We start from the raw sequence: 144179 nt of genomic DNA, 5'->3' as shown, positions 1-144179 counted from the left end.
ATACTTAAATATTTAAAAATAAATATTTGAAAAATAAATATTTTTATTCAAATATTTAAAAAATAAAAAAGAATAAACCAATACACTTTTTTAAGCCTTTTTTATTGTGTACTAAAATGCAGATACATAAAGGTATACAAAATAAAATGAACAGATAAATGATTTATTAAAAATAACCACCCAAAACCAAATAGATTTAATTTTATTTTATTTTTTAAAATATTTATTTTTATAAAGATTGATTTATTTTAGAGAGGGAGAGCACATGTGCAGTGGGGAGAGGGAGAGAAACTTAAGCAGACTCTGTGCTGAAATCAGAGCCCAGCTTCAGGCTTGAGCCTGAGATCATGACCTGAGCGGAAACTGAGAGTCGGAGGCTTAACCCACTGCACCACACAGGCACCCCAAAAAGATTTATTTTTAAATTTTTTAAAATATTTTATTTATTTGAGAGAGAACAAGCAGAAGCAGGGGGAATGGCAAGTAGGGAAGAAGCGGGCTCTGCGAGCAAGGAGGTGGACATGGGGCTCTATCCCAGGACATTGGGACCATGACGTGAGCTGAAGGCAGCTGCTTAACTGACTGAGCTACCCAGGTGCCCCAAACATTTTATTTTTAAGCAATCTTTATACCCAGTGTGGGGCTTGAACACGCAACTGTGAGATCAGGAGTTGCATGCTCCATTGACTGAGCCAGCCGGATGCCCCTAAGCTTAAATTTCAAAGAACATATTCTAGAATTTCAGACTGTAGTGTAAATTTCTGAATTTTCTAGAGAACCTGAGTATTGTAAGCTAGATTCATTCTTCCACTTGACTGTGGGTGATCATTTAAATTTAGAGAAGTCACAGTGTAGTAGGTTTGGATACAATAAACTAAGCATATTTCCAAAATTATCTGCATATTGTTAAAAAGACATGCAGTGAAACATCTTCGGATTTTAAAATGTACTTGGATTTTTCCAAAAGGTTTTTGTATCTTTTTTTAAAAATTATTATTAAAGATTTATTTGAGACGGGGACAGAGCCTGAGTGGGGGGAGGGGTAGGGAGAGGGACAGGCAGACTCCCCACAGAGCAGGGAGCCCTGTGTGGGATCCTGTCCCAGGACTCCCCTATCATGATCTAAACTGAAGGCAGACGCTTAACCAACTGAGGCACCCAGCCATCTGGTTTTTGTAACTTTCAAAAGATAATTAAGTTAGATTGCTTAGAGTAGTGTTTTAGACTCCGTGTTAAGATTCATTAGTGAGTTTTGAGATCCCTTTAGTGAAAACACTATTTCTAAACATTAAATAGAGTACAGAGCACCAAAATCAATTACACATTGGGAAGGTACTGTTTTGTGAAACTTCTTTGTAGAAGTTTATATATCCATGTGTGTATTGGACTTTGATGTAAAAATTATTAACGTAGATTCTATCAGAAAACATAAAAGCCACTTTAGGATTTGAATACAAGATACATTTTGAAGAGAAAACAGATTTTAAGTGATTCTGTTAGTGTTAATAGCTCCATCCTTGGCAAACAGAACAAGGGCAAAGATAGAATGAGAAAACATGGAGAATCAAGTGGGTTATGGGAGTTGAATTTAGGGCCACTGAAATAGGGTAAGATGTATGGGGCAGCTTCCAAGGGGATGAAGAAAGTCATAAAATTGAAGAGGCAGGGACTCTTTAACATTTGACAGCTATATTTTGAACCATGAGAGTATGTCGGGCCCTTGTGTTTATGTAAGCAAATTATTATGAGTTAGGTAGTGAATGAGTGTTCCCATGGTTTTACATTTCTCCTTTGTAAGGTTTATTTAATCCAAATTGGCTTTGTGTGATTCCTTTTTACTCAGCTCTGAAACCTGTCTATTTGAATTTGAGATTTCTAAGAATAGGCATTATGGTTCTCTTGAGAGCAATTAGTCCTTATTTAACGTTCTTCTAAAATAGATGAAGTCAGTATTACAACTGTTGAAGGAATACAGACAATTGTAGTTAAATTTCTGTTGCAATGATTTCTTTCTTCTTAGCCTTTATTTTTTTAAATATCAGCTGGTATTTTTCTGTTTCAGTGTTTCTGCCGCTTTCTGAATCAGAACTATAGGGTGTTCAGAGGTGTTGCTGAGCGGATAGGTGAAACAGTTGCCTTAGGAGTTTTCACAATTTAATGATCTTAAGTAATCTCTGCAGGGTTGTTAAAACATTTTGAATAGGATCAAGACAATGTGATCTTCACCCTTGGAAAGATAATTTGCAGGCTTAGTTACTACAGTATTTTTCTTTTTAAATTTAGCAATTCATGATGGCCAATAAACTGGACACGGCGATGTGGCTTTCTCGCTTGTTCACAGTTTACTGCTCTGCTCTGTTTGTCCTGCCTGTTCTTGGGTATGTATTACACAGATTTTCTGCCTTTGATACTCAGTTGTTTGGTGGGTTTTCCGGACTGCCTTTTACGTGGAGGGCTTGTTAAATTGCAAGAGGTTCTGGGGCGGATCAAACACAGGTCTCATGCTTTGGGTGCTAATAACTCAGTAATAGCACCAACTGGAGGGATGTCTTAGGTCCCGTGCTTTGTGAAAGCACATGTTTTTTTCATTTTTGATTTTTGCATTTAAAGAAGATGACTGCTTTATAAAATTCACTTGGACAGATCTATGAAGGGATGCTTCTAAGAAGGTATAATAGGTTCAAGTAGTTCTTTTCTGTTGACAAATAAGAGATTTAGGGGTTGTGCAATTATGATGCAATCCACAAAGGAGGAAGAGACCTGCTAGTTGTTATGTCTCATGATAACCTCTCCTCTGGTAATTTGCAGGTTGCATGAAGCTGCGAGCTTTTATCAGCGTGCTTTACTGGCAAATGCTCTTACCAGTGCTCTGAGGCTGCACCAAAGGTTACCACATTTCCAGTTAAGCAGAGCATTCCTCGCCCAGGCTTTACTAGAAGACAGCTGCCACTACCTGCTGTACTCACTCATCTTTGTCAATTCCTACCCTGTTACAAGTATCCTTTTTGTGCCTTTTTGACAAGAAGTCACCTACCAAGTGTAATAGGAGATCTCTTCTGATTATTTTTGGCAATAGGAGGGGTTCAGCGATGAGGGCTTCCATGAACCTAGGTTAGTTGGTTTGTTGACACTTAATTTGAATGAAGATACGTTTAGTGTAAGAGTTTCTGATTCTGACATGTGAAATCTAAATTTGAAGAGCAAACTGGGAATTTTAAATTTTCTATCTTTGTTCTTGCCTCTTGTAAGCTTCTCTATTAGCAATAGGTATTTCAAATTTCAGATTCAAAGCACAGGACTATGGAGGGCTTATTTTAGTATTTACATTTTTTTTTCCATTTAATTCACATCTTTGGGAAATTGTCCATATGTCTTGCTTTAAAAAAAGAGAAATCCTCAGCTCTTTGAACTCCTAGTGAACTAGAAACAAATGGAAATTCAAGAAATATTTAAGCAGAAAACTGTATAATAAATACAATAAAAATTTAGTATTTATTGTGGATAGAGTAGAAAATAAGGACACGTATAATCTTTGGAGCTAATGAGAATGAAATAACTCATTTGGAATTGTATGTTTACACGTTTCGAAAGTGTGTTGGGTGAGATAGGTTTACTCAAAAGGCTGGGGAGGGTTGGGAAGGAGTGCTGCAGTTTAATATGTTCGGGAAGCTCTAGATTAAACAGTTTTAAGTGGATTTCTTTACTACAGGACTTTTGATGTGCTAATGTGCACTGTGAGGCAAAAGGTGACTGGAGTTTGTCATTTTTAATAGTCTGTCCCCACTATGGTTCCTCTGTCCCTCCAGAAAGTATTTTGTGCTTTAAGTGCCGCTCTTAAGAGTTTTTAAATGTTTGATATATTTTGATAAATTCATAAGCTATACATGTGTCTACATAACTATACCTAATGGAAAACACAATAAAATCTGTCTCCAGGGCTAAATATTACCTATTTAGATAATACTTTCTATGATTGTGAAGTACCACATTTTAAATAGATTTCTTAAAAGTCTTAAGGAAAAGAGAGTAGGTAACTGAAATATTTTGAGTACCTGTTTTGTCAGTGCATATGAACTTGGTATACTTAATCCTTGCAACACTGAAAAAAATCATAGTGAGCATCATATATATATATTTTTTTTTTTCTTTTTTTTAAGCTTTTATTTTTTAGAGCACCGGCGGAGGTAGGGAGGGAGGGGGAGAAACAGACTTCCCACTAAGCAGGGAGCCAGATGTGGTGCTCCTTGATCCCAGGACCCTGAGATCATGACCTGAGCAGAAGGCAAAGGCTTAACTGACTAAGCAGACCCAGATGTCCTGAGCATCACATTGATGTGGACACTGAGGCTCACGGGGTTTCAAATAACTTGCCTGACATCACACTGGCAAGTACATAGTAATGCTGACAAGGTCTTTCTGACTTAAAAGGTCTACCTAATTTACAGTTAATGTATGCGTAACTTTTTTTTTTTTTTTTTTAAGATTTTATTTTTTTGACAGAGGGAGAGATCACAAAGAGGCAGAGAGGCAGGCAGAGAGAGAGAGGGAAGCAGGCTCCCCGCTGAGCAGAGAGCTGGATGCCGGGCTCAATCCCAGGACCCTGAGACCATGACCTAAGCTGAAGGCAGAGGCTTAACCCACTGAACCGCGCAGGCGTCCCTGCGTAACACTTTAATATAGTTTTGAAATCTTTCTGTCTGTGCCTGGACAAAGCCAGTCTACATAGCAGGTGGTCACTAAGTTTTGTTGAGTGAATCCTGAATGTCCAATGAGGCTCATGACCAGTTAAGACAACCTCTTTGTCTTTTCTCTGCAATTGGTTATTTACTAGCCCCTCTCTTTGGAAATGTTGAAGAGTAAGGATTTCGTGTTCCTTTAATTATTACATTAGAGGTTGGAGAGTGGTGAGCAATAGGAAGAGCCTAAACTAGTAACTGGCAAGAAATACTAATTTGATTCTTAAAGTAGTTGAGTATTAGGTTAGTGAATAAAGGTGAGTCCCAAGTCATATTACAAAGTTGTGTTCTGATCTTTGGTCTTTTATTTATTTATTTATTTATTTAATTTATTTATTTTTAAAGATTTTATTTATTTATTTGACAGACAGAGATCACAAGTAGGCAGAGAGGCAGGCAGCGAGAGAGAGGAGGAAGCAGGCTCCCTGCTGAGAGCCTGATGCGGGGCGCCATCCCAGGACACCGGGATCATGACCTGAGCTGAAGGCAGAGGCTTTAACCCACTGAGCCACCCAGGCTCCCCTCTGATCTTTGGTCTTAAAAAGGTGATGCTGTCCTTGCTCTAATGATGATAGGTACTTAGAGTTTAACTTTGTAGATTTTTCACCCTTTACATTTTCTAGATAGTTTAAAAGTGACAATGAAAGCTAAGATTATGAATCTCTCTCTCTTTTAAAAAGATTTTATTTATTTGACAGATCACAAGTAGGCAGAGAGAGAGGGGGAAGCAGGCTCCCTGCTGAGCAGAGAGCCTGATGTGGGGCTTGATGCGGGGCTCGATCCTGGGACCCTGAGATCATGATCTGAGCTGAAGGCAGAGGCTTAACCCACTGAGCCACCCAGGTGCCCCAAGATTATGAATCTCTTGTCAAGGATTTGTGAACTATAGAATGTTAGTGATAAAAAACTCATTAGAAGTCTGTAGCTTTTTTGGGTAATATTTATTTGAGAGAGAGCACACTACTAGCAGGATTGGGGGGCGGGAAGAGGGAGAGAGAAATCTCCAGCAGACTCCCTGCTGAGCTTGGAGGCCTGCTGAGCACAGAGACAGACCCAAGTTGGGGCTCCATCCTATGCCCCAAAATCACGACTTGAGCTGAAATCAGGACTTGGATGCTTAACTCACTGAGCTACCCAGGCACTCCCCCCACCCTACCCTTTAAAAAATTATTTCTTTGAGAGGGAGAGGGAAATGAAAGGGGGAGAGGGAGAGAAATCTGGAGCTTTGATGAAACTTAGCCTAGGATATGAAGTTAGTGTCAGAGCCATGATTGGAACCCAGATATCTTTTTTTTTTTTTTAATTTTATTTTTTATAAACATATATTTTTATCCCCAGGGGTACAGGTCTGTGAATCGCCAGGTTTACACACTTCACAGCACTCACCATAGCACATACCCTCCCCAGTGTCCATAACCCCACCCCTGCCAACCCCCCTCCCCCCATCAACCCTCAGTTTGTTTTGTGAGATTTAAGAGTCACTTATGGTTTGTCTCCCTCCCAATCCCATCTTGTTTCATTTACTCTTCTCCTACCCCCTTAACACCCCATGTTGCATCTCCTCTCCCTCATATCAGGGAGATCGTATGATAGTTGTCTTTCTCTGATTGACTTATTTCGCTAAACATGATACCCTCTAGTTCCATCCACGCCGTTGCAAATGGCAAGATTTCATTTCTTTTGATGGGTGCATAGTATTCCATTGTGTATATATACCACATCTTCTTTATCCATTCATCTGTTGATGGACATCTAGGTTCTTTCCATAGTTTGGCTATTGTAGACATTGCTGCTATAAACATTCGGGTGCACGTGCCCCTTCGGATCACTACGTTTGTATCTTTAGGGTAAATACCCAGTAGTGCAATTGCTGGGTCATAGGGTAGTTCTATTTTCAACATTTTGAGGATCCTCCATGCTGTTTTCCAGAATGGTTGCACCAGCTTGCATTCCCACCAACAGTGTAGGAGGGGAACCCTGATACCTTGACTGTCCTTTCAGGGTTCTGTTTTCATTACCTGCATTGCTTCTACTGATTCAAGGCTTCAAGTTAGGATGTGTGTCAAGGTTTAAATTTAACTATTGAAGAAGCAACAGAATTTTACAGTGGCCTTGGAGAGGAGAGACTTCTAGCTTTCATCAGTTTCAGAGGGATCGGTGATTGATTAAAAAGTGTGAAACTATATATACATGGTCTCCACTGAGGAAATTAGCATTTTACTTAATTCTTGTTAGTGTCAGGGAAGAATTGGCCGAGATATCAACTTGGAGAACAATATTAGGTAGGATTTTTCTAATCCTTACGTATAATAGGTCACTGTCTTGCTTGCCAGTTGGAATTAGGCATTTTTGGATCCTAATGTGGTAATGGATTTGGAACTCCTTGTGTTAAAATAATCACCATTTTCCATCACATCTAAGCTTTCATTTAGTGTAGAAAAATATAATGGTTCATTTCTTAGAAACTGCATGTACTTTTTTTTTTCCCCCAAATGAGGGTAATGTAAACATTTTTTTTTAATGTGAACATTTTTTGATTTTTTTTTTTTTCTTAAATAAGTAAACTCTACACCCAACATCAGGCTTGCACTTATAACCTTGAGATCAGGTCGCATGCTCTGTTGACTGAGCCATCCAGGCACCCCAAAAACTGCAAAAACTTTCTTTTTTTAAGATTTTATTTATATATTTGACAGACAGAGATCACAAGTAGGCAGAGAGGTAGGCAGAGAGAGATAGGGAAGGAGGCTCCCTGCTGAGCGGAGAGCCCAATGTGGGGCTCAATCCCAGGACCCTGAGATCACGACCTGAGCCGAAGGCAGAGGCTTTAACGCACTGAGCCACCCAGGTGCTCCTGCACATACTTTTAGGACATGTATTTTTGCCATTCATAATGAACTAACAGTTTGTATCATTTTATGAAATTACTTGACACGTTTTGTTGTTCTTATTAGCAGCCTGACAGAAATTGGGGTAAATAGGGTCTTTTGAGTAATTTTCGTTATTCAAAAAGCTGAATGAGAATTGAATATTTATCCATGACATAAAGCCAAACAGTTGAACTCAAATTGTTTCTGTAATTAAACTGATGAGACTCTCAATTAACTGTACTACACAAACCCAAATATATATATACACACACACACACATATATATGATTTTTATTTGTACAGATTGAGAACACATGAACTGTACAAACAAGTTAGGTACAGTATCTTGAAATAATGGGGATCTTGTAGGAAAGAAATAATGAAAGATCTTAGTTGAGGAAAATGGGAGAAGTACTATTTACAAGCTTTTTTTTTTTTTTTTTTTTAATTTTTATTTTTTTACATAAACTCTGCTTCCAGTGTGGGGCTTGACTTAATCATCTCAAGATCCAGTACCACCCAAGATGGAGTCCGGTGCTCTACTGACTATGCTAGCCGAGGCACCCCTGAGGAAGTACTTTTTAAACCATTACCCCATACTCTTTACTGAGCAGTTTTAATGAGGAAAGCAGGACCAAAGACTGCTTTATATTTGAAGGCCCAATTATTCAGGCCAGGATGGCATTTTGGGGTTAAAAGTGGTAATATTTTGAGGTGGCCTGAATTTTGATAGAATTTAGCAAATGTTCATAATATTTTATTATCTAATAGAAAAGAAAAAAAACTTTTCACTGTTTTCTTAATGAAAAAACTGAGCTTTAGAAAATGAAATTATTTACAGGTAGAAAAAAAAACTTCATTTGGTTCCAAAGTAAAACAACAGAAGCCATCACTGAAGTTCTTTTAGCAGATACTGGTTCAGATCTATATTGGGCATGATACATAGCCTGTTTTACAAAGTACTTGATAAATGTTAAACATTTTCCTTAATTGTTTTCTCCAGTGAGTATTTTCCCAGTCTTGTTATTCTCTTTGCTTCATGCTGCCACATACACGAAAAAGGTCCTTGATGTAAGTAAAGCTCTGCCATTTTTTTAAACTCCTGCGTTGCAGATTGTTGACATGAATTTGAGTTCTAAGACATTTTGGTATTTGTCAGGAAAGTTTCCTTCAATCCATGCAAACTTGTTGTAAATTATTAGTCATTTGAAAGTCTTAAGTTTGAAATTTTTTATTTAAGTTTCACAATATACACTTTATAGGTAAAGGATTATATTGCAGAATACCCCCAGTCCCCAGAGAATTTCTGAAACTTGAAATAGATCTGTTTTTTTAAAAAAATCATTTAGGTTTGGTAAGTTGTCAGAGATCTCTTGTTCTGTCGTTGCTTAATTTTGACATATCAGGTAAGTAGAGTGTACTGAATTTTTTTCACTTTAGTGTTCAGAACTGCTGCTTTCCGAAAATATTTTCTTATTCCTAGGTTTGAACAGGAAACATCATTAAGTGTGCCAGGCGGATTGACTGCATATGCACTGACAGTTGAATTTAAATATCCAAATGTTTGACTTGTGTTGGCCTGTTTCTTTATTCATACAGTTCTTTGGTCACAGCAGTAATTGGATACTGTAATTTATTTAGCTAAGGACTCACAAATATCTTAACTGTATTACTAGGTAGTTTGTTATGGTAAAGTTGAAATAACCACTATATTTTTGTGAAATAATCTAGTCTTTAAAAAAAAAAAAGCATGGAAATTACTTACTAAAGTTGTCTTATTTTTCAAATACACAAAATCCAGCAAAGCAGGAAAATATACACTAACTTTTACATTATTTTGTAAACTTTTATATTACCATTTCCAAAATGTCTTTTAGTTGTATTACCTGTTGGATATGCTGTTTGTCTAAAGAAAGAAGATATTTGAGTAATCAAAAGTGCTTCATTATTTCTGATATTGTTTTCTTATGTTTTAGGCGAAGGGTTCAAATAGTTTGCCTCTGCTGAGATCTATCTTGGATAAATTAAGCGCTAATCAACAAAATATTCTGAAATTTATTGCTTGTAATGAAATATTCTTGATGCCTGCTACAGTTTTTATGCTTTTTAGGTAAGAATAAAAATACATTTGTTTTGGGAGGCAGATGACTAAGTGAATGTAATAAAGGTATTAACTCATTTCATCTTGCTTTTAAATGTTAGATACTGATATGCAGAGCTAGCTTGATCTTAGCAGCCATTTTTCATTGTATCGTAGAGAACCTGAGATGTTATGGTAAACCTAGGAACTTGCTTATTTATCATTCCTTGTGATTTACCATTTACCATTTTGAAAATTTATTTTAGAATTGCTGCCTTTAAAAGAATCTTAGGAAGCATCATTTAATGTATCTGCCATTATTTAGATGGTTTTTCTTTCAGAAAAATTACGGTCTGATATTGATAGCTGCCTGTTATCACCTCCGTGTTTTGTTTCTATTTTTTTTTTTTTTTAAGATTTTATTTGAGAGAGAAAGAGACAGCGAGACAAAGCACTAGAGGGGAGGGGAGCACGAGCTGGGAGGAGAGGGAGAAGCAGGCTCCTTGCTGAGCAGGGAGCCTGACTTGGGACTCAATCCCAGGACCCTGGGATCCTGACCTGAGCTGAAGGTAGATGCTTAACCAACTGAGCCACCAAGGCGTCCCTTAATTTTTCTTAATTACAGAAGTAAGGCATGAATAAAAGAAAGTTATCCTGTTAGAAATTAAAACATCAGGCTAGTATTGACCCTCCCCATCAAGATTCTTGGATTTAAGTTTTAAAACCTCATTTCTGGGGAGATGGGTGGGAGAATGGGTAAAAAAGATGATGGGGATTAAGGAGTGTGCTTGTGATGAGCACTGGGTGATTAAAATGAAAATTTACCAGAAAAAAAGAAGAAAATGGAGGAGCATACGCTTTGGTTACCAAGTCAAAAGTTCTTCTCTGTCTCTATTAATGTGTTTATCTTCTTTGTTGTGGAAAGAAAAAAATTACTAGCTTCAAAGCTAAATTGGAGAAAAATTCAGATCAGCAGGGAAAAAAAAATAAAACTACATTTCTGCCTGGATTATTGCTTTTTTAGTTTTTCCAATAAGAGGACATTACAGATAAAAGCTAAAATACCATTTGACTCTGAGTTGTTGCAGTTCTGTCCTCTTCTCTTATGTCTTTGTGCATGTTGCACTTTAAAAATATTTATACAGATACATAAAAAAATACATACTATGGGGGCATCTGGGTGGCTCAGTGGGTTAAAGCCTCTGCCTTCGGCTCAGGTCATGATCCCAGGGTTCTGGGATCGAGCCCTGCATCGGGCTCTCTGCTCAGCAGGGAGCCTGCTCCCACCTCTCTCTGCCTGCCTCTCTGCCTACTTGTGATCTCTGTCTGTCAAATAAATAAATCTTTAAAAAAGAAAAAGAAAATACATATGGGTTCTTTGGGTTTTTTGTTTTGTTTTGTTTTAGTTTTTTATTTTGCGTCAGAAGTGCCATAATCCATCAGTTATCTGCATCTTGCTTTTTTCCACTCCTCCAGTATGTTTTCGCGCCCTATTCATGTTGAAAGATACAATTCTTGTTTGTTCCATTTAATGGCCATGTAGTGTTTGGTCATATGCTGCATTTTATTACCTGTTCCATGTTGATGGGAAAACGTGTTTCCAAGGTTTTGTTTTTCTAAATATTGATGGATGAACATCTTTTTACCTTTTTTAAAAAAAATTTTTATTTATCTTAGTCTACTCCCAATGTGGATCTCAAACCCTGAGATCAAGAGTTGTATGCTGCTTCGACTGAGCCCCCTTTTTACCTTTCTGCTTATATTTTTGTGCATGTGTTTTCTCTAACCTAGAACTGATTTTGCTGAGTCTAAGCTAAGTGCATTTTATACTTAATAGACCATGCCAGACTTTAAGATGTTTGTATTTGCAGTTTTCCATGATCTCATTAACTCAAAAAACTTAATTTTTATGAAATATTTCATTTTAGTGTGCATTGCCTTAATGAGTGAGATTTTTGCATGTCTGACTCTTTCGCAGTCTGTAAGCCAGTAACAGTTTTATAGATTTCCTCATAAATGCATTCGTTCCATTCTTTTAAGTAATGTTTTTCTCTGGAAACTCCAGGATCACCACATGTTGCTCAGGCTGTAGGATCATAAGTTAGATAATATAATCTAAATAAAGTCTGGAATGGCAGAGTGGAAAGACTTACTGGGCGTTAGAGACCTGGATTCTAGTTGATGTGATCCTTAACTTAGCCTTTTGAGCATTGATTTTTTTTCACATTTAAAAAACTTAAGCCTTGGGGCGCCTGGGTGGCTCAGGTCATGATCCCAGGGTCCTGGGATCGAGCCCCACCCACATCGGGCTTTCTGCTCAGCAGGGAGCCTGCTTCCCCCTCTCTCTCTGCCTGCTACTCTGCCTACTTGTGATCTCTGTCTGTCAAATAAATAAATAAAATCTTTAAAAAAAAACTTAAACCTTAAACTGATTTTAATTTTCAAGATTATTGTAAAAGAAATGAGAATTTACCAGAGATACTTAAATAGAGAAATCACTTTGTTATTTAAAAGACTAACCTAAGATTATAAGCTTTTCCTCGTAGGAAAAGCTCTTGATGATTTAATGTCACTTGCATGTAACACAAACTATAAAATTAAAAATAACTTGAAGTCATTATTCCTTAGATGCTCCCTCCATGATAGAAAGACAGTCTAATATTAGAAGGCTTCATTAAGTTATATTTTTCTGAGTAATGCTTCAAGCTTTCTATTTAAAAATGAAGGTAAAGTCTGTGAGTTTATCTTACATATACATGGACATGAGTGTAAAAGATAAGAGGATGAGATCTTGTAGCTTTATTCGTTAGTAGAGAGCTTGTTACATAGTAGTAATGCTAAGGTGAACTGGTTGAAGCTAAAAAAAGCATGAGGGAAATTTATGTGTTGTGATGGGGATAATCCTCAAGATAAAGAAAATTTAGAAATTTGTTAAAGGGCGCCTGGGTGGCTCAGTTGGCTGAGCGGCTGCCTTCGGCTCAGGTCACGATCCCAGGTCCCGCAACGGGCTCCCTGCTCAGTGGAGAGTCTTTCTCCCTCTCCCTCTGCCTGCTGCTCTGCCTACTTGTGCTTTCTTTCTCTCTCTCAAATAAATAAAATCTTAAAAAAATTTTTTTTATTAAGAACTGTGTAGGGTGTTCCCTTTTATATTTTGGGATGTGTTTGTATATTTAAGGGCATATGAATGTTTTTTTCTGCTTCAGTTTCTTCATCTTTGAAATGGGAGTGATAATGCCACTTCCCTCTTGGAATTGTTAAATGGATTCAGTGCATTGTAAAGTGAGCACTGTATCAGTGTCAGTCATTATATGCCCTCGTGCATGTGAATTTCTGGAAAGATTAATATTAGAGACTGAGCTGTAATTCTGAGGAAGGAGCTAACTTGGATGATGGAAAATTTTTCATTGAATATTCCTTTCTGTATTTTCTTTATTTTTTTTTTTTAATTTTTAAATTAAAAAAATTTCATTTATTTATCTGACACAGAGAGAGAGATTACAATTAGGCAGAGAGTCAGGCAGAGAGAGAAGGGGAAGCAGGCTCCCCGCTGAGCAGAGAGCCTGATACGGGGCTCAATCCCAAGACCCTGAAACCATGACCTGAGCTGAAGGCAGAGGCTTAACCCACTGAGTCACCCAGGCGCCCCTGTATTTTCTTTAGTATGTGTATTTTTCAATTTGAAGAGTTAAAGATTTGTCACAGGAGTTTTTGGGGAAAGTGGATGTGACATTTAGTTTAGTGATTAGTTTGTAATCACAGATTTTTATTATGAAAGTAATATCACAGTTCAGAAGAAAAGGTAAAAATAGGGGCACCTGGGTGGCTCAGTGGGTTGAGCCTCTGCCTTCGGTTCAGGTCGTGCTCTCAGGGTTCTGGGATCAAGCCCTGCATAGGGCTCTCTGCCCCACGGGGAGCCTGCTTTTCCGTCTCTCTCCCTGCCTGCCTCTCTGCCTACTTGTGATCTCTATCTGTCAAATAAATAAATAAAATAAAATAAAAAAAGTAAAAATTAACTTTAAAAACCACATTAGCATCTTTAATGTATTTCTTCAAAAAGTTTTAATATACAATTATAATAATATGTATAGTTTTATGCTCTGCATTCTCAAGGTTGCTGTATGGTTTTCATAATCAAGATTTTACGTAGTTGCATATTAACTCTGTCAAATAAAGGTAATATACATAGCCTTGCTATTAACTATCCAAATAGTGATGCATTTAATTTGTAATTATTGCTGGCGAATGTCTTAATCCAGATGGTCTTTCTAGGAAGAAATTCTTGACTTAGAATTTCATAAATATGTATATGGCTCTTAGGTATTAAAATTGTGTTTAACCAAGCAAAATAGTAGAACAAGCTATGTGAATTTACTAGGGAACCTGTGTGATTTTACTAGTTTTTTTGTTTATATAAAATGAACTGGGGCGCCTGGGTAGCTCAGTGGGTTAAAGCCTCTGTCTTCAGCTCTGGTCATGATCCCGGGGTCCTGGGATTGAGTCCTGCATCAGACTCCCTGCTCTGCGGTGAGCCTGCTTTCCCCTCTCTCTCTCTCTGCCTGCCTCTCTGCCTACTTGTGATCTCTGTCTGTCAAATAAATAAATAAAATCTTAAAAAAAAAAAAAAGTAAATGAACCGCTTTTCATTTACTATGTTATAAAGTTTCAAAATTTGATAATCAGTTATTAGTGGTAATTATGGAAGCATTTATACATTTTCTTCTTTTGAAAGATTTTATTTATTTGAGAGAGAGATGGGGGAGGGAGAAGGAAAGGGAGAGGGAGAGGGACAAGCAGATTCCCTGCTGAGCGGGGAGTGCAACGAGTTGGGACCAATCCCAGGACCCTGAGATCATGACCTGAGCTGAAGTCAGAGGCTTAACCAACTGAGCCACCCGGACACCTGTATACATTTTTTGGTTCATTTAATAGCATTTAAAGTTTTTAAAAGTAATATATACATAAATACATGTTTATAAAAATTTAAGCAATAACATTTTACTTGTTAGCAATCACATATATTCTTACTTCATTTCTTTTTTTTTTTTAAAGTAAGCTCTCTGTCCAACATGGGGCTTGAACTTAAAAACCCCAAGATCAAGGGTTGCATACTCTACTAACTGAGCTAACCAGGTGCCACTCTTTTACTTCTTTTAAGAATAACTTTGATTTAGGGGTGCCTGGCTGGCTGTTAAGTGTCCAGCTCTTGATTGCTGCTCAGTTTATGATCTCAGAGCTGTGAAGTCAAAGCCCCATGTTGGGGGTCTGCACTCAGTAGGGAGTCTGCTTCTCTCTCTCTTGTCTCTCTCTGCCCCTTCCCTTGCTTGCACTCTTGTTCTCTCTCTAAAATAAATAAATAAATCTTAAAAAAGTAATTTTGATTAAGACTTGATAGGTATTACCATGACCATTTTTTATTTTATTTTATTTTACTTAGAGAGGGTGCACACACATGTGCACCAAGTGAGTGGAGAGGGGCAGAGGGAGAGGGAGATAGGGAATCTTAAGCGGGTTCTTTGTCCAGCACTGAGCTGGATACGGGGCTCAGTCTCAATGATCCTGAGATCATGACCTGAGCCGAATTCAAGAATTGGACGCTTAACGAACTGAGCATCCAGTCGCCCCTTCCATGACCATTTAATGAATGAAGACACACACAGGCTCCAGTTAAATTGCTTTAAGTTTTGAGAGTATACATATGAATTGATAATGTGTATTTCTTGCCCTTGTTTGTTTATTTCAGTGGCCAAGGAAGTTTGCTCCAGCCTTTTATATACTATAGATTTCTTACTCTTCGATATTCCTCTAGAAGAAATCCATATTGTCGGTAAGCTGGTGATTAGTTTAAATGTCTTATTTGTTGAGAGTATTGTGAGATACAGTATTTGTAACTTGTAAGAGTTGTCTAGCTTCTTTTATGTTAGAATTTAGAAGCAAGTGATATTTTTGTAAATTTAAGTTCCAGGCCTTAGTAGGATTGGTGAGGAGGTGGTTGTATTTCTTTTTACAAACTGAGACCAGATTTATCTTGGTCTCCACTAAAATAGTACACCAGTACTTCAAGTTTAAGGAATTTAAAGATGTCTAAGACATTAGTCCCAAACTCAATGCACTCTCCTAATTGAAGAAACAAAACCGTATGTCAAATAATAAGGAAATAATAGTTGAGGATGCAGTGTTCACAAACGCATGTATGATGCATTGTTATGTTTGCTTTATTGTATCAATACAGTAGTCCACAGGAAGGAGAGATCAGGAAATAAAAAGAGCCCATGAAAGTTTCACAAAGCAGAGATTTTAATCTGTTCAAGAAAGATTAAAGCCTTCGAATAAGACAGAATAGGTGAAAGCATTTTAGGTAGGAAAATAGTAGGAACACAAGTTCAGAGCCAAGAGGTAACAAGCCGTATTTAAGGGGTACTGAATAGACCTGTTTGACTGTACCAGGGATTCTGAATGGTAAGTGGTTACACTTAAGACTAAAAATGTATATTGGAGCCAAATCATAAAATTTCTTGAATTTCAGGATAAGAAGTTTAGAACTTATCTTTTAGATGTACGAGAATGATGGTTTGGACATGATCATATTCTTCTGGTAGTCTTGTGCAGAATAGTTTGGAGTGGAAAAATGAGGAAGCAGTAATATTTTAATAAGTTACTATAATGTTCAGGAATGGAGGCTTCAGTGATAGAGTAAGTTATGCATGTGGATCTCAAGTTAGAGTAAAACTGAAAAGAATAGCTGTTTTTAATAGCTTCTTGGATATGTTACTGAGAATACTAATGTTAACACAGTTTTTGTTTGCAAATTTAAAATAAATTCATTGTATGGTAGAATTCAGTCAGAAATCCAGTGAGTGTTTTATCATGATCTTTATTTTCATGAGCAAAGTAAAAAGAACTGAAATCGAATGCTGGTCCATGTTTTTTAGATTTAGGCAAGTTTTATAGTTTTAGTTTTATAGATTTAGGCAAGTTTTTAACTTTAGGCAAGTTACTTAAATTTTAATTTTTTCATTGGTAGAGGAGAAAAATCTCCTCCTGGGGATGAAGTGAAGTAATAAAGTGCTTAGATTCTGTTGTGTTTCTAATACATACTTTATTTTCCTTTTTCTGTGATTCTAATTATCCTGGAGGAGCTTTTATGTTCTGTTAGACAATGTCTTTCTTACAGTACTTCCTAAAATAGAGCTAGCTTCAGGCACAGGTTCTTAATGAGTCCCTAGTCAGAAATAAACTTTCTCGGTTTTACTTGATTCCATGAGTTTTTGCCCTTGTTTTTTATCTGGTTCGTGTATTCATTTCAGACAATATCTTCTGGTCCCCTGCCCTAGTAATCCATTTTTCGTCAGCAGCTTTGTTTTTCTCTGCTTCTTTATACCCTTTTTATCTCTAATCCCATTTTTCCCACTTGCCCTTAAGTCAGATTAGCACACAGAAAAATTTAGAAGTATCCAGTGGGATAAAAAAGGAAACAGCAGGATCCAGGTAATGCAAATATGTGCTGATAAGCATTTTCAAAGATCTCCCATAAGCACACAAAACACAGCAAAACAGTGGAAAGGAAATGGGAAATAGTTGAGCTTATAAATATTGATAAATAGCCTATAAAACTACATTTTCTGTGCTACACTTTTTTGTTAGGGATTTTGCCAGCTTGTACCATTTTTACTTAAAATATCCATTCCCATGTTAACGGTATCAGTCCTTTTTAGATGGCGAGGGTAGATTGTTCAGAGCTGCGCTGTACAGTATGGCAATGGGCAGCCACATTTGATTTTTTTTTAAGTAGGCTCCATACCCATTGTGGAGCCCAACTTGGGGCTTGAACTCACGACTCTGAGATCAAGACCTGAGCTGAGATCAAGAGTCAGATGCTTAACTGATTGAGCCACCCATGTGTCCCACATTTGACCATTGAAATAAAAACTAAAATTCATAAACTTTAGGGGCATCTGGGTGGCTAAGATGGTTGAGCATCTGCCTTTGGCTTGGGTTGTGATCCTAAGTCATGGGATCAAGCCCCATGTCAGTCTCTTGCTTGGTGGGGAGTCTGCTTCTCCCTCTTCCTCTGCTTCTCTTCCTACTAGTGCTCTCTCTCTGTCAAATGAATAAATAAAATCTTAAAAAAAAAAAAAAAAAGAATTTGTAAACTTTAAAACCCAGTTCCTGAGTCACATTAACCAGTTTCACGCACTCAGAAGCAATGTGTGGCTGATGGTCACCCTGTTTGACAGCATATGGAGACACTTTGATCATTACTGACCGTTTATTGTCAGCGCTGCTCCAGCACTGTGACTTGGTCTAGATCATGCCAGGGACAGCCTTGAATGAAAGAAATAGCCCTGTGATTTTAGGCAAGCCATTGACCTCTTTAGGCCTCATCTGTAACCTGAGGGGTTTGCTCAGAGTATTTTTACGGTGCCATCTGGTTTTATTCACTAGTCATTTATTCAGAAGACGGTGATTGTGTGTTGGTGAAGTCTGAGTTCTGGCACATGGGTGCCTGAAAGTGCATGTTGCTGGAGTTACAGACGTATATAAGGAGGTTATGAAGATCGGTGCTTCAAAGGGAAGACAGACAAGATCATGAAAGGGTTTGGAATTTATTTCAAGATAGGAAGAGCATTTGGAGTTCATAAGATGGAGGGTTTGAGAATATGATGAGATCTGATTTAGAAGTATTCCAGAAAATGCATTACATCCTCAGCCAGAGGAAGAATGGACCATTTTGGAGACTAGGAGAGTAGTTCAGAGCCTGAACTAATTCTGTGTAAAATAAAAGAGATAAATTTGAAAGATTTAGCAGGCTGGAGTTTAGGGTTTGGGGAAGACTAAGATAAGGAAGCCCAACACAGGATACAGAAGGGTAGAACAGGAATTGTCTGTATGCAGGATGAGTCAGCAGATAAAGTGAAACTTCAAAAGTGAGTAATGAAAATTACTTCTGGTGGTCTGTCAAAATCTCTTGTAAATTACAGTTCAACCAACATACATGATTTTGTGTCTATTAGCCTATACAATGTATGTGCAGTGTGTACAGTATGTAATAAAGAGTCCTTTGGAGGCAGCAAGCACAGTAAAAGTTCACAATGTATTTTGGGCACAAATTTGCAACACAACTGGAATATAGGGGTCGAGGCAGAGAGTGGGAGAGGAGATGAAGCAGAAAATTCGATTAAGACCAGATTCTGGAGGGCATTAGATGTTAAAGAGTTGGACTTTAAGTCTGAAGGTAGACAAGAACTGGTTTGATCAGTGGGATGATCCAACTGGGAAGTGGCCTTTCTTGAGTAACTTCTGTGCTGTCTCACTTAAATTACTCTACAGCTGACTCCATGAAGTACGTATGCCTATTTTATAAATGAGGAAAGCTCTAAGAGGCATTACGTTTAAGGCAACAGTTTTTTTTTTTTGTTTTTTTTTTTAAGATTTATTTATTTGCGATGGTGTGAGAGAGCATGAGAAGGGAGAGGTTCAGCGGGAGAAGCAGACTCCCTGCTGAACGGGGAGCCTGACCCAGCCTTTGCTCAACCAGCTGAGCTACCCAGCCTCCCTAAGGCAGTAATATAAGGAAAATAGTAGGCGGGAGTGCCAATCGTATATAGTTTTCACTCTGTTGCTCTCTTTTTTAGAACTAGTTGAATATACTTAAGTTAAATGTGAAAATGTGACTCTACTGTAAAGATACAAATTGTCCTTTATCTCAGCCCTTGGAGATAACCATGTATTAGATGCTTTTGTTAAAGGAACTCCCCCCCCCCCCCCACCTCCCCGCAAAAAACCACACAAATGTTGATTTTGAGAATTTTATTTTGTGTGTTTCCTACAGTGCATTCTAGTTATTCCTTTTCCTTCAGATTCTTTACCGACTGTGAGAAATCATTCCTCGGCATTTGTTTTGTATTCTTTTTCCTTTTGTGTCTGAACGAAAACTGTTTTATCTTGCAGGACCTTGTTTAATGAACTGAGGATTGTTGTTGAACACGTAATAATGAAACCTGCTTGCCCACTGTTTGTGAGAAGACTTTGTCTCCAGAGTATTGCTTTTATAAGCAGACTGGCACCAACAGTTGCGTAGTTTAACATCCAGCTAAGTTATATATAGTAGAAATAAGCATTTTTAGCAGTTGGTACTTCTGCTAAGGGTTGTTAATTCCAGGTATAAAACTGACCTCAATCCAATTTACATAAACACATCTCAATGGAAAATTTATCATTTTCCTGGCATGTTAAATCAAGCCTTTTAAAAAGTTCCCAAGAAAATTTTATTGTGCTGTGTTATTAATGGTTAAGGAAGTTTCTGTCCTGTGATCAGTGTATCAGAAATTTTTTTAAATGCTGCTGTGCCTTTATCATGAAGTACATTTATTTCTCTTATAAAAGTAGCTTTAAAATTTCTTTCAACTTAATTGGTACCCTAAATTTATATCTGGCATGATTCCATTATAGTAATATTAACATACATGAATTCATCATATTTTGAGACAGTATTATTTTGCCATTCAGTAATTTTGGTTGATGATTTTAAAAGAAACATTTACCACTATATTTAATTTCAGATTGTTATTAAATTCATGTTCTGCTGCTTTGTTAGGATTTGTTTTGGATATACCATTTTAAGAGGAATTCTGCATGCATCTTGTATCTTATGCTATGATCTTCCAAATTTTTATTTCCATAACTACTTAATGTGGCTTTGAATATTTTTTAAAAGGCTGAACTGTAAGCGTGTTAGCCAACCGAGTCACTGTCTGGGGTCACTGCTGTTTCACATCAGAAAGCCTTAGTGGTTATATGGCTTTCCTTTTCGATACCCATCAAGTAACCTTTCTCAAATAGGAAACCCTTTTACAGATGTGGACACACAGATGATGAGCGTTACTGTAGTTTATAGAATTAGATTCTTGACCGCCGATTTTCTTGGTTCCTTAGGCTTGAATTTTCATAGACAGTTGCAGCAGTTCAGATGTCTTTTGAAAGGAATGTCACTGAAGATTGAGCATATGCCTGTGCTTGGGTCTGTTCTGAAATAATAATGAAGATGATCCTGTAGATTACATACTTACCCATCAAATGTGATTTAAAAGGTTAAGTGGAAAGATTTATAGGTAAGATAATTGGTGGGGAATGGGGCTGGAAGATGAATTGTGGGGGATTGGTGTGTATTTTAATTTCTTAATGCATAGGTAAATTTAGGAGTCTTGGGTGTATTATGCAGCTGTGATTTGAGTTGTATAATATGTTAAATCCTGTTTGTTGAGCTGCCCTCAACTTCTTTATAAAATTCATTCTGATCTTTATTACTGTTGCATGGTTGGGAATGTTTAAAACACTGCGAAAGTTTTAATACACAGTGATGTAATGGTTTTTGTGACCAGTTTTCTTCTGTCTGCATGTAATTGGATTTCTCATATATTTATTGAAACTTGTAACATCAGTTTTCTTTTTGCTCAACTTTCCCATCTTTGGAAATGTGATGTCTACTTGATAGCTCAACTATAGCCAACTGTTTTTGTATTTTTTTAAATATTTATCTACTAAGTTAGAAAAGCAGCCTCATGCAGTACAGTTGATTGGGGTAGGTGGGTGGGTGTGTGGCTAGCCTCATTATCACTATATATGTAATATGATGGTTTTAAGAACTAATTTTCTAGAGCAATAAAGTGACTGTAATGTTAAGTAAACAGTATATTATTGATTCCTAATGAAGTCTTTAAAAATTAAGTCTTGAATTGTATCAGGAGATCTTGGCAGCTGAAGTCATACTTATTTTTAAGTTACGTGTTTTTTTGTTTTCTACAATTTTTAAAAATCGAGATAATTTTAGATTTATAGAACAGTTGCAAAAATAGAGTTCTTGTATACCTTTTACTCAGCTTCCCCTTATATTAACACCTTACATAACTATATAGCATTTATCAGAACTAAGAGATTAGCCTTGGAACAATACTATTAATTAAAGTATAGAACTTACTCAGATTTCACCATTTTTTCCATTAATTTTCTTCTTGTGTGCTGTTTTTACTGATTGTCTTTTAATGACCTATGAGTGTGCCTCTGTTCTGAGTTTTTCCTCTTTAGTTTGGGAATTACTGTTGGTCAAAAAGATTTCCCTAGAGGGAATAATTTCATGTTGGTTTTGACGAAAAGAATTTTAATATTAAAACTTAAAAATGTAGAATACCCTGTGCTTTAAAAGTTGAGGCTTTTTATCAGATAACAGGATTATATTTCTCATATGCTCCTGTTGGACTGTTCTTTAATGGAAGGTTTGATTTTTAAATAAAAAACTCCTTAATTCATGAAAAAGTAAATTTTACAATTTGAGTGTTACTGGATGTTTAGTTTGCATGAGCTTGTACCTAGGAATCCCACGATATGTGTATGTACAACCAGCTGATTTGACATCTGGAATTAGTTTAATATGTACATCTATCAAATTAAAATTAGGGAAATACAGTAGCAGTATATGGAATGAATGAAGTGGAAGAAATTATAGCATAGCTGAACTTCATTTTACTTCCAAGTTTAAAAAAGTCAGCATCCAAAATATCTAATTCTTTTTTAGAAGTGCTGTAATGCTATTCTGGGACAGGTGGAAGCCTAACATAAAACCTACTTATATTATAACAAGAATTCTGTATTCCTTTTGTATACCTGATGCCTTGTGAATATAAGCTCTATTTAATATCAGTCCCAAACTGAAATTTCTTAAATAGTAATTTTGCTCCTGGAAGTAAGCAAGTAATTTAGGTATTTAGGAATTTCCCTTCCAGGAAAATTCAAGGCATGCTGATATTAAACCACAAGGTTTTTATGAAAGACTTAGGAGGTCTCTTTAATAACTATGAATTGTAAAGCTGTTACAATACCTTTTCTTTCTAAAAATCAATATCAAAAATTCTGATTAGGTTTGTAAGTTTAGGACATGAATATCATTCGATGTGGAAAGGAAGATGAGTGTATATGTAGTAAGATAAGTGGAACTGAGAGATTGTTTTTTTAAAGTCTGAGATCAGAGTGAATGAAATTAATTTTGAGGGATTGTGGTTAAAGACTCTTATCTAATCCTAAGGAGTTTATTTTGATTCATATAGTTTTTCTGAAACTCTTACCCCACTCATGCCTGCCCAGATCCCCCTAAGATCTGCTAGCCTCAAAGCTACTACCCAAACTTAGATCAGTTTTGATTCTGACTCTAATGAAACAAACCTCAAGGGAGAAAGTAATCCCAGACAGTTATGGATATGATCAGTAGATGGCACTCTTTCCTCAGGTCATAGGCCCAGTTGGAAGGTTAAATGCCACCACAAGTGTGGAGTCAGCCATAAAACTAAGGATCTGATTTCACCCTTTTTAATATGTAATTACTCAAAATTCAATAAATATTTAGTAAACATTTATGGTGAGTACATAGTAATGTATTGAAACTACATTACTATGTATTGAATTATATTAAAATCATAGTAAAATATTGAAATGTTGAAAACCTGGAAGAGTACCCTATTAATGTTTACCCTATTAATGTTTATTAATGTTCTAGTCAAATGGTAATACAGGCCACAGTTTAGGGCAGCATTATTCAGATCATTGACTCTGTGTTGTTTTTTTCTTTATAAATAGTGCCTAAATCACCTAAAAATACATGAATTACAAAATTGTTCTTTGTCCTTAATTTTCAGGTGTATAGAAAAATGGTACTTAAAATTTTTTCATGGTCCTTTTGTAGGTACACAAGATAAAGCCAGTTCAACATCTTAAAATTTAGACTTCTCATGGTAATAATGTAAAAGCATATTGATATTTTTGGTTATTTTATCGAGAATAATATCTAGACTTGTAAATTCACTTTGAGTTGCAGTGACAGCCAGTTTCTCTTTTACACCTCATTGGAATTTGTCTACGATCAGGAGAATTCTGCAGAGTCTATATGATAATGTAGTTCAATAGATAGTGTGCCAAAGGTGTATGTTTATAAATCCAGGAGTCTTTTCCAGGGTTTGTTTTAATGAGCAGCCCTCTTCTAATATTCAGAATGGAAAAGTATTACTGGATCTGGTATTAAGGGTAAGAAAGGAACTGCTAAAAGTTTGGAAGGATTCCTGGTAGTAATTATTTTAGGACATTTGTACCTTCTAAGGTGGTGTTCAGGTGGGTTCTTAGAAGGAACCTGGTTTTCTCTGTGTGTGGTATGAACTCTCTAGAGCACTCTTGTGCAGGGCAAATAGGAAAACTGCTTTGAGTTTGAGTTGATGTGACAGGAGATAAAGTACAGTATTTTTAAAATCTAAAGCAGATTCTGTTTCTTAGGAAAGTGATAAGGAAAAAATTGGTACATATCTTTGCTGGAATCTAAAAATTAACTCCAACTAAAGGAGAAGGAAAGTCTCCAGAGTCATTTCACATTGTCCTTCATAGCGTTCTTAAAACTGACTTTTTGATATGCCCAATCCTCTTAAACTAATTTTTTTTCTTGGTTTTATGACAGTTGAATTCCAGATTTTCTTTTGTACCTTTAAAGCATAACAATTGCTTTTGACATGAATTTTTGCTTATATCATATATATTTGTAAGTTGAGACCAAATGGGCAAAGTCTTGGGCAGGAAACATTTGTGACGTGTCTATATTGGAACAAATGTGAAAGGGTCACAAAGATTAGAAAACTGCTTGATTTATAAATGCATTAGTCTGGTGCTCCATATAATGGGATATATTGAACTAAAAAATTTGTATATATAGTATGTCAGCATTTCTTATTAACTTCTCTTGAATCCATTTTTAATATCTAATATTGTACAGGTTAGGGAGTTATACTCTTCAGGCCAATACTATCCAGACTGTATAAATTTATAAAATAAATTGAAAAATTCATCATTCTCCTATATTCAAGTCCAACACACATAAATGCTAATGCAGGGCTCAGAGGGGAAATATATTTCTCCTGAATATTTGAGAAAATGTGAAGTCCTTTCAAGAAAATCTAATAAACATAATAATCATAGCCTGCTGACACTAAGGAAAAAGGACCTCATTCGCTCTTTCTTTTATGCAGCGATTTACTGGTCCCTACTGATTTCCAAATTGGATCACTGTAGTAAATTATCTATGCTGGTACCTGTGAAAGTAAGCCCTAGGATCCATATTTGTTTTGTGTTCTGCTTAAATCAGCAAGAATGATAAATTTGATGGTGTGAAATTGAAAGTGTCCAGGGCTTTCTTTGGTGATTGAACAAAATGATGTCTCCACTTTAATTTATTGTGACCCTTTTCCACTCTGTGTGCTTTGTATATCTAATATTTATTTCAATACAAATTAAATTCTTGTTCCTTCATCTGTATTGTTATATATCTAAGATTTTATTGATGTAAAAATCGAATTGTGTAATAAAAATCTCGATTTAAGCAGATTTGAAAATGTTATGTTGCAAAAAAACATTTACAGTTAGAATTCAGCTTTCCATTGTGCTTTCATTGCCTTATTGTTAGAATAAGGTGAATTTGAACACTTCTATTGTCCTCAGCCCATCACAGATGATAGAAATGGTGTAATTTTGTGGTCTAAGGTGAAACTGAAAAAAAATAAGAAGTTATAGTGGATCTCTCAACTGTTCGAGTGCTTTACTTCTGTACCTTTTTTTTTAAGTGAGATTTATTGCCTAGTGGATAAGTTATTTATAACCCTCAAACTATTTACAATATACAATATACTTCAAAGTCTCGATTTAGTTATTGTATAACTAAATCAACACATATATAATAACTAAATCAACACAGGATAACATAGAGGAATATATTTTCCTTATGTGTTTAGAATTGGCAGATAGTTTCTGTGGAAATTTTAACAACTCATACTAAGCAAAATGCTGTATAAGTAAGTAGTTTATGGTTTTTGTTTTTGTTTTTTTTTGGTTGAATTCTTTGAATTTTGGACCTCTGCAACCATTATGACTAAGAGTTCCGTAAGTAACAGGTCATTTCATTTAAATAACCAAAAACCCTCAAGACAAAGAATTGAAACTTGCAGTGATCCAGAATAAAATGGATGTATTTTTTCTTTTTGTCATTAACTCCTAAAAGATACAGTTGTTAAAAAAAAAAAAAAAAGGATACAGTTGTATATGCATGTTTCTCTGATCTGAAATAATGGTCCTTGATGCAATGAACTCTCAGATTCATGTTTTACAGTTCATTTTGTTAATATCCAAAGCATATAGTTCATCTTATAAAGTGTTTAGAAAATAGGCTTTTATTCCTTTATCTAAAAAGCTAAATTTCCTTTTGGGGCTTATAGTCTTATTGGGCTTATTTTGAATTAATGTTTTATATATGAACTTCCTATTTCTCTTTCCCAAGGACAGTCCTCAGTTAAAAAAAAAAAAAAAAAGCAGAAGTACATTTTTTTCAAAATATTGCAGGGGGGCACCTGGCTGGCTCAGTGAGTAGAGCATGTGACTCTTGATCTTGGGGTTGTAAGTTCAAGTCCCACATTGGCTATAGAGATTACTTAAAAAAAAAAAGTCTTAAAAATGGGAACACCTTTTAGAAAACTATTTTAGAATTTTATGTGGGCATATTGCTGGGAATAAAATACATTTTGAAGGGAGTAAACATTTACCCTAATTAGAACCTACCAGAGGGTTAGTTTGTTTTTGCCTTTTAATATTAATATTATAAAGTCAAAGGATCTGTAAAGCTTATTACTGTTTGGGTTTTTATATTCATTATAGTTTCTCTAAAATGGTTTTGTGGCAGCTATACTTGATATTTATATAGCACTAATAGCTTTCAGTAACATCGGTATTTTTTAACCCTTTGACAGTAAAATGCCCAAGTTTGAAGCAGGTTTGTAAAATCATTCTTAGTCTGTTGTCTATATACTGGGAGTTACCAGATTCTCAAATTTTAAAATATTAGAATCTTATTTTAATTACAAGCACACTGCCCCCTACTGGCAAATTTTCTGAAAAATTCTAATGGTTTAGTTTGCACGTAATAAAAATCATAGCTTGACTCCGGATTTAATTATTTCCAGTTGGTTCTTACATTAAATATTAATTTGGGTCATGAAGGGATTTTTATTCATGATTTCAACCTTTTAATGTTATGAAGAGCTTTTAGACCATTATCATTGGTTAATAATAACTATTTCAAGATGCCTAAGTTGAGCTAATGAATTTTTTCATTATATTTATGAGACAAGTAGACTTTTGTCTCTGTTTTAAGACTGTGAAACCAGAATTCCAGATAAGGGCATGGGAATTATTTGTGAAGGAAATCGGAGTACAGCTCTCATTTAGACTATGCTCACTGAATGCACATTGTTATAGTCTAAGAGATAGTCTTTGGAAACAGCGGCCCATGGCTGTTCTCTGTGAAACCATCATAATTTGGGTATTCGTACAATTCTTTTTCAAAATTTGTAGGATAATCATTCAATACTTAGGAGATGCTTTTAAGCATTTGCTCTTTGCCCCACCTCAGAAAGTCATCTTAGATACCTCACATGTCTTCAAAGTTTTGAGCAAGGAAGGATAAGAGGAGATAACTTCTCTAGTAAATGAACATTTTTTTTATTAATAATGATTCTCCTATACGTACACCTCCTAATTACCGTTCCAAGAAAAATATTACATAACCATTTACACCAAATACTCAAAAATTTTTTTCCTTTGAGATAATGTTTTCACTCTCAGAGATCAGTAGAACTTACCACTGGTTAAGTATTTTAGTGTTGTTTTGTATAATCTTATTGATAAGGCCTGTATTTTCACATTTTGTTACCACAGTACATGGAATATACAAAAATCCATTTGAAAATATAAAGAAAATTTGGGTTGTAATTAGCTACTAGTAAATCTGGTTGTAAATCATGGTACCTAAGTCACACAGAATCTTTTGAGGTTTGTTTTTTTTTTTTTTTCCCCTGAATGTTGATCAAGCCCCTTAGAAAGAAACATATATCCAGGATCCCAAGTTTTCAACTATTTACTATTACCCAAAGAAAATAAACTGAAAGGATAATGCCACACAGGCCAGCATCCACAGGAGTTCTAACAATAGAACAATAGAATAGTGGTCAGTGAAGGACTGCTGTGAGCAGTGGGAAGACGGAAATGAGCAGGAGGGTACATGGGCATTGAAACACAAATGAAGACATTTTGACACTCCCAGTCTCAATGTGGACCCGGTTCAGCAACAGGTTACCAGCTCTGGTCTTCGTGGGCCAGTATACCCTTTAATAGGGAAGAGCTCTGTCCCACATCTTTGATTTCCTGCTGTGGGAAGTTGGGCTGGATTATATTAACCTCAAGAACTCATTCCTTTTGCTGAGATCCTTCCCCATCTCTGCCCTGTACTCCGTCCTTGTTACTGATCCTGTCCCTGACCCACATCCCTTTTGGTGGAGAAAATCCTGAAGTTTGAGCCCTGCAAGACTTCAGTCTTATAACTCCCTTGCCAACAATTTTCAATTTTGACCAGAGATAGGAGAGAAGGGAAAGGAGAATGGGCATTGCTCAAGTCGGGGAGAATCTCAGGCCCCTGTGGCCTAAGGCTAAGTAACTTTTCCCACATCTCTGAAGTACTGAAAGATAACCCAGGAGAAACAACTTCTCCCTGAGGCCTAGAACTGAGCTAAAGTGAGCGCTTGGAAGACCTATTCATGACACATGTTCTGCAAATGCTTAGATTGTTTCCTTTTTTTCCTGAACTTAACTCTGCCTTTATTTCCGCTTTTCTCTACCTCCAGACATCTCATGAACCTCTTTCTCTTGGCAGTGTCCTCAACACTTGCCCCGTTGTTCTGTTGCATTTGCCCTCCAAAACCTCAATCTCCAATCTAAAATAATACCTCCCTGGACCTTCTTTCTCATAGCGTTATTTTTTCTCTACACTTAATAGTGTTAACTCACATCTGGTATACTCTTCTTTTTATTCCTTATTTGCTGTTTCAGTTAAGTCTCAGGTATGTCAAAGTCTGTCACTGTGATAACAGATTTGTCAGTTCCTCTTGTAATCTCAGTTACCTTACATATTATTTTAAGGTTCTATTATTAGATTATGCAATTTTAGAAGTTTATTTTTTAGTTGAACACTTTCTGTAATGACCCTCTAACTCTTGAAAATATTTTTTGCTTTAAATTTTATTGTTGATTTTAATATAAGTATACCCAGGTTTCTTTTGCTTAGTTTTTTTGCCTGACATGTCTTCCCATTCTTTATGCTTCGGGTGTGTCTTTTTTTAGAGGGAGGGAGCGGGTGGGGAGAGGGAGAAAGAGAGAATCTTAAGCAGGCTCCTTGCCTAGCGTGGAGCCCAATGTGGGGCTCCATCTCACAACCCTGACATCGTGACCCAAGCTGAAATTAAGAGTTGGAGGTTTCCATTGAGCCACCCAGGCACCCCTAGGTGTCTTTTATGAACAGCTGCTCTGGATTATTCTGTGATCAGCTTGGTCAAGCTGGGAATGACATTATCCCAGAATTCCCTTTCCTGAGCTCGAGTGGGCCCAAAGACCAATTTGTGTGAGAAACGACGGGCTGGAAATGAAGGTGTGGCCGTTTAGCTCAGTGGTGCCCTGCAGGGTCAGGCCTGTTGTTGCTCTTTGTACTTCATCCTGCTCTTCCTTCGGAATGATGCCCGATGCCCGGGGTCGGCCCCCTGGTGCTTGGCTGCAGACCTACAGACCAAGGGTAGAAAAAGGCAACTTTCCTAGCTGCCTCTTTAAACTTATCATGCAGTTGTTTGTTATGCGGACGTGTCTTGTTAGAGTCCCCTTCCTGGTGGCCTTCTTTATCCCCTGCTTTCTTGTCTGGTACTGGCTTCCCACCTCTTCCTCCAGGTTGGAGAGGTACTAGATAGATCACCTGTGTGTATTCACTTACTCTGAAAATTCTTTGTATTTTGTTATCGTGGGGTTGTTTTTAAGGTGTGTGTGTGTGGGGGGTGGATTTATTTTCCCATTTGACCAGATTTAGGGTATTTTAGGGAAAAGATTATTTGGGGTGTTGACCATACAACTAGAAACAAATCAAAGTTGAGCTTTGAGACTTGAAAACTGGTCAGCACCAACAAAAGAAAGGTCTTTTGGTAGGGTTTTATTCTGAAGAATCTGAAGGATCCAAAGCCTCCCCCCCAAGATAGATGGAACTTAAATGATCCTTTATTGCCTGTCAAGATAGACATGGGAACCTAATGGGATGCAAGGGGCAGAAAAGAGACGGGGAAGGGAAAGTGATGGTGGAGAGACAAGGAGCCTTAGAAAAGGGACTGCTGTCTATCTGAAGTAGATTCGGATACAATCTGATAAGAAACTCCATTGGAAAATTAAATAAATATTTTGCCATATTCTCTGAGCTCTTTATTCAGGATGTCTCTGTTTTCTTTCTGGTTGATGGATTCAAACCGACATACCAGTTGTACGTTAAGTATGATCAAGGTGTTGCAAATACATGTAACATCAATCAGGTATAATGTCAGAAAGTCCATAAATGGTGGTTACAATCTTTAGACATTCTCTTAGTTTCCTTGGACCTCAGTTTCCTCATTTGTAGAACGTGGCCAGTAAAGAATTATTTTGAGGATTGTTTGACCTGTACATATTCATATACTGTAATGGTTTGTTCAGATAGCTATGTTTTATACTCTGTTTCAAACTTTATCTTAGGGGATTCTAGGACTCCTGGAATTTAAAGAACAACTTTGGAGATCCTGTTTGATGAGTCAATATTTAGTTAAAACTTGCGTTTTCATGTTTTAAGTCAACACCTTTCTGGGCAAAAAAAGAAACTGGACCTGTTAAGAGAATCCCTGCCCCTGCTTTAAAATACAAAGCCTTAGGTTGGCAGTTGGATTTTTCCAGGGATATGGAGGCTCACGCAAGGGACAGAAAGCAAAAATGCTATTACTTGGCGCAGACATCAGATCAGCTTCTGGAATTGTGAGAGCTCTCTCCAGAAGTACTTCTTCAAAATCAGTAAATGATTAAAAGTCCTCTCTAAAACATGCTCTTTCTAAACTACCCCAAATGAGTGCATAAGGAGGATGCAAAAATAGCCTAAGAAATGCTCAAAACTAAATTTATCTGTAATATGTAGAGAATGAGGCCCAGAATTACAATTCTTTCTTCTTTAGAGAATTTGCCAGAAATTGGGAGTGACTTCATTCTTTTATCCCAAGTGAGACACCTAGAAGTAGTGGAGATGAGACCCATTATCGTAGAGCATGGCCCCCAGCTCTAGGGCTTGGTTTCAGTCAATTTTTAGCCCTGTGATTGGTTTCTCCTATAAAATGGGGTTGAGAGGGCCCCATACACTATGAGATGATAAAATGAGCTTAAGAACAGAGTGTTTAGCACAGTGCTTCACACATAAGGGCATACAACATGTTGGCTGTCATCATCATCATCATCTGTAATTTAGAACAATTCTGTGGAGTTTTATTGAATAACTTGAGTAGTTAACATATTTCCTACTTACCTATATCCCGAACAGAAAATAACTATAATTATTTTCCAAGTAATGTTTAGTAATAATTGATGTTTATATCAACGACCACCTCTCATTTTCTCCCTTACCCAGGTTCTATAAAATTTTGAATTGTCAAAGTTTGAATTTTGGCGATTACATGATACTGTGGTATAATAGTAAGAGCACAGAATCTGGCTAGAGCCCTGATTTCAGTAGAAATCTACTTCATACAGATCTGTGACCTTGGGTGATGCATTTAATCACTCTTGACAGCTTCTCTCTTGAAAAATAGGGAGTAATATAGGATCAAAATCATTAACGTATATATTGATAGCATAAAGTTTTCTTCCCTGCCACTCCCTTCAATTTTCTAGAATGTTATATTCTAACGGTTACACTATTAGAGTATGTTTTAAAAATAATGTTACCTAAAATGGTGAAGGAGAAAAAGTATCAGTGCAATGAGGAAAGAGTTAATTGTATTCCATATTTTATTGGAAGGGGGTTTAGACTCCCTTAAGGTCTGCCCCCTTCTGCCTCATGCATATTCAAATTCTGAAATCTGCCCACAACAATAGAACTAGTTGGAGCAGAGAAAGACTGGCAACATCCTTTGGAGGCAAGACCCAAGAAGAGCTGGAGCTGAGGTTCTGAGGAAAGTCTAAGTAAATCAAAAGGACTAAGAGACTGTGTGTGTGTGTGTGTGTGTGTGTGTGTGTGTGAAGAAGCAACAGAAATACAATGCAAAGCACAAATGCAGGCCACATACGTAATTTTAAATTTTCTAGGAGCACATTAAAAACAGTAAAAAACAGATGAAATTAATTTTTGTAATGTTTTATTTAACACACTGTATCCAAAATATTTGAATTATTAATTATTAATATATTTTAAATATTTTTTCATATTAAGTTTTAAAAATCTGGTATATACTTTATTCTTACAGCACATCTCAATTCATACTAGCTACATACCAAATACTTACTCTCCACATATAACGAGGCTAATTAATTGGACAACACAGATACTGAAGTTATGAAGGAGATTGTAAGAGATTCTTTGGTGAACTTGGCCTTAGCACCTGTTGCTTCCCCAAAGGCTAGGAATAAGATTCCATGGCTGTGAATGGAGCTTAGGGGCCAGCTAAATGGAATAAAATGATGATTCTAATCTCCACTGCCTTGTGAACTTTGTGTGGTTTGGATTATATGGCCTGAAAATGAAGTCAAGATTGAACGTTTCTTTGGGGTTTTGTGTATATGTTAAATTGGCCAAATTAAGACTGTTAGAGATTAAACCACCTTTCTCTTCTACAGTAATGGTGTACTGGTCTACTCAGGCTGCCACAGCAAAATACCATAGACTGAGTGACTTACACAGCAAAATTTATTTTCTCAGAGTTGTGGAGGCTGGGAAGTCCAAAGTCAAGGTGTCTCTAAGGTAGATTTCATTTTGAGGCCTTTTCTCTTGGCCTGTAAATAGCTACCATCTCACTGTATGTTCAGATGCGTGTACATGGAGAAGGAGAAAGATCTCTTTCTCTTCCTCTTACAAGCCCACCAGTTGTGAGTTTAATAATGGATGTTAAAGTTTTAGCTTTTGTGAACTCTAGTGCTCTTTAAGTTTTTGGTGATGTTATCATGACCTGTACATAGTAAACACTGAAGCTGGTTTGTTTTTGTTTTATGAAAGATCTTTTTAAGTAATCTCTCCACCCAAAGCAGGCCTTGAACTTACAACCCCAAGATCAAGAGTCACATGCTCTACTGACTGAGCCAGCAAGACGCCCCCACTGAAAATATTTTTTAAATGACTTCAGCAGAGTAAGGATAATTGATATGTCATTATATGTATCAGGTAGTGTTAATGCTAAAGTCTCTATTAACATAAGAGGGTTTATACTACTAATGTCAAGAATACATGTATTTTTGCCTTTTGATTCTTAGAAAACACATTAAATCATATGTGCTAATCCTATATGTCAGAAGCATGAAGTCATCAGAATGTCCCCAAAGCAACCTATCAATAAATGGTGTCAGGTACACCTTCAAAATATATCCAGAATCAGCCTGTTTCTCTTCACCCACCTCAATTACCACTATGGACCAAACCATCTGCATCTCTCATCTGGTTTTAGTAATTCTTCACTTTATTCTTTCTTCTGCTTTTGCCCAGTCCCTTTCCCTATGTCAGTTTTCAGTGCAGCAATCAGTGATCCTGTTAAATCACGTCTCCTCTGCTCAGAGCCCTTCAGTGTTTCCACTTTCAAAGCCCCTGCAGTAACCTACCAGCACTTGCTGGGTCACTCTCCTCTGGTCCTCATCATCTACTACTTTCCCCCTTGTTCAGCACGTTCCAGCCACACTGGTTTCCTTGCTTTTCCTTGAATGTGCCAAGTACACTTCTGCTCATGCACACAAGTCCTCGTTTCCCTTCTACTTAGAATGCTGACCTAGATATCCTTTCAACTCATTCCTTTATATCCTTCAGATCTTTATTCAAATGTCATCTTGGTCAGACTTTTCCTCTTTTTTAAAAATTAATTTATTTTTTAAAAAATTATTTGGGGGAGGGCAGAGGGAGAGGGAGAAGCAGACAAGCAGACTCTCCCCTGAGTGAAGAGTCCTATGTGGGGCTCGATCTCTCAACCCTGAGATCATGATCTGGACCAAAGTCAAGAGTTGGAAGCTCAACTGACTGAGCCATCTGGGCTCCCTCCCCACCTTTTTAAAATTTAAATTCAATTAACAGAGTGTATCATTAGTTTTACAGGTAAGGTTCAGTGATTTATCAGTCTATATAATGGCCAGTGCTCATCACATCACATGGCTTCAACGTCCATCACCCAGTTACCCCATCCTGCCACCCCACTCCCCTCCAGCAACCCTAAGTTTGTTTCCTATGATTGAGTCTCTTACCGTTTGTCTCCCTCTCTGAATTCATCTTGTTTTATTTTTCCCTCCTTTCCTTATGATCCTGTTTTGTTTCTTAAATTCCACGTTAAGAGTGAGAGCATGATAATTGTCTTTTCTCTCACTGACTTATCTTGCTTAGCATAATACCCTCTCGTTCCATCCATGTTGCAAATGGGAAGATTTCAGTTTCTTTTGATGACTGAGTAGTAGTATTCCAGTGTGCGTGTGTGTATCACATTTTTTTTAATCTTTCGATGGACATCTGGTCTCCTTCCATAGTTTGACTACTGTGGACATGACTGCTATAAACATTGGGGTACAGATGCCCCTTTGGATCATTACAATTGTATCTCTGGGATAAATACCTACCAGTGCAATTGCTAGGTTGTAGGGTAGTTCTATTTTCAACTTTCTGAGGAACCGCCGTACTGTTTTCCAGAGTGGAAGCACCAGCTTGCATTCCCGCCAACAGTGTAGGAGAGTTCCCCTTTCTCGTATCCTCACCAACATCTGTCATTTCCTGAATTGTTAATTTTAGCCATACTTGGTCATACCTTTCCTGACCACCCTACTTAAATATGCCACACTCCAAACCTGGCATTTCTTTTTTTCAGATGTTTTGCTTTTCTCTACAATACTTACTGTCTTCTAGTGCTTATCATATGGCATGTACCATTATCATATATTTATCATCTGTCTTCCCTACCAGAGTGTAAGCTTTATTAGGACAAGAATCTGTTTCTGTTTTTTCATTGCTTAAAGTCAGTTCCTAGAACACAGATTGCATTCAGTTAATATGCACTGAATGTTTGAAACAAAATCCACCATAGTTAAACAGAAAAGGATCCCTTTTCAAAGCATACTGGGTAGCTAACAAATCTGAAGTAGAGAGTCAAGCTTGGAAGCTATAGAATGGAGTGATGCAGCTTCTATTGGAGACAGTCCTCACTAATGTGGGGGCACTCACCGGAACTTCTGTCCCTGTTCTCTCTGGAAACTGCACGTATCTTGGCTTCATACCTCTTCCCTTGCCCCACATTTACTCCATGAGATACCCTACTTTTCCCATTAGTTTCTTTCAAATGGAAGTCTCTGTCACATTTGTGAGCCCTAAGCTGCAAGGGGGCCTGGGGAAGCAAGTCCCAGCCTTCTACCTTGGGAAGTGGACCCCACAAGCTGGGAGATTCCCCAGATACTGGCATTACATTAAAATATGCTGGGCAGACAGAAAATATGATCAATGTCCTTCATTAGCACCAGACTACTTTAGCATTTAAAAAAGAAAAAGTTCCGGGGCATCTGGCCAGTTCAGTCTGAAGAACATGCAAACATGGGTTTGAGCCCCATGGCGGTATAGACATTACTACCAAAAAAAAAAAAAAAAAAGAACTTAAAAAATATTGCAAAAGAATTTCATTTAAAAAATTCCACATCAGGAGAACTGAATTTAGATAGAAACTTTGTTTAAGCTAGAATTAATTTGTTTTTCATTTTAGCAACAATTCCTAAAACTGCCCCAACATGGTTAGTCTAACTCTTCTATACAGTCAAATGCATATGCATGAAAGAAGCAACCCAGCAGAGATGTGCTCTTAGCAGGAAAGGTCAGGACCACTGTCACCAGCCCCTTGGCTGCCCAGAGACCTGTGGGCAGAGCAGGCCAGTAGGTGTGGAGGAAGCAGGGGTGGGCTCAACCAATAGCTTTGGGGTTGCCAGAATTTGCTTCTAATACCAACTGTTAAACAATCTGATGTCAGATTTATTTTTCTTCATTCCTGATTTTGTTTCTAAGCTTTGTCAGTTGCATATTTTCTCTTTTCACATCCTGATAAATAATAGCCAAAACCCATGGCCTAGAGTATGGTTTCCGTCATGAACTTGTACTTCTTGGTCAGAGGGTGGAGTAAGTAAACTGTCTGATGCTTTACTTATGGAAAAGGAATGAGTGTGAGCCTATTATCAGGAAAAGCAGTAGGGGTGTGAAATACTGGGCTGCCTCAGAGCTTTTCCTCTGTCACCCTAAAAACTGTATTCAGCAGGTAGGTCAGTGAGCAGCCTGTTGCCCAGCCCAGTTTAAAGATAATAGAGTCTAGGACTAGTCTTGATTCCATTTAACCACTTTTCCCATGAACTTTTTCTTTTTTAAATTATTATTATGTTTTTGCAAGTATGGGACAGAAACGACTCTGCCATATTATTAGAGATTTAAGTTTAGAATTCATTGTCATTACTGTACAATTTAGTTGCTGACATAACATGTAGCAGAGGCTACACTGCAAGTTAATGAATAATTATTTTTTGTACTCTGGCTTCTGCTTGCAATTCATTTGTCCCAGCTATGTGGGGTTAGTAATTATTTTTTTGACACGTTCTAAAATGTTTTTATCTTTTTGAAAATATTTTTGCGGCTTATTTTTTATTTCCTCATTTGTTTAATTCTTTTCTGTTTATTATTCTTCCATTTGCCCCATTCTTTGAAAAGTCTCCTGGCTCTTTATGGTATGAATAAGAATGTGAGATGCTTCAATTGATTTATTCCTTATTATAAATAAGCCAAAGCCACAGTCAAGCTTGTTTACGATTGTATGGGTACAGTTTAGGCCTCAGCTGTCAAGGGCGTATTTTCAGCTTGTTACAAAGCATGCTTTGGCTTCCCTTCTCCAAAGTCTGCTCCTTCCTAACCAGGAAACAGGGCAGGGACAGGATTTTCTTCTTTTTTCGGTTTCTCTGTAGCTGCTGTATATAGATATGGCTTAGCCAAAATACAAGAATTGACTCAGTCCACCCCCCCCCGCTTCCTTTTACGGCTAAAAAAATAAAGTCTGGATATTTTTTAGAAAGAACAAATAATTAGTGCAAAATTTCAAAGAAATCTGATACACATATATAGAGAGATTGATGCCAGACAAAAGTACTTCCAGCTAGTTATCCAAACACAAGGACTGTTGGGGTGTTAAGTGGGAACAAAACAGCTGAAATGAAGTATGGCCATACTACTGAAATATTAGGTAGAAGACGGGTTCACAAGAGGATAGTAATAAAAAAGGCAAGACTGGCCCTGTTTATCTTTTCACCTTCCCATCCCCACTTGTATAAATATTTGAGGCAAGAAGGAAAGAAATATTGCCTCCCATTCCTCTCCAGATTCCCAACAATGATGCTGAGGTGGGGAAGTAGCTTCAGACATGGACGGAACTGATACATGGTAAGGCCAGAGGGGCAGAGTTACGAGGTTATTTATGGAGAAATGGGAGGAGATGGTGGATGAGGAGATTGAGTGGAATGCTGGAGACAGAGCAGGTACATCCCTAAAAGAGAGGGAAAGGATTGTAGAGGCTGAGAGAGCCTCTCAGGAATGTAACTCAAAGTCGTGTAACATTTTAAGGGGAAATCTTCCTTTCTCCTAGAACTGTTATGTATGTGTCTATTGAGGGGGGGGGAAGGGAGCCGATTAGAAAAAGATATATAAGTGGATTGAAAGCTCTCTCTGTAGGGTGGAAGTTGCAGAGATTTTACAGACATAACCGTCACTCTTTCTCTGATGGAGCCTCTGGACTAAAGGAGAATTGAAACAGTTATGTAGTTCTTATAGTCTGCATGGGCTCATTCACTCACTCACATACATCTTATGTCCCATGTACCACTGTACACTAGACACCAAAGCTTGAAAGATGAAGAAGAAACAATCCCTGTCTAAAGATAATGAGGGGAGACAAAGATGTGTAACCAGTTTGAGAATCTCAAGAGGCGTAAGCATGAAATGTTCATATTTTCTATACTTGGTACTTGGTCAGACTTTATTGTTCTGGGGTAGTAGCCTCCCTGGTTCTTAAAACTTCAATTCCAGGTACTGAGATTTAATTCTTTTCACTTAAAACATTAATCTTGGGCGTCTGCGTGGCTCAGTTGGTGAGTGAGCGTCTGACTCTTGGTTTTGGCTCTGGTCGTGATTTTGGGGTCATGTGATTGAGCCCCGTGTAGGGCTTAGCAGGGAGTCTGCTTCTCTCTCTCTTCTCCTCTCTCTGCCCACGCCCCCCCCCCCCGCCATGCGCTCTTCTCTCTCTCAAATAAGTAAATATTTTCAAAAAAACATTAATCTCATATTTAATTTAAAAACACTCATATCCCTCCAGGGTGTAGACGGGACCTGTGGTTCTAACTCACTTTACACATACGTCTTTCTCTTCCATGTGCTTGCTTTTCTGATGGTGGGGTCAGGAGCTCAACAAGGGAAACCGATGATCTCTCAAATGCACGAGTGTAGTAAAGTTGCTGTTCCCTTTCTGTAGGTCATTGTGGCTTATCTAGCTACTTGTCAGGGAGGACACATAAGAATTCCCAACAGGCCCCGCTGAGGAGAAATTCAATCCCAAGCAGCTCCCTATGCTTTGATAGTTCTCTGCAAGACTTGCTCTATCCATCAGTTGACTACTGGCTGACAGTGGGAAATACGTTGACCTGAGACACACATGCCTGCTGTCCCAGGTTTGGTTATTCTGTAACAAGTCTACAGGTCGCAATCTCATTTACTCTCTGTGATCCCAGCTTGAGGTCTGTAGGATCAGTCAGGATCCACAGTCTCTGCTCTCTGTACCATCACCCTCCAGTGCTCAAAATTTCCTCCCAAATTCATAGCACTGGAATAGATCAGCAAGCCTGTGGTTAAGCAAACATACAGATGGGGATGGAGATACCACTCTCCTCATCTTGAAGATGCTACAGATTTTTTTAAGTACCATAGCGTAAGTAGAGATTTTCAAAATAGAACACAAAATATATTAACTATTAGTGAAATAAATTGTTAACTTGGAGAATTTGATAATGGAACATTAAGAACTTCCTTTCCTTAAAAGACACCACTAAAAAATGGTAAGAACTCACAGAGTGGAAGATATTTGTAATACATATATCCAGCAAGGGAGTTGTTTCCAGAATATACAAATCAATTAAGAATCATACAAACCAATCATACAGATCAAAAGAAAGGTGGGCAATAACAGTCTTGAATAGAGTATGAAAGGATATCCAAATGGACAAATATATATTTAAAAAGGTAACCAGCTTCACTTACCATCAAGGAAATGCAAACTAAAGCTACAATGCCATGCGCCTCCATACCTACCATGAGGCTAAAAAAGAAGATAGTAGCAAATGCTGGTGTGGTCATGAGGAAAGAACTTTCACATACCGCACTTGGGAGTGTATATTTTTTACAACTATTTTGGAAAACTGCTAGTAACTGCTAAAGCTGGAAGTGTGCAGTAATTTTAGTCCTAGGAGTATATCCATCAGAAACACGTACACGTGTCCATGATCGTTTGTAGTAGCCCCGAATTGAAACTACCCAGATGCTAATCAGCAGGAAAATGGGTAAACTGTGGGATATCCATACCATGGGATCTTACATAGCTGTGAGAATGAAAACCGTAAGAATCCCATAAACATAATACTGAAGTAAAGAAACTAGACTCTTTCATATGTCCTATGAAAGAATGCAGTGTACACAATTCATGCACAGAAAGTCCCCAAACAGGGAAGATCAGTCTATGTTGTTAGATGCAGGATTTGTGTTCCCTTGAGGGGCGGGAGAGTAGTCAGTGGAAGAGAATCTTCTGGGAAGCTGGTAATGCTGTGTACTGGTAACATAGTTTTGTTCCTTAGTTAAAATCCTTAGAGGTGTGCCTGTAAGATTTGTGCTTTCATCTGTGTATTATATACTTCAATAAAAATTGAAAATTTTAAAAACCTACGAGAATTTCTTGTGGTGCCCCCACCTGTGGCTTTGCAGAAGAAACGGACTCTCTTCCACAAATGCTGCCCTGCCCCAAGGTACCAATACTACTTGCTCTCAGTCCCCAGCTTATTTTTCTCAAGGATAAAGGTTATCAAACACTGCAGTCTCCTCTGTCCCCAGGAGTATTTGGTAAATTGATTTGCCCAACTGTAATGCCTGTAATCCACTGATCACTAACCTCTGAGGAAAGGAGCCAGGGGCCCACGTGGTGAAAGATGCATATAAATTTATCTATAAAAATCTTCTCCCAACTTAACAAAGTGAATTGCAGAAGGGGCCATTATTGGAGAAGCTAAGATGGATAAGAGAGCTAGGACCCAGGAATATGGTCATCACTGGAGAAATCACTTTCTATTCCTGGATGGAATTGGCAGAGGGAACCTATTGAATGCAAGTGGAGTTACTATATAGTTATAACACATAAGAATTGTGATCAAGAAACAAGTTACTTCACAAATAATGTGGAGAAAAAAACCATCAGAACAACCAACCTCTGCCTCTCCCCCTTGCAGCCCATGCTCACACACATACAGATGTGGAGTCAGAGGACCTGTGTCTGATTCCGTGTTCTAGCCCATCCTTGCTGAGTGGTCTTGGGAAAATCACTCAACAGCTCTGAAAAATGGAGAGGAGGATTAGCAGCCTGGTCAGACATCCTATCAAATTCACATTTCACTTTCTTTACTTATGCAGATGTTTGCCTACACATACAGACTATGTGTGTGCAGACCCACACTGCTTCTGACTACGTTTGTACAGCAGGTGCTGACACTCTTGGCTGTGGCCAGGGAGTCTCCCTTTTAGCCACATGTATGCCATTTTCTTTTTGAAGTGTTTAGGTGGGCAAGCTCCCTCCACCCCCAATCCTGCATGAAACAAACATGATGCCCACAGATAGATGCATTCAAAATTAAATTTGTGTTCTTAGTATACCTCATGATAGAACCACTCATTCTATATTGCAATGGACTAAGTCAATTTTCCAAATAAATGGCCAAGTTTGTCTCATGATCAGAATCACTGTTTTCCCAAAGCAATAGACAAGGTGAAACCAAGAAACAGCTCAATTACAGAAGCAAATTCCTGAAAGATGTAGGAACTTCTTCAGAGTTCATGGAAAACACTGCAGGTGTTGTGGTGTATGCTAAAATCAAATGACACTTCCCTCCTTTCCTACTTCTATTTCCATCTCTCTGACTTAATAATTATCTATATTTAGGCATCTATATCACAAATCCTCATGAAACTTTATTTTTTTTTGAAGTTCAGTATCATGTTGATCATACATTAAGAAATGTAGGGACATGCTCTCTTGACCTACATTTCAGGAGACAAAAGATCATGTTGTCATTCAAATCATTTGAAAGACCCGGTATTTATTTTCACCCAAAGGATAAAACCCACTGATTTGGAAAGTAACCTGCGTGGTTAAAAGCAAGATCTCTGCCTTAGTTTCCTTATCTATAACTTGCTCAAGTGTTATGAATGAGATAATGCACATGGAGAGTGTGGCGATTAGTAAATGATCAACATTATTACTAACATTTTTTAAGTAAACCCAACATGGGGTTTACCCCAAACATGGAGCTCAAACTGAACCCCAAGATCAAGAGTCACATGCTCTACCGACTGAGCCCACCAGGCACCCCTAATAATATCACTATTTGAAATCTTGTGTTTTTGAATTTTTGAAATTTTGTCTTGTTTGATAGAAAATAAGCTCCATGATATTGGAATCTAATCCATTTAATACATATAGGCAACTGCTGAACGTGTCTGAGTGGAGCAGTAAGGCAAAGTCTCTTGGTAAGGATAGGATTTCTCATTTAGGATCAAAGGAAATTCTCCTAAGGAGCTCTAAAACAGACTGCTTCTATTTTCAGCACTTGGGGAAATTTTGAGGACTGTCCAGCAGGACAAGTATATAATGACAATATAGGTGTAAACACCAAGACAGCTGCAGAAATATTTTAATCCAAGTCCATGGAGACCTTATTTGACAGAGCATTTTGAGGCATAAACAAGAAAACTCAGCATGATCTGCTGTGTTCCTCAAATTTATTTGGCAAGTCAAGGCTTCTGAAGTTTTATCAAAATTAATACAGTTCAAGTTAAGAAACCAGGGGCTACTTTAAGAATCCAAAGCAGGTAGGCATTATAGTGAAGGTCAATGGATATTTACATAAAATAAGAGCTAAGCCTTTATGTATTTTATATCCTAGAGTTGAATTTCTGTTAAGATCTATTTACAAGGAAGAGATAAGAACTTTCCAGTAATATGCAGGTATTTGAGTAATCTTGAGGTTATGAATATTTATGGCACAGCATTTTTATATGTCCACTTAATATTTTTTTAAGAGAAGGAAGGAATCAAATAAGTGGTAAAATGATTATTTTTTAAAGATTTTTGTTTGAGAGAGGGTGGTGAGAGTACTGCAGGAGAGGAGCAGAGGGCGAGGGCTCCATCATACCATCCCGAGATCATGACCTGAGCTGAAATCAAGAGTGGGCCGCTTAGGGGCACCTGGGCGGCTCAGTAGGTTGGGTGTCTGCCTTGACTCAGGTCACGATCCTAGTGTCCTGTCACTGGGCCTCATCTGGCTCCTCTCTCTCGGGCGCGCCCACCCCCCCACGTCCCCCTTTTGCTCTCTCACGCCCTGTGTCAAAAAAACAAACAACAAAAAAACAAAACACAAACACCAAATCTTAAGGAAAAAAAAAAAGTAGGGCCTTAATCAACTAAGCCACTGAGGTACCCTGACCATTTAACATTTTGAACTGTTTGTCATAAATTAACTTTACCATTCTTGTGATAATTTCATCACTATGACTTCACTAATCTGATTACCTCAATTAGCAAAAAAGACTTGATTCTCTCAAAATTAGTAACATGCTAATTTGTTTCCCTTTGAAATAACTACTGTGAAGTAACATAGTTGAGCTACTCAAACTGATTTCAAAACAAATGACCATGCATTCCACTCCATTTATTGGTTGTGCCAGCTACTGTTTTACCCCCTTGGAAAAAGCAATGTACAAAACCTAAGATTCTAGTATCCTGATGCTTATTTTCGATTCTGAGAGACAGAAAATTAAAAAAAAAAATACACTGATAAGCATTTGAAGAAAATATACAAGGCAATCGGGTAGAAAATAACCAGCCCTACCACATACAGTCAGGGCAGTTAAGGAAAGCCTCTCCCGAGTTTGCGCTGAGACTTGAACTCGCGTGTCAGGGGTAAACACCGCGGTGCTTACCGCGGTGAATATCGTTTCTGTCTCTTTCTCCCTAGAACCAGACTGGCTCCTGCTCCGAAGTCTGCACATCTCCGTTTACTCAGGCAAATCGTGAACACATGAAAGTCTTACTTTACTACATTACACACGAGAATCTGAGGTTCAGAGGTTAGCACGGCCATACTGATCCCAAAGTGAGTACTTGCCTTCATGTACCGGCTACCCGAAGGTGTCTTACAAAGAGGAGAACGAAGTACTGCGGCCAGGTTCGGAGACTAGTGAGTTCGGTACGTGAGCTGCCGCTTAGGCTCATCCAGGAAGGCTCCGAACGAGGTAAAGAAAGCCAGCATCCTTCCTTTCCACCTTTCTTCGCATGTCCACCACCACCGCTCGAGTTCCGAGCTCAGAAAACAGGAGCAGGCAGACGCAGGAAAAGTCCCTGTCACGTCTCCCAAAGCTGTCCCGTTTAGATGAAAACAAGTTACGCGATGCTTTCCACCGAAAGTGAAAAGACACAGATGCTGGGAAAAAAAAACCGGCGGACACCAAACCCCAACTGCAGCCACGCCCTGCCCACGCCGCCGGTCCGGGTCTGCGGAGACCCGGGCTCTGGGTTTGTGTTCCTCTTTACGTCACTTCCGCCGCCTGCCCGACGGGCGCCGATAAATACTGTTACCATTTCCGGGTCAGTGAGGCCGCCTACGGCGGCGCAGGCGTGAGTGTTACCCGGTGTCCAGTCTATGGAGTCAGTTGTTCCCCGCGGCGTCGCGGAGGCAGGAGGTGGTGTCCGAGTGGGGGCCTTTGCCCCGCCAGGATGTTACCGGGCTTGGCCGCCGCCACTGCGGCCCACAGATGTAGCTGGTCCTCCCTCTGCCGGCTCCATCTGCGCTGCAGGGCGGCGGCCTGCGGCTCCAGCGAGCGCCAGGGTGAGTGTCCCACCTCGGCCGCTGACTCCGCGGCAGCCGGCCTGGAGGAGCAGGCCGAGCTCGGCGCCTCGCCTCGGGCATTTCGGCCGCTTGCCCTTCTCCAACCCCAGAACCTTCCTTTTGGGTCTGTGTCTTTGCAGTTCAGCTCGCCCAGGTGGCAGGGACGTCTGACAGCTCTCCCAGACCCTGGTTTTCCCCAAGGCCCTAGCACAACTCCCACGGAAACTGGCAGGTAGCTCCCGGGCCGGGTCACATACTTGAAGCCAACCATTTGTACCAGATAAAATGCTACATGCGCATCGCGGTGTCCCGCGATGACAGCCCTTCTCCCCCAGGCAATGAGAAATTATGGAAACCTAAAAGTGCCAGGGTCTTTCGAGTTCATCGGCTCCCCTTCATTGAGCGCCTTTGTCTCAACAGATTTTCTTGCCCTGCTCCTTTTCCCGTTCTCCTAACTTTTTCCCTTAAATTTCCTAAAAAGGAAGGAGGGAGTGAGGGATGGGGGTGCTACTCATCATTTACGAATCATTCTTAAGTATGAGGATATGACCATGCCACAGTCATTGAATGAATCCAGTTTTGGATCATAAAGCAAACTAACTGTTCAGTTTCGTTGAAAGACCTTTATGGTGAAAACGTGTTAATGGAGCTGTAACCCAGAAAAACGTGGTTGACGAGAATTTTTATCCCTCTCCTTAAGCATTCTTTTTTTACTCAAATTTAAGTTGTTCCGCAGTTTCCAAAATAGCATTGAATTTTTAAGTTTTAGTCAGGCTTACCTACGTTTTTGCCATAGCTTGGGATGCCATAATAGCTTGACCCCTCGAGAACAGAGAGAAAAACAGAACCAAATCCACCCCTCGTCTAATTCCTTAGATTCTTGAGCATAGAGTGTTTACAGATAACATTTTCCAAAAATTCATGTTTGAAAAAGCTTGTAGCATGTTTGTGGCTTGGCAATAGATGTTAGAACTTGTAGTCCAGTCATCCAAGTTTAAAAGTAACAAGTTATAGTGACACCTGTACTGTGAAGATAAATGAGAATATATTAGTATCGTTTATTTGCAGTAAATGTAAAAACTTTTAAAATTTCAGAATGGTTAATTTTAACATCATGTTCTGTGACTTTTTGTTGGGGATAGAAAAGCTGAGTTTTTTTTCTATATTGGCAATACAGCTGGTTCCCTTAGGAACAAAATCAATCTTATTATTATACCATACTCCAGAAATCCCCAAGTAAACTTTCTAGCATAGTTGATTCTATTTACCAAGCAATTTTGGCATTTTACACTTAAGTTAGGTATACTGGGTAACCTGCCTTCTAAGTCGGTAGAAAGGACTTGGAATTGTGTAATTTGTAATTATATAGCAATAATAACCATCATCATACCAAAAATTATGTACTCTTTGTTTCACCCGTCTGTGAACCACAGATAATAAGTACCTATTTCTTTGGTCAGAATGACTTTGCAAAGTTCTTTGGAATGTTTATCACCAGAAAATTAAAATGTGTTTTCACACTTAACACATAGTAGGTTTTAAAAATAACCTCCTTTGTGAAAATTTAGTTCCAATAATAACTGAAACAGTTTTTAAAAGGACAGCCATTATGGTAAAATTTAAAAAACATTAGGAAAGGGTACTATTTAAGCCAGATGCATGAAAGAAGAAAGTGATATCTGAAAACTTTCGGGGGAAAAAAATCTAAAAACAGATGTTTTTCTTTGTCAAGAAATAAAATTTATGCTTCTAAAATTCCTGTATGGCAGAGGGGGTAGACTTACAAAGAATAAGGAGAGAAGGAAACCTTAAGGGAAACTCTTGCTTTATCGGCATACTTAAAAATGAGAAATGCCTGTACACTGAAAGCTCAGTTTAAAGGTGAAAAGGAAAATAGTATTGTAGAGTCTCGCTGTCCAAAAGAAAGATAACATGAGCCACGTATGTAATCTTGGGTTGTCTGATAGCCATATGTGAAACAGTAAAAACAGATAATATTTAGTTTAATAATTAATTTTAATATTACTTTATCCAGTATATTCAAAAATATTTAAATATGTAATTGAGATCAAATTTTTGAGATATTTTACATCTTTTTGTACTAAATCTTCGAAGTGCAGTGTATATTTTACATTTAGCACATTTTAGTTCAGAATAGTCACATTTCAAGGGCTCAGTGAACAGTGACTACTGTACTGGACAGGGCAGTTATAAAATTAGTATCCCTAATTTATGAAGAATTCTTACATACATACCAGTGTATCTTCCAGTTTAAAAAAAAATGGGTGAAGGATATGAATGAGTTCATAAGGGAGTTCAGATGGCATATAAAAATGTAAAATGTACCATACTTACCAATAAGCATAGAAATAAAAGCTTAAGGATTTGCTACTCATTGCCTGTCTCATATTGGCTATTTTTTCATATTGATACCTCATATTGAGGATGCAGGAAAGCAGGAACTCTCTTTTTCTATTCATTGGGACATATAATTCAGTGTTCTGGTGGTCAGTTATTCTCTTATGAAAAGAACTTGAGGGGTGCTTGGATGGCTCAGTCAGGCTTCTGTCTTTGGTTCAGGTCATGATCCCAGAGTCCTGGGATCAAGGAGCCCCAAATCCTGCTCCTTGCTCATCTGGGAGCCTGTTTCACCCTCTGCCTGCTGCGCCACCTATATGTGTGTGCTCTCTCTGTCAAATGAATAAGTAAAATCTTAAAAAAAAAAAAAAAAAAAAAGAACTTTAAAGGTTTATACTTTCTGACCCAGTGATTCTATTTTTTTAAAAGCTTTTATTTATTTGAGAAAGAGCTTGGGGAGGGGGTTGTGGGGGAGGAGCAGAGGGACAGGGACAAGCACACTCCACACAGAGCCCTACACGGGCTCAATCCCAGAACCCTGAGATCATGACCTGAGCCAAAGGCAGACACTTAAATAACTGAGCCACCCAGGTGCTGCCCCCCCCACCCCGAGTGATTCTATTTAAAACTATATAAAAAAATAATCAGATGGGTATTACAATGTGTGCACAAGTTCATTATTCATAGTAATAAATTGATAACATTTATAGTTATAGAGAGTTGGAAACTTAAATATATTATGGTGCCTTTATTATGGGCTGTTGATACATGCAACATTAAAAAAATCAATTTAGAAGAATAGTGATGGGGAAAATGCTTTTAAATATATATATATTATTTATTTCTATGAGAGAGGGAATGAGAGAGAGAGAACATGATGGGGGAGGGTCAGAGGGAGAAGCAGACTCTGCCAAGCAGGGAGCCTGATGCTGGACTCGATCCCCGGACTCCACGATCATGACCTGAGCCGAAGACAGTGGCTTAACCAACTGAGCCACCCAGCTGCTTGGGGAAAATGCTTTTATACTATTAGGTAAAACTAGAAAAAAGTACAATTAAGAATATATACTGTGATATTAACAATAAGTTTCTCTAGAAAAAATTTTTTATTAACTGTGTTTTTCAATCTATAATAAACATAATCCTCTTATATTATAAAAATGTGACTTAGTTTCTGTAGTAAATATTTCCTTTTTAAATTTCTCTGACTTTTCATAGAACACTTACTTTATTTTTCATATATTTATGCCTTGCCTCATTTGGCAAAAATTTGAGATGGGAGGATTCTCCTTTAAGTACAGTATACCAAATTAATGGACATGTGCTTTTGCTTAAATCTGAGGTTAATAGAAATGTAGCTTTAAGTGAAAAGTATAAATTAAATTTTTGTATTTTACTCTTGTCTCTAATCTGACAAGAATTTTGTTTTGTTGTGCCCACCACCCCCCCTTTGAAGAACTAACCAAAGACCATTCTGGCAGGCTGACACCCTGATTCTATATAGTTCAAGTTAATGATAGGATTTACAGCTGTAAAATGAGGCTAACTATACTATGTTCCTCCTAACTTTTAGTGAGTGAGGTTCAGTTCAGCAAAGAGGTCTGAGGCATTGTTGCTGGTGCTGTGCTGCTGAAGAAGACAGACATAGTATCCTCCTTTATTGGGCAGACACCAGGAATGAGAAAACATGGCTGAGTGCTAGGAAAGAAGTAAACCGAGTGATGGGCTAGAAAGTAGCTAGGAGAGGCCATTTCTTTAGATATGCTGAGGAAGCAGTGACTGAGTCAAGTCTTGAAAAATGAAAATGAGCAAGCCAGGTGAAGACCTGCGGTGAAGAACAATCCAGGTAGAGCAAACAGGAACCCTAGAGACCAGACTACTAGTATTCAGAAGCAGAAAAGAAAACTGCTGTAGCTCGGGTAAGGGAGAGGAGGATATGAAATGAAGTTTGAGAGGTACTGGAACCTTTTAGGCCATAGGTTTAAAAGGCTGTATATATATATGTGTGTGTGTGTATATACACACATATACACACACACACATATATATATATATATATATTAAGATTTTATTTATTTATTTATTTGACAGAGAGAGAGAGTGAGTGAGAGTGAGCACAGGTAGGCACAGGGAGAGGGAGAAGCGGGTTCCCCACCGAGCAGGGACGCCGATGCAGGGTTCGATCCCAGGACCCTGGGATCACGACCTGAGCTGAAGGCAGTCGCTTAACTGACTGAGCCACCCAGGTGCCCTAAAAGGCAATATTTTAAAAATAGCAGTCTACTCTGTGGAAAATGGGTTTGGAAAGGAGAGCATGAATTAAAGAGATCTTTTGGGAGTTGCGAGGCAGACAAGGCTGTGGCTAGGCCTTGGTTAGCTAGCAATGAAGATGGAGGGAAGCAGATGGCTTTGAGGTATGTTTTGGAATATAAATTACACAGTGTGGTAATACAGGTGAAGTATTTTGGACAGTGGCACTTGGTAAACCCTGAATATATTAGATATTGTTTTTATTTGTCTAAGCAAATATTAATAAGAATTAAGTGCAATAGAAATACCAAGAGGCAGTGCAGGAAGTTGCCCCAATCTCATATTCTTTAAAAAAAAAAACAACCCAAAACCAAAAAACAGAACTTCCCTTTTGCTGGATAAAAATCACATCAGTAATAGTCCTCAAGGCTGAACTACCTGATCTAGGTTACACTTTCGCTTGGTAGATGATAGACACAAAAGATTTTTCTGCATTTTTGGCTAGGCGAAAGCATTAAAATAAACTAGATACTGTTAATATTAGTAGTAATAATAATAGAAGTAATTTGGCAATGACTACATTCTTAGTTTTTAAAAATTTAGGCATTTTTGAAAGCCCAGAAAAGTGTTATAGAGTAAAATTTGTGCATAATCTAGATATTTCCCCAGTCACATTTTTAAAAAGTTGGCTCTGCACCCAGTATGGGGCTCAAACTCACAACCCCAAGATCAGGGGTCACATGCTCTACTGACTGAGCCAACCAGGTACCCCCGCTAGCCACATTTTTAATAGTTGAAATCCCACTATGTTGTTTTGTCTCTTGCTTTTTTTTAAATGCACCATGATGAATATTTTCCCACATTCTTAAAAGATTTAAATATATACACAATAAAAATATAGGGACCTCTCATAACTTAATTATTTTTCTATTAGGGAACATTTAAGTTTTTTCCAGTTTTTGCCATAATAAATATTACCACAAAGAACAATTTTTGCATATTATTGTGTATTTAATGGGCCCAGCATGCCTCTGCTGTGCTACTCTGCTTATTATTGTGTATTTTAAGTTCACACTAACCTCTTATAAAATTAAGTATAACATCAATGTCAGTGCTTTAGGAATTTGGGGGCAAAACTACTGAAATAGTCTCTTAAGTAAAGAGATTGATCTTTAGAAGGTGTAGGCTACAAGTTTGATTCTCTAGCCCTTAAATGAGCCAGTAAGAAAACAGTACAAACTGCAAGAAATCTTTTGTTTATAGTTATGGTTATTGCAGGAGCAACATATCCAGAAGACAGAATTGTCGGTTTGCATGAGACAAACAGAGTTTCTTTTGTTGTTTGTTGTACTGTGAAAAAGAGGGCCAAATTTCCTCTTAAAGCCAGAGGAAATGGTAGGTGACAAACCAGATTGGAGAGAGAGGACAAGTGCTTATCAGCAGTGATTGTTAGGAGCTACAGAGGCAATAAAAGTAAAAAAAAGCAGAGAGGAGTGATTGTTTTAACTAGACTGACAAAACAAGAGTCTCTCCGCAGTCTTGATGAAGAAATAGCTCTTATATATACAGCGATGAGAAGTCCTCGTCCAAGCCCATAGAGCTGTGAGCACCAAACTTTCAAAAAGGTTAATCTTCTGTATGTAGTTTATTTTAGATGTCACCTTGAAGAAAGGATATATTAGTGGTGGGTACTATTTTTTTTTAACTATTTTTCTGCATCCTAGTATTAACTAATGAATTCAGTAATTGATTTAAAAATGGTTCTTTTTTTTTTTTTTTTTGAAGATTTTATTTATTAGAGAGAGAGAGAGCAAGCACAAGCAGAGGGAGAGGGAGAAGTAGAGTCCCTGCTGAGCAGGGAGCCCTTCATGACCTGAGCCAAAGGCAGACGCTTAACTGACTAGGTCACCTGTGCGTTTCCTTTTTTTTTTAAATGGTTGTGTTTCAGTTGTGTTTTAGATATTATATTTGGTTTATTGAATCAAATGTGGTCCTATATATTTTTTAGAGTATAAAATGTTAAAGATGGTAATGTATTCTTCAAGTTTTGTGCAGTTTTTGATCTTGCATTAATGCCTGATACGTACTTTTAAAGTTGCTGATACCTGAAATTCTACTGAAGTTAAAAATTAAGGACTTTTTGGAACAGCTAGCAAGGAAGCTATCAAAGATTATTTTCTAGGTTAGTGTCTAAAGAATGCAGAAGTCAATTTGAGGAGACCCTTTTGGCCAAAAATGGGACCATTTGACCATTAATCAGAGCAACTAAAATGGATTGAAATAGATCAAATAATGTTTAAATCTATGAAATAATGATACATGCACAAATTACTGTGTCACTACTTCAGGATAGTATGTAGTGAACTCATTATTTTGAGAACTGGTAAGTAAGGAGAAAATTTAGTCTAATTTTCTTGTAAACTGTACTGCTGAGTAACCAAGTATATGTGGGGGATTTTCTTTTTGAAGTATTCTGACAAATGAAGAAGTAGTAAAATTTGAATATCACCATTTTATACCCACCTAATGGCTAAATGGTTCTGGGCACTGAACAATAGCAGACACTACACAAATAAAGAGACAACCAAATATTATGTGGTACTTGATAAAAACACTTACCACTGCCTTTTTTTTTTTTTTTTTTTAAAGTAGGCCCTAGGCCCAACATGGGGCTCAAACTCAAGACCGTGAGATCAGGAGCTGCTAGCTATACCAGCTGAGCCAGCCAGCCAGGCGTCCCAGAACTCATCACTGCTTAATAAGTAGTGTTTGTTCTAATAAAAAGAATCAGAATTTAGATAAAACCTTCACATCCATCGATTTATAGAACATACAGAAGAACAGGTTAAACAGCACCATGGGAATTAAGCCAGCAAAATTCAGACTGGAAAACTAGCAGGACAAAAATTTGGGGCAAATAACTTGATTTCTTCGATTAAAAAATGGCTCTTAAAAAAAAAAAAAAAATCCTGGGGGCACCTGGGTGGTTCAGTCGGTGATTGAATGACTCTTGATCTTAGCTCAGGTCTTGATCTCGGGGTTATGGGTTCAGGCCCTGTGCTGCCAAGAAATACATCCTGTGGATTTCAGGAGACTCAAAAGACACCTCAATCAACAATAGCAAATGGATCTTATTAGGATCTTTCTACACACAAAAAATTATAACACTTGTAACAGTTGGAAATTGATGATATTTGATGGTATAAGGCATTGCTTATTTTTTTTTCATGATGGTTTGGCTGTGTTTTTTAGTTCTTGTCTTTTAGAATACGTATGGAAAATTTTGTGAATTAAATTATTTTATGTCTGAGGGGCGCCTGGGTGGCTCTAAGTTAGTTAAGTGTCTGCCTTTGGCTCAGGTCATGATCCCAGGGTTCTGGGATTAAGCCTCACATTGGGCTCCCTGATCAGTGGGAGTTCTCATCCTCCTTTGCCTCTGCCTCTCCCCGCAGCTTGTGCTCTCTACCTCAAATAAAATCTTTATAAATAAACATATAAATAATTTTATGTCTGAGATTTGCATCAAATTAGCATGGAGGTGAGGAAGTATTGGTGCAGGTAGATAGGAGACTAGGTTCACCATGAGTTGATAATGGCTGAAGGTGGGCAATGAGTACCTGGCCATTTATTGTACTGTTTTTTCCTATCTCTGCATATGTTTGAAATTTTCTGTAATGTTTGAAGAACTAAGGAAAACCTTGAAAAAAATCTAGAATCAAATCATGGAAATACTTATATTCTGAGAGAGGATTTTTTCAACTGTGGAGTAGGGACAGCTGCATGGCACAGTAGGTTAAGCATCTGCCTTTGGCTCAGGTTGTGATCCTGGGGTCCTGGTATTGAGTCCTGCATCAGGATCTTTGCTCAGAGGGAAGCCTGCTCATCCCTCTCCCTCATGTTCCCCCTGCTTGTGCACTTGCACGCACTCACACTCTCTCTCTCTGACAAATAAATAATATCTAAAAAAAAAAAGACTGGAATAGTCTCTCTTTAAACACTTTAGCACAGCTTATAAAAGCATTGGATCAGTGGGTGGAAAAAAAGCATTGGTGGCATATTGGTTTTGTTAGGTAATAATCACAAAAGATACCTTGGATAGGACTGACAACACCAGTGGCCACTGTTTACCGTTAAACAGGATGCTTTTCTGGAGGGTGCGTTTCTTAGGAAAATTTGCTTTACTCCTTGCTTCACTGATTTGGCTAATAGGCTACAGATTTTTCTTTATTATTTTTTTATATTTATTTATTTATTTGCCAGAGAAAGAGAGAGTGAACACAAGTAGGGGGAACAGTAGGGAGAACCAGGCTCCCCGCTGAGTGGGGATCCCAATGTAGGACTCGATCCCAGGACCCTGGGATCATGACTTGAGCCAAAGGCAGCTGCTTAACAACTGAGCCACCAAGTCACCCCTAGGCTACAGATTTTAATGTGCAAGGAGGTGCATTGTTATATTTGCTTTACTTTAGTGTAAGAGTAAGCCTTTAAAAAATAGAGGCAAATGCCCAAAAACATACTGGGCCTTCAACAATTATTTGCCAAATAAGGGAAAGAGTAAGATGACAGAGATCCCAAGTAGGCCGAGAGGCAGGCAGAGAGAGAGAGAGAGAGAGAGAGAGAGAAAGGAGGAAGCAGGCTCCCGGCTGAGTAGAGAGCCTGTTGCGGGCCTCAATCTCAGGACCCTGGGAACTTGACCTGGGATCGTGACCTGAGCTGAAGGCAGAGGCTTTAACCCACTGAGCCACCCAGGTGCCCCTGGAAGATCATTATTAAGCAGTTAGAAAAGTTTCACCCTCAGGGTGCGAGGCTGGCTCAGTAGGTAAAGCATGTGGCCCTCAATCTCAAGGTGGAGTTCAATCCCCAAGTTGGGTGTAGAGATTACTTAGGGGGGAAAAAAAAGGAAAGAAAGAAAAGTTTCAGCCCTTAAATGCTTAACCCTCCACTCAGAAAAATTTGACTGTCTCTAATGATATACCTTCATTATTTCAGCTAACACTTTAAAAAATATGTAAATTATTCACAAGATGTTCAAGGTCTAGTACTCATAATTTAAAAAAAAAGAAAGAAAGAGGGTCATATGAAAGTAAAGACGGATTTAGTTTTCTGCCACTTCAGTGCAAGTGTGGAATATATTTTTTTTCAGTATTTCAGCCCTCCAAAGCCCACAGTCAACCAGATGCAGCAGCTGAAGTGCTTTGTAATTAGTCTTCTATTCTTCCCTCAATTAGAATTCCTGTGTACTGAGGAATCTCACCAAATGTTGATCTAATTATCTGATTAAAAAAAAATCAGTAACAGTATGAATGACTGATTAATATAATTCACTTATTGATTGTGAAATGAAAGAGGAATAAATCTCTAGCTAGCAGAAGGACACAAGGTAATTTTGAGTAGGAAGCCCTCCTTACCTCCTCCCTCTCAGAGTTCTCTACTCTGAAAAGTACATTATGCCAACATTTTTTTAACATGTAACCAGCATATACAAAATAAAAAGTATCATATGTCAGAGATGTTTCAGAAGAGGTGAATAATGAGAATGTCTTATCTGATTTTCCATATTTTAAGTTTCCAGGGGCACCTGCGTGGGCTCAGTGGGTTAAACATCTGACTTTGGCTTAAGTCATTGTCTCAGGGTCGTGGGATCGAGCCCTGTGTAAGGTTGCATGAGGAATCTGCTTGTCCCTCTGCCTCTCCCTTTGCTCTTGATCGTGCATGCTCTCTCAAATAAATAAATGAATAAAATCTTTTTAAAAAGACTTTTAAAAATAAAATTTCCTATATAAATAAATTTACAAATTAGAGAATAGGAATATTATTATTTTTTCTTTACAAAGCGTAGTCTCCATACACCTAGGGGTCAATGAAACACCTCTACAGAGAGGGTGGGTTGGCATGTGCTTTTGGGTATTTAGCAGAATGAAAGTTTTATTGTTACTCTGTAAAATTATTTTCTTTCTAACATAGTAGGTATGTTTTATTGGGTATAAAATCTTTGTTGTGAGTTTGTTGGACATTAAATTAATTTTTTTTTTTTTTTTTTTTGGTAGGATGGCAGAATGTAGTGACATTGGGAAGCTTTTCATACATGGTTCGCTATGGTCACCCATTTATTTGTACACTGAGTCAAGTGAAGTCATACTCCACAAATGTTCAGAAGGAAGGACAGGGATCACAGACTCTCAGAGTGGAAAAAGTGCCATCATTTGATGAAACAGGTGTGTATAAATCTTTTAAAATCATTTTTTTTCTATATACTGAAATAGCTTGTGTAAGATTATTTGTCCCTTGAATGTTTGATGGAACTTATGTACGAAACTATCTGGGTTAATGTTTACTTTGTGGAAAGCTATTAAACTGCTAATTTACTTTCTTTTAATTTTTCTGCTTTTGACTCAGTTTTGGTAAGTTCTATTTTTTTCTGGGAGTTTGTCCACTTAAACTAAATTTTTAATTTACTAGCATCAAGTTCTTAATAGTCTCTGTATACTCTTAGCAGCATTTATAGTTATATCTTTTTTTTTCATTCTTTTTTTTTTAAAGATTTTATTTATTTGACAGAGAGAGATCACAAGTAGAGAGAGAGAGAGAGAGAGAAGAGGAAGCAGGCTCACTGCCTAGCAGAGAGCCCGATGTGGGACTCGATCCCAGGACTCTGAGATCATGACCTGAGCTGAAGGCAGAGGCTTAACCCACTGAGCCACCCAGGCAGCCCTTTTTGTTTTTTCATTCTTAATGGTGTTTGTCATTTTCTTGATTAATCTTGCCAGAACTCTGTCCATTTTCTTATTTTTCCAAGTAGTATCTTTTTACTTTGAATATTTATATTGTATGTTTGTTTCCTGTTTGGTTAATTTTTATTCTTACCTTAATTATATCCTCCTGTTTTCTTTGTGCTTATTCTGTCATTCATTTTTTAATGATAAGATAGCTGTATTGTTCGTTAATTCTGTACCTTCCTTTTCTTCTAAAGTAGGTGTTTAAGCCATGATAGCTCTGGTAGATTTGACAGTCTTTCCTTCAACAATTGTCCCTAAAATTTCACTTTATACATTTTGTAGCTATGTTATTGGATACATAAACATTTAGAGTCATTACATAACACTGATGCATTACACCCTTTCTTTTTATGTAACAACTCTTTTTTTTTTAGTGTCTCTACCAGGTGTTATTAGTATTTGCCTGTTTTCCCATCCTTTAATTTTAACCTCTTTTTGTCCTGATTTGATAATTTTTGTCTTATAATTAGAAATTTAGTCTGTTTATATTTACTGTTATCACTGATATATTTAAGCATATTTCTGCCATTGTCTCATGAGCTTCCTTGTGGGTTTTTAAAAATTTTTTTAAATTTTATTTTATTTTTTAAAGATTTTATTTATTTATTTGTCAGAGAGAGAGAGAGTGAGAGAGAGAGAGAGCACACAGGCAGGCAGAAGTAAAGGAAGAAGCAGGCTTCCAGCTGAGCAGGGAGCCTGATGTGGGACTTGATGCCAGGACCCTGGGATCGTGACCTGAGCCGAGGCAGATGTTTAACTGACTGAGCCACCCAGGTGTCCCTGGGTTTTTGTTTTTGTTTTTTTTTAAATTTCTTTTTTGCCTTTTTTCTTTCTTTTTTCTCACTGCATTATCCTTTCTCCCCCATGTGCACACACATACATGCACTAGCTTGGGAGTTAAATACTCTATGTACTTCAGAGTTTAAAGGTAATTTAAAAGCTTAACATTTTTTTCTGAAAAATATAAAGAACTTAGAATCCTTTAATTCTGGTCACTTTCTCCCAACTCACAAGCTATTTATTGGCTAATATTTTGTGTCTGTTCTGATCTATCCCTTCTGTACAATATACATCATTATTTGTTCAAATTTCTCTAAAATCCCTGTTAACCAACTTTAATTATTTCTCTAGTCTTTCTGTCTGATGTAGTACATCTTATACAAGTTCCTTTAGGCGAGGATCTTTTTATGGTAAAGGCAATTTAAGATGTTATTCCAGTGTCTTTTGGGTTCTGTTGCTGTTGATAAGTCACATATCATCCTTTTGTTTTCATGTTTTTTCTATTTTATTGCTTTTTAAATTTGATTAACTTTATTTTGAAAGTCTTTTTCTTTGGTGTAAACTGCTATGTATGTATTTCTGCATACTAGGTATGTATTTCTATGTATTTATCCTGCTTGAGATTTGTTGGGCTTCCAGGAACTGAGGATTAGTATTACTCTGTAATTCTCTGTCACTCTCTATTACCTTTTCTTAGTTCTCTCTCTTTTTAAAAAATGTATTATTTATTTAAAGATTTATTTATTTGAGAGAGAGACTGAGCAAGCTCTTGGGGAGAGTCAGAGGGAGATGGAGAGAGAACCTAAGTAGATGAGGAGTCTGGTGTGCGGGTTGATTTCATCACCCTGAGATCACAACCTGAGCCGAAACCAGGAGTCTCACTCACACTTAACCGACTTCGCTACCCAGATGCCCCTTTGCTCATTTATTTTTAAGATTTTTAAGTAATCTATACACCCAACATGGGGCTTGAACTCTAAACCCTGAGATCAAGAGTCATATGTTTCACTGACTGAGTCAGTTTTCAGTTATCTTTTATCTCTTTTTGGAACTCTAAAAATGTTAGATCTTTTTGCTTTATTTTCCATGTCTCTGAATCTCTCTGTCGTATTTTGTATTTCTTTATCTTTCTGGCCTGAATTCTGGATTATTTTCTTAGATCTGCCTAGTTTGCCAATTCCCTTGTTAGTTAGCCTCTGGTCTACTGGTTGATATGTATGTTGGGTTTTTGTGGGTTTTTTTTTTTAAGGTTTTATTTATTTGACAGAGAGAGACACAGCGAGAGAGAGAGAACACAAGCAGTGGGAGTAGGGGAGGGAAAAGCAGGCTTCCCGCTGAGCAGGGAGCCTGAGGCAGGCCTCAGCCTGAGCCAAAGGCAGACACTTAACTGACTGAGCCACCCTGGCACCCTGTATGTTGGGTTGTTAATTTCAATGATTATATTTTTCATTTCTAGAAACTGTTTATTTTTCACCTTGCTTATTTATTCTCTTGTTCCTTAAGTTTTCAAACTCCTGTTTTATTACTTACCATATTAAATGTGTCTATTTTATATTCTATAAATGAAAATTGTATCTGAAATTTTTTCGTTCTTACTGTATTATCTTTTTACTTTGTGCACTCATTCATGATGCCATATCTTTGTTTTTTAATTGAGAATTATTCACTTTCCATGGAGTTTAGTATTTTGGAACTATTCGAAGTCTCTCTGGATTGAAGATGCATTTCTGCATAGTTTGCTTGTGCCACACTTAGCTGCTAGGAATATAGCTTGGGACCAAATTAACTTAAATTCTTTGCTCTAGACTTTTTAGACCACTTTGGTAGCATGAATTCAGACTTCAGACTTGTGTGAGGGCTGACTTAGCCTTATGTTTTTCATCCCCACTATTTAACACCAAAGGAGAGGTTGGCATGCTTTCTTGCTGTTCCCTTCTGTGTGTGTGTGTGTGTGTGTGTGTGTGTGTGTTTTATTTTTTATTTTTTTTTTTTTTTTAGTTCACAGTTATACTGTCTGTCTAGCTTTTTTTCTGGGTGTCTCCTGTTAGATATTCCATCTGGAATAGAATGTAGTTGTCTTCTCCTGTCTCTCATGCCCCTAGCAGCAATGGAAGTAGAAGCTCGAAGACTATAAACCTCAACAGAGGGACACCTGGGTGGCTCAGTTGTTAAGCTCTGCCTTCGGCTCAGATCATGATTCCAGGGTCCTGGGATTGAGTCCCACATTGGATTCCCTGCTCAGTGGGAAGCCTGCTTCTCCCTCTCCCACTCCCCACCACCTCCGCTTGTGTTCCCTCTCTCACTGTCTCTGTCTCTCTGTCAATTTAAAAAAAAAAAAAATCTTAAAAAAAATACCCACCTCAACAGAAATCTCAGGGGAAATGTTGGTTGGCTTTGGTGTTCTCACTTAGTCTGTAGAGGTTCAGCTTTCCTTTTGTTTTTGCCCTCTTTGCATCATTTTTTGTGAGCTTAGCAATGTGCTTGAAAAGATTTTGTCCAGGATATCTAGTCTGCTGTGCAGCATTAAAATGAAGTCCTTTATTCATTTATTTATTCAAGAAGTATTTTACTTTTAAGGGTTTTATTTATTCGTTTTGGAGATAGAACAGGGGGAGGAGCAGAGGGAGAGGGATAAGCAGACTCTGCTCTGAGGGCAGAGCCAGACTCAGGGCTTTATCCCACATCCCTGAGATCATGACGTGAGTCAAAATCAAGAGTTGGACGCTCAACTGACTTGGCCATCCAGGCACCCCAAGATGTATTTATTGAATGCTTTTTATATGGAAGCAAAATAGAATGACTCTGAGTTTATTACTAAAACGAAAATTAAAACAAAGTTAAGCAAACAAAAATAATACTGCATGGTAAATACCACGGCAGAGGAAATACTGTGTGCTGCAGAAGTACTTAGAGGGGTATTGAACTGAGTCTTGAATGGTTGAGAAAGTTTTCCATGAGGAAATGTTACCTAGTTAGGGACCTAAAAGAAAATTAGGTATTGGTGTGATGAATGGTAGAGAAAGGCAAAACTGCAAGTGTTTTAGTGTGATTAGGTTAGTGAGTATGGGACCTGGTGGTGATATTGGTAGTTTTGAGAGCACAAGGGATGAATATCAGGCGGTCAGCAAAGTCAGATCAAGGTTTTGTTGAGGAATTTGGACTTTGTTTTCTAGACACTGGGAATCTGTTAGAGTATTTTAAGTAGGGGAAGTACTTGATCAGATTTAAAATTTTAGGAAGATAATAGTTGCTGACTAGAAAACCAATTGGAAAGGAAGGAGAGTGAGAGCAGTATTACAAATGAGGGTCTAGACTAAGATAATGTCGATGCTTTTTTTAAGTGAGTAGATGGACTGGAGATTTAGGAGCTGAATAATTAGGACTTGGTGATTGAATTTAGGAAAAAGAGAAGAGGATCAAGTAAAGCATAGTGCCTGGTTACTGACTGGATTGGATGATTGTGTAGATGATTCATTGATTTCTAAAATTGGGAATACCAAAATGAGTGTGTATTTTAATGAGAAGATGGTGATTTAGTTTTGGACATCTGAATTGTAGGTGCCTCTGTGACATCTTAACAGATGACTGGTAGGCAGTTGGGTGTGCTGCTTTTCTGCAGTGAGACATCATCATCTCATCATCTCTTGGCTGGATTATTGCCTTCTCCCTGGGCTCCTTGCTTCTCCTCTTTCGTGTTCGTTATTCTTCAGCCAAACCAGTCTCCCTTTGGTTCTTAGTAAGTACAAACCTCGATCTCATTATAGGGCTTTTGTTCTAGGTGCTTTCTCTTTCCAAGGTGACCTTCTACACATGGCTGACCACTTTTGGTCACTTATATCTTAGTTAAAATGTCAACTCTGCACAAAGTCATTCTTTAATCACTTCATCTAAAGTAGCCACCCATTCAGTTGGTTAAGCGTGTCTGCCTTTGGCTCAGGTCATGATCTCAGGGTCCTTGGATTTAGCCCTGTGTGGGGCTCCCTGCTCAGCAGGGAGTCTGCTTCTCCCTCTGCCCCTCTGCCTTGCTTGTATGTGTATGCATGTGCTCTCTCTTACTCTCTCTCTCAAATAAATAAATAAAACCTTAAAAAAAAATAAAATAAAGCAGCCACCCAGTCAGTCTTTAATATTAGCCTAATTTTAATTCTCTCTGTGAGTAGCAGTTAATACTGATTGATATTTTCAATATTTCTTTTATTTCTCATTCCCTCCTTGTTTCTAAAGCCCCATGAAAGCAGGAGACGCAGTGCCTAGAGCAGTGGTTTGCACGTAGTAGGGGTTTAATAAATATTTGTAAATGAGTGAATGCAGAGTTCTAACTTGGGGAGAGATTTAGGATTAGCTATTAACTATACCCAGGAGATAACTGAAGTCATGAGTGTGTTTGGGGCAGTTCAGGAAGGGAGTTCAGAGTGAGGAGATAAGATCTTCCAGTACAGAAATCCCCAGTGAGTCAGGGACAGATGAAAGAGGAGAAGCCTGTGCAGAATACTTAAGAAGGAGCAGCCTGGAGAGGTAGGAGGGAAACCAAGGAGAATATGGTGTCAGAAGAGAGTGTTTGAGGAATAATAAACATTTCAAGACTACCTTTTCTTCAGTTGGATGCCTTTCACAGGGGAGTATCTTATAGATTCCTCGAGAAACCTGTGCTTGTGTTTACAATGCCTGTTTTTCATCCTTTTTCCTAAGCCCCATCCTCCCTCTGGGCTTCCTGTGCAGTTTTAACCAATTCGTTCTCTTTTCCTCATGGTGATGGAGAACTGCAGGCACGAATATTGATTGAGAGTTTGCTATTAGAAGATGGAGGGATGGAGAGTGTAATGAGTCCCTCAGTTCCAGAAAAAAGCATATTTATTGGAACATAGAAATGGGAAAAGAAACAAGTGATAAAATCATACAATTAAGGAAAAAATATGTTATAATACTCTTCTGAGGTGAACATAGATTCAGGCAAAAGTACTTAATGTTGGTTCTGCTATACAGAATGTTTGAAATTGAAATCCATGACCAGGTTTCTTTTTCTCTGCTGACTGAAATAAAAATGGTAGTTTATTTTCTTATATTAGAAATACATTGTTTACTGATGGTTTTATTTTGAGCTCAATTTTTCAGAATTTGCTTAGGTCAAATTAGAACTTGTTAGCCATTAGATAGATAGTAAGTAATTGCTTGATTGAAAGATAATTTGTATATTTAAGGATTTGAGATTGACTTTTGAATAATTCAAATCACATGGTAAAGTCAGGAACAGCTCATTAAGAGGCAGAGACTTGCTAAGGAATCCTTAAATTTTTAAGGAGCATTCAGATGTTCTAAATTTTAGTAAAATTAGTTTTAATTTTGCTAATGACAGCAGATGTGTGGCAAACAGCCAGGGGTTGAGCTTTAAACAAGTGTCTAGAGATATTCATGGATAGACTATCTAGTTATTTATTGAAATCATAAAGATTCTACTCCAGTGATAGAGTATAAGTTTATAAAGATGTTGGTGTGCCAAATTAGTATTCATACCTGTTTTTGAACCGTTTACTTGCATTTCTTGTTTATGATTCTTAGCACTATATTATTAGTTGCATCTAGACCATTTGTAGTGAGAAAAATAACCAGAAATATTGGTCTTAGAGCAGATTGTTTCATGTGATTGGTTGAATTACTTTGATCATTGTGGAAAAGTGGGTTGTCTCTGAAACTTTTGACAGTAAATTTTAGCTGTTCAGATACTAGGTGAGTGATTAAAGGTTTTCCCTTACTTTTGTCTGCCCTTTTCTCTCTTCCCACAACAAAATTTTAAGAAATTGATATATAGATTTTTATAAAGATGCTTTAGAATTTGCAGATAAATAAAAATAAAATCATATTGAACTGTTTGGTGTCAAATGCTGTAAGCTGTAGTTATTAATTAGTGTGTTTTAAATTTTAAAATAATTTTTTAAGTAATCTCTGTACCCAATGTGGGGCTTAACTTACAACCCCGATATCAAGAGTTTCATGCTGTACCAACTGAGACAGCCAGGCGCCTCTAGATAGGAGTGTTTGATACTATCATGACCTACTTAGGATTTGATATATAGTTAAAGCCTTTTGGATTTTGTATATGTGTTTTAGTAATCAAAACATAATATACCATGTTAAGTCATTTCTCCAGTGGCTTTCACTAAAAAAACCCCTAAGGATATACTAAAAATTAGATGTAAGATTTTTGCTTTTATTTTTTTATTTTTGAAGATTTTATTTATTTTTTTATTTTTGAGAGAGGGAGAGAGGCACAGAGGGAAAAGGAAACTCTCCACTGAGCAGGGAGCCAGATGCAGGACTCAGTCCCAGGACCCTGGAATTGTGACCTGACCTGAAGGCAGACTGAGCCACCCAGGCGTCCTTTGCTTTTATTTCAAAGAGTTTTGCCTTTGTTAGTGCCTAGGCTGTTGGCATGTAATTTATCTGTAAAACCTTTGAAGGAAGGTAGATCAGTGGCTTAGGCAGAAATTCTCACCAAGATGGCATTTCAAATAGATCCTTTGAGGTATCTGTTCTACTTCTCCTTAGAGTGATAGGTAAAATATAGAAAGAGAAAACTGAAGAAACAACAGGACTCAGAAAAAAGATGTGCTGTGTCCAAGGAGTGTAACAGAAGGTGCTGGACTGTGGTCTGTAATCAGGCATTGGCCACCAGGGGTTCGGTTTGGTTAGGATAATAGATCTATAGGCGATACATGCATAGCCAGGTGCTGAAGTCAGACTCATTGTTTGAACTTACCCACACACATATCGGAGGCTGAACTGGCTTCTTCCATTTGTTATGTGAGGCTTTGTCTTGTAGGAGGCTGTATGTTAGGGAGGCAAGAGGGAAAAAGAGGAATTGGATCCTGCTATTTGCTCTTTTCAAGACTGGATAGAGGGGTGGGAATTTCAAACTGGCAGTAGGAAATCTGGTTCAAGACAGAAGGATCAGATTGAGTTTTGAGCTAAAGCATGAGAGGAGAGTGAAAGGATATATCCTACTCAGAATAGGATGTTAATTAATTAATTGTTAATTAATAGGATTATAATCCCAAAAATACAAAAGTACACAAAGGATCATATTGCAATGTATACATTTCAAATCAACACATTATACACCTTAAACTTATAAAATCTTGTATGTCAATTGTATCAATAAAAAAATAAAAATGCACGAAAAATCCTAGCTGTAAGAAAGCCAACAAAATCAAATGTGTATTATCTCTAGATGATGCTAAAATAACAGCCTGAATTGCTTTAAAATAAGTTTAATATCCTCAGAAAAAATAAGTGAAGTACTCATATTTGACATACATACTGGCAGAGTAAAACCAGAACAAATAAATCTGGAAAAGAGCCAACTAGAAATCTTAGAAATGAAAGTGTAGTCACTAAAATAAAAATTTAATGGATTAGGGGCACCTGGGTGGCTCAGTAGGTTAAGTGTCTGACTCTTGGTTTTGGCTCAGGTCATGATCTTTAGGGTCCCAGGATTGAGCCCTGTGGTCGGATCAGCTTGAGATTTTATCTCCCTCTTTCCCTACCCCTCCGGCTCCTTCTCACTCTCTAAAAATAAATAAATAAATCTTTAAAACAAAAGTTTTTTTTTTTTTTTTAAGGTTTTATTTATTTATTTGACAGACAGAGATCACAAGTAGGCAGAGAGGCAGGCAGAGAGAGGTGGGGAAGCAGGCTCACTGCTGAGCAGGGAGCCCTATGCAGGGCTTGATCCCAGGACCCTGGGATCATGACGTGAGCTGAAGGCAGAGGCTTAATCCACTGAGCCACCCAGGCGCCCCAGAACAAAAGTTTAATAGATCAAATAGTCGTCGTCGTCAAGTAGAGGATTAGTAAATTGAATTTACCCTTTGTGTGCATAGGGAAGCAAAAAGATTAAAAAACAAAATGAAAAGGCACTTGAAAGGCATAAAGCTCTCGGCTACATTTAATAGGCCATTTCAGAGAGAATAGAGAAATGGTGGAGAAGTATATAAAGAGATGATAAGAATTTTTCAGATTTTGGCAAAAACAATCTTCAGATCAAAAGTACACTTTGAATACTGAACAGAATAAGTTAAAAGAAAATCATAGATTTCAAAACGAAACCAAAAACAAGAAAAAACCCAACTTAAAACCTTCCAAAGAGAAAGTAAAAATGCTATCCAGTTGTTGTTCTTTTGAGGTAGACTTTTTATCTGCCACAATATGCAGAAAACACAGACAGGAGTGATTTAGAGTGACATCCATGAGAGGGTGAAAGGAAAAAAGAGAAATTTTTTTAAGGGTGAGGTTTTTATTACAAAATATCAGATAAAAACATAATAAAATCAACACCTGGGCATTTACCACCCAATCTAAGAATTGGTGCAGAGTCTGAGTCCCTCCAGAGAGATGATCTGTGCAGATCCTTGCAAAAACAAGTGTCTCAGATTAACTGTGCTGCCAGTAATGGAGTCCAGATCATGACTTCTTCATTTTTTATTATTATTATTTATTTATTTGACAGAGAGAAATCACAAGTAGGCAGAGAGGCAGGCAGAGGGAGAGGGGGAAGCAGGCTCCTTGCTGAGCAGAGAGCCCGATGCAGGCTTCGATCCCCGGACCCTGAGATCATGACCCGAGCCGAAGGCAGAGGCTTAACCCACCGAGCCACCCACGTGCCCCAGATGATGACTTCTGTTAGTGAAGTTAAACTGATGAAAATTGCCAAGGTACATCCAGAAGTAAAGTGGGTTTTGCAGATTGCCACTGATGATTCCAAAACAGTCCGTCTCAATTTTAAATTTGATGCCACACTCAAAACCAGCAGGATTCTTTTGGAATGAGTGAGAGAGCTAAACACTGATGCCATCGGTGTCAGCTCCTACGTGGGAAGTGGCTCTACTGAGCCTGAGAGCTTCGTGCAGGCCATCTCTGATGCCTGCTGTGTCTTTCACATGGGAGCTGAGGTTGGCTTTAGCATGTATCTGCTTGATATCATTGGTGGCTCTCCTGGATCTGAGGATGGAAAGCTTAAATTTGAAGAACTCAGCATCAAATTTATCAGTTATAAACCCAGCACTGAACAAGTATTTCCTGTCAGAGTCAGACTTGGGATTGAGAATCATAGATGAGCCTGGCAGATACTACATTGCACAGCTATCGTGCTCGCAGTTAGTATCTTTGCCAAAAAAACTCATATTAAAGGATCACACAGGCTCTGATGATGAGGGTGAGTCGAGTGAACCAGACTTTATGTATTACATGAATGTTGGAGTATATGGATCATTTAATTGGATCCTTTATGATCCTTCTGCAAAATAGACCCAAACCAGATGTGAGGTACCATTCAGCTAGCGTGTTGGGACTGACATGTGATGGCCTTGATCACATTGTTCAGAGCTGTAATTGGCCCGAGAGGCATGTGGGAGATTGGACGCTCTTTGAAAAAGTGGGTGTTCACACTGTTGCTGCTGCTTCTACTTTGGATGGGTACCAGAGGCCAGTTGGGTGCTCTAAGATGTAGGGGCCAGCATGGCAACTGATGTAGCAAATCCAGAATCACGACTTCCTGTGCCCTAAGTAGAGGACTAGGATGTCAGCCCCTGTGCCTGGGAGAGGAGGACAATGCGTTCCCCCGCTGCCTGTCCTTCAGCTAGCATTCGCGTGTGGGTGCCATTCCTGTAGCTGTTAACTTCAAGTCTCTCTTGAATTGTGGGATTTGAAGGGACAGTTTAAATTAATTACTGCTAATTTTGAAATGTCTTTGTAAGAAGGATTGGCATGGATGCAGTAATATGGAAGACTAGGGAGATGGAGTCAGTTATTTGTGTTCCTGTGGAAACTAATTGAATATTTGTTTTTATAGGATTTTTATTCACTTCTCATACATGCTACCAAAGAGTGCCCCTCAGCTGCTGAGCAAGCATTTGTAGCTTATGTTTTGGCAGAATGGGCCAGAAGCTTAGTGTTGTGACCCGTTTTCAAAATAAAGTATCTTGGGGTGCTTTGCTGTCTCAGTCATTTGGGCGTCCTACTCTTGGTTCTGGTTCAGGTAATGATTTCAGGGTCCTACGGGCAGGCTCTGCGTTGAGCTCTGCACTCAACGAGGAGTCTTCTTAGGATTCTTTCCCTCTTCCTGTCCCTCCCTCTCTGCCCGTCTTCCTGATAAGTTTCTTTAAAAAAAAAAAAAAAGGTATTTTGAGGGGCACCTGGCTGGCTCAGTTGGTGGAGCCTGAGTCTCTTGATCTCACGGTTGTAAGTTCGAGCCCTATGTTGGGTGTATAGATTACTTAAAAATAAAATCTATATTTAAAAATATCTTGAAATTAAAAAAAAAAACAAAAACAAGAAAAAACTAAGTGACTGTCCTGAATTTTGTGTTGAGCTCCAAAAAAAGGCATAGATTTAAATATTTGCGTGTATTGTTTAACTTGTTTTTTTTACTTTATTGTGTGGTAACTTATTGTGTGTACGCTTTTGTGTTTTACTTTTTTCATTACATTTTGGAAAGATTTTCCTAATGGTAGATGTGTCTGGTTCATTCATTTTCATGGGGATAATTAGAGTACATACTTTTGAGGGTTGTGTGAATTAAATGAGTTGATAAATGCAAAGTGCTTAGAATAAATAGTGGTTGTCATATAGTAAAGGCTCAAAGAAAGATGGCCATTATTATATTTATAATATTCACTACTATAAATTCTATGACTATAACATGGTATAACTGTCAATGCTTATAGACATTTGGGTTGTTTCCAATTTGAAGCAACAGACCAGTGCTGCTCTGAAATACTCATATACTTTTCTCCTTGTACTCTTGTGCAAGTTTTCTATTAAGGCAAATATATTGACCTAGAAGTAGAATTTGCTAGGTCACAGGTTATGCTTGTGTTCAACTATATCAGATAATGGCAACTTGTTTAGCAAGGTAATTGTGTCTTTTTGTATTCCTACCAGCAGTACATGAATTCTCATTGCTCCATATCCTTGCCAACATTAGATATTGATGTATTTCTTCATTTTCTTCTAATGATGGTTGTAAAATGGCTTCTTGTGGTTTCGTTTGGGTTTTGTCTATAATGAGGCAGCCATTTCTTCATATGTTTATTTGTTACTTATATTTCCTTTCTTTCTTACTGCCTTCTGCTCTGTTTTTCTAATGAGATTTTTTTTCTTGTTGATCTGGAGTAATTCTTAAATATTGGTAGTTATCATTTGTTGATTCTATTTATTAGAAATATCTTCTCCCAATTTGAAGCTTTTCTTTTCTTTTTTTAAATGATCTTTTGGGCGCCTGGGTGGCTCAGTGGGTTAAAAGCCTCTGCCTTTGGCTCAGGTCATGATCCCAGGGTCCTGGAATCGAGCCCCGCATCGGGCTCTCTGCTCAGCAGGGAGCCTGCTTCCTCTTCTCTCTCTACTTGTGATCTCTGGCTGTCAAAAAAATAAATTAAAAAAATCTTTAAAGGGGGCGCCTGGGTGGCTCAGTGGGTTAAGCCGCTGCCTTCGGCTCGGGTCATGATCTCAGGGTCCTGGGATCGAGTCCCACACCGGGCTCTCTGCTCAGCAGGGAGCCTGTTTCCCTCTCTCTCTCTCTCTGCCTGCCTCTCCATCTACTTGTGATCTCTCTCTGTCAAATAAATAAATAAAATCTTAAAAAAAAAAATCTTTAAAGGATCTTCTGATGGACAGAAGTTTTGAATTTTGATTTAGCAGAATATACCCATTTTTTCTTATTTAAGAAATCTGTTTGTACCATAAATGTATTCTCAGTTATCTGTTAGGTGTGTAAATGCCTTAACATGTAAATCTTTACCTGAAATTGCCTATTTATGGGGTGAGGTATATTTAATTTTTAATTTTTATTTAATTACTCATTTATTTTGGGGAGAGGGAGTTGTACAGTTGTCCCAGTAGCCACTTGATAGTCATCCTTTCCTCATTGAATAATATCTCTACAATAGTTTTTTTACCCTCAAGATTTTATTTATTTATTTGAGAGAGAGAGTACAAGCAGGGGAAGGAGTAGAGGGAGAGAGAGAGGGACAAGCAGCCTCCCGCTAAGCAGGGAGCCCAGCATGGGTCTTGATCCCAGGCCCCTGAGATCATGACCTGAGCCAAAGTCAGATGCGTAACTGACTGAGCCACTCTACGTGCCCCTCAAGAGTAGTTTTGAGTAAAAGAATTTATAGTATGTGTCATCGTTTTGTTCCTTATTTTAAGATTTTGTTTGTTTGTTTATTTATTTATATGAGAGAGAGAGAGAGAGAATGAGACAGGGAGAAGGTCAGAGGGAGAAGCAGATTCCCTGCAGAGCTGGGAGCCCGATGTGGGACTTGATCCCGGGACTCCAGGATCATGACCCGAGCTGAAGGCAGAGCCACCCAGGCACCCTGTTCCTTATTTTAAAGAAATGCATCTAAATTTTTCACCATTGAGTATGTTTGTTAGAGGTTTGTTTTATTTTTTAAGGAAATCCCTTCTTATGTTAGTTTTCAAAAGTTTGAAAGTTGCATGGGTGTTGAATATTAGTGAATGCTTTTTCTTTACCTCCTGAAATGATTCTATAGTTTTTGTTCTTCAGTCTGTTAATTAGGGGCATTGATAGGTTTACTAATGTTTGACTACTCTTGAATTCTTAGGATAAATACAACTTGGTCTGTCATGTATTATCTTTTTTATACATTGCCAGATTGTTAGCTAATATTAAGTTCATAGGTTTGTATGAAAGCAACTACTTATTGTTACTTTTTTAATATACTTTATAGCAGAAAATATAGGCGCTGAACTGAAAGCTCCACTTATTAAGCAAGAGCCTCTCCAAGTAAGAGGTAAATATATTTTGTTCTATTTTTCATTATAATGGTGTTTTGAATATACAAAATTAGTTTATATAGAGCTCTGTATAATTGTATTATTCTGAGTGTCCTGCCTATTTTTACTTTTCTTTAAATATACTGGCTGTAAAGATTTATACTGCTGCTTATAAGCTAATTTCTACTGAAGTTCACTTTGCATTTGGGTTATAAATTTAGTGGTAATTATTTTTTCAAAAGCCCAAAGAAGGAAGTAATGGCAAATAAAAGTCACCCATTGCTTTATCATTTTTAGAAAAGTAATGTGATTAAACAGACCAGTACCTTTCAGTTCCAGCACGTTCAAATCCAAATAGAGTTTGGACATTCTTGTCCAGCTTTCTTTTTTAGGAATAACTGAGTGACGAAGGCAGTCTTGTTTGCAGCTCTGCTCTTTGTAATGAACTATGTCTCCTGTCTACAAACCAGCGTGTTTGACAAGGGCAGTAACTCTGTGACTAGAAGCACCATGGCTTTGACATCAGACAAAAGTGGATTCAGTTTATGGTTCCAGGATGTATTAACTGTATGGCCTTGGGCATTTTCCCTGTGCCACAGTTTTCTCCCCTATAAGACTGTGCTAAAAATGGGATTTCTTTTCTAGTATAACCTTGAAAATGATCCGTAGTATATATAGTGACAGTTAAGAATAATTAACATTGATAGCTGTCACCATCGTCAATACCCTGGGCCAGGACAGGCCAATAGGGATTTCTGTATACTTTGAAGAAATCTTTAAAAAGTAATTTAAAAAAACACTCAGTCTTTCAAAAGAAAGAATAATTATTTGCTCCAGAGGAGCTCATCTGGATATAGAATTTTAGGATTGTTAGAGTAAGCCAGTTTAGAGACTTGAAACTCACAGGAAAAAGAATCCTGAACTTCCTTAGATATATTTTTTTCAAATAAAGTTTTGATTTTTATACTGAACTTTATGTTTGGAATGTTCTTCTTCTTATTTTTGCATTCGATTTTAATAGTTAATATGATATTTTAAGAGTCTTTTTTACCTACTGTATTGATGAATCATTTTAGTCTTAATTTGCTCTTTCCACTTCAAAGTACAATGGAAAACTTGTTAATTAATATCTGAGAATAGAATATGAAGCAACAGGGTAATAGTTGGAAATGGAACAGATGACTTTCTGTTGTTTTGCCCCTGCTCTTCAGATATTTGCTTATTTTATTTATCTGTGTCATACAATCGAAAGTCTCAGTTTCTGATTTATAAATATAGACCTATATTGAGTGTAGTTTTTGATTCACAGACTATAATTGATGCCAAACTGATACTTTGTTATTGATATCTCTGTTTTTTGGGGTTTTTTTTTGTTTTTTGTTTGTTTGTTTGTTTTTTTAATGAACAACTTGATACTTGGTAGTAGGGAAATAGTTTAGTAGAAGGTAGTATTTTACCTAGAATCTGTAGTAAACATTCTATAATTTTTAACTGATAAAAATATTTCTTATGTTTACTTTAGCTTTCTTATGAACTATGGTGAAACAGTCCAGCAGCTTTAGGCTTTTTTGACTGCAAGTCACATAAGAAATATTAATGACCTACTATATATATATACATTATTGTATGTAACTGAAACAAAAGCTTTCACAAAACGTACTTATTCATTATATGTGGTACTCTTTATTCACTTTTTATTTGAATTTTTTATAAAATGTCGGTTTTACCCTGCAGTTTAGAAAACATTGAACAAGCATGTGATTTTTTTTTTTATTGAAACCTCCTTTTCATTTAGACCCTAGACAATTTATTATTATTTTTTTTAGACCCTAGACCATTTATACTGTGCTAGTACAATGTAAACAGACCAGGAATACCTATACAGGGTATCCATTAGACAGAGGGTTGACATTTGGCATCAGTTACAGATGACTATGGAGATAAAATCTAGACGGCTACAAATGGAATTCTGTCCTAATCTGCACTTGGGAGACTTTCTTCTGGTGCCATTCAGTGCATCAAGAAAAACATCAGTTTTTCTGTGAAATTCATTAGTGAGCCCTCTTAAGTATCAGCATATGTTCATCTTCTAATGTGATTTCTAATGTCCACATTTATGTTTTTTTGTATTTTTGGATGTAGTCAAAGCAGTCCTTAAGAAGAGGGAGTATGGACCAAAATACACTCAGAATAATTTCATCACTGGAGTCAGAGCAATAAATGAGTTCTGTCTTAAATCCAGGTATAGTAGTTGTTTTTTATAAAATGTGGTAGTTCTAGCTCATCTAAATAACCATGTATTTCTTAGAATGTGTTACTTGCTGCTATCCATGTGGAAATTTTCCCATGACTCCTTCCTAAATTGAAGAACTACTTTGTTCAGTTAAAAAAATGTTAAAATTGTTAGTTTATGAAACTGAATTCTGCTTCAGTGTGGGCAATCCAGTCTTTCCTGGTATCTTAAACCCAAAGAAGCAGGTTCTTCAAGACATCTGTATCACATAAGAACCTTAGGAGTTTTATTATTATGTTAATATGTGGCATATAAGATATCTTATCAATAAGATATTTGCATATTTATATGTTTAACTTTTTAAAGTGTTGGGTTTTACGTTGAAAAAAATAAAATTAAAAAAACGTGTTGGTTTTTTTTGGCTAGTGGAGTTGAGTAATTTAGTTACATTTATGTTCATACTCCAACTCTGTTGAGCATAAATTATTTTTGTTTTCTGATATCTTTTTGTTATGAATTTTCTTATAATCTTAGATTTGTTGAGATATTTGTCACAAATTAAAAATTTCCCCCTCCTTTCCATGTTTACCTAAGGAAGCCATATTACATGGAAAATTTCTTGACAATTTAGTTATCAGATTTAGCCCCTTCCCCCACCCCCACCCCGCCCATCACATCCTCTATGGTATATTATCAAGAAATAAGAATTCTTATAATCAGTTTTATAACTTCCATACCTATTAACAACCAGTTGTGCCATTGATTGATGTAAAACAATGTTCTGTTTCACATAGAGTATTTCATTTAGTTCCCACAAAAATTTTGTGAATTAAGTAGATTAGGTGTTGCTAGCTCCACATTGTAGGCCAGGAAACATAGTAAAGACGTCACTGATGACCCAGCTCATTTACTAAGTCAGCATCATGGGGTTAGAATACATATCTTTGATACCTTGTCCAAACTTTATACTAATATGTGATGGTTGGTTGTTGATTTATTGTATTGTATTTATTTTAAAGATTTTATTTTTAAGTAATCTCCATACCCAGTGTGGGGCTCAAACCCACAATCCCGAGATCGAGTTGCATGCTCCATTGACTGAGCCAGCCAGGCACCCTATAATCTCCCAAGTTTAATTTCTTGGAACTTATACCAGCTTTTTATTTATAGGCCTTTTCATAACTCTTCTAAAATTTCCATAGGAAATTTGATCAAATTTAGAATGACTGTCGGGGTGCCTGGGTGGCTCAGTGGGTTAAAGCCTCTGCCTTTGGCTCAGGTCATGATCCCAGGGTCCTGGGATCGAACCCCGCATCGGGCTCTCTGCTCAGCAGGGGGCCTGCTTCTCCCCCTTTCTCTGCTTGCCTCTCTGCCTACTTGTGATTTCTGTCTGTCAAATAAATGAATAAAATCTTTAAAAAAAAATTTAGAATGACTGTTTAGCAGTGTTGATGAATACATAAACTTTGAGAATGGAAAATAAATAACATAGAATTGACAGACACTCTTTATGACTTGATACCTGTAAATAGTATTACCATTTAGTATCACCACTTAGTATTAATCTGGATATAAACAAGTATGACTATAAATTTTTAATTTAAATTCTTAAGTAGAGGATGTTACTCTAATTCTACTTTTTTTCATACATCAGACATTGCAGTGGGGTGTCCATAGCAGATAAAATACAAACACTAATGAAGGAATTACATCTCTGCCTATCACGTTATGGTATTTTTAGTGAGCATCAAGAAAAATTTTTATTTTTTCACTGTCTCTAGACCACATTTTATGTACAAAATGCCATCTTTATTTAAACTGATCTTTCCAGCCTTAAACTGATCTGTATAGCCTTTAAAGATCAGGATCTAGGTAGTGGCTTTTACCTACCCCTAATAATCCTTCTAAGAACAAAAACTATGTGAACCTTTTCAGAATAAATTCAGCATGTTTCTTTCTTCAGTGATCTAGACCAGCTTCGAAAAATCAGACGACGAAGTCCTCATGAAGATACTGAGTCCTTTACTGTATACTTGAGATCAGATGTGGAGGCAAAGTAAGAACATGCTTCTTCTAGAATAAATGTACAAGGCAAATTTTCGATTAATAAAAACCAATATTGGATAGAGGCTTTTAAATGATCTATTTTAAAAGCAGAATATTTTTATCTTTGCAAACTTGTTTGTGAATTACTAATATGTACTAGTTAACTAAAAGTATTTGATAATTTATAAGAAAATTTGTTGTTGAATTTACTTACTATTTAGAGTTAATTTAGAAACATTTTTTAAGTCCTATGTATTTTTCTTAAAGGACCTTCTGCTTTGTTGTAATCTTTTCATGTAGTTGTAGTTCATCTTGATTTAAATATAATTACAATAAAGTCATTAAAATTGTCCATTGTTGATGGCTATATATGTGTGCACAGATCCTTGGAAGTTTGGGGAAGCCCTGAAGCTCTGGCCAGAGAGAAAAAACTGCGTAAAGAAGCAGAAATAGAATACAGAGAAAGTAAGTATATTCACTTTAAAGTGGAGTTAATTGAAAAGTAAGTTGTAGGTAAAACTTGGGCCTTTAATAATTGCACTCCGTAGTAGTTGCATGCCTCTTTGCTTTGGCTCTTTTGGTTCTAGCAAATATTAATTGCCACTTTGGGATTCAGTTACTTTTTAAAAACAGTATCAGGATGCCTGGTTGGCTCACTCGGTTAAGCGTCTGCCTTCATCTCAGGTCATGATACCAGGGTCCTGGAATGAATCCTAGCATCAGGTTCCTGGGTCGGTGGGGAACCTGCTTCTCCTGCCTGCTGCTCCCCTGCTTGTGTGTTTGCATGCTTGTTCTCTCTCACAAATAAAATCTTAAAAAACAAAAAAAATAAAAGCAGTATCTATTTTTTTGTGTTTTTCCTCTATAGCTCTTTTAAGGTTGATGAGAGGAAACAAAGCTGGTTGGTGGTTTATTATTATAAGATACATGAATATTATAATTTATGGTCTGATTTGAAGATTATACTTGTTCTAAAAGTGATTGTGCTTTCTTACAGAAAAGTCTGTTAATTCAGTTTCCCCATTTCTACTTTACTTTTCTAATTTTTCTGTTTATTCCAGGGAGAGTCACATGAATTGGGGGAGGGGCAAAAGGAAAGGGGGAGAGAGAGAGACACAGACTCCCACTGAACACAGAGATGCCAGGCTGATTTCATGTCTCATGAGATCATGACCTGAGCTGAAACCAAAGCTGGATGCTTAACTGATTGAGCCACCCAGGCACTGCCTGCCCCCACTTCTACTTTAATTCATTCATTCAGCAGATATTTATCAAACATTTACTGTGAACTAGAAGCTGTGGTTGATGCTTGAGATTTAGTTGCAGATAAGACTCTCTGGGCATTTAACACTCCAATAGTTGAGTGACAAAGCCACCTTTATAGAATTAGGATTCAGAATTATGTGAGATATAATTTAGCTAATTCTTTGATTTACATATATGTATATATTCATTAATGTCAAAAGTGTTGCACACTTGTGATTTAAAAAAGGATACAAAAATATAAAGAATAAAAGTCTCCTTTCATTTTTTCTAGTCACCATCTCATTTTACTTCTTATAGATAACTGTTGCTGGAAGTTTGGGATATATCCAGAATATTTCTCTGCTGCATTTTCAAATTTTATATACATCATTTTTTTCACTTAAACATAAAAATTGGTGACACTATACCTATTGTTTTGCCTCTAGTTCTTTATACTTACCAGTGTAACCATAAACATCTTCCCATGTCTACATATAGAAATCTACCTCTCTCTCATTCTTTTTTAACAGCTGCATAATATTCCACTGTTTGGATGTAATAAGTTTTATGTTCTCAAACTTTTTTTTACTATTACAAAGAATACAATAGTCAATATCATATTTCTTAAATATATAATAACATATTCTCTTATTACAAATACATAGATAAAATGTTAGTAGTATTTCAAGGTCAAAGGACATGGGCATTTTAAAATTTAATAGAATATTCTCCAAAGGAATATGGTGCCAGTTTACATTTACACTTAAAGTGTATGAGGGTGACTATTTTCTCAAACCCTTGACAATGCTGGATATTACCATTGTTTTAACTTTGTTGTGTATTTGATGGGCAGTAGATGATATCTTTAATTTTGAGTTTCTCTGGTGACTGCTGAGGTTGGTTATCTTTAATATGTTTATTTGTTTTTCTTAACTCTCCTTCTGTGATAATTTTTATATCCTTTACTCCATCTCTTACATTGTGTATCTTCTTAAATTGATTTCATGAGTTTTTGGTAGATTTTAACTCTTTAATTTTGTATGTTCTAAATATTTTTTTCTCTCTCTCTTTTTTTTTTGGAGTTACCTACTTTTTAAAAAAATTTTATTTATTTTTATTTCAAGTTTTTATTTAAACTCCAGTTAGTTAACATACAGTGTAATACTGGTTTCAGGAGTAGAATTTAGTGACTCATCACTTACATCTAACACCCAGGGCTCATCACAGCAAGGGCCCTCCTTAATCCCCATCACCCAGTTAGCCCGTCTTGTGCCCACCTCCCCTCTATCAACCCTCAGTTTTTTTCTGTATAATTAAGAGTTTGCCTCCCTTTCTTTTTTTTAATTCTCTTCGCCTATGTTCATCTATTTTATTTAAGTTCCACATATTAGTGCAATCATACAGTGTTTGTTTTTCTCTTACTGACTTATTTTGCTTAGCATAATACAATAGCTCCATCCACATTGTTGCAGATGGCAAAGTTTCATTCTTTTTGATGGCTGAGTAATACTCCGTTGTATATTTACATCACATTTTCTTTTATCCATTCATTAGGCGATGGACATTTGGGTTCTTTCCATACCTTGGCTATTGTTAATAATGGCTGCTGTAAACAACAGGGTACATATACTTTGAATCATTACGTTTGTACACTTTGAATAGATACCTAGTAGTGCAATTGTTGGGTGGTAGGGTAGCTCTATTTTTAACTTTTTGAGGAATCCTCTGTACTGTTTTTCAGAGTGGCTGCTCCAGTGTGGATTCCCACCAACAGTGTAACAGGATTCCCCTCTCTGCATTCTCATCATCTGTTGTTTCCTGAGTTGTTAATTTTAGCCATTAGGGTGAGGTGGTATCTCATGGTGATTTTGATTTGTATTTCCCTGATAATGAGTGATGTTGAGCATCTTTCCATGTGTCTGTAGCCATCTGTATGTCTTCTTCGGGAAAATGTCTAGTCATGGCTTCTGCCCATTTTTTAACTGGATTATTTGGGGTTTTTTGGGTGTTGAGTTTGGTAAGCTCTTTGTAGATTTTGGATACCAACCCTTTATCAGCTATATCATTTGCAAATATCTTCTGCCATTGTGTAGGTTCCCTTTTTAGTTTTGTTATTTCCTTAGCTGTGCAGAAGCTTTTTACCTTGGGGTGCCTGGGCGGCCAGTCAGTTAAGCGTCTGCCTTCGGCTCAGGTCATGATCCTGGGGTCCTGGAATCGAGCCCCGCATTGGACTTCCTGCTTAGCAGTGAGTCTGCTTCTCCCTCTCTCTCTGTGATCTCTCTCGCTTTTGCTCTCACTCAAATAAATAAATAAAATCTTTAAAAAAAAGAAGAAAGAAGAAGAAGCAGCTTTTTATCTTGATGAAGTCCCAATAGTTCATTTTTGCTTTTGTTTCCCTTGCCTCTGGAGACATGTCTAGCAATAAGTTGCCATGGCTGAGGTCAAAGAGGTTGCTACCTGTGTTCTTCTCTAGGATTTTGATGGTTTTGTGCCTCCCATTCAGGTCTTTAATACATTTTGAATTTATTTTTGTGTATGGTGTAAGAAAGTGGTCCAGTTTCATTCCACATGTGGCTGTCCAGTTTTCCCAGCACCAGTATGTTGAAGAGACTATCTTGTTTGCACTGATATTTTTTTCCTCCTTTATCAAAGATTAGTTGACCATATCATTTCTGGCTTTTCTATTCTGTTCCATTGATCTATGTATTTATTTTTGTGCCAGTACCATACCGTATTGATGACTGCAGCTTTGTAATAGAGCTTGAAGTCCAGAATCATGATGCCTCCAGCTTTGCTTTTCTTTCTCAAGATTGCTTTGGCTATTGGGGGTCGTTTGTGGTTCCATATAAATTTTAGGACTCTTTGTTCTAGCTCTGTGAAAAATGCTGGTAGTATTTTGATAGGGATTGCATTAAATATGTAGATGCTTTGGGTAGTATAGACATTTTAACAATGTTTATTCTTCTAGTCTGTGAGCATGGAATGTTTTTCCATTTCTCTGTGTCCTCTTCAATTTCTTTCATAAATATTCTATAGTTTTCAAAGTACAGACCTTTTACATCTTTGGTTAGGCTTATTCTTAGGTATCTTACGGTTTTTGGTGTAATTGCAAATGGAATCAATTCCTTGATTTCTCTTTCTGCTGCTTCATTTATGGTGTATAGAAAATGCGACAGATTTCTCTGTTGATTTTGTATCCTGCGACTTTGCTGAGTTTGTGTATCAGTTCTAGCAGTATTTTGGTGGAGTCTTTGGGTTTTCTATGTAGAGTATCATGTTATATGTGAATTGTTCCTTGCTGATTTGGATGCCTTTTATTTCCTCCTTTTTTTTTTAACTAGTGAGGGAGATAGTGGGGCAGGGTAGAGGGAGTGAGAGAGAGAGAGAGATTGCTAAGCAGACTCCACACCCAGCATGGATCCTGATGTGGGGCTCAGTATCACAATCCTGAGATCATGACCTGAGCAAGAATCAGGAGTCTAGATGCTTAACCGACTGAACCACTCAGATGCCCCAGGATGCCTTTTATTTCTTTTTGTTGTCTGATTGCTAATGCTAGGACTTCCAGTACTATGTTTAACAGTGGTGAGAGTGGACATCCCTGTCTTATTCCTGACCTTAGAGGAAAAGCTCTCAGTTTTTCCCCATTGAGGATGATATTAGCTGTGGGTCTTTCATACATGACCTTTATGATGTTGAGATATCTTCTCTCTATTCCTACTTTGCTGCAGGTTTTTGTTCTGAGTATTTTCTCATCTTCCTTCTTCAGTTTTTGTTTCATTCCCCCCATTTGTGGGAGATTTCAAACATAGAAGTACAAAGGAAAGTATAACCACTCTGCAGGAATCCATCACCCAGCTTTACAGTTATCAACACATGGTCAACCTTGTTTTATCTATATCTCCTTTACCCTCACTCTACTAAATTACTTTGAAACCAGTCCATTTCATCTTTAAATATTTCAGTGTATATTTCTGAAAAAACAGGTATTTGTTTTAGTTAGTTTACATGGTAGTGGTAGTTGAACTGTTTTAGAAAGTTCACTAAGCACTGTCTGTAGTAATGTCATTCGGTCTTAATATCCTCTCAGTTGCACCTTGGCTGAAGATCTAAGAAGGTTTTAGATAGTTTGTATTCAGGCAAAGAAAATGAATGACCTTTTGCTGATTATTCCTTTTCTTGACAAAATTGAAAACATTTTTTCTCTTTTCAACTAATCTAGTCAGGAGGAATAAGGAATATGTTTGAGATTCTCATAGGTTTGCAGTATATAATATGAAGTCATCTGCATGTTGAGCAAGTATAGATTTTTTTGTAGAATCCAAGTCCTTTAAATCATTAGTATAACATTTTGAGAAGTAATAAAGAGAATCAGTAAATTTTAGTATCTGTGGGGTTTGGGCCTCAGAAAAAGCAAACAGTTGCTGATTATATTCACAGATATGCTAAAGAGAGCTACAGTTAAATTTACAGGGGTGAAATATTGCCTTAAGAGAAATATATATTGGGGTCAGGGAACTTCAGAATCTTGGTATCACTATGCAGTTAAAGGCTTCCATTGGGTTCTTTAAGGTAATAGAGATGCTAATATAGGATATGATCAAATGTTGTTCCAATAGGGCAGATTGCATTGGGGAATTAGATGGTTGCACTGCAGTTATAGTTCTGGTTACTTTGGGGAACATATATAATGTGGCAGGGATAAAATAGAGATAGAGATGCTAGTATCTGAGAAAAATGTATACATACTTTTCTTTGACAGGCTTTATTTAGGAGAATCTGAATTCTTCAACTGTATTTCTAAATTCTTTATAGGACTAAAGCTTAAAGGTGACAGTATTATCTTCCCTTGATGAGTTGGTGAAATTTCTAGGTGGAAATTGAGAGACAGTTATGGTCAGTAATATAGGAAGAAAAGGGGGAGAGTTTTTTGAGAGCGTGGGAGTTCAGTATCAAGAGGGTGAAGCAGTGGGATAGGAAGGAGATCAAGGAGAAGGGAAAGAAGGTGGAGGAGACATGCTAGGAAGGAAAGAACAGAGTAGATAAATCAGTGGTGTTCAAATTGTCCCATTTTTGGCCAATGGAAGTACCTCAAGTTGGTTCTGAAGTCCCTTTGTCATAACCCTAGTATTGTGGCATCCTTTCTTTTAACTATAATAAGGTGTTTCAGGTTTATCTTGTACATGTCCTGCCCAGACTGGGCATTACCCATTTCTGAAAAGAACCCCATTTTTTTTTTCCTGTGGTAAATGAAATTGAGAGATTGTACTTGGGCCTTTGGGGTACTTTTTTTTTTTTTTTTTTTTTGAGGGAGAGAGGGAGGGGTGGAGGGACAAAGGGAGAGGAAGAAAAAGAATCCTAAGCAGGCTGTATGTCCAGCGTGGAGCCTTATGCAGGGCTCAGTCTCATGACCACAAGATCACGATCTGAGCGGAAATAAAGAGTTGGACACCTAACGGACTGAGCCACCAAGGTGCCCCAGTGGTACTCATTTTTAATAGGTTGACATATTTTTAATGTCTTTCTAATGGACAGTAATAAGAAATACTTCATTTTCCTTAAGAGAGAAGCTATATAGGCTATTCTGGAAAACTTAATGTTTTCTTTGTTGTGTTTTTTAACTTTTCCTTACACTGAAAATCTTATTTCTTAATCCAATAATATAATTATATTTTTGGTTTACTCTTATATGTGTATACATACATATAGAAAGAACATGGTGTAGTTTCAAAATAATAATACCAATATTATTGCCATCAGGATGATTTAAGTGTTCTTGACTTTCATTTTTGTCTTTAGTATATATTCCACTAGGGATGTATAATGTTTCTTTGTTTTAAATTCACTTGAAATTTCTGTCTGCATAGATAAACCATCAAATAGATGTAAAATGAGGTTCATTTGTTTCATTTTGCTTCTGATATTTAGAAATAACTTATATGATTCCAAAGTCACATCTACCAGACAGAACCTTCAGAGAAATTTAGTTTCTATCCTTATCTTCTCCACCCTGTTTCTCCTTCTCACATTGGTAACTATTTAAAAAATCAGTTTTGGAATTATTTTTTCCATTAAAAAATATACTATGAAATAGCATGTATATGGTATTAATTCCCTCCCCATCCCCTTTCATAAATAAGGTATACTTTCTGTCTTTGGTTTTTTTATTGACATTATGTCCTGAGGACCAATCTGTAGCAATAAATAAAGACATTTCTTCATTCCTTTTATAATACTCCATTTTGGGGGGTACAACATGGTTTATTCAGTCATTCCCCCATAGGTTGTTTTCAGTCTTCTGCTATTAAAATAATGATACCATGAGGCTGTACATATATGAAAGGAAATATTTAAACACAGTTTGAGAAAATAAAGTAATAGAAATTTGTTTTTCTTGTATTTTTAAACCTTGAGCTAAAAATTGAAGAACTGGTTCTTCTATCAAGATTAAGTAATTCAGGGGCGCCTGGGTGGCTCAGAGGGTTAAAGCCTCTGCCTTTGGCTCAGGTCATGATCCCAGAGTCCTGGGATTGAGCCCCGCATCGGGCTCTCTGCTCAGAGGGAGCCTGCTTCCTCTTCTGTTTCTGCCTGCTTCTCTGCCTACTTGTGATCTCTGTCAAATAAATAAATAAAATCTTAAAAAAAAAAGATTAATTCATATTTTTAGATAATATTGAGAAGAGGATCTTATATCAAAGTATCTTTCTGGGGCGCCTGGGTGGCTCAGTTGGGTAAGTGTCCAACTCTTGATTTCAGCTCAGGTCATGATCTCTGGCTTGTGAAATCAAGCCCAACCTCAGGCTCTGCAGTAGGCATAGAGCCTGCTTAAGATTCTTTTTCTTCCTCTACTTCTAGCCCTTCCTACCCCCACCCTCTAAGATAAATAAATAAACAAATAAATAAATATTTTTAAAAGTGCACCTTTCTCTCATTGCATTTCCCCCTGCCTTTTTTTGTTGTGTTAAAAAACACAACAGAATTTGTCATTTTAAAGGAATTATTAAGTATATTCACATGTTAAGAAACAAGTCTTTAGGAATTTTTTTCCCAGAGCTTTTTCATCACATAAAACTGAAACTCTGTAAACAAATGGTTCCCCTTTTCTCTTACCTGTAGCCCTGGTAACCACTTTCTGTCTCTATGAATTTGACTCATATAAATAGAAATATACAATATTTGTCTTTTTAACTGAGATTTCAGGTAGCTTAATGTCCTCAAGGTTTATCTGTGTGCCAGGATTTCCTTCTTTTTTAAGTCTGAATAATATTTCATTGTATGCATATACCGCCTTTTATTTATCCATGGACATTTTGGTAGCTTTCCCTTCTTGGCTATTCTGAATAGTGGCGCTCTGAATATGAGTATGTAAATATTTCTTTGAGACCTTGCTTGCTTTTTTCTTTTTCTTTTTTTCTTTTTCCTTTTTTTTTGGTTGTATACCTCCAAGTGGGATTGCTAGATCATATGGTAGTTTTTAATTTTTTGAGGAACCCTCCATGTTGCTTTCCACGGCGGTTGCACCATTTTACAGACCCACCAGCATACAAATGGTTTTCGCTTTCTTCACATCCTTGCCAACACTTGTTATTTTCTGAGCTTGGTTTTGTTTTGTTTTTGGATAATGGCCATTCTGGTGGGTGTGAGGTGATACCTTATTTTAGTTTTAATTTGCATTTTTCCATAAGGAGTTTGATAGGAGCATTCTTTAATGTTGTGCTTGTTAGCCATTTGTATATCATCTTTGGAGAAAGGTCTGTTCTAGTCCTTTGCCCATTTTTTATCCAGGTCGCAGATCCAGATTTTTTATAATAATCCAATACTTTTACTGATAGCCAATAGAAGATATTTAACCTACTCTTAAAAAGAATAATTGTGTTAGTGTGGAATGTGACTGATAGAATATGTATGAGCTAAATGTATTTTGTAATTCTTTTCTTATAAAGGGCTATTTAGAAACCAAAAGATACTAAGAGAATATAGAGACTTCCTGGGAAACACCAAGGTAAGATTATCTTTCTGATAATGTTACATGTGTATATTTTTGCACAGTGAAATTTTAGTATCAGTCCATTGTGAAATTTTAGCATGTCTGATCATAATTCAAGATTTTCTTGAGCACAGTGTAATTTACTGAATTATATAGTCTGTCTCTGTTTGGTTTTCTTGAAATTAAAAAAAAAACTGGGACATAATTTCTCTTTAAATTCATAACATGTTATAAACCATAAGTATATAGATACAGGTAAGGGAGAAGACTTTATTTTCTTAGGTTTTTAGCAAAATTTAACTCTTTTGTATACACCTTTAATTTCCTTTGTCCTCTCTCCTACTTCTAACCCTGATTAAATATTCAAACTGCCACTTCTCTGCTTGTACTCAAAAAGTTTAGCCCTTGGACAAGAAAATTACACAGCCATTCTGATTGTTCTTACTTATTATATGAGTATATATAAAATCAGTGGACACAATATTATTTGACAGTCTTACTGAACTTCCATAATGCGTTCAGTCTCTCACTCTGTGAAACAGCTGTTGCATACTTTTCCTGTCTTCCCAAACTTCCTACAGACTTCCTCTTCAGCTGATGACCTTGCTTCATCTTTCACTGAAAAAAATAGTTGTAATCAGATAAAAGTACCTCACTTTTCATCACCAGATTTACTAACTTATCTACTTGTGTGCCAGAATACTTCCTATTAGAAGGAAATTGATATTGAGACCAGTATAGAAAGTTTACCTTTATCATCCTACCTCTTATTCTCTTCTGAATCCTCTTCATTTGGGCTTTCATCCCCACCAGTCCACTGTAATGGCTTTTATCAAAGTCACCAGTACCTCCAACATACCAAGTAATCATGTCCAGAGCCAACGTTGCATTTATACTTAGTTGGGAGATATCTCCTGTCAAGAAGTGAAGGTCCTATTTGGAGAAAAGACTAGCTGTGCAGATTGTCTCCTTTCTTCTGAGTTACATTTCAGACATTGCTCCCTTTTGGCAAAGTTTTGGTTGGCAGTGATGACAACTCTAGTCATATTTTATTTGTTCTTTTCTATTCATTGTATTCAGAACTCCTTAATTTCAATTTCCTCTCTGAGTTTTGTGTTTCTGGCATCCCATTGGTGGAATCTTTGCCCCAGGAGCCAGCCTCTTCACTGCTGCTGTGGAATAACATAGGTTGGTGAGACCTGCCTCCTGGGAGAATCTGTTCCTAGGTGTTCTGTCTGTTTCCCATGAAGGTTCGTTGTCACTAGATTTTTGAGAGTAGCTACTGACTTCTGAAATCCATGTCACTAGAGGCCTTTTGAGGAGTCATACTTGTCAACCTTGAAAAGTTCCAGGTTTTGAATGGAATTTTTTAAAAAAGATTTTATTTATTTATTTATTAGAGAGAGTGAGCAAGAGAGAGAGAGCACGATTAAGGGCAAAGGGAGAGGGAGACGCAGACCCCCTTGCTGAGCAGGGAGCCAGATGTGGGACTTGATCCCAGGACCCTGAGATCATGACCTGAGCCAAAGACAGACACTTAACCAACTGAGCCACCCAGGTGCCCCCTAGAATTTGTTTCTATTATACTCTTTTTTTTTTTTGTAGTAATAGGATAACACTTTAATTTCCCTCTACTGTTCCCATATTTCTGTAAAAAACATTCACTCTTCTACTGAAGATGGTTGCTTTCCTTCTCCAGAAATATATGGGGTTAGTCCTGTTAAATACTTAATATTTTTAAATTAAATGTGAAATTCTTCTACTCCCCCCACCTTCTGATCCACTTGCTTTTCTGTGATATTTTTCTTTGTATTAGAGGAACTCTAGTAGTGATATATATGAACTCACTATGTTCTGGGTCTGCCAAAAGCATTCTCTTATCAGAACAGTATCTAACTGTCTGATACCTAATTTCTCAATGTCCTTTTAATACATTTCTCCTTTAATATACTTCTCCTTTCTTGTGCCTTTCCTTAGAATTCTAATTCTGTGAAATTATTTGTGATAGTCCTTTAGAGCATTAGAAGTACCTTTATCTCCACTTGCAGTTTTAATTTTGAAGTGTCAGTAGTGCTTTGAGTATTTTATGCTGATTGGCTGGTAGTCATTTTTGAAATACTGCCGCATTTTCTGTTTTTGTTCCAATATTTTAAAAAATTATTATCAAAAATTTCAAATATATACAAAAGTAGAAAAATATTTGATGAACCCATCTTCCAGTTTCAGTAATTCCCAGCGTGTTGGCCATTCTGCTCTCTAAGGGTCAGTTCTCCACTTGCTTTTATTACGGAATTTATGGGTGGCTTTAATAGGATGCTTCCCAAGGGTGTTGTGAATCCTGGCTCCTGTAGATCTCTTGCTTTTCCTTGGACTTTGTCACTATTTCTGATCTAACAACCAACATGTTTTCACCTTTTCTGTAATAATTTTTTTATCAGCTATTTGAGCTCCGTAAATCTTTTTTCCCTTAAGACATTTTATTCTACTTTTTAAGATCTCATTTTCCTTCCTTGTCTGTCTTATTTATCCCAAAAGTTCTTGCACCTTTCTTCTAAAGACATATTTCTCATCATCCACCTTAAACAGCATCTTTTCATTTATCTCTCTGCATTTTTTTTTTTTACTGTTCCTAAAATAATTTTTTGGAGTTTTGTTTTTCTTTATTCAGCCAAAAGACATAGCACATTCTCATTATAATAAAACAAACGTACTCTAGTTTTTATTTATTAATCAACAATAGAACTCAAAAATCTAGAGCCATGGTCAGCGTTTATAGTTTGCAAATCTAAGTTCAAGTAAAATCATATGGATAAGGTTTCTTCCTGCCTAATTCCTGGTCTTAGCTCTGGAGGCAGTTCAAAACAGAATTTGGGGGCATCTAATTGCACATTGTCAAGAGCTGGCCTTAACACTTAAAATCTAGAAGCTCCCTCTTATGTTCTGTTGTCCGCAGGGGACGTAGGAGGTGTCCTGGTCTGCAGACCTGACTGCAAAACACTGTAAAAGTGAGAAGACATTTAAATAGTCATTTTTCTCTCCTAATTCCTGATAAGAAATCTCACCTCAGCTTTCTTGGCAATAAGCAGCCAATTCTATAGAAATTCTATAGAATCCAAGTGTACGCGGCAGCAGCCTGACTTACAGGACCTGCAGTTTCAGTGTGGGCTATTTGTCCCTCTTCAGGGCCATTGTGGTCTGCGTGCAAGGGAACAAAACTGCCATAAGCTGTGGTGACTTACCAAGAAGTAAGTAACTCTTACGTGGCATGACCCCAGTAACAACCTGAAATCTGACTCCTTATTTGTTTTCCTCATCTGTTTCTCAGAGTTCCAGTCCATTACATTAGACCTTAAAGACTCTTCTGATCTATTTATTTATTTTTAAAGATTTGTTTATTTATTTATTTGACAGGCAGAGATCACAAGTAGGCAGAGAGGCAGGCAGAGAGAGAGGAGGAAGCAGGCTCCCTGCCGAGCAGAGAGCCCGATGCGGGGCTCCATCCCAGGACCCTGAGATCATGACCTGAGCTGAAGGCAGAGGCTTAACCCACTGAGCCACCCAGGCACCTCAAGACTCTTCTGATTTAGACTTACCCAGTAAACTGTAGACACCTCTACCTGTCTTGTCCAAATACAGAGCCGAGAAAGAACAGAAGAAAATGTCTACCAACTCCCAAAATAAAGGAGGATGCTCATAAATATGCCCAGCATTCTCTTCTAAATTTACCTTACTACACTTACTTAGTCAACCCCCAGACAGCCACTGGGGAGGAGGGGAGGCCACCAGTATTGGGGGGGGGGGACGTCTCTTCTCATGGAAATCCAAGAGGGAAGGAATAGTCAAGTGCAGGTCACCAGCGGAAGTATTCCTTTTCCTTGGAACACCTTGTTCTCTAGGAGCCTAAGACAGTCTTTCTCCTGGTTCTCCTTGGACTTCATTAATACCTTCACTTCCTTCATCTCTTCTGAAAAAAAAAAACAAAAAAAAACAAAAAAAACCTCCTTGGGTTATTTACTCAGTCTCCAAATATTAGAGATTCATTATAGACCCTTTTATGTTTAAATCCCATTAGCAGATCCAACTGGCATTTTCTCCAAGATAGATGCCTAGTATAACTGCTGCTCACCATGCCTCTTATTGAAACCTTAGTCTCAACCATCACCATCCTTTACCAGGACTACCCTCCTAATTGTTTTCTCCATCTCTGCTTTGTCCCCATAATTTGCTTCTGCTGAGCAAGGAGCCTGTTGTGGGACTCGATCCCAGGACTCATGATCCCAGGGATCATGACCTGAGCCAAAAGCAGATGCTTAACTGACCGAACTGCCCAGATGTCCCTATTCTCTGCATTATAAGCTATGTCTTTGTAAAACCCAAATTAGACTATACCAAATATCTGCTTAAAATCATGTGGTGCCTTCTTTTTGCCAGTAGAATAAGAGTTATACTCCTTACCATAGTTTCCGAAATCCTGTGGAATATGGTCCCTGCCTCTTTCTCTGTCCTCAACCCCTACCATTTTCCTTGCTTTCTATGCTCTTAGTCACATTAAGCTTATTTTGTCCTTTCCACACACCAAGTTTATTTCTTTCCACGTCTTTAAATGTCCTGTGTGTATACTCTGCCTGAAACCATTCTTCAGATTTTTTCATGGTTGCTGCCTTCTCATCTTTGAACCTCTTTCATACTCTAGCTAAAATAACCCTTTCCACATACACCCTCCCCCCCATACATGATCTTCTCCGTTCTATTTTCTTCATTATATTTATTCTTATCTGATGTTATGTATTTGTTTATGGATTTATTCTCTATCTTCCTGGACTCAATTTTGAGATCAATGAAGGCAGGACTCTTGTTTACTGTCAGGTCCCAGCATCTAGAATTGTGCCAGGCATGTAGTAGTTGCACAATAAATATTTCTTGAATAAATGACATAAGGCAGACTATATGAAGTGCTTTAATAGAAATGTAAAGTTCAATAATAAATGTACAGCAGAGTGAGTATTCTCTGTGATGGACCAAGAATGGCTTTAAATAGAAAAGTGCCAGTTGGCCTAACATGGAATGGGATGAGTAAAAGCTAGACAAATTGTGGTAGAAGATGATGCTGGCAGAGCAGGAGAAAAAACAAAGTATATATTGAAGGAACAGTGAAACTACATTTAACTCAAGATAAATAGCTTTCTTTACTTGGTTTGTTTCTTTTGTTTTGGTCTCTTTTGGAATTCAACATTATCATTTGAGGTCTTTGGTATTTAGGGAGTAATAAGGAGTTAAATTGGAGAAGCAAACTTGGCTTTGACTGTTCCTTAAAAGTTAAGTTGCTCAAGAAGTGGAAAAATTGTAGAGTGTATCGATTTCAGTTCAATACATTTTTATCATTTTATCCCTAGTTTCTGTGAAACCACCGCAGATCTTTCCTGGCAACAGGCAGGAAATTACTTACAAAGAGACAAACGTTAAGTTTTTGGAAAGAGATTCACATATGCTTTCAATTTCTATCTTCTCACTTTTTAACATGCAGATTGTAGAGAAAAGGAAGCAAATAACTAAATCTAGATGTTTAGAGGGTTTGATAGAGGACATATTTTCTGGTGTGTCAGATCACTTATAAGCATCAAACTGTTCTCTGGAAATTTTAGAGATTTTTTTTTGTGTTTTTTGTCTGTTTGTTTTTTATAGCCACGGTCCAGAACGACATCAGTTTTTTTTAAAGGGCCAGGAAAAGTGGTGATGGTTGCCATTTGCATGTAAGTACCACTTAAAATCAAAATATTTTTAATGTGTGCATCTATGAATGTAAAAATTTATTACTTGGCGTTTAGGTGAAGAGTTAGATGTTTATGTTATTATAGAAGGAAGTTGAATGAACCCTTTTTTTTTTTTTTAAGATTTTATTTATTTATTTGTTTGTTTGTTTATTTATTTGACACAGAGAGAGAGAGAGCAGGGAGCCCAATACGGGGATCGATCCCAGGACCCTGGGATCATGACCTGAGCTGAAGGCAGACATTTAACAACAGAGCCACCCAGGCACCCCTGAATGAACCTTTTTTAATTATTGTCAGTAAAGTGTTGAAGGAAGAGTCCACATAGATATCCATGCTTGTGCTGGGTTGGTTTTTGGAGAGGTTAGGATCTAAGAATAGTTGCTCTCTGAAAATTCTTTTATTTTCATTGGAGTTGATAGAATTCTTTTTTAGAAAGGTGAATTGGCTGAGATCATTTTTTGAGTAAACAAGCCTGGGTCATATCTACTGAACAATATTTACATTCTTGTTTTGCCCCACTTATCTTGGAAGAACATAACTGATATTTGTGCCTCTTCTTTTTCCTTCTGTCTTCTTGATTCCTATTGTTATCTTTTTTCTCTTTTGCTGATGAATCTATTTTAGGATATTTAAAAGTATTAATTCTGTAATATATTAGTTTGTTTATTTCTAAAATATATACATATGACATGCCAGGAATTGTGGTAGGGTCTTGAAATACAAAGATAGAATTCATAATTCTCATCTTCAGGGATTGGAGGGGCACTAGACTGGAGGACATCATGTACAGTAATGCAGAGAAGAGACGATGATGCACTAAACTGAGATAATGAAAGTAGGGATGGAAAGGCATGTTTAGGTCCAAGAAATATTTAGGAGGTATGGTCAAGGATGGTGCCCAGGCTTCTGATTTGGACAGTTGGATAGCTATGGCATCATCACTGAGAGAAGGAGCACTTGAAGGAGGGGCAGGGTGGCAGAAAAGGAAACGATGAGCTTAGTTTTGAGTTTAATGATCTGTTAGGGCACCCAAGTGGAGTTGGTCAACAGCATTAGTTCTTCTCATCAGTATTGTGAGGTTAGCAATTAAAACTTTCTTCACTGGAAGAATGTATGTAATATATGTAAACTGCTTAGTGTAATACCCAGTACGTAATAGGTACTTAATAATTTTTGATATATGTTGGTCTGAAGCTCACAAAGGAGAGCTGGATTAGGGACTTAGAGTTGAGAGTTACTGAGATAGAGATGTTAATTAAAGCCATAGGAGTAATTAAAGATCACCTGGAGAATGTGTATGAAGTGTGTGGAAGAAAAATCCCTCAGGAGGAAATCTTGAAGAATGTGAACATCTGTGAAATGGGTAGAGGAAAGAGCCTGCAGAGGAGACTGAAGAAGAGGAATGAGCAAGCAAGGAAAGCAAACCTGGAATGAAAGAAAATCAGGGATATCATGGATGCCAAGGAAGACAGTCTTCTAAGAAAATAGTGGCAAATGCTTCTGGGGGATTAAGGAAAATACTAAAGTATTTTCAGGAATTTAGTGGCAAGAAAGAGTTGTGGTATTGATAATAATCGAGGTATCTGAAACATAAGCCATTGTTAAATGGACCAAAGACTTAATGCAAAATGTGGAAAATGAAGATAGCAAGAGGAGATACAATCCTTTCAAGAAATTATTTGAAGTAGAAAAGAGGGGAAAGGGTAGCTGGAGGGGATGTACAGTTTCCTTGTTTATACAATGAGGATATTAATATTTATATAATAATAGTGTTACAGTAAAACATGGTAAGTGGCTAAGTGTAGTGCCCCAGATAAACGGCGCCAGTCATTACTGTTGGAATCTGAACAGCTAGCTGTTTATTTTTAGCATCTGTTATCTTCTAGTGTGACTCTGAGACTGCTTGGTCTAGATTTGTTTTCACCTCTGGCATATGGCACCTTCACATCTGGCCTGTTTAAGTAACTAGACTTTCACCGAAGTCTTGGTTTTGTCGTTAGTATGCTGGACAATACCAAGTGTAGATCTCTTTCACCTACATAAGACACTTAATTTCCTTCCTAACTTTACTTCATCCAAATATAAAACATTCTCTTCTCATCGGTTCTCAAAATACACTTAAGTAATTTGTTTACACATATCATGTTTCTTCATTGGAATATTTAATGATATCATAATCTGTATTTTTCAAATTTATTCTCTTGTTACCTAAAGTATAATAAATTCCTAAAGGTTAGAGATTCTTTTTAATTTACTTGGAGCAGAATCTAGTACAGAGGTTTACGTACTCAAATAAGCTTTTGGTAGAAATTTTTATCAAAACCTATGCTAAATTGTTTTATCTTTCTCTCCTAGCAATGGATTAAACTGCTTCTTTAAATTTCTTGCCTGGATTTATACGGGTTCAGCAAGTATGTTCTCTGAAGCTATACACTCTTTATCTGATACTTGTAATCAGGTAAGGTGTAGAAGTTTTTTTCTTGTTAATTTTAAAGTAAATTTTTTTAAGGCTTTAGTCTGAAAGTTGACCTATTTAAAAACAGAATGATTCCTATAGTTGGCTTGAGGAATAAAGTGAAAGTTTTTTTTTACTTTTGATGGTGAAGTACATAGAAATTTGATCATAGTATTTTATTATTATTTTTTAAATCAAGGATCTTCTTTATTACTTTTGTTTTTAAGAGAGAAAATGAGGTGAGTAGGTAAGGAGTGGGGCAGAGGGAGAGAGAGAAACTCAAGCAGGCTCCGCACCCAGTATGAAGCCCAATGCAGGGCTAGATCTCATAACCCTGAGATCATTAACTGAGCTGAAATCAAGAGTCAGATGCTTAACTGTCTAAACCACCCAGGTGCCCCTGATCAGATTTTAAAGCAGGTTGTTATGCTTTAAGAATTTACAACAATGGAATATGAAGTATAAGATTATTAGTACTAAGTGTTGGGCAGAGGTTTTTGTAGAAGAGATTCTTATCATTAGGTAGAAATTTGGTCTCTGAATATGACTTCTTATGACTATAAGGACCAATTAAGTTTTTAAATAAAGTTATAAAATAATTGGGGCACCTGGGTGGCTCAGTGGGTTAAGTATCTGACTCTTGATTTTGGCTAAGGTTGTGATCTCAGGGTCTTGGGATTGAGCCCCACACTGGGCTCCATGCTCAGTGTGGGATCTGCTTGTCCCTCTCCCTTTGCTCCTCCTCTGCACTCATGTTCTCATGTGCACGCATGCTCTCTCTCTCTCAAATAAAGAAATAAAGTCTTAAAAAAAATAAAGCTATAAAATAATCACAAGTGATTAATGAATTAAAGTGATTTCACATTAGACTGGTTTTTTTCTTTAGATTTTATTTATTAGAGACAGAGAGAATGAGCAGCAGGAGGGCCAGAGGGAGGAGGGGCAGAACCTCAAACAGACCCTCTGCTGAGCATGGAGGCTGATGCTCACAGTCTTGAGCATCTCACAATCTTGATCACAGTCCCCATCTCACAAGGCTTGATCTCACAATCTTGAGGTCATGACCTGAGCTGAAATTAAGAGTTGGATGCTTAACCAACTGAGCCACCCAGGGGCCCATAAACTGGGATTTTTAATTCCTTTCCTTGAATGTGCAAATGAAGAAAGATTTTTATAAAATTAAGAACAAGAAACAAAACCCAAAGTCAGCAGAAGGAAGGAAATAATAAAGATTAGAGCAGAAATAAATGGTATAGAAACTAGAAAAACAATAGATCAATGAAACCAGGAGCTGGTCCTTTTTTTTTTTTCTTTTTTTTTTCAGTGAGAGCATGCGTGCCATGCATAGACAGTAGGGGAGAGAGAATTTTAAGCAGACTCCACTGTTACCGTGGAGCTCCACATGGGACTTGATCTTACAACCCTGATATCATGACCTGAGTCAAAATCAAGAGTCAGATGCTTCATCAACTGAGCCACCCAGCTATCCTGAGGAACTGATTCTTTGGAAAAAAAATTAACAAAATTGATAAGCCTCTAGCTAGATTGATCAAGAAAAAAAGGACTCAAAAATCACAAATGAGAGAGAAATAACCAGTATCACAGAAATTCAAAAGACTGTCAGAATATTATGAAAAATTATATGCCAACAAATTGGATAACCTAGAAGAAATGGATAAATTAACCTACCAAAACTAAAGCAGGAAGAAATAGAAAATTTGAACATACTGATGTTGAATCAGTAATAAAAAACTCCAGGGTTCCTTGGGTGGTTCAGATGATTAAGCATCTGCCTTTGGCTCAGGTCATGATCTCCAGGTCCTGGGATTAAGCTCCTCATCTGGCCCCCGGGGAGGGGGGGGAGTCTGCTTCTCCCTCTGCCTCTCTGCCCTGCTCGTGCTCTCTCTCTCTCAAATGAATAAATAAGATCTTGGGGGTAAAAAACCTCCCAACAAAAAAAAGTGCAGGGCCAGATGGCTTCACAGGTGAATTCTACCAAACATTTAAAGAAGAGTTAATAGCTATTCTTCTGAAACTATCCCAAAAAATAGAAGAAGGAAAACTTCCAAATCTATTCTCTGAGGCCAGCATTACCCTGATACCAAAAACAAATAAAGATACCACCAAAAAAAAGAACTACAGTCCAAACCTCTAATGACATAGATGCAAAAATCCTCAACAAAATACTAGCAAACCAAATCCAACCATACATTAAAATAATCATTCACCACAGTCAAGTGGGATTTATTTCTGGATTTCCAGGGTGGTTCAGTATTCCCAAATCAATCAGTGTGATACATCACACCAATAAGAGAAAGGATAAGAACCATATGATCCTTTCAATAGATGGGGGAAAAGCACGTAATAAAGTAAAACATCCATTCATAATAACCCACAACAAAGTAGGTTTAGAGGGAACATCAACAAATCAAGGACTTACATGAAAAACTCACAGGGAACATCATAAGTAATATATATCATATATATATATATCATATCATATATATCATATATGATATATATGATATATATCATAATATATATCATAAATACTGAGAGCTTTTCCCCTAGGTTGGACACAAGACAAGGATGTCCACTCTCACCACTTTTATTCAACATAGTACTGGAAGTCCTAGCCACAACAATCAAACAACAGAAAGAAATAAAGGGCATCCAAATAGATAAGGAAGAAGCAAAACTTTCACTGTTTGCAGATGACATGATATATATGGAAAATCCTAAAGACTCCACCAAGAGACTACTAGAGCTGATAAGTGAATTAAATCAAATCTCAGGGTACAAAATCACCATACAGAAATCTGTTGCAGTTCTATATACTAATAACAAAGCAGCAGAAAGAGAAATTAAGAAAACAATCACATTTACACTTGTACCAAAAATAATAAAATCTGTAGGAATAAACTTAGCCAAAGAGGTGAAAGACCTGTACTCTGAAAACTGTAAAATACCGATGAAAGAAATTTAAGAAGATATAAAAATGGAAAGACATTCCATGCTCATGATCGGAAGAGCAAAATATTGTTAAAATGTCTGTATTACCCAAAGCAGTCTACAGATTTAAATGTAGTCCCTATCAAAATACCAACATTTTTCACCAAATTAGAACAAAACCTAAAATTTTTGTGGAACCACAGAACACCCCGAATAGCCAAAACAATCTTGAAAAAGAAAACCTAAGCTGGTGGTATCACAATTCCAGGCTTCAAGTTATATTACAAAGCCATATTAATCAAAACAGTATGGAACTGGCACAAAAATAGACACATAGATCAGTGGAACAGATTAGAAAACCCAGAAATAAGCCCATAATTATAGTCAATTAATCTTTGACAAAGCAGGAAAGAATATCTAGTGGGAAAAAGTATCTTCCATAAATGGTGTTGGGAAAACCGGACAGCTACATGCAAAAGAATGAAACTAGACAACTTTCTTACACTGTACACAAAAATAAATGCAAAATTCATTAAAGACCTAAATATGATACCTGAAACCATAAAAATCCAGAAGAGAACAGAGGCAGTAATTTCTCTGACAAAGTATTGAGACTACATCAAAATAAAAAGCTTTTTGCACAGTAAAGGAAGCAGTCGACAAGACTGAAAGGCAATCTGTTGAGTGGGAGAAGATATTTGCAAATGACATTTCTGATAAAGGGTTGGTCTCCAAAATATATAAAGAACTGATACAACTCCACACTCCCCAAAACAAAGAATCCAATTAAAAAATGGGCAGGAGACATAAACAGGTATTTCTCCAAAGAAGATATGTAGATGGCCAGCAGACACATGAGAAGATGCTAAGCATCACTCCTTATCAGGGAAATGCAGATCAAAACTGCAATGAGATACTACCTCACACCTGTCAGAATGGTTAACATCAAAAACACAAACACCATTGTTGACAAGGATGTGGAGAAAAAGGAATGCTTGTGTACTGTTGGAGTGCAGACTGGTGTAGTCACTATGGAAGACAGCATGGCGTTTCCTCAAAAAATTAAAAATGGAATTACCCTATAATCCAGTAGTCGCACTGCTGTGTATTATCCAAAAAACACAAGAACACAAGGGCATCTGGGTGGCCCATTCCATTCAGTGTCTGCCTTCGTCTTAGGTTATGATCCCAGGACGCTGGGATCAAGCCCTGCATTGGGCTGCCTACTTGGCAGGGAGCCTTCTTCTCCCTCTCCTGATCCCTGGGGTGCTCTCTTTCTTGTGTCGAATAAAAAAATAAAAACTTCAAAAAAAATACAAGAACACGAATTCAAAGGGATACATGCACCCCTCTGTTTATAGCAGCATTATTTACAATAGCCAAGATATGGGAGCAGCCCAAGTGTCCATCAGTAGATGAATGGTTAAGAAGTTGTGGGGGATATATACATATATATTTGGGATATTATTTGCCATAAAAAGATTGCAGTCTTGCCATTTCCAACAACATGATTGTAGCTAGAGAGTGTAAAATCAGTCAGAGAAAGACAAATACCATATGATTCATGTGTAGAATTTAAAAAACAAATGAGCAAAGGGGGAAAAGAGACACAAACTAAGAAACAGACTCTTAACTAATAGTTGAATAGTTGGATGTATAGTTGGCTGTATATGTAGTTGGATATATACCAGAAGGGAGGTGGATGGGGGAATGGGTGTAATAGGTGATAGGGATTAAGGAGGGCACTTACAATGAACACAGGGTCATGTATGGAAGTGTTGATGCACTATATTGTATCCCTGAAATTAACCCTGTCTAATAACTCTACTAGAGGTAAGATAAAAACAATTTTAAAAATTCAGCAAATGGTTGTCTCTGATGTTGGGAGAGATTGACTGAAAAGAGGTACAGGAGAATTTTCTGAGGTGAATGAAAAGTTCTGTGTCTTGATGGGAAAATATGTTACAAGGGTATTGATTTGCCAAACCTTTAAGAACTGTATATTCAGGATTCTTGCATTTCATTGTCTGTGAATTTTACCACAAATGTAGAATTCCCATATGTGGAAATGTGATTACTGAGTATATATTTTAAAATGTTAAGGAATTAGTATTAATATTTAAAAGTATGATAATAGTCTTGTGTCTGAATTTCCTAAAATGCCTTAGAGTTTTAGTCATTCAGGTAAAATATTTAAAGATGAAATGTCATGAAGCTTCCAATTTACTTAAATATTCATGGAGGGAGTGGGTATGGATCAGAGAAAACAGATGTGTTACATATTTACAATTATTAAAGCTAAGCAATGGATGAGTTGGATTTATTGAAATGTTCTGTTGGGTTTTTAAAAAATGTTTTACCCATCTCTCTGTATGTTGACAGTTTCCATAATATAAAGTGCAAAAAGACGTGATGTAGATTGTGATCATCTTTTTTTAAGCACACACACAGCCCTCCCTGAAATCTGGCACAAAAATATATTCACAAAAGGAACATTAACAAACTATTTACAAGTGTGTATGAAGATAGTCTGAAATATCCGTCAGACGCGTAAACGATTCCCTCTCCTGTCCTATTTGATTTCTTTACAATGAGAATGCTAGTGTTCTAACTAGAAAATCAAATTAATTTCTGTAATAGATCGAGCGGCAACAGAGGTAAATAAGCGCTAAAGTCACATGGTGTTGGTGCTTTGAGAATCCTTGGTAAAGAGTTTTGTCTTGATTAAAGTGGTCGGAATGGCTTTGATGAAAAAGATTTCAACAGGGCCTTACTGAGTAGATGGAAATTGTATTTCTTAGGGTCTTTTGAAAACTATCTTAGGGGCCTTTGGATGGATCAGTTGGTTAAGCATCTGACTCTTGATTTTGTCATAGGTCATGGTCTCAGGGTTGTGAGATCGAGCCCCACATTGGGTTCTGCACTGGGTTTGGAGCCTACTAACAAAACAAAATAAAACTATTTTAGAAGTATAGTAATATTTTTAAAAATTAATTCTAAAGAACTCCTACAACTCCATAGTAAAAGTCCTATCTGATTAAAAAATGGGCAGAAGATCTGAATAGATATTTTTCCAACTAAGACATAGAAATGGCCAAAAAGGTACATGAAAAGGTGCTCAGCATCACTAATCCTCAAGGAAATGCAAATCAGAACCACAATGAGCTATCACCTCACACCAGTTAGAAGGACTGATCAAAAAGATAAGAAATAACAAGGGTTGGCAAGCATGTAGAGAGAAGGAAGCCCTTGTGTGCTGTTGATGGGAATGTAAATTGGTACAGATGCTATGAAAAATAGTATGGAGGTTCATAAAAAAAAAAATACTGAACTTCCAAATGATCCAGCAGTTCCACTTCTGGAATTCTTATCTAAAAGGAAACAAAACACTATGAAAAGATATCTGCACCCTCATGCTCAATGCAGCATTATTTACAACAGCCAAGACTTGGAAGCAACCTAAATACCGATTTTGATAGATGAATGGATTAAAAAAATGTATGTATGTGTACACACACACGCACGGATATTATTCAGCCATAAGAAAAAAAAAAAAAGGAAATCCTGCCATGGATGGACTGTGAGGGCATTATGCTAAGTGAAATAAAGTCAGAGATAGATACTGAATGATCTCATTTATATGTGGAATAAAATAAAAATACCCCCAACTTACAGAAAACAGGTTGGTGGTTGCCAGAGACGGGGTAAGTAGGGGTGGGTGAGATGGGTGAAGGTGGTCAAAAGGTACAAACTTTCAGTTACTGAAAAATTAATTTGTTTGAATATTTTTATAACTGTAGTGTTTTTTTTTTTTCTTTACCTAAACGACCTCAAGTTTTAGATTTAGACCTGTGTCTCTAGTGATACCTAGGTTGGCAACTTCTGTGGCGGCTCATTTTTTAAAACTTTATTGCTAAATAATATATATTATATCACTAATATTAATTGATAGGAACTTATTGAACACCTGAGTTTGTAATGTAGTATTTAGGAGAAATTAGACTTTGCTCTGTCTTCTGTAAGGAGGTCAAAACAACTAGAAAGATAGTCCAAGGTAACATTTAAGCAGTTGCATGATAGTATGATACTTAAGGAAAAATCAAAAAAGGGAAGGATAATCATGGAGGGGGAAGCATTTATAATGCTTCTTAGCCAGTAGATATTAATATTATGTTGCAAACCAAACAGATGTAGGTTATATTTACATAACTGATATGTATATATCTCTCTATATATATTAGTGTGTATATTTATTAATGTATACACACACACATTGTAATTGTACAGAAAAAATTCTGAAATCTATCTCATGCTACTCCTACCCCTGTGGGGAGTGAGGCAGACAGGATTAGGGATGTTCTGTGACATCTTTTTTTTTTTTTTTTTTAAGATTTTTATTTATTTATTTGACAGAGAGAGATCACAAGCAGGCAGAGAGAGAGGAAGGGAAACAGGCTCCCTGCTGAGCAGAGAACCCGATGCGGGGCTCGATCCCAGGACCCCGGGATCATGACCTGAGCCAAAGGCAGAGGCTTAAACCACTGAGCCACCCAGGTGCCCTGACATCTTATTTTTATAGGAAAAACTAACAAGTTTGGTCCACATTTCAGTTTATGAAAAACTTGTTATCCTATACTTCATTGCATGGCCAACCTGAATATTAAGGACTTTAGAAATAATGAATACCCATTGGCTATTTTGTAAGCATTATAAACACATGCATATATATACACAGTGTGAATTAATGAATATTTCAATTTAATTTACAAGTTTAAAAGAATTCTGTGTTAATTTGCTCTCATTTCTTGGTTTGACTCACTGAAAAGCCATCCTCTTTTAGGTAGTTTTCACCCTCTTTTTCTTTGGAATCCAGTAGAAAAAAACTTGTAATGCTCTGTGTATTTAGGGTAGGATTTCTGATAACAAAACTTAAAAGTCCACTCATGTATTTGTTTTAGCCATTTCAAGGTGGTGTAATCTCTGTGTATTTTTACTAGAGAGAATGTTTCTGTTAAGGTGTTTGTTTCTTTGTTTTTCCCAAGATTTTTATTTATTTGACAGATCATGAGAGCAGGAACACAAGCAGGGGGAGTGGGAGAGGGAAAGCAGGCTTCCTGCAGAGCAGGGAGCCCGATGTGGGGCTCCGTCCCAGGACCCTGGGATCATGACCTGAGTCGAAGGGCAGACGCTTAAGGACTGAGCCACCCAGCTGCCTCTCTTTCAAGTTTTTTGTAACCTACAGGGAAACCTCATCTATGAAACCTTATCTTGAAGCTTTACCTGTCTGATTATTTGATACCGTGCTGACAAAATGGAAAAGCCCCAGATGAGGCAAATAATATCATGTAGGATACTCACTCAGAGGCCTTCTGTTTTAAATAAATAATTCTAATAAGATAATCTTTTTATCTAAATTCACATCAAATTAGAATAGAAAGGAGTGGGCGCCTGGGTGGCTCAGTGGGTTAAAGCCTCTGCCTTCGGCCTAGGTCATGGTCTCAGGGTCCTGGGATGGAGGCCCGCATCTGGCTGTCTGCTCAGCGGGAAGCCTGCTTCCCTTCTTCTCTCTGCCTGCCTCTCCGCCTACTTGTGATATCTTTCTGATAAATAAATAAAAATCTTTAAAAAAAAAAGAATAGAAAGGACTTACTAGGAACAAGCATACTAATATCAGGAGTTTCCAGTGGATAACTCTTTTTTAACAAAAGATGCAATTGAAAAACCAAATAAAGAGAGAAGGGAAGAAAAGATCAAGTTCAGGGAGGATGGAAGGAAGGAGAGAGAGGTGGTAACTAGGATTAAAGACATGGTATTTTTGCCATATTAACTTTGTTTTTGTTTTTTTTTTAAGAAATAAAATCTTAGTTGTAATTAACCCTACATCTTTATTCCCAATAATCACTGCTCTGTATATATTGATATGTGTACTTCCTATGCATGGCTTTGAAGTTTTAGTAGAAATGTGTGTATCTGTATACAATGTATGGTATTTAAAATTTTTACCATCTTTTGTTTGTTTAGCAATATGTTATTTTTCCTATAAAAATACCAGCTATCACCTACTATTCTAATCCTGCTTCTCTCCTCAGAGGTATAAACAGTTGAATGTGTATTCTTTTAGAACTTTTCCTGTGCCTTACATTATATGTTGTCTACAAAAACGACATAAGTTTTTTTGTACTTTACACACTGTTCCTAAACTTGATTTTTTTTTTCTTCCACTTTAATGGTATGTGTAGGAGCTTTTACCAGGTCAGTACAGAAAGCTGTGTCTCCACTCCATTCTTTTAAACTGGTGGAGAAGTAACTGTGGTTTGGCAACACCATTATTTATTTTGCCATTCTTTATTGATGGATTTTTAGGTTTGCTTTCACATTTTTCTTCTTTATAAGCAATGGTGTTTTGAACCCCTCAGGGTTAATCTTTATTTCTCTAAGGTAAAGACTGAAAACCGGAATTGCTGGGCTGTTGTGTATGTGCGTGTGAAGTAGTTCTTTGCCATTGTCAGATTGCACACTCCAGATTGGTTCTACTATACTCTCCATCTTGCTAATAATTATTTACCCTTTCTTCTTCTCCATAGGGTTTGCTAGCAGTGGGCATCAGTAAGTCTGTTCAAACACCAGATCCTACTCATCCGTAAGGAAATTGCCTTTATTTTATTTTATTTTTGGCAGCAAGTCATTGAAATACAAGCAGTTGAATTTTAGAAGTCTCCTGCAGTTTACATATCTGCATTTTTGTGTTAAGGATTTGGTCATTTCTTTCACTGTAGTATCTAAGATACAGGATTCAACCACAATGTCAAACTCAAGATATAATTTGAAACTTGTTTTTAAATTATATTTTTGCTTTGTAACAGCATAGAGATCTTGTCCTCTTCATATTTGATAATTAATAGCAAAGCACATATTTTGATCTTAGAGTTTTATTCTACATTTAGACTAAGAGGCACTGAATCTAAAATTTTAGTGATAACCAGATGCCTGGGTTGCTCAGTCTGTTAAGCGGCTGCCTTCAGCTCAGGTTATGATCCCAGGGTCCTAGGATCAAATCCCACATTGGGCACGCTGCTCAGTGGAGAGCCTGCTTCTCCCTCTCCCTCTGCCTGCCACTCTGCCTACTTGTGCTGTCTGTCAAATAAATAAAATCTTTAAAAAAATAAAAATAAATAAAATTTTAGTGAAAACTTTTATGAAATCCATGTTTAATGTATTTTAATTCTGTTGGGACTTAGTATTCTGCTAACATTTCAAAATTGTTTATTTGTAAAATGAGTATTCTTTTATATTGAGTCACATCAGTTATTTTATATATATATATATATATATATATTTTTTTTTTTTACTAACATAACCCCTAATCCTTTTTTTTTTTTTTTTAAGATTTTATTTAGTTATTTGACAGAGAGAGATACAGCAAGAGAGGGAAGTCAAGTAGGGGGAGTGGGAGAGGGAGAAGCAGACTTCTGGCTGAGCAGGGAGCCTGATTTGGGGCTCTGTCCCAGGACCCTGGATCATGACCTGAGCCGAGGGCAGATGCCTAATGACTGACCCACCCAGGTGCTCCCATAATACTTTAGAATTCCTCATGTATCATTTATTTAACAAGTTTCAGTAATAAAATTTGATCCACCTTAGGTCAAAATAAAGTACTTTTATTTCTGTAAAGGAGTCTACCTCTGTGCTTTATATAAATGCCTTTTTTTTTTTTAAGATTTTATTTATTTATTTGACAGACAGAGATTACAAGCAGGCAGAGAGGCAGGCAGAGAGAGAGAGGAGGAAGCAGGCTCTCCACAGAGCAGAGAGCCTGATGTGGGGCTCGATCCCCGGACCCTGGGATTATGACCTGACCCAAAGGCAGAGGCTTTAACCCCACCCCGGCGCCCTTAAATGCCATTTTTTACTCAAAAGCAAGACACTACTTTTTTTTTTTTTTTTAAGAATTTATTTGTCAGAGAGAGAGCAGAAGCACGGAGAGCTGCAGGCGGAGGAGGCAGAGGGAGAAGCAGGCTTCCTGCTGAGCAAGGAACCCAATGTGGGACTCCATCCCACATTCTGGGGTCATGACCTGAGCCAAAGGCAGACGCATAACCAACTGAGCCACCCAGGCATCTCAAGACACTACTGTTTTTTATAAACAGTAGTGTATTTTTAATATCTTAGTAAGTAGTTACAGAGAACAACTAGTTTTCTTATCTACTAATTAACATCATTATAGTATTTTACTGTGTCAAGAAAAGAATTTTTTTCTGATTAGTTTTATACACCAAAATTTTAAAAACAGGATAAAATTTTATAGATTTAGGTTGTGAAGATTTCTTTTTAAGGTATTTTCAACAATCTACTTAGTGCTGCTCAATAGAATTTTCTATAGTGATAGAAGTATTTTATATCTCTCCAGTATGATAGTCAGTAGCTACGTGTGGCTGTTGAGCATTTGAAATGTGGCTAGTGTAAAGAACTACATTTCAATTTTTATTGTTTAACTTAAATTTAAATAGCATTATGTGGCTGATGACTAATATGGGATGATGAAGATCTACATAGTTAAAATTTTCAGTAAGAACCTAGAAATTTTTGAAAACATAGAGAAGGAAAGTAATAGGACTTAATTTAGATCTTAATTTACTTTAACTGAAATAAATATAAATATATATATCCTATATTACTTTGGGGGAACATTTAGAGAAAGTAAGTTTTTCTAAATCAAGCAGTAGAACATTTTCACATCTATAAACTGAGAATTCCCTATGGCAAGATTACTACATATTTGCAAAAATAATTTAAAAAAGCAGTTTTAATTAAGACCTGTTGTTTAAATTTGCATCTCCCAGAAGGGTGCCATAGAGTTTGGCTTTGGGAGTAAATTTCCCAGGAAATATTTTTATTAATGAGTGACTGCTTTCCTCATAAAGTATGTCATGTTTTTGAGCTTCTTAAAACTCAGTATTTTATTGATACATACAATAATAGAAGATAATACACATATTGGCCAAAGATTCTTAAAAAATAAATGAGACTTTAAAAAAAAAAAAACTTGCCATAAAAACACCCAGAAAACTGAAGCTCATAGTCCTAATAATAATAGAAGTTAATAGTGTGCTAAACTATTCAGAACCAGCCCCAGGTATCCAACATCTAATTATAGGTAAGAAGACCAAATGTTCAGTTAGAAACTGTATTACAGGGTAATTTAAATGTCATCCTCTCCATTAAACACCTGAATGCATTTTTAAAAGGGTTAATTTTATCAGTATTTGTACATAATAGTAAATTGACTGTATTTAATCAATACATACTATATGGAAAAGGGATTAACAAATACCTGAATTCAGTTATATTCACTCTGTTTTTCTATATTTTCAAAGATCTTGCAGGTTTTTTTGCCTTTATATGTTATTTTCTGATTGAAGTTACATTTTAACTTTGATACTTTGATTAATTAATTTTTAAAAATTCAAAATAAATTTAGTTAATAATAAATTAATAAATAATAATTTAATATTAAAATAATATATAATAAATAATAATATAATATATAATAATATTAAAATAATTTAATAAATAATTTACTAATTTAATAGATTCAAAATGAATTTTGATTAATTAATATTAAATAATATAACTGATACACTTATTTTAATATAAAAACATAAACATCTTTATAAGAAATTTTTGATTTTCTTTTTCATTGACTTATTCAACATATATTGTAAAATGATTTGTATTTCTTGTAAAGTGTACAATTTTTTTCTATTTTTCAGGTATGGATTTTCAAATATGCGCTATATTGCTTCGCTAATTAGTGGTGTTGGTATTTTCATGATGGGTGCAGGATTATCTTGGTACCATGGAATCATGGGATTGCTTAATCCTCAACCAATGGAATCCCTTCTATGGGTAATCTTTTTCCCCCCTCAGTTTTCAAGTAATATAAGTATGGGAGAATGCCTTTGTCATATTGATGTTAAAGAAAGGGACTAACATATGCCTTTTTTACTGTAATTAAGGGTTATGTGTCTGTAGTTGTGTTTTTTAGAACATGAGTACACATGACCTCTAAATTCATACGGTTCAATGATGTTGAACAAGAGTATCTCTATAGGTACAGGGGCACTTGGCTGGCTTAGTTGGTGGAGTGTACGACTTGATCTCAGGGTTGTGGGTTCAAGCTCCACGTTGGGTATAGAGATTATGTAAAAATGAAATCTTAAAAAAAAAAAAGAGTAACTATGTACAATCATTAAGTACTGACTCCTGGCTAAAATCTTGGGCAGTTCCATTAATTTCTTAAGTTATATTGAAGAACGAGAAGATCTCTGTTCATTTTTAGTCCCAAGAATAATCTGTCAGGATTTAAAACATCCAGTTCCACAAGATAGTCTTAAGTTGGAATTGTTGTATTTAAAGATGTTTTTTCCACTCACGTAGGTAGAAAGCTTGTACTGGGGGAATGGGAGGATGGGAGCATGGTCACCTAGATTTTCCTAGCTAGGGCTTCTGCCCTTCTCTCTTACTCCTGAGCTTGCCTCTGGCAGCATCAAAGGTAGGGACAGAAGACAGAAAAGTACTACTTTACTGGCACCAGCATCATTTTGCATTGGTTTCCTCCGGCCTTTGTGGACGCTTAGAGCTGCCTTTTTCTCTCATGGAAACTTCTTGGAGATTACCCTGCGTGGCCATTCTGACTCTAGTTCCTTTGACAAGCACAGATTGGTCATGTGACACCCCCTCTTAGCTTCTGCATCTTAGGATGTAGTTCCAGACTCTTTCTGCTGAGGTTGCCTTGCATTTTCCAGAAGGCTCTTTGGGCAATTGATCTCTTTTCAAGAGACTCTGATTACTCAGAGTTCTCCTTGGGCTCTGTGTGGTAAAACAGACATCTTTATTACTCTCTCAGTGAGAGTGCAGTTTGTTTTGTTTTGTTTTGTTTTCAGATGTAATCATCTACTCTATTGACACAATCTGTATCAGTAGACTTGCCAATAAATTTATTTTTATATGTGCATTATATTCTCTTTTATATGTGCACTGTATTCTCTTCTAAACACTAGGGACACACATCCAGCTTTCTGAACAATCTTAATGGCTTAATAGCTTTCTTCAAAGAATTCTTCACTTTTAGCCTTGACCTTAGCTCTTCCTCATGGGTTAGTGGTATGGAGCTAGGAGTTGTAAAACCAGGCTGGGCATTCTCTACACAAAGCCTGAAGAGATGGTGTAGCACCTCATTTTGGAATGTGGGAGTACTTACACCCTCATTTGTTCTCAATTGGAATGAATCTCATTGAACATCTTTTCCTCCATTCTGAAAATGTTCAGCTGCTTTATAGATACCTCATTCTAATAGTATTCATCTGTATTACTTCACAGAGACTAAGTGGTTAATGAAAATTAGTTAAATTTTCAATTGCATGTAAGTTTTAAACCTACTAGAAGCTCAGGGTGCCTGGGTAGCTCAGCCACATAAGCATCTGACTCTTGATCTCAGCTCAGGTCTTGATCTCAGGGTCCTGAGTTCAAGCTTCGCGCTGGGCTCCATGGTAGGTGTGGAGCCTATTAAAGAAAATAAAGCTCCTAGAGGCTCTTCTGTCTTTTTGCAGCTAAATGAGGTTACATAAGACTATGACTTTTAGTTAATAATAAAAGCAATGTACCATAGACCAGTTTATGTTTATTAGGTATTGGAATCTTTTGCTGGGATATGCTTTTCCCCTTTATTGGGTGATAAGTGTGTCTTAAATCCTTTCAGGAAGGAGATAGAAGGATTAAAAAAAAATTATTGGGCAGTTAAGCTGTTCAAATTATATTGTAGGTTGGCAGTAACATTCAGTAGAGATAGCCTAGAATTGAGACTGGAAAACCCATATTCTAGTTCTTACCCTGGTATCATTTCTATGTACTCAAGCAAATCACATAGCCCTAGGACATCTCAGTTTCCTTAACAGAATTATAAGAGTATTAGATGAGGCTCAGAATTTTCCAAACTTCTATTTCAGGGAAACCCAGGGTTCCAAAAAGATAATGCTGAAAATTCTACATATGTTTCGTTTGAATTTCATTGAAACTTTAAAAAATTCAAGTTGCTAGGTTGTCTCTTGGTTTAAAGTTTTTTTGCAAATCTTTATTTAATTCAAGTGTGTCCTGTTACTGCGAGGAAGATGATGTAATCCCAAATTGATCACTATTTATAACTGCTTGTCTTTTTGAATCTGGATTGGTACTGGGCATCCAACCAAAATCCAGAACAGAAGTTACATAGTTATGGGTATGGATCTTTCTTTTTGAGTTTCAGAGAGGGAAGGATGATTTATTTATTTATATTTTATTAACATATAATGTATTATTTGCTTCAGGGGTACAGGTTTATGAATCATCAGCCTTACACATTTCACAGCACTCCCCATAGCACATACCCTCTCCGATGTCCATAACCCAGCCACCCTATCCCTCCTCCCCTATCCCCCCAGCAACCCTCAGTTTGTTTCCTGAGATTAAGGGTCTCTTATGGTTTGTGGGGATGGATCTTACTATATCCTGGTATCCATACCTCAGATTTCAAATGTTTGTGTTCATTTTGAACTTCAGAAAAATTTTTGTACAAATTTTTTTCATCTCTTATTTTATGAATTTAACTTAGGTCATGGTATAACATTCTGTAGAGTGGACAGATTACTCTTTTAAGCCTTAAAAAATGAGATGACCATCAGATTTTTAACTTTTATTTTTTTTCCTTTTATGAAGATATGCCATCTATTTCCTTGCCTTCATTTGAGCTGTCTCCCATCATGATTTTTATCTGGCTAGGATTTAAATTTATGTTGCATTTTAAACATTATAAATTTTATGCATGAATCATTGTGATTCTCTAATGAAATATTAACTTACACCTTATTTTAATACTTACTTTCTAGGCGTATTGTATTTTAGCGGGATCATTAGCATCTGAAGGAGGTATGTACTGTTACAGTATCTCTTTATTCTTAATTTAGTAATATATATTCAGCAGTCCATTTTTATAAATTGCTAAATTCCACTGATTAAAGAAAAACTATGGAAATAGGAATCTACTTCGAGGGAGTAAATTCTTTGTATAATGTACTATGTTATTCCTCTAATGGATGTGGGCAAGGGAAAAGCTGTTATTTTGCTCTTGAGTATCTTAATCATAACCCTCAGAACATTTGGAATGGAGCCTAAAAACATACCTATATATTGAATTTTTAAAAATCATGTTTTAATGGGGCACCTGGGTGGCTCAGTCAGTTAAGCAGTTGCTTCCAGCTCAGATCATGATCTCGGGGTCCTGGGATTGAGCCCTGCATTGGGCTCCTGGCTCCGTGGGAAGTCTGCTTCTCTCTCTCCCTCTGCCTGTCCCCTGGCTTGTATTCTATTTCTCTTTCTCGCTCACTCTCACTCTCTCACAAATAAATAAATAAAATTAAAAAAAAAAATAAAACCTTGAGAAGGTTTTAGTAGTGTTAATCATGGGAAGCTGACTCTTTGCAATAAAATATTTCCAGGTTTCTGCAGGTTTCAGCTGTAGCAAGTTTTATGACAGAGAAGTGCTACATCATATAGGAAACTGCCTGATTCATTGCTGTATTCATAGTGTGCTTACTTCCCATACGTTGTCATTCACAATGCTGTGTTCCCTTAATCTTTGACAGTCTGCAAAATGGTGATAACACCACTGTCTCAAAAGGTCGGAAGGATCAAAAGTGTGTTTAGTGTGGTGCCTGCCAACTAGTGCTGTCCAATAAATTAAGGTCATTAAGGTGGTGGTAATGATATTTAAATTATTATGGTTTAGAAATATGGGATTCCTTTTGTTTTGACGATAATTGGAGTCTCGATAGTGACTAGTTAATATAGAACTTTCCTTTATTGACAACGCTGGCGTTAAAAGTGTTGTACCTGTTTATTTTGAGATGCCGTCTTTAAAATTTGGAGGCATGCGGTTTTTTTCTTGCTGATATGAATGCTTTTCTTTCAGCAACACTTCTTGTTGCTGTAAATGAACTTCGTAGGAGTGCTCGGGCCAAAGGAATGTCATTTTATAAATATGGTATGTATGTTAGAAGCCAGGTGCCTTACTTCATCTCCTTTATTTTCTAAAATTGCCCAGTACTATTGCTTTTTCCTTATAGGGGTGTACAAAATATATCTTGATGTCTTCTCTGTGTGGCTCTTACGTTATATATCATCTCTTTTAAAAAGAGAAATGTAATGTGATATGAACATGAATACTTTATATTTGGATTTTAACTGAAATGAACTGCAGTTTTTCTATATATCTTTTTATAACCAGAGAAAGTAATTTGACTTTAAATTTCAGTTACTGTCAACATTAAAACCAATAAATTATGTTTACATTGAACAGGGTTTTTAAAATCAGGATCTCATACATTTTTTAATCTTAATTTTTATCTCAATTTTAGATAGATACTTAATAAAATGTTACATGATAGTATCAAATTAGGATTTCAGAAAGTTTCTTTTCTTGTCTCTACCCCAATGATTAAGTAATGGAAAGTCGTGATCCTAGTACAAATGTTATATTACTGGAGGATACTGCAGCGGTCTTGGGAGTGACCATAGCAGCTACGTGTATGGGCCTTACTTCTATAACAGGTAAATATTTCTTAAGTTACAGGTGATTTATTTGTACTACTTAAATAATTCTCTAATATGTGTGTATTTTCTTTTATATCATTGAATAATTTTAAGCCAATAGATTGTTAAATGCTAATTCCACACTGACCCTCTATTTGTATAAGACAGATAAGACGATAAAAGTCTTCAGATTTCTCTCTCAGAAATGTTCTTAGTTTGAAATAAAGAAGGCTGTTGTTAGAGCATTTCTCTAATGTGCTAAATCTTTGCCTTAATAAATTATGCAGCTACTCTGAGCCTAATAAGTATTGATAATATTTGGCCTAGTGACCTTGAAGGTTTATTAATATATGGGCGAGAACGTTAATAAACCCTAAAATTGTAAGTAAATATATATTGTAGCTCTTCTTCGCTTGTCTTCCACTGTTAGCGCCAATAATAACTGCTGTTGCTTTCCTGTTTCCCGGACTCTCTAGTTGATTTTATCCTCATTTTGGTAGCTAGTTAATTTGCAGAACAGTTCAGTACAGGCTGGTGAGAAGACAGAGAAATCATTTTTATTTTCTAAAACAAAAGAACCATATGGTATGAAAAGATTCCATTTCTTGGAATGGAACTTCTTCCATGCTTATCCGTTTGTCTTTGCACATTTGAAGTAATTGTAGGTGATGAGCTTCCACAGTTCTGCGTGTTTCTTAAAATATCTGAAATATGAATGAGTCTTACTCATTTTGAATGTACATCTCAAGTCTAAACTAGCGTTCTCTGATATTCACTGTATCCAGAATATTTCTAAAAGTTCTGAGTGTTTTTCTGGTTGACCTTACCATTTTAGACATTTCTTAGATTATCACCTAGCAAAATTTTAGGCTTAAGGAAAGTGTCATTTGATGAATAAGTCATCTATTAATAGATTATTTTCCTTTGGATAATAATAAAAGTAGTCAAATCAAACTTACATAAAGTTTTGTTTTGAGAGTTTTACATTGTTTTAATTTGTTAAATTAATTCATTTAAATTAAATAACATGCCAAGAAATAAATATTTTCCAACTAATATTTCTGTTTTCTGTAGGATTATTTATACATGTATATTTTTAAATAATAATTAGGGAAATTTGGATTTTTAAAGAATAGTATTTGATTTTGAACTCTGTAATTACAAGCCTCCTAGTGGATTATATTTTACAAATGGATCATATTTTTTCTTTTCTAAAAAATTTTTTATTTTTTATTAACATATAATGTATTATTAGCCCCAGGGGTACAGGTCTGTGAATCGCCAGGTTTACACACTTCGCCAGGTTTACACACTTCACAGCACTCACCATAGCACATACCCTCCCCAACGTCCATCACCCAACCACCCTCTCCCTCCCTTCCTCCCTTCGGCAACCCTCAGTTTGTTTGGTGAGATTAAGAGTCTCTTATGGTTTGTCTCCCTCCGGATCCCATCTTGTTTCCTTTTTTCCCTCCCTACCCGCCAAACCCCCAATGTTGCCTCTCAAATTCCTCATATCTGAGAGATCATATGATAATTGTCTTTCTCTGATTGACTTATTTCGCTCAGCATAACACCCTCTAGTCAAATGGATCATTTTTAATACCTTAGCACAGATTAGTCATTTTACTTTTTCAGTGTTACATTCTGACTGTTAGTAAAACTAGTATGTAAATTTATTTCTTTTTTTAGTAAAATGTATGTTTTATCAGGCGTTAAGAGAGTTAAATTTAGGGTTGGGAGAGGGGGTTGGGGTTATGGACATTGGGGAGGGTATGTGCTATGGTGAGTGCTGTGAAGTGTGTAAACCTGGCCATTCACAGACCTGTACCCCTGGGGATAAAAATATATTATATCTTTATAAAAAATAAAAAAAAAATTAAAAGGCAGACAAAGGAATGGGAGAAAAAAAACAAATTAGAATAAAGAGGCTGAACAAAGACAAAAGTAAAAAAAAAAAAGTTAAATTTAGTACTGATATTTGATCTTTGGGATAAAAAGACTTAATTATAAAAGCCTTGTATCTAAAGTTTATTATAAAAATTTTAAATATATTTATGGATGTCTGTTTTGTAAATGCTAACCCGCACATTCATAGATAATAAATCAACTCTTCTCATTGGTTCTGGGAGAGAATTAAGACCTAACAACGTAAGGCAAAGTTTAGAATTACCTGGAGGGCTTGGGAAAACAAAGAATGTTGGTCCCAACTCTGGACTTTCTGATTCAGAAAGTCTTAGGTGGGGCCTAAGAACTTCATTTTTAGCAAGTTCTCAAGCGACGCTGCTGCAGCTGCTGATAAAGAGCTGTACTTTGAGAACCACTGCTCTGTTACCTGTAGCATGCGATGAATTAACTTCTCCCCTTTGCATCTGGAATGCTACTAGCTATGTATCATCCTTGGATAAATGAAAAGAGAGATCCAGATCATTTTTTGTATGGCTTCATTCTCTCACAGACTCTTGAGAAGAATAAGAGACAAAAAGTGGTCATTTTTTTCAGCTGTTGATCTCACAGTGTTGTCAGCATGGGACAGGAAAAGTGCTACTGATACATTAAAAAGAAATGGATTTTGTTATATTAGTAGTATGTATATGATGTCTCTAAAATGCTCTGAAGCCTCACTCATGTAATGACCATATGCAAGAATTAGATCTTGAATAATTAAACCACATAATACTCCTGTGTATTGTGAAGCGTATTGTAACATCCCCATTTTGTAGTATAATAAACTTATTAGGAGAAAGTCATTAAAGGAATTAGGAATGTATCTCAGGTCCTTTGTTTTACTAATTCTGGTTCTTTACTGACTAAAGCTGATTGAAACAATAGAAAATGTGAATTTACTGACTTCTCCTGTGCTTTATTTAGGTAATCCTCTGTATGACAGCCTAGGTTCTTTGGGTGTGGGCACGTTATTAGGCATGGTCTCAGCATTCCTCATCTACACCAACACGGAAGCTCTCTTAGGGCGATCCATCCAGCCAGAACAAGTACAACGGCTTACTGAACTCCTGGAGAACGACCCATCAGTAAGGTCAGCTTATTCCAGTGATGCTGCTAAGGTTTCCAAAACATACTAAGAAGTAGAAATGCTTGGTTTTTAAATACTTCCGGAAGAGTTTGTGTCTCCCTAACTTTTAGATAGAACTTTTTAATCTATGACTTTTCAGACTTGTAACCTTAAAAGAAAATAAGTGAAAACATTTAGGAAACTCCCTGTTTCTTTTAAATTCTGTATATCTTTAACTTTTAAAATAAGGAACAGTTAGATGATGTAGTGGGAACAGAAGTTTGCAAACGATTGTCTCCTTAATGTAGAACCACTGACGTGGAACCTTTGTATTTACTCTTGCCTCGTATTTGTATTATAATTACAAATTGCTATCTTAAATTTAAGAAGATTTTTATTCAACGAGGAGGTGATTACCAAATGAATATAAGTTCTACTCATAGACGTTTTGTTTTAGCTCATTTTACAGGTTTTTTCTTACAATCTTTATCTTTTAAATGATGTAAAAATGAAGAACTGAGGGAACATCTGGCTGGCTTAGTCAGTAGAGCATGCAGCTCTCGATCTCAGAGTCGTAAGTTCGAGCCCCACGTTGGGGGTTAAAAAAAAAAATGAAGATCTGAAGACTTAGGAGATAATCAGAATCGGAGTTCTAATTAGTACTTTATAGGAAATTCAAGTTTCAGAGTGACATGGAGGGAATAAACCTTTAAAATCCCAATTTTCTACTAGCTACATATGTGTTAAACTTTAAAAAAATGTATTTTTCTTCTGTGTTATAACCAGATTTTTTTTTAAGATTGTTTATCTGAGAGAGAGAAAACACAGATTGGGGAGGGGCAGAAGGAAAGAATCTCAAGCAGACTCCCCTCTGAGCATAGAGCCCAGACACGGGGTTTGATCCCACAACCATGAGATCATGACTTGAACACCTAACAGACTTGAGCCACCCAGGCATCCCTTACAACCAGAATCTCTAAATCTTTGAAGAATGACCTGTATATCCAAATCAGTAAAACAAATGAGTAAAATAATATTAGATTTATATTCTAAGCCCTATATTTTTAATCTGGAAAAGTAGTTACCTTGCTAGATTAGACTAGAAGTTGAGTATTCTTAGAATTAGTATTAGGCTTAGTACTTGATTAATCCATGTTAATATCCTTTTCCTTATAATATCTTTGATTTTGGTATCAAGGTAATACTGACATTAGAGAATGAGTTGGTTTTTTGTTTGTTTGTTTGTTGTAAGATTTTATTTATTTATTTGACAGATCACAAGTAGGCAGAGAGGCAGGCAGAGAGAGAGAGAGAGAGGAGGAAGCAGGTTCCCCACTAAGCAGAGAGCCCCATGTGGGGCTCGATCCCAGGACCCTGGGATCATGACCTGAGCCGAAGTTAGAGGCTTTAACCCACTGAGCCACCCAGGCACCCCTAGAGAATGAGTTGGGAAGTGTTCTCTCCTCTAATATTTTTTTTTTAGAAAAGTTTATGCAGAGTTGGTATTATTTCTTCTTTTAAAGTTTGGTACTAGTCACCAGTGACACCATCTGGGCATGGGCTCTTCTATGTGGGTAGTTTTTTGATTACTTATTCTACCTGTTTACTTGTTACAGGTCCGATCAGATTGTCTGTTTTCTTCTCAAGTCAGTTTCAGTAGTTAGTGTCTTTCTAGGAATTTGTGCATGAGTTCTTAATTATCTAATTTTTGGCATACATCCATTCATAATTTTCCTTTGTAAGCTTTTTATTTCTTAGGGTTGGTAGTAATGTCTCCTCTTTCATTTTTTTTATTTTAACGATTTTATTTATTTATTTGACAGAGATCATAAGTAGGCAGAGAGGCAGACAGAGAGAGAAGGGGGAAGCAGGCTCCCCACTGAGCAGAGAGCCCGACACGGGGCTCGATCCTAGGTCCCTGAGATCATAACCTGAGCCCCGAAGGCAGAGGCTTAACCCACTGAGCCACCCAGGCGCCCCTTCTCTTTCATTTTTGACTCTAATAGTAATTTGGGTCTTCCTTTTTTTCTTGGCCAGTCTAGCTAAAGGCTTGTCAATTTTGTTGACCTTTCCAGAGAACCAGCTTTTAATTTTATTTTCTGTTGTTTTCTCCATTTCATGAATTTCTGCTCTAATCTACATTATTTCCTTTCTTCTGCTTGCTTTAGTTTTGTTTGCTCTGTTTTCCAGTTTCTTAAGATGATATTTTTAAGTTTGTCATTTGATATCTATCTTTTAAATATAGGCTTTTAGGGGTACCTGGGTGGTTCAGTGGGGTAAGCCTCTGCCTTCAGCTCAGGTCATGGTCTCAGGGTCCTGGGATTGAGCCCCGCATCGGGCTCTCTGCTCAGCAGGGAGCCTGCTTCCTCCTCTCTCTCTGCCTGCCTCTCTGCCTACTTGTGATCTCTCTGTCAAATAAATAAATAAAATCATAAAAAACATATAGGCTTTTACAGTTATGAATTTCCCTCTGAGCATTATTTTACACTGTATTAGTCAAATAATGAAATTTGTAATATTTTATTAGGATTGAGGTAGATATGCTTTTTAAAAATGAAAAAATTATATAGCTTCTTGCCTATCTGGACAAGTTTTGATTCATTGGTTATATATAACTTTATAAGTATTAAATCATTCATACTTTAATCATTGATAAGTATGCTTTTTTATTTCTGTCTAAAGAATTTTAGACTCACTATTTACTGATTTGCTCAGGATCACTCAGAAATTAGGGTCAAATGTTTTGAGTATTTGGAGTCTCATTTAGGCACATTTTCCTATAGCTTTCTATATCCCCAGGATTCAGAGTGTTTTGTTATTTTATATATCCCATAAAGAAAAGATGTTAACAGTGGTTATCATAGAAAGAAAAGAATTTCTCAACAGTTTTCTAAGGAAGATTCATTACTGAGAGCTAGGGCAAAAAGGATGAAAAGTAGTTACAATACTAGAACATTTCTGGGAGACATAGTAGTGTAATGGAGCACCGGGTTTGGGTGTCTGAAGATCTGGAGGTGAGTCCTGCCTCTGCTGTTAACTAGCTAAATTACCTTAGGCAAGTCACTTAGGCCCCTCTAGGACTGTTTTATAATCTGTAAGGTAAATTTATCTACTTCCCTGAATTCCATTCATTAAATGCCTGCCATGTAGTTGCTACCATATTAAACATTGTGTGTATGTGTTGGCTCATTATGCCCCATATCAGATCCAATTAGGTAGTCATTACTAACCTCATTCTAATAGAGTACTTCACTATTGTATGAAGACTTCTAAAGAAGCTTTTAAGAAAAGGAATTATGAGACAAAATTACAACATTGTAGAAAAGCAATTTAGAGTTGATTTTTTTAATCCACAAACTATGTAATTCATGTAAATACAGGCCATAGAATAATATTTTTTAAGTTTGCGTCTTTGTATGGCATTACACAAAAAGAGCTAAGTGGACGTTTGGGAATTTAGAGATGGCACTTAATGGTGAATATTCTGAAAGCCATCTGGTCCATTTTTATCACTGATGGAAAAAAATAAGAATTCTGTACTTTGTGCCATTAAAATGTATGTGTGCATATATAAATTTGTATGCATTGTTATTCATTGCAGGGCAATTCATGATGTTAAAGCCACAGATCTGGGATTAGGGAAAGTAAGATTTAAGGCAGAAGTAGATTTTGATGGACGAGTTGTTACAAGATCGTATTTGGAAAAACAAGATTTTGACCAAATGCTACAGGTAAGTTTATGTATTTATTGTTTTCTTGTCAAAGGTTAGAAAAATTACTTTTTAAGTAAATAAAACTTTTACAGGTCTTAAAGTTACTTCCGCTTTCAACTTCTTAGGGTTCCAAAATCTGACAGCTGTTTTATTTGTTCTAGAGTGGGTCGAAGGAGAAAGCAGCGGAGCAAAGTACTATTCAAGTGCTTGTCATGGGCTAGGCGTTTTATATGTGTTCTCTAGTATACTTTCAACAACTCTGTGAGGTAAAGAAATAATACTCAGTTTTATATGTAGGCAAATTAAGACACAGAAGGATTAAGTAACTTGTCTAAAATTGCAGAGCCATAATATGGAGTCAGATGTGAATGTAGAGCTCTGTGATTCTACAACCCATGCTTTTACATTAAGAATTAAATTTAAAAGAGAATTGAGAGGATAATATAATGAACAGTGCAAAGTTCACTATGTATTACCACTTGCCTTTATCAAATCTCAACATTTTATTCTACTGTATTTGCTTAGGATCTTCAAAAAAGAAATGAATTGTTACAAAAACTGGTGAAGACCTTGTTTTCTCCTTCTAGATCCTATTCTTCTTCCTCCATCCCTAGAACTAAAAATTGTCTTGAATTTAGTAGTCATTTCCATTCAGTTTTTATCCTTTTCAACAGATTTTTGTTAGCACTATAAGTATATAGTAACATTTTGAATATTTCAAAATTGATATAAATGGTATCATACCATCTGATTTCCTCTATAGTTTGCTTAACAGCATGGTTTTGAGGCGTGCCTGGATGGCTCAGTCTTTAAGCCTCTGCCTTTGGCTCAGGTCATGATCCCCAGTGTCCTGGGATCGAGCCCTGCGTCTGGCTCCCTGCTGGTCAGGAAGCCTCCTTCTCCCTCCCACTCCCCCTGCTTGTGTTCCCTTGCTCATTGTATCTCTCTATGTCAAATAACTAAATCTTAAAAAAAAAAGAAAACATAACTCAGCATGGTTTTGAAATTCCTACATATTATTATATATGTGTATACACACACACACACACACATCTAGTTCATTTATTTTAATTGCTATATAATATTCTGTGAATATTGTGCAGTTTATTTATCCAGTCTCCATTTGATGCATATTTATGTCCACAATGGCATTCTCTTATGTTTTCTTGTTCAGACGTGTAAGAATTTCTTTAGGGTACTGTACAGCTAGATTTAAAATGGTTGGGCTAGACTTGGCGCATCTGGGCCACTCAGTTGGTTAAATGTCAGCTCTTGATTTTGGCTCGGGTCTTCATCTCATGTTGGGCTCCATGCTGGGTGTGCTTACTTAAAAACAAAACAAACTTACTTTCATCTTCCCTAGATGGCAGATTATGCTCCAAATTGTGTCAATTTAATTTCCACCATCAGTACATCAAAGTTTCAATTGTTTCACATTCTTACTAGATGGTATTATATTGACAGTTTTAAATTTTTGTCATTATGATAGATATGAAACTGGTGATTTATATGTAATTATAATTTCTGTCCCCCCCCAAGTAGTAATAGTGAGGTTAGTAAACATTTAAATTTATTGACCATTGGGATTTCCTATACTGCTTGTTTTTTTAGTTAATTTCTTATTCTGACAAATTAATAAACATTTTATTTTTAATATGCTGGACACTGATCCTTCCTCGGTTGTGAAATGCAAATATCTTTTTTTGTTTTTTAAAGATTTTATTTATTTATTTGACAGAGAGAGAGATCACAAGTAGGCAGAGAGGCAGACAGAGAGAGAGGAGGAAGCAGGCTCCCTGCTGATGAGAAAGCCCAATGCGGGGCTGGATCCCAGGACCCTAAGATCATGACCTGAGCCAAAGGCAGAGGCTTTAACCCACTGAGCCACCTAGGCGCCCCGTGAAATGCAAATATCTTTTACTGTGTGATTAACCATTTCACTTTGTTATTGGACAGAGGGTTTAGTGTGTTTTTTAAATTTATAATCTTTTTCTTTAGGCTTTTAATTATCTTGCTTGAGAAATACTTCCTTATTCTAATATCATAAAAATATTCTTTTTTCTTCTAAATGTTTTGTGGTTTGTTTTCTACCCTTAGTTTTCGAATTTGCGTAGAATTATTTTTTTGTTTAATGATCTGAGGTAGAGGTTTAATCTTTTTTTCCTATAGAAAAAGAATTGCCCTTGCACTGTTTATTGAAGAATAGTCTGTTCTTTTCCCACTAATTTTGTAATGTTATCTTTGTGAAGCATTATACTTAATTTTTTGTTGAATTAAATTTTTTTGGAACTAGGTGGTTCATCACCTTCAGCGTGAAAGTTTTTTGCTAAATTTAATGATGTTTGTTACAATTTTTTAAAGAACTCATCGGTATACTAATACGATTTTTTAAAAAGTTATTTTGTTTTCCTGTTGTTTTCTTTATAGGAAATTCAAGAAGTGAAAACTCCTGAAGAACTAGAGACCTTTATGCTTAAACATGGAGAAAACATTATTGATACTTTAGGAGCTGAAGTAGATAGACTTGAGAAAGAACTAAAAGTAAGATGTAATCATAATAATCATAATGCTGACTCTTAAGTACTTACTCTGTGTCAGAACACTGTGTTCATTGTATCATATGTGTACTTCTCTCAGTAACCTCATGGTTTGTGACTGGTGGTTGTGAACAAGAAAAATCACTGGGTTCAAAGAAGTTGGGTAATTTACTCAAGGAAGTAGGGAATTGGGCATTTGTTGGTCAGTTCCAGATTCTGTACTTTCAACCACTATTTGATAGTGCCTGCTTAGTTTCTAAAGTAGCTAAAGGTTTTGTGTTTGTTCTGAAATAAAAAGCATTTTGAAAGTTTCTAGAGAAAGGTGAAATGGAAACTAGATTCTCTTCAAAAGTTTAAAAAAACAGAATGTGACCTTGAATATCCACAATCTTCCTTTTACTCCATCTGTCATTATTTTATATTTTCTTTTTGCTTCTGTTCAGTTGGAGATCATTACAACCTATTGGTTTTTTACTGAAATATTACCTGATAAGACTATCTTTAAAAATCTCAGTATTCTCAAATTGTCATTTATTGACTCTTGAGTTCAAGTTATTGGAAAAATAAAACTTATAAATGATCTTTAACATACATAGCTTGTTGAAGGCAGTGCATTTTCTTCAGCTGCTGTTGACCATTCTTCAGTTTTGTTAAACACTGAAGGCAAATAATAAAAATTGAAAGGCATCATTTCTGTCACTACTTACTGTTTTTTCTTTTAGCTCTAGTTACCAGAGTAATAGAAGCACTTCAAATAATATGATTGTGTTTATGTTAATATTATAGTTCACAACATGATTTTCAAGTTTGTAGATGAGCAGTTCTCAAATATTTTCATCTTTAAGATTCTTTATATTCTTAAAAATCATTCAGGACCCAAAGAGCTTTTATTGATTTGAATTAATATTTATTGATATTTATTAAATCATAAATTAAAATTGAGAGCTCTAAAAATATTCATTTAAAAAACCATAATAAACTGGGGCGCCTGTGTGGCTTAGTGGGTTAACGCCTCTGCCTTTAGCTCAGGTCATAATCCCAGGGTCCTGGGATCCAGCCCCACATCCGGCTCTCTGCTCAGCAGGGAGCCTGTTTCCTCCTCTCTCTCTGCCTACTTGTGATCTCTGTCAAATAAATAAATCTTAAAAAAAAACTATAATAAACTATTACATGCTAATATAAATAACATTTTAATGAAAAGTAACTATATTTTCCAAAATGAAAAAAATAGTGAGAAGAGTGTTATTGTTTCACATTTTTAAAAAAAAAAAATCTAAGACAGCTAGATTCCCCATATCTGCTTCTGTATTCATTCTGTTGACGTACATTGTTATGGTTGAAGAATAAGAAGAAAAGGGAAAAGGGAAGAATCTTTAAAAGTATTCTTAATGTGTTTTCAGATAATTGTGATATTCTTTTTGGATATGATACCAATACCTGACAACTCTTAGCCTCTTGAAGCTTAGTTACAATGTGGAATCTGAAACTGTATCAGAGAACTTTTCACGTACTGTTTGTGAAGTTAGGGGGCACAGTCCACAGGATTACCCTAATTTCTGACACCAGTTGCAAATTTCAAGGGGTTCCTCATATCACCCTCAGGTTTGATAATTCATGAAAAGGACACAAAACTTACTGAATGCCTTTTTTTTTTTTTTAAGATTATTTATTTGAGAGAAGGAGAGAGAGCATGGCCAGGAGAGGGAGAGAGAATCCCAAGCAGACTCTACACTGAGTGGGGAGCCCAACTCAAGGCTTGATCTCAACACCCTCAGGTCATGACCTGAACTGAAACAAGAATCGAGTGCCTAACTGACTGCACCACCCAGACACCCCCACTGAATGCCTTTAGACTCATGGTTATGATTTATTACAGTGAAAGGACACAGATTAAAACTAGCCAAGGGAAGAGATACATAAGACAGCGTTCTAAACACAGAGTTTCAGTTGTCCTCTCCCCATGGAGTCATGGACAGTGTTATTTTCTGACAATGATGTGTGACAATTTGCACAGAGTATTGTCAACCAGGGAAGCTTAACTGAGCCTTGGGGTCCAGAGATTTTATTGGGGCTCCTTTGTTGACTGCTTGGCTGGTCAACCTTTCATCTCTAGCCACTCCAAGGAAAAGCCCACACTTTTTGTCTCCAGTCCCTTGTGGATATAGAACATATACTCTGTGGCCAAAGATAAAGACAGAATTAATCAGGACATTCCAAGGGCCTAGAGATCACCTCCCATAGCCAAGGGCCAAAGCCAGAATTCTCTCTAGGTATGATTAATTATCTGCTATACACTATTACTTTAAAATCCATTAGTCTGTCTCTGTACTTTGAATCTTTTAACCCATGCATGATTCTGGAATGTTATGAATTGGCCAGTTAGAAATACTGATTCACTGAATTTATGCATATCTTTCAAATGGTGATACATTTCTAAGTATTGGGAAGCTGTCGGGGTCGTAGTGGTAAGATAGAAGTTTTTCAGTATTCTGATTTTCATTAGAAACCTTGCATTTTACCATTAGCAACAAATATTATTGTTTTCCTTGAAGTAACAGATTTATTTTGTTCACTTTTAAAGAAGATCTCTGCCAAATACCCAAATTTGAATACCCATAGTTTGTTAGTTTTTCTTTCAAGTAAAACTGGGTTTTAGATAAGCTCACCTTTTTTTTTTTTTTCTCACTTTTTTTTTTTTTTTTAAAGTAGGCTCCATGTTCGGTGTGGGGCTTGAACTCTTAAACCCTGAAATCAGGAGTTACATACTCCACCAACTGAATCACCCAGGAGCCCCTAAACGGTGTTTAGATTAAAAAGCATCTCACTCAACCCGTAATTCAAGCAATACAGAAGCGCTTTTCCTTGTGACACTTCAGAAGCAGAGGGGCTTTGGAAACACTTTCTATTTTGTCATGGAATATCTTACTTATTTTTTAAAGATTGCATTTATTTGTTTGAGAACAAGAGTGCATGAGTGAGTGCAAGTGTGGGGAGGAGCAGAAGGGGAGGGAGAGAGAAAGAATCTCAAGCAGACTGTGCTGAATGCAGGGCCCACAAAAGGCAGATCTCTCAACCCCAGAGTCACCACCTGAGCCTCTCCACCCAAGCTGAAACCACGTTGGTGGCTCAACCAACTGGGCCATCCAGGCGATGCTTCACAGACCATTTTAAAAAGTATACTCAAGAGTTGAGGTTTAATAAACCAATGTTTTTACTACTTCATGAAGGGCATTTTATTTACTTTTTCATTAAGGACATTTTGTTTTTTAGGTACTATTTATTTTAGAGAGAAAGAGAATGTGAGTGAGGGGAGGGGCAAAGGGAGAGAGGGAGAAGGAATCCCAAGCAGACTCTGTGCTGAGTGCGGAGTCCGACTGGGAGCTCAGTCCCAGGACCCTGAGATCATGACCTGAGCCAAAATCAAGAGTCAGATGCTTAACCAACTGAGCCACCCAGGCACCCTGATCATGAAGGACATTCTAAAGTGAAACTGGCTTTTTTTTTTTTTTTTTTTTAATTACGTGTCTGACAATAAAGAAGCACAGTGACTGTCTGTCTGGTTTGGTGCCAGTTGCCTTAAATTGTGCAAAGATGCCATTAGATTTATCTGCCATTGCTTTGATATGTCATCAGAGGAAATACCATCATAGTTTATTATTGTTTATTTGAAGGAGAATGAGTGAGAGAGAGCATGAGAGAGGAGAAGGTCAGAGGGAGAAGCAGACTGCCCAGGGTGCTGGGAGCCCGATGTGGGACTCGATCCTGGACGTCCAGGATCATGACCTGAGCCGAAGGCAGTTGCTCAACGAACTGAGCCACCCAGGTTCTCAATATCAGCATAGTAAAGGCAAATAACATCAGTGGTTATTATGAAAGCAGTTTTTACCTTGGAATCCCCCTTGACAAAGTTTCAGGGGCTCCTCAGTGGCTCAGTTGGTTAAGCGACCAACTCTTGATTTCTGCTCAGGGTGGTGAGATTGAGCTCCGGGTCCCAGTCAGCATCCAGGCTCTGCACTCAGCGTGGAGTCTGCCTGAGATTCCTTCTCCCTCGCCCTCTGCCCTTCCCCCTGCTCGTGCATGCACACACTCTCAATAAAACAAGCAAACAAACAAACATCTTTAAAAGAAAGAAAAGGTTTCAGGATCTTTGGACCATACTTTGAAAAATCACTTTTCTAAATATAATACCAGGTGATTATTTTTGTGCAGGGTGACATGAGAATAAATAATCTTTGCTTTTCCCATTCTGTTTGTTTTTATTTCCCTGACATGGATAAAATAATGGACTTTTCGACTAAATCTTTATTTTATCTTTACTCTTTAATAGGAACAATAAGTCAGAAACCAGGTTTGAGTTAACAAATTGGTCATTCTTGTATTTACTTTTATCACAATCAGGTAAATTTATTATTTTTGTCTAGCTAACTGTGTGCTTTAATTAGAAACTATTAAATCTTTAAGAGACTAAACTAATCTGTACGTGTTTTTGAAATATAAGTCTCTCAAACCAGGAAACAAAGTTAACTTATACCTTTAAATTGAAAACCTCTCTGACTAAGGTAATAAGGTATAATTTATCTTTTTTAAAAAAGATATTATTTGGGGCGCCTGGGTGGCTCAGTGGGTTAAAGCCTCTGTCTTCAGCTCAGGTCATGTGGGATCGAGCCTCTCATCGGGCTCTCTGCTTGGCGGGGAGCCTGTTTCCTTCTCTCTGCCTGCCTGCCTCTCTGCCTACTTGTGATCTCTGTCTGTCGAAAAAATAAATAAATAAAAATAAAAAGATATTATTTATTTGTCAGAGAGTGAGAGAGAGGGCAAGAGAGAGAGAGCATGAGCAGTGGGGAGAGGGATAGAGGGAAAAGCAGGCTCTCCACTGAGCAGGGAGCCTGATGTGGGGCTCGATCCCAGGACCTTGGGATCATGACCTGAGCTGAAGGCACATGCTTAACCAACTAAGCCACCCAGGTCTCCCTAATTTATCTTAAAGGAAAGTTCTTCATAGTTGAGGCACCAAACCAACAGAGTGCATGAATTTAATTCTTGTTTCTTGTTAGGAAAAATAGCTGATTTTCTTTTGAAAACTAAAACTTTGGCATATTTCTTTCTTTTTAGTATCTAAGCTTGGTTGCCTTCTAGGTTTAAATTTAATAATAATTCAATTATTTTGGAAGATCACCCTCAGTGATAAAATTTAGCAGTATGGCCATCTCTTTTGAGTAATGCCATCGATCTCATTATTAGAATGGATGGTATTTTTGGCATAAAATCTATAGCTTGGGTAGTTCTATATAAAAACATGAAAAATAATAGAAGCTAATTTCTAAAGTCCCATATTATAAATACGAAATATATTTTGTTTTTATTTTGAAGTTCTTTGAACTGCTCATTTAAATTTTTTTTGTTCTACCTCTGTGTCAATCTGTGGCTAGATCCTTCTCCTATCCCTCCATGAAGTTTTTTGTGTTTGGGAGGCAACGATTCTGTTGGGAATTAATTTAGTGGGAAGATGCCATAGTATTTGCAAATTCCTAATAAGTAGTATTCCAGTTAAATGTTCTGCTCTTTAGTCCATCTTTTGCTTCTTGAATTGCATGCTCCTATAGCATTTTCTTGAGTCTGCAGCATTGCAAAATAAATTACACAATGTGGTTTTCATCTCTCCATAGCGAGTTTTGAAATAAATTTGTGGTATGTAAAATGTTCAAGTTGGATATTGGCTAGGACATAATAAATCAATAAATATTTGTTGAGGGACGCCTGGGTAGCACAGTCCATTGGGCATCTGACTTTTGGTGGCTCAGATCATGATCTCGGGGACGTGGGATCGAGCCTCACATCACGCTTTGATGTGAGATGGAGAGATTCTCTCTCCTTTCCCTCTGCCCCTCCTGCTCGTGCTCTCTCTCTCAAATAAATAAATAAATCTTTTTAAAAATTTAAGTATTGAAAAAATGAATGAAAATTGTATGTTGAACACCACTTATTAATTTTCATTTCTGTTTAACAAAATTTATTCAGTTTCTGCTATGCACATGATCTCTTTTTAGTCACTAAATATTAAAATTTAAGGATATTCTATTTTTTTTCATTCATTCAGCAGATATATTGTGTGTTTCTTCTTTGTATTTGGCACATTAAATTTTAGGAATTTGATAGTTTTCTCTCTAAAAACTTGATTTTAAAACAGACTACATCAGCTTTTTACTTTGTCTTGAGATTAAATTTTTATTGGTACACATTTGTTACATAGTGTTTTTTTAGATAGAATATTTTCAAAATTTCCATTAATAGCTAACTTTTTCAAGGGATGGTTAGGGAGGACTGGGAAGGGGATGGACTGGGATGGTTAGGGAGGACTGGGAAGGGAAAATAAAATTGAGTTTCATTTCTGTTTGAGGAAATCTTTTTTGTTCTTTAATGAGTTTAGGGAATTCTAGATAGAGCAAATAGTTTAAGGTAAAGAGAGCATTGAGAACAAAAGGGTACACCTATATCTGCGGGGAGCCTGGCCATTCTTGCATTAAGATCCAAGAGGAAAGAACCCTCAAGTATAGTTGAACAAAACTAGTTATAAGAAAAATCTCAGTGCACACTCAGTAGAATGCTCTAACTGGAGCTCAATTCCAGTATTACATCAGATTTTTGTCTTTATACTCAAATTCCTTTAATATAGGGAATATGCAAATGTTCCTAGGATATTATTTTTTTTTTAAGTTAGGAATTACTAATCCTGATTGATTATCAGAATCCCTTAGAAGAGTTTTTCCTCCCATGTTGATTTATCTATCCATTTATTTAATATTTATTTATTTATTTAAGTAATCTCTCCATCTAATGTGGGGCTTGAATTCAAGACCCCCAGATCAAGAGTCACACGCTCTCCCAACTGAGCCAGTCAGGCACCCCTATTTTTATAATTTTCATCAAATAACACACAAAGTTTATAAAGTCAAACAACTGAAAAGCTTATAAACAGAAGTAAGTGTCACCTGCCTCACCATCCTCAATCCTTCGGCTCAGAGAGAACCATGTCTAATATTTTTTATATTTTGTACCATATTTCTATATGAAAGTCTTAAACTCCTCATGATTTAAACATTATTTGTTTCCTCTTTGATAGATGTAAGTTATATAATTAGTTTTTTACGTTCTCTCTGCTCTCCCTTTTCACAATGTCATTCTGTTACATCTTACTACATTTTTAATTACCCCACAGATTGAGTTAGGTGTCCTTCCTTTTTGTACTCGTAAAATCCCAAGACCTTTACCTTGCTCTTTATTTTTTCTGCCTTGCTCTTCAAGTAGCAGTCTGTTAAAATTGCCTGCTTACCTACCTGCATATCCTCACCAGACAAGTACCGTTTGTTTCCTGTTCATTGTTACATACTTCAGTGCCTGGCACAGAGTAGGCCCGTAATAAAGATATTTTCTGTTGTTAGTGAATTGAAGTCCTTAAGCTAGCATTTAAGATTTTTCACAAGTTGGTTTCTGCGTGCCTTTCCCGCCTCCTTACTGATCCTACCCTCTCTGCAACTTCTTTTTTTTTTTTTGAAGATTTTATTTATTTATTTGACAGAGATCACAAGTAGGCAGAGAGGCAGACAGAGAGAGAGATGGGGAGGCAGGCTCCCTGCTGAGCAGAGAGCCCAATGCCAGGCTCGATCCCAAGACCCTGGGATCGTGACCTGAGCCAAAGGCAGAGGCTTTAACCCACTGAGCCACCCAGGCGCTCCTCGCTGCAACTTCTGTGGCTAACTGTACCATGCTGCCAGTGCATACTTCTCGGGCTTCCTGACTTTGCTGTCTGGTCCTCTTCATCATCTCTCTGGGAAACTCACTACTTCCAAGCCTTGTTTAGATATTACATCCTTAGTGAAGTCTTCCTGGACCTCATGAGTTAAAGTAACAGACCTGACATTTTTGTTCCCAGAGTTAGCATTATAGTACATTGTAATGCTTAGGAGCTTGGAGTCTGGAATCTCTCCTGGCTTCGTCACTCACTTGCAGCTCCTTAAGTTTGGGCAGGCTAGTTAATTTCTTCAGACTTCTGTTTTCCCACATGGAAATGGAAACGATTGAGTTAGTAGAGGGCTTTAGAACACACACATGCATGTGAAGCCCCTTTCCTTAGCACAGTACTTGGCCAAACAAAAGTAACTGCCCCTCTGTGTTAACTGTCATTATTGTTAATGCTAATGCGCTGACTCGTAGATGGTTATTGATATACTTGGCTCCCTGGCTAAACTGAGTCTCCCAAGGTCAGGAACAGGCTTATTTAATGATCATAGCTCCACTTTCTAGCACAGTGCGTGGCCCAAAACTATATGGCTTATTGCTAACATATATAGAATAAGTGAATTTTTTTTTCTTTCTGATTATTTCTTCTGATTATTATTATTGTCTTCCAGTGATTTTTCTTTTTACCCCAAATGAGTATATTGCGGAAGTTTTGCAATGTTTAGCACATATGAGATTTTTAATCCATTCTTGTATTAATGAACATATGAACAAACTCAGGGAGGTAGGGCTGTTTACCATATTGTTAATAGTGTGTAATACTCCTCTATTGATTTTTATCTTGCTAACATACCACCATGAAATTGTTTGACCATATGGTTTCAGTGGCTTTCGTGATCTAAAGGAATAAAAGGAAGTAAAATTCTCTTTTGTTATGAATAATGTAGTGGTGATTTTTCCTTCCAGAAACGAAATCCTGAAGTGCGACATGTGGATTTGGAGATATTATAGATTTGATGGAATGAATCACCTTGGAAGGAAGCCTTGGAAACAAGTTTGGCAAGCCTGCTCTCCCACATCAGAAGAGTCCATGCTACTCAGAAGCTGTTTTTTTAAGATGGAGGAAATACTTAATGTGAAGGGCAGTTCAGCAGTCTACAGAACTAATACTACTTCATGTTTTTGAGAGACATATTACAAGTTGAATCACTTTGGAAATCTTGTTTTTATGTTTCAGTAGAGAACATTTTAGTTATCTAAATTGTTCATAATTTTTCATTTTACCCCATCAGGGTGTATTGTACCTTGCAATCATGTTTCCTTTCTTCACATTGGTAAAAATAAGCAACATCCATAGGATTACAATTTTTTAATTTTATGACCACTGAAGATTTCACTCCATCAAAACCCATCAGTCTTGAACATCCTGGCTAAATCTTGGTTTTTAAACAGTCACTCTGTTTTTTTTTCTTATAGAATGTGGGAATTATTTTTACATAATTCTGCCCTGAGCACTAAGAGGAACACTTTCCTAACTGAATTACTACAAATGTTCATTCCAGAAATGGCTTAGTTACTGAATTGAAGGAAGATATGTCAGTCCACTCTTTTAGGCTATAGTAGTTGCCATTTTGTAAAATTTCTATCTCTCCTTAACCTTTTTTCTTTCTTTAGTTTAACCAGTGTAGGAGATCCAAAATAACCCTAGATGTTTCCATAGGCCAGTTTGATGGCTGTTTTTGTTTGTTTGTTTTCATTTTTTTCACTGGCTTCGGTGCCATAATGTGTATTTACTAGGAGGTAATGCATTTATAAGCATTTTAACATTCTGTAAAATGGACTAGAAATATTTATAATTTTGCAGACAGGACAGCATTTTATTTTTAATTTATTTAAAAAGGCACTACTCATGTAAATCTGAACCATGGGGTATTTCTTGCTTTAAGAGAAAGAGAAGTAAATCTCTTCTTATGCAGAAACTTGTGGCCATGATTTTGTATAATGTCATAGTCAATAGTATGTCTGTAATATGAGTTTTTTGCAGTTATAAATGGGCATTTAACATAATATATGGCTAAAACATTATGTACTTAAGTAGCTTTCTAGTGATCATCAGGTATCATGGTGAAAAAGCATACAATTCAGTAATGGAAATTTAGTGCAAAACTATAGCTGTGTCTCCATTCATCAAAATTACTTGGGGCGCTTCGGTGGCTCAGTGGGTTAAGCCTCTGCCTTCAGCTCAGGTCATGATCCAGGGTCCAGGGATCAAGGCCCGCATCGGGCTCTCTGCTCAGCAGGGGGCCTGCTTCCCGCCCTCCCCACCTGCTTCTCTGCCTACTTGTGATCTCTTTCTCTGTCAAATAAACAAATAAAATCTTTAAAAAAAAAAAAAAAGCAAAACAACAACAAAAAAAACCGAACTCCTATGCACTTTAAATTGTTCACGTAGCGGAGAGAATTGTCCAGGCAAGAGTGATGGCTGGGTGATTTCTTTTGCTGGATAAGTGAGTGTTTGACCTAAGGATCTAACTGTATGAGGTCAGTGTCTAAAAACCTACTCAGATTGAGGTTTATGAATCACAGCAAATTGTAATCCTGGAAACAAAAAATAAACATTTGGTTAAAGGGGTTGATCCAGGAATGTCATTTCTTGGAAAATTATGAAAATTTACATCAGTGTACTTTTTTATTTTTTACCTTTACAGAGCATTTTGAATGTTGAACATTTTAAGTGAAATAACATTCCAGTTTTATTTTTGAAGATACAAAATTATTATGTACATACATATATACATGTAACACACACAGTTTTGGTGTGTGTCTTATGGTTTCAAATTCTTTACCCTTTCTTTTTTTTTTTAAACTGTTTTTGACCCATTATACTTCACTCCATACTTCTAATGTCTAGTTCCCACTTGTCATTTGTCCCATGTCACTGTCATATGGGAAGGTACCAAGTTATATGCAATTTCCTCCCAGTAAAATTACTCTGAAAAACTTCACATAGCTACATGAGAGTAATTAACTCATTTAGAAAAAAATGTTATAGTTGGTATGCACAAGTTATTCTAAATGGTAGATTTTTTAAAGATTCCTTAAAAGAAACCAATTCCTGATATTTCATTGAGTTTTCTAATCTGATTTTGATTGAAGTCATGCCAGTTCTTAAATAATAATAGAAGGCTTACGTTTCTGTCTTTTCTTTCCATTTTTGTTCTGTACTAATATTGTAAAGTTTAACAAAATTTGACATAAAGACATATGGCATTATCTAAGAATTTGAGTATTTCTGTGAAAATGTATGCTATCACTGCTCTGTTTTTGTTTTTTTTTTCTCCTTTTAAATTAGAGTCCAGTTTGAATTTTAAAACCAGAGAATTTGGGCCTATTTTTTTCAAAATAAGAGAATATCTGTTCAGGTTTCTTGGTTTTGTGTTTTTCTGAATTAATGATTCTACTTTAAGACTTGACGGGATGATGCATATATAGCATTTGAACATGTAAGGATATAAATCTTGATCTTTTCAAGGGAAATAGCTTCCGTGATAAAGTAATTGTGAAAGTAATGTTGGAGAGTGAGAAGAGCAGTCCGGGGCCCATGACTCCTACTTGCTGACCTCAGGAGCTCAAAGGTGAACACACGCTGTTTTTAGTCCCAGCTGAGAATGGACCTCCAATCAGCTGTAAGTAGTAGGCCCCAAACTGTGTAAGGTGGCACATTTTTAAGACTACGGCAGTTGGGAAAATGAGGGATGGAGACCTATTTTTAAGTTGACCATCTTGGTGGCCAATAATATTCAATTCTAATGAGGGAGATTCCTGAATATGTACTGAAGAAACTGAGATAGGATTAGACCGGAAATTTTTCAGATTTTCTTCAAAAACAAAGTTAATCTCTGCATGCATACATCCTACCCACACACCAAATAACCCAGAATAACAAAATGGCATAACACTTGAATTTTGGGTATATGATTTTAGTGTTATCTTAATTGTCCCTTAATTTGGAGAATGCTTTTTGCTAAAATTACACCATCTAAAGGAAATGACTTAAGTTTTAAATCTGATAACTTTTTGAGGTAGAATGCTAGAAACTACAGAAAATTGCACAGGCATTTAGAATTTATATTATCTTAGATTGCATTTGTCAAGCTTTGGCATTTCTTTTAAATGTGATGACCCCCAATTTGCCAAACTGTCAGAAGTCAGTGAAGCAAAGAATTGAAGGTAAAATGTTGATTCAAAGATTGTCTCCCCTAAATCCCTCATCCCTGTGCCTGAAATGGAAATTTGGAAGGCATTTATGTACAAGATTGGTCTGGCAGCCTTTATATTTGCAGTAAGTTTAGTAGCATCTCTAGACTTTGGTTTTATGGAAGAGAAAATTTTTATTTTTATTATACTGTATTTCATCTCTCTGATTTCGCTGGCAGATTAAGATGGCCCTGGTCCCTCAGGATGTTTTTTCCTTAATAAATGTCAGATGTAAGTAAGAGCAGTTCACTTCTTAGTTTGGGTTTGGTTTTTTTTTTTTTTTTCTTCCTGATAAATGTCTCATCAACTTAAATCCTCCTTTACCTCATGTACTAATAAGAACTAAACTGTAAACTAAATTGATACATTTTACCTTAAAAATGCCTGTAATTTTGAACAGAATTTATTATTCATTGAGTATGCTTGTTTGTAAGTTTCCTGGTTTTACAATACCAAAATATAACAACTCAATCATTTTATAACCAGTTTTCAGGATAAAGAGAACCGTTAACAACATACCATTAGGAAGAGAACTGTTATTAACATACCATTAGGATATCATATGTTTGGTAAAAGCACAAACCCCAAATGTTATATCCCTTATTGGTATATATTATTTCATTTTGATGAAATTAGATTATTTAAACATGTTAATTAGGTTATTTCTTCTGAAATGTGTCTATGTAGCATATTTAGAGGAAAAAAAAAAACCAACACAACACTAAAAGTTGCAACCTAGAGACAACCTAGCCTGCTCTGGGGCCCATGATGAATTCTCTACTAATCCTAATACAGGAATTCCAACTGTACTTTCCTTCTTATGAGAAGCTAAACCAAAGTAATTACTGAAAGTAATTTGGTATTTTGAGCGCACATAGTTCCCTCCCCTAAATAAAAATTTATTGAAAATAGAAGCACAGGGGTGCCTGGGTGGCTCAGTTGGTTAAGCGTTTGTCTTCAGCTCCGGTCATAATTTCAGGGTCCTGGAATTGAGCCTAGCATCATGCTCCCTGCTCAGTGGGGAGTCTGCTTCTCCCTTTTCCTCTGGTGCTCCTTCTCTTACTCTCTGTGTCAAATAAATAAATAAAATCTTTTAAAAAAAATTAAAACAGAAGCACAGTTGTTTAAAATTTGCATAGCAAAATACAGAATTGTATGTATCTTTATGGGTTTGTAGAGGCTTTAAAACAGACTTAAAACGTAGCTGTTGGTATTATGATAGCTATCAACAGGATAATTTGAGTTTTTTCTGTCAGGTACCCTTTTACGTATATTAACGCATTTAATCCTTACAAAGAGCCAGTGGAATAGAGATGACTTACTTTTTTACTTTTTTTAGAGATGATTGAATGCAGATGAGGGAACTGAGATACAGTAGATCTATAAAGCCTGAGGATATGCGCCTGATAAAGGGCAGAGTCCAAATTTGAATGCAAATAAATTTGGCTCTCCCAAGTCACTCTGCTGAGCAGGAGAGCCCAAGAAGAGTAGCACTGAATAGGAAGTGGAAGCAAAATAATCATTTTATTGTGAAATAAGCCAGTGAGTTAATATTCAGTAGTCAGAACACCAAGCCACGTCTAATTTAGACTTCTTGAAATGGGGCTGGTGAGGTGGGCTTGGGGTGGGACATTGACGCTTTATAGAAGCTGAGGAATTGGCTGTCACTTCGAAGTTTTATTTTCAAGTATTACTTACAGACCACCTTAGAGACATACCCAGAAGGCACTACTTAGTTCAACTGTCAGTCATTGATTTGAACCATGCAGGAAAAATATTTAGGGAAAGGTGTGGAGGTTAGCATTAGTCAAAAAATTATAGAATGCCCTAAAGTTATATTTGAATAGATGAAACTTTATGTGATCTAAAATTAAACATTTATGTGTTCAAACAGATACATCAGGAACATTCTTCTAACTGTGACCCCTAGTTACCCACCTTCTCCCAGAGAAACTTTCTCCCAGAGAAAGCTTATGATGTATCCTTACAGATCATTCATTGTATGTATGCACACCCACATGCAAGTTTATAGTATATATATTTCCTCTGTTCCACACAGATGGGAAAATACACAATAAGGAATCTTCTTATAATTTAAGAAGTACATATCTGATTCCAGAGTTTTTTGTTCACTGAAAATTGTTACATCAAGAGGATGGAACAGTATAGTGCTGTCCTTTACTGTATGGTAGCCACTTGTGACATGGGACTATTTTGTAAATAAGTAAAATTGAAAAATCAGTTCCCCGGTTGCATTAGCCACATTTTCATGTGTTCAGTAGCTAACATGTGGCCAGTGGCTACCATGTTATACAATGTAGGTACAGAACATTTCCATTTCACAGTTCTTTTTGGACAGCACTAATATGATAAAGTCATTCTATCTAATCTGTTTAGGATTTGAGAGTATCTTTATAGTGTATAACAAAATAACAGATCTTCCTTAACCTACAGTGATATGTCCCCATAAACCCATTGTGAGTGAAATAATCGTAAGTTGAAAATACATTTAATACACCTACCCTACCAAACGTCACAGTTTAGCCTAACTTACCTTGAACGTGCTCAGGACACTTATATTAGCCTACATTTGGCGAAAATCATCTAACTCAAAGATTGTAATTAGTGGGGGCGCCTGGGTGGCTCAGTGGGTTAAAGCATCTGCCTTCAGCTCAGGTCACGATCCCAGGGTCCTGGGATGGAGCCCATGCATCTTTGCTCATCAGGGAGCCTGCTTCCTCCTCTCTCTGCCTGCCTGCCTCTCTGCCTACTTGTGATCTCTGTCAAATAAATAAAATCTTTAAAAAAAAAAAAAAGATTGTAATAAGTTTTGAATGTCTCATGTACTTCATTGAATCCTATTCTCCTGAAGCTGTTTCAAAAAATTGAAGCAGAAGGAAAACTTCCAGACTCTTTCTATGAAGCCAGCATTACCCTGATCCCCAAACCAGGCAAAGACCCTACCAAAAAGGAGAATTTCAGACCAATATCACTGATGAATATGGATGCTAAGATTCTCAACAAGATCCTAGCAAACAGGATCCAACAGCACATTAAAAAGATTATCCACCATGACCAGGTGGGATTCATTCCTGGGTTACAAGGATGGTTCAACATTTGCAAATCAATCAATGTGATAGAACAAATTAATAAGAAAAAAGAGAAGAACCACATGGTCCTCTCAATTGATGCAGAAAAAGCATTTGACAAAATCCAGCATCCGTTCCTGATTAAAACGCTTCAAAGTATAGGGATAGAGGGAACATTCCTGAACTTCATCAAATCTATCTATGAAAAGCCCACAGCAAATATCATCCTCAATGGGAAAAAGCTTGCAGCCTTCCCGTTGAGATCAGGAACACGACAAGGATGCCCACTCTCACCACTCTTGTTCAACATAGTATTAGAAGTCCTAGCAACAGCAATCAGACAACAAAGAGAAATAAAAGGTATCCAAATTGGCAATGAAGAAGTCAAACTCTTTCTCTTCACAGATGACATAATCCTTTATATGGAAAACCCAAAAGACTCCACACCCAAACTACTAGAACTCATACAGCAATTCAGTAATGTGGCAGGATACAAAGTCAATGTACAGAAATCAGTGGCTTTCTTATACACTAACAATGAAAATACAGAAAGGGAAATTAGAGAATCAATTCCATTTACTATAGCACCAAGAACCATAAGATACCTGGGGATAAACCTAACCAAAGAGGTAAAGGATCTGTACTCGAGGAACTACAGAACACTCATGAAAGAAATTGAAGAAGACACAAAAAGATGGAAGACCATTCCATGCTCTTGGATCGGAAGAATAAACATTGTTAAAATGTCTATACTGCTTAGAGCAATCTATACTTTTAATGCCATTCCGATCAAAATTCCATCGGTATTCTTCAAAGAGATGAATTCTGAAAGAAAACAAAGTTTGTATGGGTACAGAAATATCACTTTACTTTTGTGTTTGCATGAGTAAGTAGGATTTGCTGCTCATTGCCTCTGCCCAGCATCACAAGAGAGTGTCCTACCACATATTGCTAGCTTGTAGAAAATACCAAAATTCAAATTTTGAAGTATGGTTTCTACTGAATGTGTATTTCTTTTGCATCATTGTGAAGTCAAAACACTATAAGTTGAACTGTCATAAGTCAGGGACCATCTGTAGTACCTATTATTTGTTGTTGGAAGAAGGGGAAAGAAATTCTAGCTTAGTTCTTAAAAATGTATTGATGTATAATTAGGTCTTGGGTATGACTTAAGGCTACAGCTCGTTAGTGTTACCTTGAATATGTAAATTTCTTTAAAAAATAGTTTGAACTGGACTTCATCTCTCATTCAAACGCACGATCAATATTCTGAGCGTTACAGAACAAGTCAACCCTTAAAAAAAGTTTTGAACCATCAGAAATTCTTACCCAGATTGATATATTATGTGATTCTGAGAGTTAATGTTAGTTAAACATGGTGGCCCAGCAAACAGCTAAGGTGGTATGACACTATTCATCATCTGAAGGCCTTAGAAGATGAAAACTTGGGATCAAAACTCCCAATTTCTTCACCTTGCCTTCAAAAAAATCTCTTACAACCTTTTCCTTTTCAGCAAACGGCACCTTCATTTTTTCAGTTGGCCCAAATGTTGACAAAGCCTGGCTCTTCTGCATTTCTTCTACAACGGACAGTTCAACACCTTAGCAAGATCCACTGCCTCTACTTTCTTTCTTTTTTTTTTTTTAATTTCTTTTCAGTGTAACAGTATTCATTGTTTTTGCACCACACCCAGTGCTCCATGCAATCCGTGCCCTCTCCAATACCCACCACCTGGATCCCCCAACCTCCCACCCCCGCCCCTTCAGACCCCTCAGATTGTTTTTCAGAGTCTATAGTCTCTCCTCTACTTTCAAAATACATGTAGAATCCATTTCTCATCACCTCAATTATTAATGTCAGCCATGATCACACCAGTTGAATTTCCAAAGTAGCCTCTTAACTACTTAACACATTATATTTTGACATAGCAGCTTGTGATTTTTTTGAAAATCTGTCCAATCGTGTCATTTCTCAAAGACTCCCTAATGGCTACTGATCTCATAGAGGACAGCAAAGTCCTGATCAGGCCTACAGTCCTCCATGGGGGGTTTTCCCCCACTGTCTCTCTGACCCCATTGTCTCCTAGTCTCTCAGTGTTCCAGCCAGATTGGTGTTTCTGTTTTTCATATATCCTATGTAGGCTTTCTGGGTCTTTGCACTGCCTGGACTACTCTTCCCGCCACATATCCACACAGCATGCTGCTGCTTCGAGTATCTGTCTGCTCAGATGCCATGTCATCAGTGAGGCCTTTTCTCACTGCTCTGTGTAAAATAGGGAAAACCCTCTCCATCTTCCCCTCCACTCCCCTAATTTTTCCGATTTGTTTTTGACCATAGAATTTATTATCTGGCATACATAATTTTACCTTTATTTTTTTTTTAATCTCCACTAGAATGTAATACCCATTAGGGCTGTGTCTCCAGAAACTGGAATGACATCTGACACCTGGCAGACATTTGATAAGTATTGAATAAGTGAATGTTTTGTGTATGATGCTAGTCTGTTGAAGTATAAAGGTAAAAAAGACATAGATGGGGCGCCTGGGTGGCTCAGTGGGTTAGGGCCTCTGCCTTCAGCTCGGGTCATGGTCCCAGGGTCCTGGGATCAAGCCCCACATTGGGCTCTCGCTCGGCAGAGAGCCTGCTTCCTCCTCTCTCTCTCTCTGCCTGCCTCTCTGCCTACTTGTGATCTCTGTCAAATAAATAAATAAAATCTTTTTAAAAAAAAAAGACATAGACTTGGTCTTCTGGCTCACAGTCTAGTTAAATTTGACAAGCAGCAGCTCATACAAATGATTGCAATTCAGCATAATAATGTGTTTATCAAATATTTAACTGGATTGATATTAATCTTCATCAAAACCAGGTTTGTAAGATTGGCATGCTGATATGCTGCTGAGGGGAGTGTGAATTGGAGCCACTTATCTGTAGGTACCAAGAGTCAAAAATGTTCATACATTTTGACCTTGTCATTCCACTTCTAGAAATACAATCTAGGGAAATAGAGCTGCTTCAGTATGACAATTTTTTTTTAATTTAGGAAAATGGTTACAGTATGGCTTATTTATTTATATTGACATATAATGTATTACTTGCCCCAGGGGTACAGGTCTGTGAATCTCCAGGCTTACACACTTCACAGCACTCACCATAGCACATACCGTCCCCAATGTCCATAACCCAGCCACCTTATCCCTACCTTCCCTACTCCTCAGCAACCCTCAGTTTGTTTCCTGAGATTAAGAATCTCTTATGGTTTGTCTCCCTCCTGATCCCATCTTGTTTCATTTTTTCCCTCCCTAGCTTTTACAACTCCCCACCCTGCTTCTCAAACTCCTCATATCAGAGAGATTATATGATAACTGCCTTTCTCTGACTTATTTTGCTTAACATAATACCCTCTAGTTCCATTCACGTTGTTGCAAATGGCAAGATTTTGGGCGGTTTTGATGGTTGCATAGTATTCCATTGTGTGTATGTATATACATATATATATATACAACATCTTCTTTATCCATTCATCTGTTGATGGACATCCAGGTCCTTTCCATAGTTTGGCTATTGTGGACATTGCTGCTATAAATATTCAGGTGCATGTGCCCCTTTGGATCACTACATCTGTATCATTAGGGTAAATACCCAGTAGTGCGATTGCTAGGTTGTAGGGTAACTCTATTTTCAACTTTTTGAGGAAACTTCATACTGTTTTCCAGAGTGGCTACACCAGCTTGCATTCCTACCAACAGTGTAGGAGGGTTCTTCTTTCTCCACAGCCTTGTAAATTATGGTATATTTATAAGGTAGAATACAACGCAATCTTTGGAAGCATTTTTTTTGCAGAACAATGATATGACAAAATGCTTAGATAAGAAAAATGTAAGAATACACACCTTGGACTTCCAAGTGTTATAGCTAAGGTTTGGGGTTGGGGTAGAAGATGTTACTTACTTTTTATTGTACACACTGGAAATATTTTTATGAGCAAATATTTTGTAAATTTTAGAAAGTGCTTAGACTCATATTTTTAGTGAAAAAATAAAAATAGGATACATGACTATTCAGAATAATTCCAATTTTGTGTACATAGAGGACTGAAAGGAGATACACTAATAGTAACAGTGCTCACACATGGGTAATTTTTATTTCTTTTTTGTTATTTCTAGATTTTCTACTATGAGCCTGTCTTTTAGAAAAAAAAGATAATTAAAGAGAACAAACAAGTCTTCAGAGAAAATTGAGATAATTGATAATATTAGAGTGTCTCATGTGTATAATGGAATATTAGTTAAAAAAAAAAAAAAACCAGAATCTTGCCATTTGCAACAACATGGATGGAGCTAGAAAGTATGATGCTAAGTGAAATAAATCAGAGAAAAAAAAATACCATACGATTTCGCTCATGGAATTTAAGAAACAGAACAAATGAACAAACAAGACAAAAAACCAGACTGTTAAATACAGGGGACAAACTGGTAGTTGCCAGAGGGGAGGTGGGTAGGGGGATGGGGGAAACAAAAGGGGATTGAGAGTACACTTATCTTGATGAGCATTGAAAAAATGTATGGAACTGCTGAATCATTATATTACACACTTGAAGCTAATATAACACTCTGTGTTAATTATACTTGAGTAATAATAAGACAACCCTGAAGTGTGAGGGATGCCTGGGTGGTGCAGTTGGTTAAGCACTTGCCTCTTGGTTTTGGCATGGGTTGTGAGATCAAGTCCTGTGTCAGGCTCCACACTCAGCATGGAGTCGGCAGTCTGCCTGAGTTTCTCTCTCTCTCTCTCTCTCTCTCCCCTCCCATACCCTTCCCCCTACTCGAGCTTGCTCTCTCCCTCTCTCTCAAATAAATAAATCTTGGAAAAAAAAAAACAAAACCAAAACCGTAAGGTGTGAGAACCCTTGAATTAGAATTTTAACACTTCTTTCAAAAGGAGGTGAGAACCAACAATTTTAAAGGAAAAGACTTGAGCTCATTTCTTTTGATTATTTTTTAACTTGGATTTAATACCATTCAACTTCAGAAGTTTCCCGTAGGGATTTCCACCCCTAGTAATAGGGGCATATATTGTTGGAAGTCAATATGGTGGTATGCTTGACTCTTTTGTTTATATAACCTGAAATACTCTGAGTTCTCACTGTGGGTCATGGTAAAAACAGTATGTTTTGTCATGGTAAAAACAGTATGTTTGTCAGAGAAGACTATGGCAATTGTTCCATTGGAAAACTGAAAAAGAAATGTTAAAAACAGCCTTCAGGGGCAGCTGGGTGGCTCAGTTGGTTAAGTATCTGCTTTGGCTCAGGTCATGATGCCAGGATCCTGGGATCGAGCCCTGCATCCGGGTCTCTGCTCTGCAGGAAATTTGCTTCTGTCTCTCCCTCTTGTGCCGCTCCCCCTGCTTGTGGGCTCTTGCTCTCCCTCCATTAAATAAATAAAAATCTTTAAAAAAAAAAAACCCGAGCCTTTGATTACTGTATATGCTCACTAAATATTCTTTTCTTTTGGGGTATAATTGACACTTAACATTACAGTTGACCCTTGAACAACACAGGGAGTAGAGTCCCTGATCCCTTATACAGTCGAAAACTCACATATAACTTTTGATTCCCCCACAACTTAACTACAAATAGCCTACTGTTGACCAGAAACCCTACTGGTAACAGTTGATTGATACTATTTTATATCTCATATGTATTATATACTATATGCTGCATTCCTACAATGGAGTAAGCTAGAGAAAAGAAAATATTAACATCATAAGGAAAATACATTTATGGTACTGTACTGTAAAAAAATCTGTTATAAGTGGACCCGCATGGTTCAAATCCATGTTGTTGGGGGGTCAACGGGATAGTCATTTCGAGTGTACAGCATAACAATTTGATACTTGTATACACTGCAAAATAATCACAATAAGTTTACTTAACATCCGTCACCGTACGTAGTTACAAAAGAAAACTTTTGGATAACTTTTAAGATCTGTTCTCTCCGCTACTTTCAAAAATGCAATGTAGTATTATTAACTGTAGTCTGCCGGCTTTACATTACTTTGCCATAACTTACCAATTTTATAACTGAAAATTTGTGCCTTTTGATCCCCTTCACTCATTTCTCCCACCCTTCCTCCCCTTATTCTGGCAACTACCAATCTGTGCTCTGTATTTATCGTTTTTTAAGGGTGATTTATTTCAGAGAGAGAGCGAGCGTGTGTACAAGTCAGGAGAAGGGCAGAGGGAGAGAATTTTCAAGCAGACTCCCTGCTGGGCGTGGAGCCCCACGCACGGTTCCATCCCACAACCACGAGATCATGACCTGAGCCGAAAGGGAGTGGGAAGCTCAACTGACTGAGCCACCCGGGCTCCCCATCTTCTCTATATTTATGAGCGTGGCTTATTTCTTTTTGTTTTTTGACAGCTATTTTTTGAGCGCCGTGTGTCACTAGGCACTGTACCACCTCTTAAGTACCCAGGCTATGGGGACAGGAGTGCCCCCTTGAGGAAGTGCTCTGTAAGGCCAGGCACCAAGAGCAGGATAGAGTGTCCTAGGCAAGATGGATAGAATGTGCACAAAAATATGGCTATTGTCTTCAGTTGATAGCTATGTCTAATCAGGCTAACACATCTTATTCAACCAGGAATATCAGAGTGCATTTTTATTCGTGAGAACCCTTCTCCTGACGCTAGATCAGATTGTCTTCAGCCTTCAATATTGAGTGAATTCCACTTTGCGACATTTCTGCCGGATCTAGAGAATCATAATCAATAAGAGACTCATGCCTATTTTGAAACGGTATGTATGGTGTCTCTGATGGTTCCAAATATTTAACTTGCTTCCTCAGAAGTGTAGCTCAAGGTATTGTTTCTTGCTGGAGTTCTGAATTGTGATTTATCCATTCTCAGTAGAAATATTAAATAAATCTTGAGAAAACTCTAAAACCCATTTTTATTGTAATTTTTCTTATTGAATTCTCGATGTAATCTTAAGATGATTTAGGAAGACATGAAAGGAGAGGTGGCTGTCAAACGCAGATTGAAGCAATTTAAAAATTTTATAGAAAGTTCTATTTGATATAGAATTTCTCAGTTTATTCCAAATGGGAAAAAGTTTGGACCTCCTGAAGGAAAGAAATAGATGTCACAGCTGTTTCCACATTATTTGTTCCGGTGGGACTCCTGTTCTGACTGAGCCTTGCAAGTTTCCTCCCAGGCTCTCTGAGTTACCTTCACTTCTTTGAGGCCCGGGGCCTTTCTGTGTCCTGAGCACAGGCCTAGTTTTGCAATAGGACTACCCCCTCAAAGTCTGGCAGTGTTTTCAGATGAAAGGGATTCAATTTTCTCATAAGTCATTTACTTAAGTTTTTTACTTCATTGAGGTATAATTGACATATTAGTTTCAGGTGTATAGAATAATAATTTGATATTTGATACATTGCAAAATGATTACCACAACAAATCTACTTAACATCCATCACCTCACATAGTTTTTCTTATGATGAGAACTTCGGAAATCTGATCTCTTAGCAACTTTCAAATATGCAGAACAGTATTATTAACTGTAGTCACTATGCTATATATTACTTCCCCATGACTTATTTATTTTATAACTGAAAATCTGTCTGTACCTTTAGACCTCCTTCACTCACTTCTCCCACCCTTACCCCTGCCTCTGGCAATCATCAATCTGTTTGCTGTGTTCACTGTGTCTGTGAGCTGTTTTGTGTTGTTTTTTAAGATTCCACATAAGTGAGATTATAGCAGTATTCGTCTTTTTCTCTCTGACTTATTTCACATCACATAATGCCCTCAAAGTCCATGCATGTCATTGCAAATGGCAAGATTTCATTTTTTAAAAAGATTTTATTTATTTATTTGAGAGAGAGAGACAACAAGAGAGGGAACACAAGCAGTGTGAATGGGAGAGGGAGAAGCAGGCTTTCCACTGAGCAGCGAGCCCAATGTGGGGCTTGATCCTGGACTCTGGAATCGTGACCTGAGCCAAAGGCAGATGCTTAATGACTGAGCCACTCAGGCGTCCCAAGATTTCATTCTTTTTATGACTGAACACTATTCAAGTATGTGTGTGTGTGTGTGTGTGTGTGTGTTGTGTGTAACATCTTTATCCATTCATCATTCGATGGATGCCTGGGCTGTTTCCATAATTTGGCTATTGTAGATAATGCTGCTATAAACATTGGATTGCATGTATCCCTTTGAATTAGTATTTTTGTATTCTTTGGGTAGATACCTAGTAGTGCAATTGCTGGGTCATAGGGTAGCTCTATTTTTAACTTTTTGAGGAACCTCCATGCTGTTTTCCACAGTGGCTGCATCAGTTTGCATTCCCACCAACAGTACATGAGGCCCCTTTCTCCCCATCCTCTCCATCACCTGTTGTTTCTTCTGTTGTTGATTTTAGCCATTCTGACAGGTCTGAGGTGGTATCTCATTGTGTTTTGATTTGCATTTCCCTGATGATGGGCGATGTTGAGCATCTTTTCATGTGTCAGTTGGCCATCTGTATATCTTCTTTGGAGAAATATCTCTTCATGTCTTCTGCCCATTTTTAATTGGATTATGATAATAGTCTTCTAACAGGTATGAGCTGTTATCTTGTGATTTTTTTATTTGTATTTCCCTAATGATAAGTGATGTGGAGCACATTTTTATGTGTTCGTTGGCCATTTATTTTTTTATTTAAAGATTTTATTTACTTATTTGATAGAGAGCACAAGTAGGCAGAGCGGCAGGCAGAGGGAGAGGGAGAAGCAGGCTTCCTTCTGAGCAGGGAATCTGATGCAGGTCTTCATCCCAGGACCCTGGGATCATGACCCCAGCCGAAGGCAGCCACTTAGCCAACTGAGGCACCCAGGTGTTCCCATTTATTTTTTTTTTAAGATTTATTATTTATTAGCGCATGTGCAAGCAGAGGGATGGGTAGAAGGCAAGAATCTCCAACAGCATCCACTCCACTCCACCCAACACAATGAGCTCCGGTGCTGAGGTGGGCTTGAGATCGGCTGAGGTGGGCTTAATCTCAAAATCGTGACCTAAGCAGAAATCAAGTGTCCCACACTAAATTGCTCATCTGACCAGCCACCCGGGGATCCCCTTGGTGATTTAGATGTCTTTGGAAAAATTTCTGTTCGGATCCCTTGCCCATTTTTAAATGGAATTGCTAGGATTTTTTTTGCTATTGAGTTTTATGAGTTCTTCAGATAATTTGGATATTAACCCCTTATCAGATGTGTGATTTGCAATATTTTCTTCCATTCGGTAGGTTGCCTTTTCATTTCATTAATGGTTTCTGTTGATGTGCAAAAGCTTTTTAGTTTGTACCCTCACTTGTTTATTTTTGCTTTTGTTGCCTTTGCTTTTGGAGTTTGATCCAAAAAGTTATCACCAAGATTGATGTCAAAGAGCTTACCACCTATGTTTTCTTCTAGAAGTTTTACGGTTCAGTTATTTAATTTTTTGATACTCATCTCTGGTCTAACTAAATTTGGCTAAAGTTCTCTTAAAGATTTACATTTCTAAAATTTCACTGTAGAATTAACTTTCTCCCTAATAAAGATAGTCTTCACTAACTATTCTATCCTTTCCTTATCTTCATTAGTTGTTTCATTGGCATTATAACTTACCTTGTCTCTTCATAGAATCAGCTGGAGCCATTTCTTAAATTTTAACCTGCATACAAATCACCTGGAAATCTTGTTAATGCAGATTTTCTGATTCAGGAGGTTTGCAAGTGGGGCTGAGATTCTCTGTTCCTAACAGGCTTATAGGTAATTAATTCTGAAGGTGCTGGCTCATGGACTACACTTTGACTATCAAGGACTAAGATTATTTTCTGATGTTTGGATATGCAGCCTACTGGCACAGGAATATCCAATTTTTTTTCAATAGATGTATCTCCAAAAAAATATTGGTAGTTACTGTGGTTGTAAAACTGACACACTTTTAGAAAGAAAGATCACTATGAATTCTCATATAAAGGAATACATTTCTTACCTAGTTGATTTCTTGGAGTAAATCTGGAATGGGCGGGAGGATGGGCTAACGGGGTGATGGGTATTAAGGAGGCACCTGCGATGAGCACTGGATGTTATATGTAAGTGACGAATCACTCAGTTCTACTCCTGAAACTATTACATTATATGTTAACTAACTAGAATTTAAATAAAAACTTGAAACATTAAAAAAAAAGTATGGCCATAAATAATGTCAATATTTTAAATAAATGTCAGTATTTTAAATAAATATTAAAGACCAACTAAGTGTTCTTTTAAAAATAATCCCTTGTTGGGGCACCTGGGTGCCTCGGTGGGTTGAACCTCTGTCTTTGGCTCAGGTCATGATCTCAGGGTCCTGGGATCGAGCCCCGAATCGGGCCCTCTGCTCAGTGGGGAGCCTGCTTCCCCCCGCTCTCTCTCTGCCCGCCTCTCTGACTACTTGTGGTCTCTGTCAAATAAATAAATAAAATCTTTAAAAAAAATAATCCCTTGTGAGGCTATAGCATTATTCAAACAATGCTGCCAACACTTGCTTGAGAGTTAACTAGCGAAGTTGTCATCCATCTTTTAAAGTAGCCTTCAAAAAATGATGGATATCTTTATCTTTTGAGGATAATTTTGACTTTTTTGGAAGCAGCCAAAACTAGTTGGATATAAGACTGATGAATATAGTGGATGAGTAAGCTGGTTATTATTTCGGGTTAAAAGTAAAGAACACCATTTGGGTTAAAAATTTAGGTTGTGTTTGTGGCTCATCAGTTCATTTTGTAAGAGAAACCCTAACTGTGCTACAAATATTTTTAAAATAAGTTTGTGCCCTTTCAAGGTAATTAGTAATATGAAGAATAATGCTCACCCGAAGTTATAAATTCTGGTTTGTTGGTTAAAGAAGTCAGTCTCATTATTTTACCAACTTGACTCATTCTAAGTATTCTTACAAATGTAAAATGCACCATACTTGAGGTCATACAGCCTGTGTTTTGGAGGTATATTAGGGTTCAAATTCGGACTCTGTTACCTACTATATGTAACTTTAGGCAAGTTGCTTCACTTACTTTGCTTCAGTTTTCTTATCTATTAAATAGTGATGCTAGTATTATCCAACTGAATAGGGATTAAATAAGATATCGGATGTAAAATACTACATTGTTTCAGACCTAGTAAGAGCCTATTTAAACATAGCCGATATTATTACTATCATTATTAAAGGTAATTCAAATAATTCACTGATTAATATAATCACGTATTGAGTGCCTTCTTGCTAGGTATTTTTACATATCATTTAATTCTTTAAATATCCCTTCACTTCTGTCCATGATGAATTACCTGCTATGGGAATTATCTTCTGGCGAAAGCAACTAGAAAACCAGACAAATTATGTGAGGCGAGCACTGTTTTAAGACATTGGACAGCAGGTTTTTAGGCTGCAGCACAGACATGGATACGTCAAACAGAGCTTGGAGAGCTTCTTGAGTTGAGCTGAAACTGGCGTTCAAGGAAGAGAGAACCTGTCAAGCAGATTATAATGGA

The 144179-nt window shown here is 36.9% G+C and overlaps 2 protein-coding genes and 1 pseudogene across 4 annotated transcripts in view; all 3 read left to right on the top strand.

Moving 5' to 3' along the window:
- TMEM33 (transmembrane protein 33) overlaps window positions 1–20986 on the top strand; it is a 23081-nt gene extending 2095 nt beyond the window's left edge. For 2 of the 3 annotated variants that reach the window (XM_032852663.1, XM_032852658.1), the window contains exons 3-8: window positions 2284–2378; window positions 2809–2996; window positions 8610–8677; window positions 9583–9716; window positions 15427–15510; window positions 19635–20986. In XM_032852663.1, the coding sequence (XP_032708554.1) occupies window positions 2284–2378; window positions 2809–2996; window positions 8610–8677; window positions 9583–9716; window positions 15427–15510; window positions 19635–19764 (699 nt within the window). In that variant the 3' untranslated portion in view covers window positions 19765–20986. The remainder of the gene's footprint in view (window positions 1–2283; window positions 2379–2808; window positions 2997–8609; window positions 8678–9582; window positions 9717–15426; window positions 15511–19634) is intronic. The other variant, XM_032852668.1, reaches the window with a different exon arrangement.
- A 22807-nt stretch (window positions 20987–43793) lies between these two features.
- Window positions 43794–126650, top strand: SLC30A9 (solute carrier family 30 member 9). Its single transcript, XM_032852645.1, has 18 exons — window positions 43794–44024; window positions 54680–54847; window positions 68932–68994; window positions 71120–71219; window positions 73174–73266; window positions 73639–73721; window positions 82445–82503; window positions 88171–88238; window positions 90615–90717; window positions 100251–100306; window positions 103437–103572; window positions 106587–106626; window positions 107669–107740; window positions 108199–108306; window positions 111160–111325; window positions 114903–115032; window positions 117442–117555; window positions 126255–126650. Exons 1-18 carry the CDS (start codon window positions 43913–43915, stop codon window positions 126297–126299), a joined length of 1716 nt encoding a protein of 571 aa, XP_032708536.1. The 5' UTR covers window positions 43794–43912; the 3' UTR covers window positions 126300–126650.
- LOC116864803 lies at window positions 64553–65758 on the top strand (annotated as a pseudogene).
- Window positions 126651–144179: the final 17529 nt, after the last annotated feature.

This window comes from Lontra canadensis, unplaced genomic scaffold (genome assembly GCF_010015895.1).
Source record: "Lontra canadensis isolate GAN:19392208 unplaced genomic scaffold, GSC_riverotter_1.0 scaffold1, whole genome shotgun sequence".
NCBI lineage: Eukaryota > Metazoa > Chordata > Mammalia > Carnivora > Mustelidae > Lontra > Lontra canadensis.
Note: the sequence above shows the minus strand (reverse complement) of the source record. Positions and strands in the feature narration are given on the sequence as shown.

Coding starts and splice junctions, on each gene's coding strand:
- SLC30A9 (XM_032852645.1), top strand. CDS start 43,913: ATGTTACCGGGCTTGGCCGCCGCCACTGCGGCCCACAGATGTAGCTGG. Junction 73,267..73,638: donor AGATCAGATGTGGAGGCAAA/GTAAGAACATGC, acceptor ATGTGTGCACAG/ATCCTTGGAAGTTTGGGGAA. Junction 107,741..108,198: donor AATGTCATTTTATAAATATG/GTATGTATGTTA, acceptor CCAATGATTAAG/TAATGGAAAGTCGTGATCCT.